Source organism: Nymphaea colorata, chromosome 2, assembly GCF_008831285.2.
Source record: "Nymphaea colorata isolate Beijing-Zhang1983 chromosome 2, ASM883128v2, whole genome shotgun sequence".
Taxonomy (NCBI): Eukaryota; Viridiplantae; Streptophyta; class Magnoliopsida; order Nymphaeales; family Nymphaeaceae; genus Nymphaea; species Nymphaea colorata.
The window spans coordinates 32,305,127-32,435,390 of NC_045139.1; the positions used below are offsets into that span (position 1 = coordinate 32,305,127).

Sequence of the window (130,264 nt, forward strand, 5' to 3'; positions counted from 1 at the left end):
ATTTGTTGGATTTTCTTGTCGGGTCTGTCCTGGATATGATGAACAAGGCAGATGGACTTGATTCCTAACGTGGATCAGTGGGTGTGATTTGGATATGGATCTGTAACATTTCATTCCCAAGACAATGGCTTTTCACTTCTACTAGGCATCGAAGAACAACAATTCATTCAGGATTTAGATCGAAACCGGTTCAAACAATGCACGTTTGATTGTGAACCATAATGCCAATTTCATCGGATTGATATTTGATTTCTAAATTGCTACTCAAGTAATTTTAAAAGTAACAAAGAGACCAGATGAGGTATTTCACCTGCGACGGTCAAAATGCCCCAATCACCCAATCGCATTTCAAACTAAAAATTAAAAGTAAAGTAATGTTTTCACATCAACTGATTGGAAAGGGTCCAAGCAATTCCCAAATTCTCAAACTCAAAGTACTTAATTAACGGCTCTCATAGCGCAAAAATGTATGATAAATTCTTTAGAAAACGACCTCTCATATATCTCGATTGTACGGAGACTTGTCACCCAAGGAATATTAACGGAATATGTGCAAACAAGGAAGGGGTTACCAAATTGAACCCATAGTTCAAGTCATAGGAATATGCACAAGACATGTCTCTAATATGACTTAATTTAACTTATTTCAACTATCAAACTAATGCCGTGCAAGAAATTGGATTGTTGGCAAATATGTTGAAGCGTTTGAACCAAGCATTTAATGAGTTATCATAATGCCGCTGCGAAACGGCGACACGTGGTATGACTTCATTGACGTGTCTCACACCATTCCATCAAGTTGATAGAATGATGACATATTGTGTTCCAAGGGCATAATGTTGTATTCATCATCGAACACCTTGATAGAGTTTTATAGAGATTATTTGATCTCGGAGTGGGTTGGGTCGTTACAGTAGAAGAGAACATATGTTGAAAGTTTTGTGGTTATTGAAAGAGGGCCAACATCTCATGTGTTAATTTGTGTGGTTGTAAACGATAGAGCTTCAGAGGGGCCGTAGATGTTAGAAGACTCTCTGTCTTTCCAAACCACTTAAATCCTTGCATTATTGTGTTCTTCTTTCCTTTTCTCTTCTCATCCTTGAGAGTGTGGGAGCACTTGCACTTAACAAAAGGTTGCTTGAAGAGACTGAATAACACATTTCTCTAGCTTGGGATATGATTTTCACTGGATAACAAACCCTGCATGGGTTGATATGGCCTTTCACTTTGTATTTTAGGGTCTTCATGTCTATAGTTCATGTGGATCTGGTTCGGACTTGCATTTGCTTGATGGCACGATCCGACCCGAATGCGGCCGCCTGTTGCTTGAAGAGGTTTGAGTGCACCATCAGAACGTTAAACTTGATGTAGTTGGTAACAAGTTTTACATGGTTTGTTGATGTGTGATTGCATCCGCAAAGAGGAAGTAGAAGAAGAGCACAGATAGCTGCTATCAACCAGAAGAGATAGATAGAACTTTGGAGAAACTCTCAACTCCAGAAGGATTTGATTCTTAGAAAGCAGTGCATAAGATAAGGCCATGGTTCTTTTCCTTTTCCAAAATGAAACTGAAATCCACTTGTTCTTGAAGAATAATATGACAAACCAAGTCTTCAAGGCCAAAAAGGATAACTCAACAAAATACATGTATTTTCCAAGACTCAAAATAAAATTCACAGTACCAAACAACCCTATGTTACCTTTCACTTTCCTAAAAAGACACCTATGATGTTTGAGATTTGCTCAAAATTATGTCTTCAAAATCACAACTCTGATTCAATCCTAACCTACAGCACCTGCCATTAAGTTAAGGCAATTCAGGCACACCGAAAACATGAAGTGTGGGTTATGAGCTTGCAATTAGAAAGATATCCTTGTTTGTTGAAGGGAATTTTTTTTTATCTTAATAAAAAATGTATCACACCACTTGAGAAGTTTAGTCTCAAAAATTATGGAAGATCTTTAAGGGCTTATAAAGAAGGTTGTTAAAATCATCAGTTGTTTTGGTTCTTATCCTTTCTCAGACTGGAACCGAAACTGCTAAGGAGCATGTTGAGATATGCCAAACTAGGGGCCGGAAGTTGGTGTATGTCGCGACATTACAGAAAAGTAGAAGTCCTTCTGGATTGTTATAATTGAACTTTCTTTTCTATCATGTGACAGCTGTTTACAACTTCATTTTTCCCATGGCTGAATCATTTTGTTGAGATAACTATAATCTTTTGCGATCAAGTTAGCTGCAATGGCTCTTTCAAAATGCACTTTCATTTGAGATACTATTAAAAAAAAGATCTGAGATACACTGTCAAATCACATCTAATCCATTGTACTATTAATCCAATCTGTACTCTTGCTATCAATTTCACATGAACTGTCACTGACTTAAGATGAGTCCATGAATCTCAATTACCAGACTACCCTCAAGCCATCCACATCTTCATTAATTTTCCTTGGACTATTCAATTGCATCATTGTCATCAGTACTTCACAGTTTACTTATGGTTAAATTGGTCTAAAAATACTTAAAAACTGCTTAGATAGATAAATTCTTTCAATTGTATTGCAAAATAAAGTTTTGTTTTTCAATTACATACATTATTAGGGTTTGAACTAAGGAGGTTTTTATATTTAGCCCACATCAAGTGGAGATATGGTAGCAGGAAAAACTTTGGATCAAGTTTTATTGTCTGATCTTTCTTATATGGAAATGTCAATGGATTGATTTCAGACTGGATATCCAACCTAACTGCTTCTGAAAAATCAGGTATAGAAAATATCTAACATTTGATTAAACAGTCAAGCAAATTCAAATTTGAGAAATGACATCTGATTGGAGTCATACTCAATTTTAAATAGATACCCAATCGGTTTTGGGTTGGGATTCAGCTTTTAATAAATAGACTTACATCGATACATTCTAAGGTCAATTATTAACATGTAATAGTGGTTCAGATTCAGCTATTTATTTAATTCTTAGATTTGGATGTGAATTAAAAAGCTGGATCCATATCATGAATTTAAAAATGGGATATAGATATAGTATGTCTTTTCATCATTCGTATTCAAATCCGAATATGTGAAAATCCATCCATAGGACATGGCACAAGCTAACATGTGGTATTATCTTCATCAGAAAGCCAACATTAGGGTTAAACTTCATGTAATCAATAAACATTACTTAGATCCCTTCTAAAAGGTAAATGGTTCGTTTTTTTTTTCTCATAGGTACTTTATAGCACAAAGTCATGTAACTCAAGCTTATGTTGTTATTAATGCAAAATATTTGGGTGTGTTTCTAAAAATTGCTCCATCAAGACTTTGAAGAGGCTGTTTAGGAATAGTAATAGTATTTGATTCTTCCATGCAATTGATCCAAAAAGTGGGCCAGATTCATTGAAAGTGTCAAATAAACCTACCCAATTTTTGGATCAAACGCAAACGATAGTAACATAATGTTATTGTTCCCAAACAGCCCCGAAGATACGAAATTGAGGAGTACTATTTGTTGCTAACTTTGACATCAGATTCACGGATATTCAATAAGAAGAATCGCTTTGATTGATTTTTTAGGTACATGAAGAAGTGACCTTGTGTTTGTATTAGAATTTGGATCAACTTAGGTCGAGTGACTTTCTTCCCACGCATCATGGTGTTTCCTCGTTGTTTCCTTCACCATGATAACAAATTGACGACCACCGGCCCCCGGCATTAAATTATAAAAAGAATTTGGTTCAACTTAGCTCGAGTGACTTTCTTGACCTAGATGATGTGTTGTCAATATCTGCCAGAACCGGCCTATTCCATGCGATACAGACTTTAATTTGCCTCTTTTTTATTCTTATTTTTGGGTTTTTCATTAAATTGGTTTTGGAAATGTATTGTCTATTATTTTAATTATAAAAAAATTTAGCTAATCTCACATGGGCGGGTTGACAGCCTTCAGAAAGTCTCCCTATTCTCCTACCTTCGGTGTCCTGAGTTGTGTCGGGTCTAATTGGGTTTTGAGTTCAAGAAAATTTCATCCATGAAAATAGAAGCAAGGATGCCACCTTAAACCATCTATACTATGTCTCTTGAGGCAAAATTTAGCGATCATCCTCATTTCCCGCAGCCATATTTTCTTATGGACAATTCTGATACTGATCTTCATCAAACCATTGCCTAGAACAGCGTTAAAAACAGTGAAAACTTTCTCAGATTGCAATAATCATTCGGTCAGTCTTACCATTGGGTGAATCACTTGCTTAAGTTTCTTCTTTATTAGGTTGCAAGTAATAAAAACTTTACCTGAGAAACAAACAAATGTAATTATCTGCGACTTTGTAGACGCTGCCATCTATGACCAAGCTACATTTTTACGTTGGTGGCATGTCTATTAGTAATTGACAAGATTGAATAAGGATAAGAAATTAACTTACACAAGATAATATCTGACAAGAAGGATTGCAACGACCTTTTCTGCATCTTAGGTTAAGACAAGTTTACTTGAAGCTTTTATTACACAGTCTTCTCATATACCCTTTATTTAGAAAAGGAACAAAACGGTCTCATTTTTTTTTTTATATTATTGCCCAAAGCTAGGTCTGAGTAGGCTGTACAGTAAGTCGATCTAACTCAAGCTCGACTCAAACTCTTTTGGTCAAGCTTTGCTCGAACTCAACGCAAACTCAACTTGTTTGTAAATGAGTCAAGTTCAAGCTTAACTGAAAACTCGAACTTATAAACAAGTCGAGTTCAGGTTCCATGAACTCTACTTGATTAAACTTGAGTAGACTGGCTCTGTAATTTTCAAAATCAAAACAAAGGAAAAAGATCAAGTCAAATGGAAAGTTGGCGAACAAATTTAAACGAGTTCAGCTCGACTAGAGACCTAATCTATCGGGTCGAGCTCGAGCTGACCTTGTACATTTCGACTTGAGCTCAAGTTGTGCAACATATGAGCCGAGCCGAGTATATTATTGCTCGTCTATCGGGTCAAGCAAGAAGGACCTTAGATCTGAGGATACATAAAAAGGTGTGACTTAGGTGATGTCTTCCTCATGTTAAAAACCATTAATTTAAGATTGGATAGAGGATGATCTGATCCTAAATACACGGATCTGAATTCCTATGATTTCAGGTTACCGCGGATCTCAAATCCTCCATGAAACGAACACAAATTAATTGAATCGAGTCGATCTGAACGAGCTCGTAGCCGACTCAGGTTGTGTCCCGTCAAGTCCAACTCAGAGAGATGTTCCATGCAAAAAAGTCTAAGCTTTCTCCGCGAGTCTTACTCGGAACAGTGCTCGCCATGGAAAAGTGCAGGCTTTTCCCACAGAATCCAAATTGATCCAGAAAGAGAAAAAAAGTGCTCATTCCCCGCTACCCTTCAACTTTCCGCAACTGGAATCCGTTTACCAGGGAAAACCAAGTCAGAGAAAGCGATCGGTAGACTTTGTTTCCAACAAGCGGATGCTGCACACCGTGTGTTCTCATGGCTTCCTCTTATCCTTTTTCTTTCTGTTTCCTTTTTTTCCTCTCTTGGGGGATCCATGGAATGGCGTGCCTCTGAAGAGAAGCGTGTCTGCGACGGATTGCCTTATGTAGCGGCCAGGTGGTGACAGATGGGCACGTCTTCGCGTTGCTTGCTGGTTGATGTTCAGTACACTACGGATCGATTCTGTGGCCAATATCTTAGTTTCTCATCATCTCCATGCTTAACCTTCCTGTGGTCTACTCTTGCGGCTTTTACTTTGCTTCAATTAGTAAGATTCTTTGTGAGCAGAATTCAGAAAAGCAACATCTGTTCGACGAGTAATTGAGCTAAAGCTTCAAACCTATGTAACACTTATACAACCATATTAGGGATGTCGACGAATAGGATTCAAATCGGATGTACCATCTACCTCATTAAAATTTTATGAGATGTTCACATATTTCGAATCCAATTGGCGTTCAAATAAAGTCTTTTATCGTGTATATCTGAATCTGATCTTTAAATTTAAAATCCGAATCCAATTTGAACCCGACTTTTATTTTCACATCCTTGTCTAAATCTGACTTTTATATATGCAACTCAATCTAGACCATATTATGATATTAACCGGTTTTCAGAATATATGGATATTGGATTGGATATTTGTTTGAAACTAAATCTGAATTCCAATATGAATAGGATTGTATATTTACTTAAAACCAAATTCAAATCTAAGTAGATGTCATTTCTTACATCCAAGTCTGAACCAATTTGGTAATGGGATGCTAAATTTTTGTCCACATCCAACTCTTTCGAAACAGTGTGGACCGGCCTCTGATTTGAATCAACTGATCGATTGACGTCTCTATTGTCACCTCTCGCAAGACACTGTTCCATGATGCTTATCTGACATTTGATATAGATGTGTTTGCCTATCGGAAAGAGGTTGTAGAAATGAGATTGAATAGTCAAGTGTAAACCACACGACCGGCTAAGGGGGGCACCTAAGATTCAAAGGATACCAGTTGCCCCGAATTGATGTCTGATCGCAAAGATGAACAAGCACGCCAAGATATGTTTGTTAGTTTTGTATTAAAAATTATAAGAAATCTTTAAGGGCTTATAAAATGGTGGTTAAAACAGACTTTTTTTTTTGTTGGAACCAAAACAGATAAGAGCAGGGGCAGAACCAGGGGAAGGCGGCCCCTGCTCTTAGCTGTTTTGGTTCCAGCCCAAAAAAGATTATGAACTAGAGAAACCAACCGTTCTAACAACCATTTTATAAGCCCTTAAAGATTTCCTATAATTTTTAATACAAAACTAAACTTTTTTTTAAGAAAAAAGTTACATGTAGATTTTAGAAAATTTCACTTGTTCTGTATAAAATTTTTGAAAAATGATATTTCAACCTTAGTCAAAATTTAAAAACTTTAATTCGGCCCCCCTCATGAAAAATGTATGGTTCGGCTCCTGGCTAAGAGGCGGCGGGCTAGACTCCGACGGACTAAGGGCCCAAACATGAGAGTTAGTCGGGTCATTACAATGATATTAGAGTCAAGTTCAACACTCAGATCCGAGTTCCCACATGCACAGATGCATGTGCTTTAAACATGATAGATTTTAACATCTCAAAAATTTAATCCGGTATTGAAGATTATGAGAGATGATCTTCAAGGACTTATAAGAGTGATTGTTAAAATGGTTTGTTGTTTTGATTCTTAACCTTTTCAAACTAAAACAAAAAACACTAAGGGGCAAATTGAAATCCGTCGAACCAAAGGCCCGAGATTGAAAGTGGATCGGGTTGTTACACAATAAAAAAGAAGCCCATCAAATAATTTATGAATGAAAGCCAGGTCAGTGCAGCCTAAATCTGTCTTTTGTGGCACTATCTTATCATAGTTTTAGCTAACGTTTTTTAAAAATCTGCTTGAACCATTGATCAATTTCGATCAAATTGGTGGTAAATCTATTTGATTCATTACCTCATTCCAGTCTTACATGTCAAACTACTTATCTATTTCTTTCTAGCTGAGGGAGAGGTTATTCACCAACCTTGATGAAGCCCTAAGTCCCCCTCATTTCACATACATCCTTTAGCTGGACGGAGCTCATCCCACCCTTAATGGCTCAGGAAAATAACATCCACAAGAATTGAAATGGTCTACACGCAGAGTCCAGACTATGCTAGTCTCTTGAGACTCTTATCTATTTCTTTCATTCTTTTGACTGTACATAATGAAATTTTTTGTTGGTTCATAATCAACCAACCGAAGTTGCTAAATCGGCCAGTTCACTTGGTCGGCAGCCTGACTAATTCAATTCAATTTCCGACTTTCACAACTCCAAATTCAAGAGAATCGGATCATTAAGAATAGTGGTGTTAGGAATATCAAATGCTCGACGTTGTTCAACTTAAAAAGTTGGCAAGCGGGCACTCCTTTTCTTTTGCCTTTTTTCTCTGCTCACCTCTTAACAACAGCACATAGAAAAAAGGAAAGGTGCGGACGTCCACATTGTCAAAGCTACACTTGGGTGGCAGCAGCTGCTTCCACCACCTCACCTTCACTGTGCTACCATCGCCGCCATGAAAAGATGGCCCTTCTAGTTATGGGGACGGCAGCCATTGCTCAGACCTCACTCGAACTTCTCTCTTTCTTAGTAAATGCGTGTTATGTGAAGATGGTGAGGCCTCTCCACCTCCCCATCTATGCCCATAGTCTGCATCACTCCTTCAAGGGAATCAAAGGGATGTTTTCTTTTCACCGCCCATATCTTGATGGAAATGGCAATGGAGGAAAACAATTGGCCACTACAGATTTTGATCGGAGTGGCGCACTCTGGAAGAGTTACGTGCACGCCGTGCACACTACGGAGCTTTGCGTTGGGTTTCTGACCCACTTTTATGAGTACGTGGCACGTACATGAACCTATGCACAATGAATATATATATATATATATATATATATAGATAGTTCAAATATTTCGAATGTGCAGCAACTAAAAATTAAAAACCCATTGCTAAAAATAGTAGGAACATTAACAATGGTTTGTGGTGCAGCAGCAGTTCATCACACCCTTAACTAGCAATGCTTTGTGGTCCTTTTAGTGATAGATTTTTAAAAATTTAGACATCAAGCAAGCATTCGGCATATTTGAATCCTGTATATGTCTATCTCTATGTGAATAGAAAATAGCAAGTCCAACTCAAACGAAATTTGACTTTCAAGTCCATTTCTTTCCCTAGAATTGACCAATTTTGAGAAAAAATGTTAGTTAAAAAAAAAGAAAAAAAGAATAGAGAAAACTTATAAGTACAATTGTGATGAAAAAAGTTGAAATATATATATATATATATATATATATATATATATATATATATATATATATATATATATATATATATATATATATATATATATATATATAGAAATATGGCAACGACAGATGTTGTCAAACAGCTAAATATTTAAAAATGGTAGGTAAATGTACCATAAAGTATTATAGATTATTGCTAGTACTACAATTACATAGTACTTTTAGGCTATTTTTAAATATTTTGTCATATGACAACATTCAGCTGATTTCAATTCTCTTATATATATATATATATATAAGGAGTTAAGGCAATAATGATTATGTGATGAAGGAGAAAGAAAACTAGTTGGCTCGTTAAATTAATTGTTCTATGTATGACATAGTGAGAATGACGGCATATAGGCAAGGTATGAGGAGGCAATGAGAAGTGCATGTGGTTTTGCAATGCCGTCCATGGCTGGGAGCTCTACTAATCTTACATTAGTTACTGAGAGAGCTGGTAACGCAACTTCTACCCTAAAATGTGCTACCCTAAATTGGTAGTCATTACCAACAGAATGCTTCCATCATGTCCTGCTGCTTTCCAGCAAGAGAACAGAAATAGCCATCAAGCATCTTTTCTCTCTCCTTTACAGTTGCTCGAAATCCAAATTGAGTTTCTTCAATAACTTGTGAGCTTTCTTATACTTGGATGTGAAACCAGTGGCCTAGCGTCACCGAGTCTGCTGTGGGCATCACATGTAACTGGACATGGGTCCAGCTTTATCGCAATGAAACTTTTGTTGGGTGTCACTGCTTATACCAGCCCACATGTAGTTCCGCTACTGTGTTCAATTACTATATCTACATATCTATTTTTGTAAGTAAATGAATGGGTAGTATGAACACATGACTTGACTAAGTCGGAGGACCTACCATCTTAGCCTTATGTCTCTGGCGCCACAAGCAAACAAACACAGGAAAGAGTACATATATATATACATATATTTATATATATATATATATAGTTAATAAAGAGGGGTGAGGTTGGTTGGCGGGTTTGACAGTACATATCCTTATAACCTTAACTTCACGTGGACTTCAAAAAGGCAAAAAACTACTACTATATTATTTAAGAACCTATGAAGGAGATCGAATTTTATAAGCAATTTGTGGATAACAATTGAACGACCTCACCCATTGACGTTGACCCACTTTTGAGATTTAACAATGGCTGCCGATCAACGGCCACCAAAGAAGAAACGTAGCAAAATTAAAAGACGCGGCCAATTTGCCCCTATGGACTCAAATTTCCTTGCAAGGCCTGTTTATATATATATATATATATATATATATATAATTGAAGGATGATTTTGGCTTTTAAAAACAAGGGAAAGAAGATGATTCATGCATTTTTCTTTTTATTTTTCTCTCAACTATTTATCTACTTTTTAGATGAATAGCTCTCATTAGTTGGTTAAATGATTCTGAATATTATATATATATATATGCCATTGGACGGGCTACCAATTTTTCTAAGATGGTTTGAAGAGGATAAGTCTGTAAAGCAGACCATGGCCAATAGGGTACTGTTGCATCTCCGCCCACCTCTTGGTGGCTAATCTACAAGAGTTATGTGCAATTTGCCACTGGTTCACTCAATCCTGTGTTGTTGGAGAGAGAGAGACAAAGATGGAGAGGTCACCATTCAACCCTGATTGTCTGTAGGTCTACTTGATCTTGATTTAGGGATTGAATACGCACACATACATGCATGCACATCAAAACGGGTGGCTGCCAGACCTATATATGTTAGACTAAACAGAAATCATCAAGGACGTCTATTTTAGGGAAAACAGACGGCCGCTGGCGCCATTCCTCGATGCCGGCGGGCCCGCCTAGCGTCCGCCATCCCGACGGAGGCCTGGCGGGCCCTCTAGCGTTGCAGAATAGCACCGGCGGCCGTCGGTGGTATTTGATAAACTTGGGGGAGGGGGAGGGGAGACTTGGGGAAGGAAAGGGAAAGTTGAGAGAGAAAGGGAGGATGGAAGGGAGAGAAAAGTAAACAAAATTTAAAATAAATAAATGAACAACACTGTCCATTTTGACAAATATCTTATATATATATATATATATATAGAGAGAGAGAAAAAAAAGAAAAGAAAGAGAGCCGATAAAATGAAAATATATAGCAAAATTTGGGGACAAGAAGTCCCCTAAATACATAAGCAAACCGCAGAAACGAAATATAAGAAGAGAATATACAAGTTAGTATCACAATAAAACGTAATAAGAGATGTGAAGAGAGAGTGGACAGACGGAACAACAGAGTCACCCAGCAGTAGACGAAGGACGGCGAGAGAGAAAGAGAGAGAGAGGGTATTGTTTTCCAATGCCGTCTGGGAGAACTGATAGCCTTCCATTAGTTACTAAGAGAGCTGGTGACGCAACTCCTGCCCTAAAAAGTTATCCTAAATGGGTAGTCATTAGCAACCCAAGGCTTCAATGCTGTTGTGCTGCTTTCCAGCAAGAGCACAGCAATTGCCGTCAAGCACCTCTTCTCTTCCCGCTTGAGCTACTTAAAATCTAAATCGAGCTTTTTGAACAACTTGGGAGGCTTCTTAGGTCTCCACCTAAAACCAGTGGTAGAGCCAAGATTTCTTTGATGAGCAGCACTTGAGTTACCCTCTCCACTACTGCTTGCTAGTCGGCTCTAGGAGCGGAGGCAGGGGAGGGCCGGCATGGTCCTTGCCCTCATCCCCTTCTCTTCAGATTTTATAAACTTTAAAAATTTATATAAAATTTTTGAATAGTTTAACTTCTTTAACAAATTTGAAAATTTCTATTTCAGGTCTAGTTAAAACTTTGAAACCATACTTTGGTACCTACCATGAAAAATTCTTGGCCCCGCCCTGATTACTTCAATTACTAAATCCACTTTTAATTTGTATGTAACAAGCTATTTTTTGCATTTCCAAATCATTTACCAGAATTACCACAACTTTTATCTTATTAATTAACCTTGAGATATACAAACTTTGCTCTTTTTGATGAGACAAAAGTGCATCTAATCTTAACATATATATATATATATATATATATATATATATATATATATATATATATATATATATATAATACTGCTTGGATGAACAAATGGGATCAGGTCGGTCCATGTTTCACTCAACAAGCAAGCGATAAGGATCACTGTATCTGTCATGTCTTGTTTGTGAAGCACACTCACAATTAAATGGATGGGTAGCATTAACACATGACTTGTCTAAGTGGGAGGACCTAGCCTTCTGTCTTTAGCAGCACAAACAAACAAACACATGAAAATTAAATAGTGACTTTAGCTTTTTAGAATCATCCATCAAATCTGTCTTGTTCATCATGATGAACGGTTAAGAGAAAATCAAGGAGAAAAGGTGATAGATATTTTGATCATTGAATATTATTTCACACCTTTGATTTTCAATTTGTTTTTCTCTCAACCATCCTTAAATGAATGGTTGGGTGATTTTGGATAACAAGAATTTTATATATATATGTATATATATATATATATATAAAAGGGGGCGGCGCCGCTGCGTTAGAAGAACTACATAACAGTTTGGTGAGTCTCACAGTGCATATCCTTGTAATCCTGACCTCACGGAAAAGGGCAAAACAAATACTTATAAATTATCTAAGGAGGAGACAATTAAACGACCTCATTCCTTGACCCTCTTTTGAGATATAAAAATGGCTGTCGATCAGCCACCAGAAAAGGAATGTAGCGAAATAAACGGAGGACGCCAGTTTGCTATTTCCTTGATTGACTCAAAATTCCAATTCCTTGCAAGGCCATTAACACCACCACTTTATATATATATATATATATATATATATATATATATATATATATATATATATATATATAGAGAGAGAGAGAGAGAGAGAGAGAGAGAGAGAGAGAGAGAAGCCCACGGGCGGCTAACTGCAAAAGTTATGTGGAAGTTGCCAATAGTCCATTCAATCCATGTTGTTGGAGAGAGAGATATAAAAAGGTCACCGCTCCGCCACCCGCTTGTTGACTATAGATTTAACTGATCTTGATCTAATGATTGAATATATATATATATATATATATATATATATATAGTAATTGACATCGAACATTTTCAATGTTATGGTGCATGTGCCAATTAGTAAACCATGTCATGCTGATGATAAAAAAAATTAATACTACTGCACCCCAAATGCATGCTTCCCAATCTTAGGAACCCTATTATGTCATCATTATATTCCAAATAGGTCTGATCATCTTCTTTTTATCATTAACATCTCATTCTCACAAAGAATTGCCATCTTTTGCGTCAATTTGCTAGTAATCTCGCATACTATAGTTACTACAAGATCATGTCCAACACGGACACATTCTTGGTGTTGAACTCTTGACCTTGTAGAACTTAAAGTCGGACCTCCTAGCAACATTCACGGGCCTAGTTCTGGTTCCAATGGCGGAGCCACACATAGGCTGGTGTGGGCCCCTCAATTTTTCTTTATTTTTACATTAAGGTCTGAAAATATTTACTCGGTTGTATACATATATGAGTGGAGTGCCACTTCAGCTATGAAAATTTGTGAATCAATGGTCTTTCAGAAAATTTTTTCCACCTCCGCCACTGTCTTCTTCTCAATCAATTCATCACTTGCTCAATCATTGAAAAATTAATTATTGAATATATATATACATATATATATATATATATATATATATATATATATCCCTTCAAATGTGATAAGTTAGTCAAAACTAATGATGTCATTAGCAAAACTTATGACTACAGTTATGTGGATTTAGGTTTTTTTCTTTTTGTATTTAATTTAAAGGTGAGTGGTTCATTCCACCACTCCTAAGAGAGGCCACTCCCGCCACCTCATGCTTCAGGACATTTTACTATCAAGAGGTAGAACATACTCGGACGTTACAGTGACCACTTCAAAACTTGAACCTGAGTCCTTAGAGAAGCTGGACTACCTTGCCGTCCAGTACGCTACCATCCCTTGGGCCTTGGGTTATGTGGATTTAGTTACGTGAAAGAAAAAACTATTGAAGTTCATGTGTTTGCTCTTTATCTCTGACTTTGTTCGACTTTGTCCTTAATTAACTCAGTAGGGCCAAGGACAGTCTCCTTTACTCTTCCTCCGTATGGAAAGTGCATGGACGCTGCATGTAGCTACAGAAAAAGAGAAGGAAAAATGTATTCTGCTACGATATGTTCTAAAATGTAGAGTTGATTCCAGGTTTGACGTATAATTCCAAAGTTGCTGTTTTTAACTTCGGTTATTGAACATAACCAGCAAGATTAACCTTGAAATATATTGTGAGATCTGTTCCTTCTAAATCTTGAGAAATTTGAGATCGATCGCCTTAAAAGAATAATCTTAATAAGAATATCCAAATAGACTTGTCTAAGAATGAATTCATGCAAAACATATCTATACATATGAACGAAACAAACTCAACTTCGAATTCATGAGTACGTTTCAAAGTTTTGGACCTTGACAATCATAAATGCGTTGCATAAATTTTTGATAAAACACTTGAAAATTTGAATTCTAAAAGCTTGTGCATATATATATATATATATAACGAAATCATTTGGCAGTCCCTGTGGCCGGATGGATTTTCTATTTCAGATGAATGAAAAAACTATTTAGCCACAAAGATAGCAGGCTGATTTCAATATATATATATATATATATATATATATATATATATATATAGGGATCGTATCAATTCTTATCAAATAAAGACGGGTTTGGATGAGGCTGTTCAAACAGGCATAGGCAAACTCAATGGTATTCCTATAGCAATTGGTGTTATGGATTTTAAGTTCATGGAGGGTAGTATGGGATCAGTAGCAGGCGAGATAATTACATGTTTGATCGAGTATGCTACTGATATATCTCTCCTAGTTATTATGGTGTATGCTTTTGAAAGAGCGCATATGCAAGAAGAAAGTTTGAGCTTGATGCAAATGGTTAGCAATATGTATATATGTATAATATATATATATATATATATATATATATATATAAGCAATTACGTTGCCAATCTGTAAACCAGCACATGATCCATGACATCAACATTGTAATGTGCAGATGAAACGCACATGGAATGAGGTCCACCCTATTATATTGGGTCGCTTTCCATGCAACTGTTGTTTGCATATGACGTAAGGATGGTACAACAAGTCCCGAGCAAGAAATCCCCGGCCATCGCCTATAGCTGCCACGCGCCACGATAGGTGCAAAGCTACCCCACGATTTTTTGTCGAATTCTATCTCATTACATTAAAGTGAGCGTTTGATTATCTGACATCATGTCTGACTTTTAGATCATGTCTGACTTTAAGTCCTTTTGGACCCCAAGCCCATCAATTTAAGATTTCACCTTCATTTTAATTTTACAATCAAACACGGCAGTGATTATATGGGACTGTCTCGAAATTTGTTTTTTAAAATAGCTCTCATTGTCAAACAGCACGTATGTTCCTAATTTAGCTCACGAGGTTGGTGCTTGGTGAAGTTCCTTTGTTGTACTTCCAATTTCCATGGCGCTGTGCTTATAATTGCGAAGCTAGTAACTGCTCCTATGCATGCACAAGAGTGTCTAGTGATTAAAATGCTTCTATTAAACTAAAAAAAAAAATTAAAATGATGAAAAAAATTAATAAAAATATTAAAAAATTATGATATCTTAATAAAAATTTTCTAATATGCCTCCACTTCCATTCTTTTTTTTTTTTGTACGTATTTGTTGCGTGTACAGATGTGTGCACGCAATCAATCTCCTAATATGGTGAGAATAGTGATTGAGTTTATGTACATTGGGCCTACACCAGACATCAAGGCGAGAGTTTTGGCTCTTTCATAAATAGTGAGCAACATGAGAATTTATGTGCGCATTTGATTAATTCATATCTTAAATCCATGGTCTGATCCATGGGGAGGAAAATATTGACAAATTCAACATTTCTAAACCATACATCATCTATGTAAGATTCCTATTATATTTCAAATTTATGTACCTATAATCCAAGGATAAGGGTCAGACCTAAAACCCATAGGTTAAAAAATTCATAAAGAAACATAATTCATGCATTCAAACATCCCATGACTTTGAATCTTACATTCCAACAAATTTTAGTTTCATAAATAATGAACAAGTCCAAACCTGAGATCCTTAATTTTCGTGTATCTTTTTTTTGTTGGAAAATCTATGGATTTAAAATCCAAGGTAATCAAACACTCTTCAACTTGTTTTGCTTTTATGATCTTCTAAACAATCATGTACCTTTTTTTGTTTTCTTCTGCATGAAGGCCAGACCGCACTTCAAATTGTAAAGAACGGTAGAACGTTTTGCCATTTGTATCAAGAAGAAAACCAAAAAAAAAAAAAAACTCTTTTTCCTATAACAAGTGTATCGTTATCAATATCGGGATTATTACACGAAATACAATTAAAAATTTAGAAAAAGTGATTTTTTTTTACAAAAAGCAAAACAAAAAAAAGAAGGAAAAATAAAAAAAGCAGAACTTTGTGGGACCCACGATTTAAGCTCACAATGGAGTCCATATTCACGTTAAGTACTGAAAACCTTAGGTCTAAGATCCGATATCAAGTAGGAAGGGAAATCAGATCACTGATCTGGATCTTAATATCCATGAGAAACATGCACGGTCTTAATCTTATCTTCTATCAAAAAGAGATGAAAAAGAGAAAGTTAACGGTGTTCTGCTTAAGGGGCGTCACATAGCTGGTCGGACCGATGCCCGCTTGATGACGTCTCACCAGCTCGATTGTCGCATTAACTATGCTTATGTGTCGTATGAGGCGGTAGTAACGTGTCACCAAGTTGACGGTGCACTGTGCATGCATCAGGTCCCGCAGCGCGGGCCTAGATCTGTATCAGCAGCTTTCCATCTCTCCAGCAACAATGATTGATATAGAGGGGAAAAATACAAATCCACGTGGGCACCTCCAAGTTCATGGTGGGCGACTGCCCCTCTTCAACTCAATTAATGCCTTAATCAATCTATTTTTAAGATGCATAGAATATAAATTAAAAAGTATCTGACTTTCCTGAAGTTCTTTCATTTGACTCAAGTAGGGCTGCGTACAAGTCGAGTCGAGCTTGAGTTGGGCCAGCACGTACCCAAGCTCAACTTAGAAAACTCGAGTTCAAACTCGAGCCGAAGAACAAGTTCGAGCTTGACTCAACAATACAATGTCGAGGTCAAACTCAACAAGCCGAACTAGTTTATGTTAAACATGTCGCGTTTCTTTTAACTCGTTGAACTCGATTGACTTGTTTAGTTGCTACTTGTTTAACTGTTTTTCATTATAATTCAACATTCACTATGTAGTTGAGATGAGTCAAGTTCTTATAACTCGAAACGAGTGAGTTTGAATCGAGCTCGATGTGGCTCGACTAGTTGTGCAGCCCTAAACACAACCACTGATGACGTGGGAGCGGAGAACGTATATGTCTTGTCAATTTATCTTGAAATAAAAAAATGTCAAGCCCAATGAAAGCTACAAGAGGCTACTTTATAAAGTATAAATGTAGAACTTCTTGTCCAAGAAAGATCTAGTGGCTAGGAAATGCAGACAAATAGAGAATGAGCAAGGCAAGTTGATTTGAATCGTAGTCTTCACTTATATAATCAACTTGGTAGACATTTCTATAAAATTAGGACGGATGAAGTGACCTTGGTTATTGGCAGCTTATTAAAGAGTCCAGTTTCTTGGTAAAATGAACATAAAATTTCTTGAAATTCAAACTTACAAATAAATGGAAAATGGCTAAACATATATGCATCAAATGAACTCAAGGGGTTCACACAAAATTTCAATGGCTCTCTCTCTCTCTCTCTCTCTCTCTCTAGAGAGAGAGAGAGAGAGAGAGAGAGAGAGGAAAAGAACTATATTAAAAGAGACAACATACAAAGGCAAATGGATGCAGAAATGCCTTGACCACATTTAAAATGTCCGGTCGAGATAGAGAGAGAGAGATTGGTAGAATGTGGACCACTAGGTCTGGAACAAAAATTTAAACCACTCAAAATTAATTATTAATATATTCTTTGCATAATCTAACCATATATAATCTAACCATATAGATATGATTGTATATGTTTTGATGAGAATTGTACCCTAAGTTAATCATATTGGCTCCTATGACATCAAATTTCTAATGGTAACGAAATCAAATTTCTTCTTAAAAATAACTTAAAAGTACGACATATTTATGTTGAATCAATATTCGAATGTTCATATGCTGATAAAAAGAATTTATAAGGTCCGGTTTTGTGCCAATTTTCCTATATCTTTATATAAAATGCATATCAAAGAATTGTATACCAACAAAAATATGATACGCTATCACTATAATTACGTGAATCATTGAATCAATTCCTTGCGAGCAACCAGGACCGCAAGCACACCCCATATCGTCCAACCTTCTTTTTTCTCTGGTGCCTAATTTCCACGTTGTTCTTAAGAAAGTAGAGGCTGAAATGTACATTTCCATTGACCCATGCGCTTGTGTAACTTCGAGGAGCGGAGCCAAGGTAGGGCTGGCAAGGGTCCTGGCCCCACTTGAATTAAAAAAATAAAAAATTCATATGTAAATTTTAAAAAATTTCACTTGTTTTATATGAAAATTTTGAAAAATGATATTTCGACTCAAGTCAAAATTTAGAAACTTTAGTTTTGCCTCTCTCATGACAAATTTTTTGTTCTGCCCCTAGTAACTCTAGTTTTCAATGCTAGATACATGCTTTGTTTCAGCGCCCAAGTGCCCAAAATCGCCTTGAATCAGCAGCTTCAGTTTTTGGCCTCTTTTTTCAAAAATATTAATTTTTTCTTTTTTACTCGAATCAATAGCAGTCAGCAGAGCTAGAAATTTCTGGCTAAGGAGCATTAACAATTTAAAATTTTAAGCTTAAAGGGGTTCCTTATATAAACAAATAAAACTTACAGACGATTCATCGTGTACATAAGGTGATTTATATGGGCTGGTGTAGGCAATTGCCTGTACCAAACAACAGGTGTCTCGGACTCGGATCAGGTGCATCGTAATGGCTCTAAAAACTTTAGGGATCAATTTTTTGAGTCTTTCATCGAAAAACCTAATAGAATAGAGCCAAATTATACATCAATCATTTGGAGAGTTTGATCCTCAGGATGAACAAGCGGCATTGCCAAAGGCATCGTTGTGTGATCCCCCAGTTGATGTTGGGTGAAAACGATAGGATCGGTCCAAGAGATTTACGTGGTTCGGACGCTAGAAAAAAAATGCGGAAATGGCCCGTTTTTGGATGTATGGATAAGATTATACAAACATCAAGCACTTTTCGGCCGAAGATCACCAAACTTTTGAAGCTCATCAAGCATGAATTTTCGGCTTTAATTTAAAATTACATCCGTACAGCCCGCAATGGGACCGCACAGTGCCTCCCCTCCGTTCGACCATCCAAACGCGCTTTCTCAAAGCCAGGGGACATGCTCTTCAACTTCATGAGTGGTCCCAAGATTTAGGGTTTATGAGCTTCTGCCATGTATAGGAGACCTTGATATGATCTATCATTGTCCAATTTCATCACGAACACACCGCAATCACAATTTTCATATGTCACTCGCCAATTTTGAATGATCCACCTCAGAAAACTACCCCTATAGCATCACTCCACGTGTCCCTTCACGTACTTTCTAGACCATCAAAGGCCGAAGCACGACGAGGTGAAACTTACACAAATTTTATGCAATTATATGGCAAGATCAACGTTTGATGTTTTTGTTTAGAGATTCCAGCCACATGCATGTATAATTAAATCAGTTGTTGACTAAGTTTTCCGATGTTAATTTCGGGAAGCAAAAGAGAATCCTACCACTTGGGTGAGAGGCCGAAATTCTACCCTCTCTCTATCACTAGAGTTCAGGGTACCTACGGCTACTACTTTCAAGTTAAAATTAGTGTCTACCACCATTTGGAGTACATAAGAGTAGCAATTATATATAGGAGTCGAACTGACTACTAAGGTCTCATCAGCCCACCAGTTCTACCAGCTATGTTATGCTTCTTTAAGGCTTTCGGTGTTGCTTAACTGACTTTTTTGTAACTCAAAATTTACGACCTTTGGTTTTTTGTTTTAGTTCTTATGAAATTCTTTTTGCACATTCACAAGAAGTTTTGAGCACACATCATGTCACATCCATGCACACTTGCTCTTAGAAAATGGGAGAAACTACTTGCAACTTTGATTTGTAAATTGGAAGATCATTTTCACAAATATTTTTCGTGCATACTTTGTTCTCTGTTCCTGGACTCTGGAAAGTTCGTGCTCAGATCTCCTTGCCTAACCAAGCAAGACGAAAAGAAATTATGACTCTTTCTCTAGTGTCTTCCTAACAAAGTTTGTGTCATGTTTTAAATCATTTCACTTGGACATTAAAATATGATTGTTTGTATTTTTGGGTAATTGACTTTTTACAAGATTTTGAGATGCCCATATTTGTACTAAAATTAAACAATCTATTTTTTATAAAAATCTATGGTAATCATGTCATCAATAAAAAAGTGTACAATCTTACTAAAATAAACCCCAAAAAAGGCTCATAATGGTGTTCTCAAGAGAGAAAAATTGCATTTTACATTGTAGTGCATAAGGTTTAAACTGCATTAACGAGAAAAATCGCCCGTGATAATCAATTCAAACGACTGGGTTAACAAGAAAATCACCTGAAACAAAGATATAAAGATAAATTACAAGATTTTGAGATGCCCATATTTGTACTAAAATTAAACAATCTATTTTCTATAAAAATCTATGTTAATCATGTCCTCAATTAAAAAAAATGTACAATCTTACTAAAGTAAACCCCAAAAAAGGCTCATAATAGTGTTCTCAGGAGAGAAAATTTGCATTTAAGGTTTAAAACTGCATTAACGAGAAAAATCACCCGTGATACTTAATTCAAACAACTGGGTTAACAAGAAAATCACCTGAAACAAAGATATAAAGATAATGAGCACACTCTGCCATGAGGTTATGCACGAGTTGAAAGACTTTGTCATAAAACACCCAAACTACCCATTAAATCCACTTATTAACATATATAGTTGAATAAAAATAGTTTCTCTATCATCTAAAAGGAAAATTAAAATGCTAATTAGGCCCGTATTGTTGCATGAGTAAGGGAGGTTCGAAACCCTCAGCCTGCCCATCCATTTCTTTAAGGTATCAGGTCTGCTTTCAATGTTTCGAACCATTTCTTTCAAGGTATCAGGTCTGCTTCCAATGTTTCGAAGTTGCACCTCCGCTATGCTTTAATTTGCATATCGGCATCGAAAATTTGAAATAGAAACTGACCACTTATTAACATTAATTAAAAAATACGGGAGGCTAAAAGTGGTGGTTTGTTTTGTTTTAGAAAAAACATTACCATGATGTGTGTTCGACCACCGAACACACCATGCGAGTTCGGTCGCCTCACGATGCATCCTTTTTGCCCTCGCAAAAGGGGCTCCTTTTTCGGGGCGTTTTCAACGTTTCTGTCACTGGGCCGAGCACATGATCGTCTTCTGAGAAAAAGTGGGCAAGGAAGGAACTTGAGCTAGCTGGAGGCAGCCGCCATGCCTTGCGCTATGCAAACACTTCTCCGACTTTTTTTCCCGGCAGTCACATGCGTACAGACGTCTCCCTCCCTCCCTCTGCTTTATCCATTCACATCTCTTTCTACAGTGTCCTTGACTTCATCTTCCCCCCACCCCTCTTCATCTCTATAAATATGCAGACATCCACCCCCTCTTTTCGCCAAGTGTCTCCATAGATCTTCAGAGAAATCCCTTCACTTGAACACCAGGAAGAAGCTACATACCCTACCTCGATCCCCAACAACAGAAACCCCCTCTTACTTCCACACCAACCAGCAGAAAAGGAGGAGAAAATCTAAGTGAGGATTGAAGGAAAATGGTGGAAGGTCTGCCCCCTGGTTTTAGATTCTACCCGACTGATGAGGAGCTCGTGGTTCACTACCTCTTCAAGAAGGTGGCATCTAGTTCCTTCTCCGTTTCTGTCATTACCGACATCGATCTTTACAAGTTCGATCCATGGGACCTTCCTGGTAAGATTCTAGCGTCTTCTTCTTTTATTTACTTCTTTATTGGTTCAAGCTGGTTGTTCATGGCGGTGGCCCAACAAGTTTTGGTTTCTGGATCCGCAGGGAAGGCCATGTTCGGCGAGAAAGAGTGGTACTTCTTTAGTCCGAGGGACCGGAAGTATCCGAACGGGTCGAGGCCTAACCGGGCAGCGGCTTCCGGCTACTGGAAGGCGACCGGCACCGACAAGACGATCAGCACGAGCGTGATGAATTCTCAGAGGAAGGTCGGTATCAAGAAGTCGCTGGTTTTCTACAAAGGGAAAGCACCCAACGGCGTCAAGACCAACTGGATCATGCATGAGTACAGGCTCGCAGAGAGCCGCGAGTCCAAGTTCAAAGGGACCCTCAGGGTGAGAATTTCTCCATATTCCTTTAACGTATGCACTTGCGTTAGATGCAGTAATGGCGGATGTTCTCGTGTTTGTAATAAGGAATTAGATCCTGACAACTATGACATGGGAAATATTCGGACAATTCTAGCTAAGTGTTCGTCAGGTTGTCATATTTGTAGTTGTCACGACTTCGAGTTAGTTTCTTTGTATATAGATGTTGCTTTTGATATATTACTGTTTCAATCAATAAGAACAAACGATTGCAGGTCATCATGTCTAAGGCAAATTTTGATTAAAATATATAATATGTAGCACATTTTTAAATGTAAAAGGTTGTTTAGCATATAGCAATTCTGATTTGTTTTACATAACCTGTACTTTGATGAAAATCTGTATGCCCTTGTGTTTTTTAGTGCATATAGACATCATTAGAATAGCAATACTAATTCAGAAATGAATTGAAGAGTCAAAGTGAAAATTTGTTTCCCTAATTACTAGCTAGATCTTACTCTTAAACTAAATATAACTATTTGAAATTGCTGAAATTTAGATAACGCAATTGCACAGCTGATCTAGTGGTTTTCTCTTGCCTTTTTCCATTCGCGCAAACTAGTAAACATGCATTTGTAAGCTAATTGCGGTCTTCTGTTTGTGAATACACAGTTGGACGATTGGGTTCTCTGCAGAATATACAAAAAGAAGAACAATGCAGGACAGCAACAGGAGAAACAACCAGAAGGGAGCTGCTCAGAAACACCTACGATTATGGGCTACAACGGTGGCAGCCTGATGCCAGAAACAAGGATCAGCCAGAGCCCACAAACATCATACAGTAATTATCATGAACAACAGCAGCACCACCACCACCAACCACAACAACAGCAACCTTTCTATTTGGAATCCGTCTCTAACTTTGGTGACAACAACATGGTCGCCGAATGGGCAGCAGATATCCTGCAAAGTTGGTGATCATGGCGGCGCTCCAACAGAGAGCATCCAATTCTCTCTGTAGATTGCATAATTCAATATTCAAGATTAGTAGAGGTTTACTGAACCACAGAGTTGTATACCAATAAAAAAATCTGTCAATTCTTTTAGCTAGATTCATTTATGATTTGTTTATGTTGTTTCTGTAATAGTTCAAGGGCATGCAGAAAGAAAAGAAATGGGAAATATTGTTCAAGCAAATTGTAGCGTGTCCCTTGTTATTTGACTTAACCCCAAGATATATTCACAGTAATCAATAAAATTTAAGTTGTCATTATGAAAAGTTTGGACCCGCCAAAGAAGAATGATCAACTGTGACGATGGCACAGTGGCCTTGCTGCTTGCACTAAGAAACCACCTCCCTCACGGCTGTTTAGAGAGAGAGAGAGGGAGAGAGGGAAGAGAGAGAGAGAGGTGGTCAAACAAGCAACGCAGTGATCTTCGTCTTCACTTCGATTTTCTCTCAAGAGATTCACGGGGCATGAGCAGAGATGAAAGAGAGTCGTCAAAGGTCGCACGCCGGCGGTCTGCAAGGCACCATGAAGGTGCAAATTGATTAATGGCGGCTTCATTCAAGTACCGTTATAGAGGACTGCAGCGTGTTCCACATGCTATTCATCATTTTTTCTGTATGCGTTTTAATTTTTATGATGCCATGGCTGTGACGCTACCATGGCTGACGTACCAGGCCCACCTTTTTTTTTTGTCACATGCAACACCGGATTAATACGATGCAGGGTGGTCAACCGAGAAAACAGAACCACACAAGTAAAGAGTTAACGTTCTCTCTCTCTCCCTATATATATATATATATATATATATATATATATATATATATATATATATATATATATATATATATATATATATATATTGAAATGTTTTTAAAATTACTTAGGAGAAACCGTGTCAACTTAGGACTTTCATTTAAAAAAAAAAAAAAAAGTGTTTAGCGTAAAGCTATCAAGGTCATACTTCTAAGGTTCTTTGTTATGGTTTTTTAAATTTGAACCAACCTATGGTATATCCTTCAACTTTGACATCGTGTTTATTTGCAGCTTACATGAATAGGACACCAAAGCGTGATAATGACTACAGGATTGAAACCTCGGACATCTTGTATGTGAACCGTCTTGCCACCTGGTAGAGGTAGAGCTTTTTCTCTTTAAAAGTTGACCTTTTTTTTTTCTCTCATGCATTAAAAACAAAAGCCTTATATTTGAGCTTCTACCAAACACAGACAAGATCGTGTGACAAATGGCAGCAAACTAAAAAATGCCCACCCTTAAGGATAATATGAAGATAAAAAAAAAATTAAAAAGAAAGTCCTTTTTATACTCTTTCTCTCTCTAGATTTACATAGAAAGATCTTGGTAAGACAAAATTTTAGCATTTGGAGTAATTTGGCCATGTGTTAAGCTTTTATATGAATTACCATTTTCATGTATTGAAGTTGACCCTACAGGAACGACTGATTCATAAGCCGTTTAAATGGACTGTAGACCATTACTTTTTCACTGGGCCTTTGAAACTTTGATAAATGAATGAGCACGTACTCTAAATAGTAAAGATGTGAATGGAAAGTGCAGTCTTTGGCAGTCAAAATTTATATGAATAATTAAGATAGAGTACCACTGTATGGAATCATGCCCTCTAAAGGGCAGAGCTAGTAATTTTTTATAAAGGGTGGCGAAGAACTCTATTATCACAAAAGGCCCACTGTATTTTCCAAAATTATTAAACGACTCAAGAAAATTTTTGAAAATGTTGGCATATATTACCCTTATTTTAACATTTCACGCCTCGTTCTGTCTTCCCATCATGACTTGGGAACAGTCACTTACCTATTATTGCTATTTCACATTTAATAGTGTTCATATATGCTGAAGCCCAATTATTATTTTGCCAATTTTTTTTAACTGTTTTCAAGTGCAGTTAGCGAATTAACAGGATAACGTGCATTTGGGATGCTTCAGACGGGTCTCTCAGTCAATTTTGGGACGACTAGTTGTAAATGATATCAGAGCCATCTTCACCAGATCCAAAACGCCAAGACATATTAAAATAATTCAGATTTACCAAACACACACACACACAATTGTGCGTGTGTGTATATATATATACTAGTTAAACAAAGTCACATAATCATTTAACCAAGGCAATCTATATAAAGTAGATGATTGAGAGAAAAACATGAAAAAAAAAATATGTAAACTAATAGTAGATGATGAAAATACCCATCACTTTTTTTTCTTAACCGTTGATCATGTTGGATCGAACCGTGCAAATTAGATGCTTGGGTGACTCTAAAAAAATAAACTCACCATTCAATCTTCTTATATTATATATATAACACAATGAAACTAGAAAATTTTGGCTAAAGAACATTCACTAATCTCACCGGGTTATGGGGCACTGACCTAGGTCAGTATGTAAGCACCTTAATGAGTTGGGTGCAGTCGATGAACTGACTCAGGTCTGGTGTAAGCACGAGTGCATGTTAGTACACCTGTTATTAGTTTCATGATAGGTATATCAGTTGCGGAGCCAAAAAAAAATTGGCTAATGAGCACCGTTATTTTAAATTTCAAACTTTAAGGGCACTTATATGTAAAAAATCATGAAATATCTATGTGTAAATAAAATAAATTTTGTGAGCTGATGTGGGCCCTCTTCACTTTTTTCTCTCCTTTGGTGGCCTGCTCACCACAGGTTGTAGTTATAAAAGGGAGATCCGTGCCTTTGTAAAAGGTTGAAACTGTTGTTTAACTAACACCTTGGTCAAATTTCTTGATAATTATACTTCGTGGGTTGCATGAGTCAAGCCAGCTCGATTCAAACTGGCTCGTTAAAGCTCGACTCAAACTTGACTGGTTTATAAACAAGTTGAGCTTGAGTTTGAATGTATGCTCGAAAATATTAAATGGGTCAAGTTCGAATTGTAAGAACTCGAAGTGGCTCGACTAACAATGAATATTGAATTGTAATGAGAAAATAATTAAACGAGAAGCAACTAAACGAGTTAAAATAAACGAGCTTAACATAAACGAATTAAATGAGTTGAGTATGAGCTCAACATTGTACCATCGAGTTCAGCACGAGCTTATGTCGTCGAGATGGACTCGAGTTCGAGTTCAAGTTTTCTAAGTTGAGTCGAACTCAAGCTCGACTCTGCCCATGTGCAGCCGTAGTACCACATGTCTCACAAATGTTATTTATCTTCATTTTAATGGTTTTCAATAATTCATTTATTTATACACCGTGTGTCCCTTAATTATTTGGCTTATGCCCCTTAATCATTTTATTATGTCTCCAAATTTTTTGGATGAGCCCCACTTGACAAAAAAATTCAGCCTCCGCCCCAGTAACTGTCCTTTATTTTTCAAAGTCCACGTTGATGGATGCAGCTTTGACCATCTTTTCCTTTTCAAGTCCTTTTCATCCAAATATGTTTGAAAAATCCGCAAGAGAGTTAGTGAAAAGTGACAGGTAAGGCAGTATCCAAGATCATCGGAACCCGTTAACACTAAATTTAATTTTGCTTTTCTTTGAATAATCAACTATCTACCTAAGCAAGACAAATAGGACGAGAAACAAAATCTAACACAAATTTGATTACATGCATATAAGGTCCAATCACGTAAGAGAACCCACTTTTCTCGTTTTAATTACTTGTATATAAGGTCCAAGCCTGAAGAGATATAGCACCATCAAGTGGTAAAAGGCGGCTCACATTTAAGGGGTTCAAAGTTTGAATTATAAGATCACTATCATGTTTCGATATAACTTTATTACATTACAAAACTCGAGTTGAAGAATGTATCATACGTTCACCCAAACTCCAAAGCAAACCAACTCGAGTTGAAGAATGTATCATACGTTCACCCAAACTCCAAAGCAAACCAAAACTTTGGAGGCTTAAGGTACAGCCTTAAGCTTTTATGTTAAAGACAGTCTTCTCCCTAAGTAAACATTTAAAAAAAAAAGATGGGGGCGTCCAAGGGGTGATTAAAAACATTTTCCATCGTTTTCTCTTGTTAATCCAAATAAGGTGACGTTTATTTTTAGCAGATTGAAAAGAGGTTATTTGAAAACAAAAATGGCACCTTGGGTTGTTAAATGAAAAATTTTCATTACTCAGGTGTGTCTCTATTACATGCTCATTTGTTTAACGTGTTTCCGCAAATGTTACACACAAAATATCCAATTTTGTTCAGTAAAAAAGAACACATTCTAGCAAAAGAAACCACCATTCAGAAGTTGATAAATGCAAATCTGACTATCTCAATCAACTTCAAACATGGAGATTCAAGGACCAATTTTCATGGTCTTATTCAGAAAATTTATGCTGGAACCCAAATGGTTTGAACACATCTAGAGTAAAAAAAAAAAATCTGGCTGGAATTAGTTGTGGAGTTTTGTGAAATGAAGAGCATACGGCTATAAACTCTCTCTCTCTCTCTCTCTCTCTCTCTCTCTCTCTCTCTCTCTCTCTCTCTCTCTCTCTCTCTCTCTCTCTCTCTCACACACACACACACACACATATATCAGAATGCATTTTCATGGCGTCCTTCATGCCTGTAAATGGTGTTTGAAAGGACGGTAGGAGAAGGCCTAACGCCTTCCCGCTACCCTATTTATCATTGCCATAGAAGTTCTAACACAGGAACTCAGGTGGCCATTGGCTCTGTTTCAACTGGAGATTGCAGTGGGTACAAAGGAAGCCAACGACTGACCCACTTATAGTGCATGGATGCGGGCGGCATGTAGTTCGACTGCAGCTCTGCAGTAGATTCCAATACGAATGGTTGAAAATATGCTAGCTGCAACTGTTTCATACTACCATCGAGAAGATTTAGCAATTCAGAATGGTGGCATATTCAGCTGTCCTTGACGAACAGACACCCGCACGAGATTTGTCAGAGAACAACGAAATACTCTCGGTTAGGAGTAGAATGCGTTGGATGTATGGTCTTCATGTTTCGGGATCCACGCCAAGAGCTTCTTGACATCAAAAATTGAGCAAGAATCTCAAGAGCTGTTCATGTTGGGGCCATGGATTCTGGAGCTACGTTTGCAATGTTTTCCCTCTCCCGGCCACTGTAGCGCAGATGCCAGCCAAAAAAAACCGTATTGGAGAAGGTGAATGATTCAGGTCTTCATAATAATGTCTACTTATTCCATGATTTGAACCGTCTGCTTCTGCCATGATTCTGGATAGTGCTCTGAACTTATTTTTGTACAGTGTATAGTGTCTCGAGTAGAGTGACTGAACTCCATTAAGTGGAGTCGTTACAAGTTATTTGGTCTCAACTATTTGCATGCATGAATCGACCAATTTCACGCTGCTGGAGAGAGAGAGAGAGAGAGCAAGTTTTTGAAAGAATAATATAGAGAACTTTCCTCGGAGTATGTAAAGTTTTGCTCGACCCAAAAAAGAGAAAAGGAATAAAAGCCTTCTAAGTGATGACTGTAGGCTTCTCCCGTCCTGTGAATTCCTTCAGCTTTGAGATTGACAAGGCAATGTCTGAATGCATAAGAGTCATTTCAGAACCACAGAATAACACATGAAACAAAAGCTCAACAAAAAACAAACGAACAGAAAAGAAATGGAAATCGTGAACAGTGAACCTAAAAATACACATGATCCTACATGGACAATAAACGGCAAATCATTGGCATCTTAGCTATCTACATTATGATGCCATCAAATCATTCATACTTCAGGCAAATTGGCATCTTAGCTATCTACTTTATGATGCAAATCAATTAGAAGATGCATTTTCAGGCACATTCAAGGATTATCTATGATCAAATAGATATAATAAGGTCACTTGGACAACAGACTGCTAACCTATTAAAGGCTTCAGTGCTACTTGAGCATCCATTTCATGCTTGCTTATATCTGGCTCATATTGTTCGATATAAATCCGAATAGTGGCACCAGCTGAACCCGTTCCCTGAAACACAGGAAAAACAAAGCACATTAACTTTTGAATAAGAAAAAAATGTCAAAAATGATCACAATGTAGATTAGAAGACATACAGATAATCGGAATATAAGCCTTGATCCATCAGTAAAGACGAAACGTACACCTTGCTTTGATGCTACACTGCCATCCACCTGGTGTTTTTCAAGTACATAAGAGCATGAAAACATATCGTGCAAGAGCATGCAAAAGGCATTCTGGAGCAAACTCAATGATGGCAAGAATGAAAGCCAGTAAACTTAGTCAACTCACAGGATCTGTATAATCGAAATCATCAGCAAACTGTAGCGTGTAGCTCCCTATTAAAAGGAAATAGTTTTACATCAAATCAACTCAAGATGTCGAATGGATCATATCATCATAACACACATGAACAGGAAAATACCATATTTGTCTCCTGCCTTGCTCTTAGATATTATGTCGCGCAGATGCTCTACCATTTTATTTGCTCCTTCAGATTCACATTCCTTGAAATAATCAATGCCATCAATGCTATTTTCATCCTTTAGCTTTATACACAAAGTTCTGTACTGAAGTTGTGATATTTTACCTCATAATCATATCTAGAAAAGAAGTTCCTCCCATAAGTTGCCCAATGCTTCTTCACAACATCTTCAACAGAAATCAATTTCTCCCCAACCTTGTTATCTTTGTTACGGTATGCAATGATGGAAAGCCAAGCCAAGACAGCCCTGTCACACAATAGGATAATTTGAATTTCAAAGTCTAATGCAATTTAGCAGCAGAAGCAGGAAGTTAAAGATACATATTTTACGAGGAATTTGTGGACAAGACCATCCCAAGTTTCAGGTCACAGTAAATGGACCCCATGCGATGCCTATGTAGAAACAACAATTACAGAGATCCAAAAACAGAATTTTATTGAAGCAGAAAAACAGGCTAGAGGTTCATTCCTGATTCTGATATATAATTTCATTCAACCTATAATTTCACCTGAAATTTGCTTTTTACAATTCCAACGTTTTAAAGTGTTATGGAAAGAAGAGAAAAAATGACATTGACAGGTTAGGGGCAACAGGCTATTCTTTCCATTGCATCCCAATTGAAACCACAATGGAGAGAGGTTGCTCCAATGCTAAAGATTTTCTATTTTCTATTTTGAATGATTAAGATAACTAATCAACATATTGGAATTCGTCCCACTCTTTAACAAAAATATTGGCCAATTTTTCAACTATGAACGGTACCATATTCCATCTTTTTCGCGGATGTGGTCTGAACCAGTTCCAAAGCTCTCTTCCCCACATATAGATAGTTTTCCTGCATCCATTAGGTTCCCAAAAAATTTCCAGCCAGTTGGTACCTGCATTTCAGTGGAAACAGTTAGAGCGCTGTGCTACTTGCAACAAATAAATTGCCAGTAACATCACCAAAACGAACCTCAAAAAAGGGTAAGTTTAACTTTTCAGCAACACGATCAAGTGCTCCACTTGTTGGCATTGACCTTGCTAGACCCTAAGAGGGAATGACAGCATAAGATATGAAAGAACTCCCTGGATTGCAATGTCAAAAACCATGCTCAAAAGCTGTGTAATATTTGAACCTTCACTCCATCTGCAAAGTAGGGAATTGCTGCTTGTGCATTGGCTGCGATAACTGCCACCGAGTCTGAAGGAGTAACAAAAAATCTTCGGCCAAGAATCATGTTTCGGTCACCATCACCTAAAGGAAAGAAGATGCTACTTAAGTAAGAAACTTCTGGGGAAACTTGAGGTAGATTTCTAATGAAAATCTAGCAGGTGGAGAAAACTTTAATCTACCAGGAGCTCACTTCTTGGTAAATTAATAACATGATGGCCCACATCCATGTTGAGGCTTAATGGTCCCACAGGGAACCATCTAGGCCCACATCCATGTTGAGGCTTAATGGTCCCACGGGGAACCATCTAGGCCCACATGATTGGCTTATCCTAGAACCAATTGGTTGAGCAAGGACCACGAGAGCTCCTAACTAGGTGGGTTGGCTTAAACCTCCAAGTTAAAGGAAGTCGAAATTCAATACCAGGGGGATGCATTTTCCATGAATACCAAAGATTGGGAGACTTTCCTTCTGTTCAAGAAAAGGACACCTCGGTTCTTTACACCGAGAGGCATTCAAAACAAGGCATGGCAAATATGGATTCCTTGGTTCAGCTGGTTTTACATTCAGAAAAGCTAGATGCTCCCACATCATCAAAAAGGAACAGTGAAGAGATGTTTTATCATGGGGTTAACTGGATAAAAGGAAAGTATCTCATTCATTCAAGCAATGTCAAAGCCCAAAAAAATATGTAGGGTACACCCACATTTTATGCTTAATGAAATATATTATCAGAGTAACAGCTAAACATATCCCACTGATAAGCTCATTAAGAATTGTCAGCTGAAGTACCAAACATGCCATAATAACTTTGTAGCATTGTCACAAATATCATTCTTAGGTTTTTAATGGTGATGTTTTTTTTCTTGGGATTTTTCTGCAAACTTGTTTTCTCAGAAAAATCTTTTAAATGAAAAAAAAAAGTCAAGAAATTAGGAAAAAATAAAATAAATGAGAAACTAAAAAGAATAAATAAAAAATAACTAGATAAGATGATAAAAATAATGTTTTAAAGATGATAAACATGACAATAAATAATTTAGCTTAATTTAAGGTTTAATGCATGATGATATTAAAAAAGAGAAAAGCAAAAAAGGGGAAAACAACAGAGAAAAATGCAAAAAAGAATACAACAACAATGTGTTAGATTTATTGTCAGCTATTTCACAGTTTTTTCGCATTTTTCTTTTTCAACATTAACATTTCTTTTTTAGAAAAGAAAAAACCATATTTGTAAGTTGTAACAAATGTTTTGTGGTAGCAAAGGAAGAGTATATATATGTTCAAGCTCAATCTAACCAGAAGACAACATGAAGCTCTAAATGCCATCTGTGCATTACTAGAACTCTTCAAGTAAAGAATAAAGACAGAAGCCTATAAACAAAGATATTATATTGCATGATGTTCCGTTAGTCGTAGCCCACAATTTGATGACAGCCCATCAGATCTACGAGTATCTTTCATCATCATGGTGAAACATAGAGCTTATGATGCATCACTTAGTTCATCAACGCAGTAAATGATTTTCATTCTTACCATCACTTGCTGCACCAAAATCAGGTGCATTTTCTCCGTACATTATGCCAACTAATTGCTTTGCATACCTGAAACAGGAGAACTATTAGAATTTATAGGAAAGAACCAATTCCCGTTTAATGGTTTTGTATCTTACGTAAGATTGGGATCTGGATGGCCCTGGCCAAAATCTTTCAATGGTACTCCATTTGCAATGGAACTCTGCCAATTTGCCTTTCTACTTTGATCAGTCATGTCTCACACTGGCTCAATATTAGTTGAATATGTTAAGTAGGTGGTCTGGAAAACATACCCCGTCTGCACCCAACCTCTCCACAAAGATAGGTTTTGCATAAGCACCAGTTACTGCATGCATTGCATCAAATACGAACCTGAAAATTGGCCCACAATGAGATACCATATATAGCAAGACCTTAGTAGACGAACATAAATCAAGACAACATTTTTTAGTATAATGCCACTCCCACAGAAAATAGTTGTCTCATGAAAATCATTCAGATTAATCAAAAAAAAAACTCAAAAAGAACAAGATGCTGACTATTTTGAGGATGGAGTCAAGTTTATGTTGATCCAGTTCCATGCAGACTACAATTTCTTTCTGTACACTTTCTCAGTAATAGCCTCTTTCACAAATGATTACTCTTGGGAAAATTTTGAAAATTTCTAAAGAGTTGGTACCATTCTCTTAAAGTTTAAAGAAACAATCAAAAAGTTTTTAGAAGAATATATAAGATTTTAAATATAAAATAATCCAAGGAAAGAAAATACATATTATGACCCAAAAAAACCTTCGATGGATATCATGATAATATCAAGATGTTACTTTTAAACCACATAGTCATATTTGCCAGATACTTTGGGCATATTATTGGACTTCCTTTCCAGTTTATATATTATATCAAGTATCATTAAGACACTCCACGTTCTAAAATAACCTCTATACATACATGTTCAAAAAGGCACATTTCCCAATGAGTAGGCATATGGCAGAAATTCCAATTAAAAGTTTTTCATCCATGCAGCAAGAGGCTAGACTGTGTTTGACTGTTTTTAGTTTAAGTAACAGAGGAATGAAAGGCCATATGTAACACTGCACAGAAGAACACCTTCCAAAGGCATTCCTGTAAGTTTGCAGAGATGTAAGCCTGTATCATATAACATGGATTGGGTGCAAGTGCTGACATAGGTGCTTAAGCATTTTCAAAAACTCAGGTGTGTTGACAGTCACAGACATCTATATACTGGGTTTGCTTTAATATTTTGGGGTATAAAACTGATTATCGCTAATCATTTAACTCGGCATTAATACAACCATTTGAGGATCTTACACTGGTTGTGAGATGGTATCAACGTATATAACTGCACCATCTGTGCACAATGTCCTGGCACAAGTTGTTTTCAGCTCACATGTGCATTAATATCTTTTTCACCTCTCTTAGCACACATGCCATTAACCTTATCAATACCAGCAAAGTTGTAGTAAAATTTCGGCAGTGATGCAATCATATGGTTCCACAAGATTAACCAGTTTTCAGCCAGAAGGCAGCAGAATTACTTAAAGCCTCCATGTAGGCAAAATGAAATAAATTGTAACAACATTCTCTGGGCCATATGTGTATTAAATGCCACAAATTCCTAACCCGCCTTGCCAATACCAGATTGTTCAGACATCAACAGGAAACTAACTTATCAGAGTCAGCAGACCACTAAGACTCATGAACCAATACAATTTTGTGTGAAGAGCATGCAAAGCAAAGAGAATGTAGGATTGCAACAACAATTTCTGCTCAGTGCTGACATTGCTATATGAGTTATGATCTTTTTAGCATTCATGCATACATTATGTTTGTTATAGGTTCCATGATTTGACAAAAGGCCAGAAAAATAAAACCAAATAAAGAGGTGCATGCATGAGAGAGATAGAGAGTGAATGAGTGAGTGAAAACGCAGGACTCAGAAATAACACATATCATTAACTATGAGAGCTAACTTGTTGAAGGAAATAAAAACTTCCTTCTGCTTTGTTTTGTTCATGTTGCCAAGTATTTTACCAGAAAGTACATGATATGCCATAAAGCATTTCATTGACATATTCAAATTTGTAGATCTGAAAGGTGATTTTTCTTCTATGATATGTCAGGCTAAATGAAAGAGAAATATATGCTTAAAAGTAGATCCTTTGTAAATTGTACCTGAAATCTGGTCTAGTCAGCAAACTTTTGATAAGTTGAAAGTCAAAGACTCTCTGCATAGATATATGACAGGAAAATAATTATAAGTCATGTGATAGAACATAGGAACATTGAGGGCATTTTTTTTAATAAAAAGAAAAAGGAAAAATGAACAAAATGGAAAATTTATTTAAAGAAAATTACCAAACCAAAAACATTGTGTTTTGTCCCTTTTCAAAAAAAATTAACATATTTTATATTTCCTTATGTTGCTTTTGATTTTGGTTTTGATTATTGTTTCTGAAAGAAAGTATAACTCAAATTTTCATAATTTTTCTATTAGTTTTATGTTTTTAAATTTTTTGAATTCCCAAGATCTTCCCGAAAAAACCAAACTTCATGTTTAATAATAATAACTGAGAAAAACTTTGCCAATAAAAACCCAAGAATCAAATCTGTGACAAGCAAATGCCATAACATGCATGAACATACAAGCACATGCACAGAGTCGCCCAACAGCTTACCTCCATCAGATTCAGGTAGTCAGAAACAGGATCAACCACTTCAACAGAAAAGCTCCCATATTTTGAAACACCAAGTTGAGACAGATTGACATCTGGAATTTCTGCCATTTTTATCTCAGAAATCTGCCATTTTGACTTTCTTAGGATAAATATGAAGACAAAATATAGCTGACATTAAATGCACAAAAATTATATTGATATTTCATACCGTCTGACCTGAATAAGTATCCCATAAACCTAACATTGTGGCTTTTGGCCGCAGATGCATCCTAAGGTCTATCCACAGAATTGGGAACATCATAAAGACTTCAAATAACTGTATGAGCAAAATGTGTTTTTCTATGTGTTTGCCTGTGTTCAATCATGTGCTTTTCAAGTCTGCTCTACTTTTTTCTAATCCTCATCTTTCTTCTGAATGTATGGCTTTGTGTTGATGCATAGCCACAATAGAAAATCCACAACATTATGTACCCTATGATTAACTACTTAACTGCTTATAAGTTTATGTTAGAAGAGTTGCTGTGGACATGTAGTATGGGTTTACCAGAACATCAAACATTTTCGTCACAAATAATAAGAAGATAAGGCAAGTACCGAGAGTGTGTTTCCATATATTTTGTCAGTGATAGTCTCAGGTGCAGGCTGCCCACTGCTGTAATTGAACTGAAAATATACAAGATAACACAATATGGTCAAGATTGATATATGGACTTCAACAATCAGTTACAAAGTTCAGTCAGAACAGTTATACGTACAAACACAGACATATATAGGCTAACTAACAAGAAGGTTAAATTATAGCCAGACAATGTGTGGTTCTCTTAAGCATGGTGATCATTTAAAGAAGGTACGGTTGGAAATGGATTGGACATGGATCAACTAAACATAATGCAGAAATAAATTGCAAAACCCCATAAGTATCCAGCCAAATCTGCAAGTCTGAAAAGGCTAAACAGAAAGTAAAATGTTCTCATAATTAATGTGTTCTTATTTCAGGACCAGATTTCACTCAGAATTTTGGTAATGTAATTTAGGCATCACAAATAGGAAAAGACATTAGAGCGTATCAAGTCATTTAGCTAATTTAGCGGACTGTTCATGTACATCTGATGCATGGGTTGCCATAGATGCCGATCAGGTGTTGATTTACCAACAGACGGAGACTGACAATTTGTTGATTCATTAATTTGTTTTCTTTGACTACAGCATCACTTTTTTCTTAAACCTGCTTGCAATTTAGTTATGTTAATTTGCAATGTAGCTGTTTTTCTAGTAGAAGCCACTAAACAACAGTTTCATGTTTGGTACGATCATAATTCATCTTTGTGCCACACACACACACACACACATTTGAACGGTACAGAGTAGGAGATCTAGTACATGCTTACCTTGATGCCCCAATCATTTTCAGGACCACCAGGATTGTGACTGGCACTCATTATAAAGCCTCCATTGGCCTATCAAAAAGCATTGCACAAGCAGTTTCAGTCAAGCCTGTGTGATTCTTAAATAGCAAAAATGCGTCCTTACTCCAGCACTGAGAGGGTAAAACAGAGACACACCTTCCGCTCTCGTATGACAGCAGAAACAGCTGGAGTTGACATAATACCATCCCTGCATCATGTGTATATACAGATTGAGCTTACTGCTCTCTCACACCACTAGACAATAGATTCTCATGTTCCATGTTGTCCATGTCGAGAAGCTTATGGAACATAGAATAAATACTAAGAAACCAAAGAACCGAAAACTGTTAATCAAATAACGAGAAACCTTTGAATGGAAATTGACATGAGCTTAGAAGTCAGAAGTGAGCATGCAAAACATGCAGACAATACAAATGTATCGGCCAAATAATTTGACCTTGAAGAAAAAAAAGAAAAACATTGCAGAAGATTGAAAAACATTGAGAAATTTTAAGGTAACATTGAAAGCATTTTGTCATGTCATCACTACGTGTTTCCAAGAAAGTAGTCTTAAGAAGAAATTCCACCAGATTCACTGGAAAAACAGGAACCTACTTCTTAAGTGCTCCAACAAAGACTTCTTACATATATTCAGATGAGGAATGGGATGCACAGGCATAAACCACCCATAGGTATCAGATTATAGCAAGGCATGGTGAATATACAAGAAATGCTATTTTTTGTTGTCTAATAAAACTGAAACCTTCTGATAAATGTAAACTTATGCATTCTGGTCAATTTATTCAAACAAAGATATTTTCCTCAATCAGCAGTGCATATCCTTACTGTCTTGGAGCTTATCTCCAACTATATGGAGACAGACAGAAGCTTAACATTGTTCTATATGCTTACCATTGTTTGCTAGGAGCCTAGGATCAGTTCATAAAGCAACCAATTATAAGTTAAGCGACAAAAACTTCATCGGAAATGTTCATGCTTGCATTAAAAACAGATTTACATTGCAAAGCACACCCGGTTTAGTCAGAGAGAAAATCCAGCACCACCATATTTTCATGCAGCCTATAATTGTTCAGGAAACTCATGCTAATTCAATTTTTCCCATCATCAGTCAATCATTGGTGCCATCTTACATGGAGTATGCATTACTTGAATGTTATTTTCCATATGCTAATTTTCACATGTGGGTGTCATTGCCAAATTGATGCCTCAGCTACCCACCATCAGAACCTTTTTCTGACTTTGAAGTTTGACCTTTAATCATAGTGATCAGATTGCATTCTATAGGCTACTAAATGAATACCAACAGCCTAACAGTTTCCCCACCCTGTTTGGTTGTTTTTGTCTTTTGTGGAAGATGAATTTTATACTCCAAGTCAAATCAGTCTTGAGTGAACACCAGCAATTCTTGCACATTTTCTGTAGAAGGTACAGCAATCCTGAGCATCATATCTTTAGACCAAAAGACACAAAAAGCACAGCAAAAAAAAATAAATATTAACCTAGTGAATATACTGTTATTCACAACTTTTGTAAAAATTTCCATTAACCTAAAAGAAAATGCTACTGAGTGACAACTTTCATGCTGTAAGTTTACAATGTTTAGAAAGAAACAAAAAATTGGGAAATCAGGACATGCAATCAGGATCCCAAGACTCCAAGAAGTTGAAGGGAGCACCATCATTTTGGACCGTCAAGTAAACTTTGCATGAAAGTTCGTTGCACTAGCAATATCTAACCAATGCAGAATAACAGCAAACACGATAAAGTCTTTGATCGCAAGAATTACGAAGTGTTGCGATCAAACAAAAAGAAACGTACGAATATATAGCTCTAAGCTTCTATAGGGCCGAATAATACAATAAAGGTAAAATACAAAGGGCTTCAATGTTGGTTCCTTTTGACGATACAGCATTGCTTAAACACATCCACGGAAGCAGTAATTGTCTGGTTTACCTGCCAACCAAAATTTTTCCAACACCATTTCCTGCTGCAATTTTGATTATTATCTGCACGTAGTAATTCACCAACTTGTTCAACATAAGGAGTAGCACAAAGGGTTTCTTCTTAAGGGTAAAACAAGGATGAAATAATCACATCTGCTACTGTAATTAGACCTGTGCAGCCTCTTCATTGAAATAACGGCCATCGCCACCTAAGACCAACACTCCATCTTTATAATCCTCTGGCGGCAGGGAGTTAAACAATGCCTGCATGATCAATACGTGACCAAGAATAAGTAAACTCCACAATACATACCATTCACAAGCCATAGCACCCTTCAGTCTTCACAAATTCATGGAATGACAGAAACCAAATAAACGAGTACCTGGATCCAATTAGCTAGGTAATTGTCTTGAACAAAAACTTTAACCTGCAACAGACGTCGAAAAGAAAGTACCCAGTTCAAGGGAACGCCAGTTCCACTTATAGGGATCAGAATCAAGCATAACGAGTTAAAACCTTCTTTCGCAGACCGCTGGTTCCGGTCTTTTGGCCTTCTACGGGCTTCGTGGGCACCGATTTCACCTGCACAAAAGACCGACAAGCTTGTAAAAAAATATTGTGTCAAATCAGAAAAATCCCGCAAAAAAAAATTGTTCTTCCATTCCTTCAGAGAGTTGTGGAATATTCAACTCTATGCATGTCTATGTGTCTATGTATCTGTGAGAGAGAGGTGGGACCTGGAGCTTTCCTTCCAGGTTGACAATGGTGGACGACGCTGATGACGAGGACGACGAAGACGTCGCCGAAATTCTCAGCACAGAAACGGGCCTCCGAGGGATCGAAGAGACAAGGGCAGTGGTCGGAATGACAGAAGGCGGGAATGGGAGCGTCTTGATTGAGGAAGAAGGGTTGTAATGGCCGACAGTCGTGGATAGTCTCCACACCGGAGATGAGGATGAAGATGATGAAGACGAGAAGATCAACCCTTCCGCTCTCATCATCGCCGCCATATTTCTCTCTCGCACTTCTCTCTGGGAGAGGGATGTGAGCTCGGAGAAGAAGTGTTAACGTCCACCGGAACGATAGAACGTGATCTCGCGGCTGAATGGGACGCGGGCCACCCAATGGAGTTGTCCGCTGTGCAGCACGGAGCCACGGCCACCATGTTGCGGCATATTCCTCTCCCAGGGGCAACCTTGTAAACATCTAAAATTGGATTAGTAAAAAAGCATAATTGCATGTGCCTTCCAAAAATAAATTATATATAAACTCAAAAAGTTAAAAATATTCAAAAAAGATTGTCAAAAATAACAGCAATTACCACAAGCAGTATTGGATAATCCCAATTCAGACCCATTTTTGGAGCCTCCTCCTTTAAAACCCTCTTACAATGAAGTGTCGTCCTATTTGTTGTTTTTATACTTTTTAAAAAAATAATTTAAATTATTTAAATTAGTTTTTAAGATAAGAAAATATAAGCCCATATTGGCCATGCATCGTATGATTAGAGTTTCTAGGGCAGTTAGTTTTTTTTTTTTCTTATCAAACACCTTCTTAACATTTATCTACCATCCATTTCTACAACATCTAAGGAGTCCTCTTCTTTTTCATTAGAACAAGTTAAAGAATATGTGCATGAAATAAAAGGAGCCCAAACGCTATTAAAATGAAAAAAAAAAAATCACGCAAAGTTCATGGCTATATTTACTTCATCTTCTAAGAACGGTACCTATTTGATTGTATGTTGTACCGGTGTTATTTGGTAGTAAGAACATTATGTAAGTTTTCTATGAATTTAACAGAAAAATTAGAAAAAATTCATGAAACACTTATTGTTCTATGAATCTACTCAAAACTGCGAAACAAATTCATAAAATGTTCTTGCTATCAAATTCACATGGTGCTCTTTTACTCTCTTATTGGTCTTGATTAAAACCCATGTCTTCCTAAAACTATAAGGAGCAACAATGTTTATATCTTGGTCATTCATTATTTCCTCAAGGAAAAAGTTGTTCATTTCTCCAAATCTTATATTCTTCCAAAGAAAGATGCTTTTGTAGAACTTCCTTCTAATGAAAAGCCAAGTCTTGCTTTCAAATCAAGTTTGAATCATTGGGTTTGCCACTTTGTTCTCTTGGGTTCTTTTTCCTTTAGTAAAGCTTACACATAAAATGAAGACTTGAACCCACTTCTCTATATAAGGTGTTTTTGGGTGTACCTCTTCAACCTTTTTTGCTATATCTTTTCAATCTTTAAAAATTTTTAGTTTGCTTAAAAGAAGTGACATTCACAAAATTATCACATACAAAATTTTCTTCCACAACATCACAAGCATCAAAAGACTTGTTTCAAAGTTTTACCAGTTGAAGGAGTCATTTCGGCGTGAATGTTCATGAATCTGCCCCAAAAATTAAGCCAAATTCTTGGGAGACTGGAACGCTTTTAGAGTAAATTCATGAAACACTAATTCCTGTTGCCAATCAACCCCTCTTAACTATATTAAAGAAGTGATGGTGATATTCACTATTTCAAAGAAATAATGAACATGAGTGCTTCAACTACTTATTTATTGAGAAAAATAAACAACATAGAAAGTTGTGATTGGCATCCTGCAAATAATTTTTAAGCCCTAAATGATCGATATTATACCTTTATATACATAAAGATACGCGCTCCCCTTTGGATTTTATTGAATATAACACTCACAATAATGTCAAGTACGATATAACCATATCAAAGCACGTACACGCGTCAAGAATACTTTTTCAAGGCAAACAATGGCATTCATCCCATCGTCAAAAGATGTCGTGAAAAAGTTTTCATGGCGTTATCGAATTTCATATAAAAATTAGGCCCTTGAGTGGTAAAGTCTGTTTGCAACGGTTGGGTGCATACGAGAGACGGGGACGAGCGGTTTCCCATGTCACGTCTTTTGTAGAACGAATTGTAACCACTATTCCGAAACTTATTTTTGAAAAAGTCAAAAGAAAAAATATCCAGCAGTTAATCAGAAATATAATTAATTTTCCTGTTATTGTTTCCTTTCTTGATCTGTTGTAGCTGTTTTAGGCGACAAAACCTGCTTCAAAATTAAAAAAAGTGAAAAGAATTACCCAAGTTGATGAAAATCTTTCATCTTTATGGAAACTGTGTTTGCTTAATTTGCTTTTAGACAAAAAAAAAAAACCTTCTTTTTCTTCATTTATTGCTTTCCCGTAGTTTATAAAATTTATTAACATCAAATTGCCTTTGTGTTTGTTGGGTAGTTTCCATGTGTAATTCTTCAAACCATCCTTTTCATTTTATCAAAATATACCAAAAACTGGAACCTAGTGACATGCTTATTTAAATGACATCTAATTAGATTCATACTCGAATTTAAGAAATGACATCCAATCAGATTCAAATTTCGTAAATATCTTATCATTTTGATCAGATTTAACTTTAAATAAACATTCTATATCTAATGCTTTTATATTTTAAAAAATCTCTAGGTTCAAATTCGGATTTGGGTTCAGATATGAATATAAAAATCAAATTTACATTGTGAAATCAAATTTTGAACTCAGATTCAGATATAACTTTTGTTTGTTCTTATTCAAACCTAAATCCAAAAAAGTTGATACAATTAAAAATATATATGATTTAAATCCCATCCATTGCCATCCCTAATTGAGCTCTAGCAATATGTTTTTCTCACTTTCACCTGAAAAGAAGTCAAAGAATTCAATAAAAAGTAATAAAATGTGAATGAGCCTTTATACTTTAACTTCAGGTTGCCTACTAAATCTTGATAAACTTTCCACTAGGCGACAAAATGAAAAGACAAAAGCATTCCCAAGTGAATCAATATCTCACCAATCTTTAATAATTGAGATAAGACAGAAGATGGATTCAACGGCAGGAAATTGCTAGAGCCATGTAGCTCTTTTATTAAAAAATATAGTTTATATTATATATATATATATATATATATATATATATATATATATATATATATTTCTGATGCGTTGGGACTTTGTCTATATCCGGTTCTTATGAAATTGATATGTTGGCAGATTTCACGTGAATGTGTCTTTGTGGCACACCATTCACCATTCTCATAAATATCTGAGTAGAGTTAAAGGTCACCGTCCATATATACATCACTTTCTCTAACAAAATGGAGAAAAAGTTAATTTTTGTCATGTTGGATTTGGGTTTTGGATATGGATCTAACCAAAACAAGAACCAGACATGGGTCCAATAATGACCTTTTTTTTTTTGGTTTTAGAAAAGCATTGTGAAAACTCTATTTTAAATCCTCCAATAGTCGCTATGCACTTCAAGGGATGTAGCATAGTTGGTTTAACAGACGACCATGTAAAAAGTGTGTTGTGAGTTCCATTCTCATGAATGCTATTCGCTTAGATTGTCAACGATTGGATCGCGAAACTTTATTTTATGGGTGTACCGTACTCCACTCAAATCTAAACTCCGAAGGCAGGACCTTCTTTGAGTCCAAGTCCAACAATAATAATCTAAAATAGAATTGAGATAATTGATATTCTTATATTGAAAAAACTAGAGGTCTAGGTCGGACTTTGTTGTAAATATTGATGTACTTCTTAATCCATGAAACATCGAAAATGAACAAAAATTATTATTTTTTAATCTTATGAACTCCAAGATTTTGGTAAAGTAATACCGCAGTAATAATACCAAGATTCTGACACCAGGACCAGTGGGGGCTCATCTTATATAAAATTAAAATTTCCGATATTTAATCATCGACTAAAGTTGTCGATAAAATCCATGCAAAAAATTACAAAGAGGACACCAAGATTTTTGTTTTGTTTTTTTTTCACTTTTCATTTTTTGTTTTTACAGAGTTCTTATTTTTATTATCAACGATATTTTAGTGATTTAGACACCTCCACTAATAACATGTGTCGATGAAGACAGGAAACAGTTCCAATTTGGAACATAGCATAACCCTTATGGGGTCCATAATAGAAGAAATAGACAATAGACCTGCATCTGAACCCGCCACATGAATTGACCCGAACGGCCCAAATTGAATGGGCCCAAACCATGTCCACAGCACTGGGCCCCACTGAATCTCGGCCTCATAACATGTAAATCTATTAAATATATTAAAAGGGTTGTTTGGTAACAGTAACAACGATGTTACTATGCAGTGTTTTATATATATATATGGAACACTGGTTTATAGTGTTTCATAAATCTTTGTGACATATTTACGGAACGCTATGTCAATGTTCCTCTGTTGCCAAACATCTCCACAACATGAAAACTATATGTCACAAGAAAACGATTAACATCTTGAAACTAAAAATCCAACCAACCAAACTACCTGAAAGAATGAGTCTAGAAGTCAAGTGTATGGCAAGGAGATAGTCAAAATAGTGCTTCTATAATCTTCATTCCAGATCTTCTTTCTTTCCATTAAGTTTTATCTTTTGTTTATATGACCTGACAATGCAAAACAAACAGGAAAAGGTTTAATGTGAGGCCAGCTAAGTGTATCTTGTCGTCAGGTGGAGATTGGATCCGCTCGGACTTGCACTGAAAACCTTGTAAAATGATGCATATTGTTGGCCCCTTAAACAGTGGCTTAAACATTTAAATTAATTTTATACCAATGTTATATTAAATTTTTATTGATATAGCATCTTGTATCGGACTGCCTGCATCCTGTAAAGTGTGTTTGGCAAAAAGAATGCTATGTGAGTGTTCTATTAAGCTGTCTTATAAATTAGGGGAGGTTCATTTAACAGCAGAAATATTATGATTTTTTAAAGTAGATTCATAAAACACTTGAAAAGTATTAATTTGTCCAAAGTTTCAAACTAAGAGCATGCAGGTTTGAATATATCCATTCAAGCAATGGTGGCTATGTTATGCAATTTTACTTTCACTTGCTAGAGTTACTGTTCCAAGATTCGTCCGAGGCTATGGCAGGAGAATTTCAAGTTCTTTCAGAAAAATCACATGCTATAACAAATAAAAGAAATGAGATGTGAGAAATATCATCATCAATGTCCCAGGCTTTTAAGAGGCAACTTATTTTCCAATTACCACCTACATCCAACTTCGATAGGAAACACCAAAAATGTTACATGAATACATGGTAAAAGATTTAGCTGAATTCGTGTAGGTTCTGTTCACGTTGGGAAGAACATGCACCATGAACAAACTGCTTCGGGGATTCTCAGCACGGTCTTGTCCAACCAAAGGTATGTGGAGACCTCCATGAAAGTTTCACGTCTCAAATCCAGCACCAGTCCAGCCAGACTGTGGAGTGCCTCTACCTTTTGGTAGCACCAAATTCCCCCTCCCTCTTCCAAAATTGGTAGGCTTCTTTTTCTGTTTCATGTCACCATCGACTTCTGAAGTAGCCATGTTCGATGTGTTGCCACCATCCTTTCCATTGCCAGTTGTAGCTTTGCTCTGCTGAACTGCTGTGCCAGTCGCTTGCACAGGTGAGGCACTATTTGCAGAAGCAGAATTTGAGGCCAGTTTATTGTCCAGGGGTTGCTGTTGCACCTGCTTACCATCCTGCACAAGAAAAAAAAACACAAACGGACCGAATCACCACAGATGCTTTTCTATTTCAGTCATGTTTCTGCACATGTTCAGCTATCAAACCAGCATATTTGAAGGTGTTGATGTAACTGGTGTGCACATATGGACATATATACGCACAAAGACTAATTATATGCATGTCTGTGCATGCAATTTGCTAGCAAACTATCTGTCAAATAAGTCACTAACAGGAGGAAGATCGCAGGTAGAAGCTCGATTAGGATTCAAAGCTTCAAGTCGTCTTTTAAGTTCTTCCAGTCGTGAGAATTGAGTTGTTGCACTCTCCTGGACCTGCATAAACAGAAACAACCGTAGATCAAGACAACGGACAAAACAATCTCATGTCATCTGCAATACTTAATAAATTAAATACCAGCTGATTGAGGTCGTTGCAGAGCTTCTCCTTGTTTGCTTCTTCATCCTTTAAAGCCTCGGCAGCTGCTTCCCAAACCTGAAATGTATTTAACTTTACAGTAATCAAACTATGGCAAAAAATAATGCAGAAATTACTGGAGAACTAATGGTTAAACAACTGTAGTATTAATTAAGCTATAGTCATATAACAGTGCATGCAATCGTGCATGATAAAGCTACACAAATCCCCTCAGTTTAGTTCTGGCATGCATGAGAAAGAACTGCCCGGAAATATTTAAAATTGATTTTTGGGAAGTGATTAAGCAAATTATGAAAATCAGGAGATGAAAGAATTTAGGGGTGTCTGATTGTCCAGGATGCTAGATACGAGAGACTGAGTTTTGGCAGGGCCCATCTTAATTCCATGATCCCAGCAGAATGGATTTGAGAACCATGAATTTAAGATCTTCAATATCACTCAACTCCACGGATCTTAAGTCTGAGAAAAAAAAGGAAGGAGGGGGAGAGGGGCGTGCTGACTCCGTGACTTGAGATCCATGGACTTTAAAATGCAGGAATTACAAATTAGTGATATAATTCATGCATATTTCAAACAAAGGGTTTAATGTCCTTGCCAGAAATCAGAATCTGAAATCTTGGAATCTAAGAACCTAGGATCCTAATGACCACGGATCTTTGGTTTGCGATAATCAAACCCACCCATTTCATGATCAAGAGCAAGGTAAAAGGTGCAGATACCAATAAAACAATGGTTTGTTACAATGTCACAAATATCACCATTTTTCACAGAAAAATGTGAACAAAATGTGAAATTAAATAAATTAAAAAAGAACAATATTTTGAGAGAAATGCCAAAGTAAAAATATCATGTTTTTGCTTCCCCAATATATATATATATATATATATATATATATATATATATATATATAGGAGGTTCCTTCACGATTTAATAGCTACTCAAATTTACCAATGTTTTGTAAGAAAAATACAGGAAATTGAAAAATATCGAATTTTCATTTTTTTATTAATTGTTAGTTTTTGAATTCATGAGATCTTCCACACAAAGAAAATAAACACACTTCATGATTAATACCCAAGAAAAACCACACAGATAAAAATCTGAGAATGATATTTGTAACAATGGTTTGTGACTTGGGATAATCACAAAACTAATGTCACTCAAATGATTAGCCCCCCAAAGTTGCACTGTGGCATAGATGATATCCAGATGATGTATATTGGCATTCCAAATAATAGCAACTTGAACTAGAATTATGATTAAAACTGATAGTAATAGAACATGAAAAGTTTTTTTTTTTTAAAAAAAAAGTCACATTGTAACAAACGACAGGAGGCTTCAACAACTCCTCAAAAAGGTAACTGAGACTAGCCATAACATACCAAAGCAGGCACTCAAGATGCATTTCCAACCATTTGGTGAATTCCAGGGAAAAAAAATCTTGTTGCTAGAAGTTCACTTTTATCTGGAGTTATTTTAATCTACAGATAACCTGACCACAACTTGGATAGCTGGCAGCAAGAAATATTAAGGAAGATGTCCAGAAAAAATTGCAATCTTATTGCTAGAAGTTTGTTTTATCTGGATTGTGTTTAGTTTTCTCGAATGGAAACTCCATCCAGAATTATGGTCGGGACTGAAAGAAAGTTGACAAAAAAAAAGTTAGGAACAACAGAAATATCCAGAGAAAAAGAAAATTTTGTTTCTAGAAGTTGGTTTTATCTGGATCACAATTAATTTTCCAAAACCTGAGCACAACCAAGATAGATAGCTGGCTGCAAAAAATTGTTTAAAAAATGTCCAGGTGCGAAAAGTTTATTTTTTTGTCTGGATTGTGTTTAGTTCTCTCAAAAACTATGCATAGGCAGATCACACTTAAAACGAACCTTTCGTGCTTGCTCCTCCTTCAACTTTGCAGCTCTTATCCTTTCGGTTGCCAATTCAATCTTCTTCCGCAAGTGTTCAAGAGCTAAGAGTGCATTTCAACAGAAAACGAAAGAAAAAATTATAATCATTTCTATATGCTGATGCACCTATTATTATAAGTAGAATACTACAGATAAGAAGGCTTCAGGGAGGATCACATGAATCAACCTGCCTTCTTTGGACCAGCTGTCAGTTTCATCTCCATAGAAAGGTTTGCTAGCTCCTTTTCAACATCACGAATCTTAGAATAGTTTTCTTCAATGTATCTGGTTACCCATAGGATGGATGTCTGTCAGAAAGATAGTAAGACAATGCTCATCCTATTGAATGCAAATATCGTTAACTGAGACAAAAGGTAATATTACTTAATAATCAATAAAGCCAAAAAACTCATTTTACATAGACCTGTCCTTAATATAATTACCCATTGCCATAATTGCAACATAAATTTTGAACAAAGACGGACCACAAATGAGTATGTTTAGATAGATGACTGCTTCATGGGCTCCACGTGAAGAACTTGTTCCCCCCCACCAGAAGTAGTATTTATGCTTTATGGGGGTTGGATTGACATGCAAAGACAAAACATCCTTAAACAAGCAAAATGAATATCCAATTGGATTTAGAAAAGCAAAAGAGAGGATTTAGATCATAGAAAAACAAGCAAATTTAACTGCTAACCACAATGAGGCTGTCTTACTGCAGGTGAGCTTGAAACAGTGCACAAGCTACATCATTTGTATATTCATGAGTCCAGCAAGGTGGTTCCTCCACTGGTTGATGAATTGGCCAGTTTATGGCTTGACTCGGTTCAGCTCATAAAGGCTTGTCACGTTCATCTAAACATGCTCACAATCAGTGATGCCCAGGGTATATTGGATGAATTGAATATGAACAAGGGTTGTTCATTTCAGAACAGCCCATATAGGTCCGTTAATTAAGGGTATTGAGACTCATTTTGAACTGACTAAATCTTCTCTTCTTGGCCAATGATAACATTAAAAAAACTTCAATAGTTAAATTTTTATCTATTGTTGTTTTAGCCTTATTTATTATTAAAGTTCTCAAGGATAGGTTTTGGGTTTTGGCAAGTCATAATTTTCTTCCAATTTGATTGTCTTTCATTCCCCTTTACAGAAAACAGAAGCTACTGCAACTCATATCCAAATAAAAAAATAGAAGAAATAAAGTTTTCAATCATTGCAAAATAAAAAATATATTAAAAGGAACCTCCTGATGAATAAAAGATTAACCTTGCATCTATGGAGTTATGGACAACTGCGTATTTCCTTCCCACATGGATAAAAGTGAGCCAGGAGGAACCAGCTCAGTAGCGGCATGACAAAATCTCTCAAGTTATTGCTAACATCAGGACATGGAACAACCATGAACCTAACAAAGTAGCTAAAGTAGTGTTTAAACCTTGTCAATCAGATGACAAAAACTTATTTCATCAAAATCCTTTTCCAATTGGATTAATAGATCTAGGCAACTGAAAGAAACTTGAATAACATATATAGATAATGTACCAACGAACTACCTTATTTCCTTCACAAAATCTTATAAAGCAACTCCCATGTAGAGGTTAACCAATAAAAATTATTTATAGTGAAGACAGTTTGACCAGAAAAGCCTACGGTCTATTTCATTATTTACTAAGGGTTTTGTCAGTGGAAAAAGAGTCAATGGATGCAACTGGGACTTTCTGTAAATGCATTAACAAGCTAAACACATGCTGTGGGTTGTTTCATGCCATAATAAACCTGTATAACTAAGAAATTTGTTAGACAATAATATGCACATCGCTTGCAACCTACACGATCCTTTGTTCTTGAAGCAGAAGCAATTTGTTTGGCGTTACATTAGTCTATAAAGGTATCATTTCTGAGAAGGTCTACAAAGACACTCGTAGGCATTGGCAAATGTGCATTTTCCCATTTTATACTAGCTGCTTGTGTGTGTCTAGTTATATTGGAAATAAGTCTGTAAAGGTATCATTTCTGAGAGGACTATGGAGACACTCGTAGGCATTGACAAATGTGCATTTTCTGCATTCTTTAATGTTCACATTTTATACTAGCTGCTTGTGTGTGTCTAGTTATTTACTTATATTGGATCTTATATGCTTATACATCCATATAAGTAGGTGCATCAAGTGATGGATGTATTTTAAATTAATTTGCGAATAATCATTTTCAACAGTAAACTTCTTCAATATAAGCCGGCTTCGTTTCTGGATTACAAAAGTTTCAGCTCAGTGCTTAGTTGGTTTATAACAAGTCCACGAGCCACTGATGAAGAGGCCTTCATTCTTAACAAATAAGCCCAAACAATGTCTATTCATCAGCCACCACCACTAGCATTTCCATCTGAGCTTCAAAGTCAAACCGACGCTGCATCGTGGATACAATAGAACTGATAGCCATGGAAATGAAAATACATTCTTTCAATGAGATGATAATGGTGATGTAAAACTAAGTATTCGACATATACTAGCTATCATTGGATGACTAAAACGATGATGGTGGGTGTAAATCTAAGTCCTCAAACAATATTATTATTAAGCATCGGTTTCAACAAAATGTCTTCCAGAACAGGTCGCGATACGCACAACTTTAGCTCGCATTTTGCTGTCTGACCTGAAATTCAAATCGACGCCCATCTTTTCCCATATATTATATATACATGTCGTCATAAGATTAATCGGCCGGGAGCTACATTGTCTATTCCTTAAAAAATGCAAGCAACAAGATACTCATAAAACACAATTTTTGCCTGTAGATCTAAACAAATTCATGCTAGTGAATCAAAATGTCAAAGATGGTAGTAGAAAATCAAAGACTAGGCATCTTGAAAAGTACATCTAAGACCAAATTCAGCATCAAACTGAAATACCAAATGTTTCGAAATGAACGAAATCTGTAAGAATTAGGGAGCATACCTCTTCACTTGAAGTTGTTCCTCCAAGATAATCTAAAGCGGACACAGAAGCAACAATCAAACACCGCCTTCTACATATAAAAGTAAAAAAGTAAATAAATAGAAGACATGATTCACCTTCTCTGTGTATGCGATGACAGGTGATTCCCTAGCAATCCCATCGGGCCCGATCTCAGGAGCTAAATTAGGAGGAAAAGCCATTGCAGATGGGGAACAAACAAATCCTTCTACCACTCAAATAACTCCTCAGTAAATCGAGAAACAGCTAAAGCAGAAAGGAATTCTCCGCTTCTTTTTGGGTTTCTGCATCCATTGTGGAGATCCCCGCCATACCAAGTTGACAATTCGGCACGGACAACGATGTGTAGCGCCTGCTTCGCACCAGATCCCGCTTTCCACCCTCTAAACGATGACTGCCCCCGATGCTGTACGCTTTTACGCCAATTGTGACGGTAAATTTACGGAGCCGGCGGGCAGAGGACGGGGCTGGAAGACTCGGGTTGGGGCCGACAACCCCTCAATGGATCGGATGGCGTCAGAACTCAGAAATACGTTCAAACTTTTTCTCTTATACGGCTAACGGAATCTTGCCTAATCCGCAGACGGATTCAGATGAGAAGAGCGTAAAAATTGTTTCCATGTCGGTTAAATTATGCACAAGCAAGTTCGTTTATTTTGAATGTTTGGCTTCTGTAGTTTCAAGGTAAGTAGCATATTTGGTTGAATCAACAATTAGATGGTTTGATTCTAGTGGGTATTACTCTTTTTTATGGTAAGCTTAGAATTGTAACATAGTCTCGCCTTCAAGCCTGATGCAGTTTGATTCTCCTGGGTATTACTTTTGTTATGGTAAGCTCTAGAATTGTAACATAGTCTCGCATTCAAGCCATTCAAGCCTGATGCAGTTTGATTCTAGTGCCTATTACTCTTTTTTTATGGTAAACTTTAGAATTATAAATACAGTTTGATTCTTGTGAGTATTACTTTTTTTTTTATGGTAAACTTTAGAATTATAACAGTCCCGCATTCAAGCCTGAAGTTGTTTACCTCATGCTCTCCTAAAATGCTTGATATTCATTTTTGAATTAATCTAAAAGCAAAAAAAAAAAATGAATTTTTCAATTTAACCTTCTAAGTTTGGGAGAAAAATGATAGAGAATTCATGCGATGCATGTTTTAAACCTAGAGAAGTCAACTATGATTTTTATAACGATGTCTAAATGCTCTTATATGTTGCATACTGTCTAAATGGTCTTATATGTTGCATACTTTTCCTATTTAGGAGTTATTCAGGCAATCAAACTCACATCCAACTCAAAATTAATTTCATATTGGTTTAAGTTTAGGGTAAGGGATGGAATAACTATATATACACAACATATGCTAGATTACAAACTTTTTGCACACAAGCAAAATAGTACATTGGCCTTGACCAAAGTGAAGACTTATTGGATCAAGTTTTAGGACAACGTAGTCAGATTGTATAAATTTCCTCAAAAAAAAATATGGGGGGAAGTTTTATGCTATCATATGCCCGATGCTGTTGGATGGCTCAAGATTAAAAATCTGTTGTTAAAAACAGCAGTTACATGAGTATTATCTTAAATTTATGATGCACAACGATTCATTATAACTTTAAGAACGATTTCCGCATGTTTTAAATTTTTTAACAATCCAGCATATTGTGTTGTATAGAATTCTCCAAAAAATATGTATCATCTAATATTTATAAGCAAATATGTTTATCTCAAATGAATTGTTCAATCAAACTTGAGATAGGTTCCACCAGCATCGAACCGCAGCCTAAACGACTTTGGTTGGTTATAAAGCTACATTAAGCCCTGTCGTCTACCCTTTTGACATATGAAAATACTATTTCACCAAGTCACATGTATCTCACATATTCATACTTAACGATTTGTCGCAAAGTGGTGACAAAACATATAACTTGTACTAATCTCAATTTTTTTCAACTTATTGTCAGCATTTTTCGCATATGAATCTACCTTATTCAAAAGAAAAGAACTTGTACAGTATCCCAGTTTCAATTCAAACATGAGTTTGATTCACACTCCAAATTATCAGATCAGAAAGGTTTACCATTCACAAAAAAACTAAATTTTTGTCTTAAAAAATGCGCTGAACGTCTCACCAAAGGAAAATGCATGAGTGTTAATCACGGTTGTATGGAATTGGGTTTCCACATGCAACGTAAGCTGGGGGGAAAGCAAGTCAAAATTCAAACAAAGTTATAGGTCTTTGTTTTCTTTTTCTCCTGTCCTTGTCAATGAAGTCATGAAATCATAGGCATTTGAGCAATGCATTTACACTTTATTGTTCATGACCATTGCATCCTTGCTTCTTACTCTAAGGCCTCACACCATTCTTTCAAGTTAACTCATTTGTCATGTTATCAAAAATTTTTGAATGAATTGATGCAAGGATTAAAAAGAAAAAATCAATGAGTTGAGGAGGAATCTTACTTAGAAGTCCAAATCTGGTTGTAGCCTGTAGGGGCTCTACAAGAGAAGGTTCCTAGGGTCCAAGGGCCCTTTATTCAATATTATTATACTATAAAATAGAAGGCCAGTAGGTATGACATGTTGCGGCAAAGTGGGTACGAGGACATACTTGGGTACTCTTTAACCAAGCCGAACAACTTACTTTTATTCGATTTAGCTTGAATTTAACTCACATTTCCATATTTTTTTGCATGTTATTGACATTAACCTATATTGTTTTTATTCACATTACTTATTTTATTTTTTTTACTTTGATTTTTTTTGGTGAATTTGTATATATACATCTACATACCTATGTGTTTAAAATTGTTGTGCCAAGCTGGCATCCTTGCATACCTGTATCCAAATCCATACCTGCACCTAATTTTCTCAATGCAAATCTCATATCAGCTTAGTATCTTAGATCCAACGGTACCAAGTCTAATTGCTCCAAACTTGTATATGTAAATAACTTAAACCTCTAACATCCTAGAACCCCAAGACGGGTCGGGTTCAATTGTTAAAAACATGGAATCAATATAATGAAACTCCAGATCCATCATAACCAGGAGTCCATGAAGGTGGGAGTCTAGTTGGTGGGAACTTGGATTTGAAAACCCGAACCCGAGGATCCATCAAAGCAGGATGGGTCGAGTATAATTGGTATGAACTTGGATTTGAAATTTCGAACCTATGGTTCCATCAAACAAGTCGGATCGGGTCTAACAGTCTGGACTTGGTAAATCTAAACCCGAGAAGAAAGGGAGCCAAACGAAGGGCAAAAGGAGATGCCGCACCGGGCCTTTGTCTTGTGTGCATCTTGCAGCGGGGTAGTAGGAAAAGGGAAGGGAAGCAAAGAAGGGGATTGAGGGTGTCAATGGCGGCAATGGCGGAAGGCCAGAGCAGAGGAGGAGCAGGAGGAGGGAGGCCACTCCCACCCCCACCTCAACAGCGAGGGCCTCCTGGCCCTCCCCCTCGCCCTCGCTTCGAGCCGGTCGATCGCGAGAAGGTACTCTCTCTCTCTCTCTCTTTTATTACTATCTTCTTCTTTTGTCGTGTTTCTTGTGTTTTGCTTAGTATGATGGAAATCCAAGTTATTTCCACCAACTTATGGGTTTTGGATGAATGGTGCATTCGGACACTCCCAAGAATAAGCTATTCCTTTGCCTATAACGCGACAGAAATTTGCAGCGACTAGACTTTTGGTAGAGTGTTTTTTTTTTCCAAGGGGGCGAGTTTCTTTTTTTCTTATTGTTGGGTGCATAGAGAAGGAAAAACGGCTTTTGAGTGAAAATGAGCTTAGTCAGTCCCTTGGGGTGTGGTTGTGCTAAAAATCTCCTATTTTCTGGTGACGTTGTTTCTGAGACTGTTAGTAGAGCAAGAGAATGAGGCTTTGGGTGAAAGAGTGCGGGGTTTTGCGGCATTGGTCCTGTGGTATATGAGGAGAAAGAATTTTGATTTCCTTATTCACTTATGCAGTATGACGATATGAAATTTCACTTGTATGCTGAAGTGTTGGATAGTTGTTTGTTCAATCTTTGCTTCAATATATTGGTACGGAGATAAAAACCTAGTTCAAAACTAATGCCAGTGCGCAGTATAGTAGTTATCAGTAACTGGATTTCATTATTATCTAGAAGAGCTACTGACATGGACAATCGGTATTTGTAAATCCATGAAAATTTCAATGTAAGGATGTTCTCAAGTCTTATCACAGACATGGGGTGTTACAGGCAACCCGTTAAAGGAACAGGGTCTGCACGTGTGAGATTTCAGTTCCAAGTGTTAAACTTAGCTTTGATATTCAACCATAACTATCCACCTCAAATTTGACTCTAGTTCCTGATGCAGCAGGTTCAGATACATCTCATAGCCAGCTTCAGTTCGTATGGAAAAGGGCTACAAACTAGGATATGAGGTAGCATGTCAAACGAATATATAAATCCCTGAGGATTTCCAACCATCATCAATATAAGACAATTCTGAAGTCCTTTCACAGAATTGAGGTGTTAAGTAAACGCTGTAGTCTTTTCAAACTCCAAGGCAAGTCATTGCTCTAGCACCTAATCTGTGGATTGCTGATGGATTTTGAAAGGTGTATGAAGAGCATTAAAGAAACAATTAATGAGAAAAATGTTCGGACTTTTAATTTGTTTGGAAGTAGTGTTGACAAATTTGGGTGATTGTTTTAGACATTCTTTTAGAATTATTTTTAAGTTTTTGCTTGTGCCTTTCTCAATCCCCTTGACTAGATTTTAGGTTATCCCAAATTTTAATTATAATTGTTTATGGATTTCTTTAGAATTCACTGAATGTTAAGATTTTTTTTTTTTAAATTTAAAAATTGGGCTTCAGCTTTTAACATGTGCATATTTCTTACTGACTCTCAATGGTATAAATTGTAGGAGCTCGGTAAGGTTTTGTTTGCAAATGGTGGCCAATAAAGCTCGTGCTTGCTGTCTTTCTTGTTTCCATATTTGTATAAAGTTATAAACCTTGCCAGAAAACTATTTTTAGTGGTGTCCATTAGCGACTAGTCTGCTGCACTATGAAAAACATGTTCTTCTCAAAAATGGCAAACTGTAGGGAGCACTAGCAGAGCCAGGATTTTTGGGCAGAGGGGTGCTAATTTAAAAGCTCTCATATCTTTAGGGGCATCAATGCATGTAAATAAGCAAATCACTGAAGGCACCAATGTGAATATAAAGAATTTTTCTGGATCTTAGGGGACAACAGCCCGCACATGCCCATATATGCGGCTCCACCGCTTGTAGGGAAGTCATTTAGTTAGCTGGATGCATCCCCAAGGGCAGTTGTGTGGGCATTGTGTTGTATTTAATAGTGCATTATGTATCATACTAGTTTTGGAGAATATTTTGGTTGTTGATTAAGTCATTAAACCTTAAAGTTCTCTATACATAATTTAGATTGTCCGTACATGAGAATGGTTTCCAGTTTTGCTTGGGGAGTATTTTGATTGTATAGTATACCTGTTTAAACTTTTACCTCGTGGTACATAAGTAGGATACCTACATACAGGAGACATTCTGTCTGAACTGCCACTTTGTCCATAACCTCTGGTCTTTATAGTTCTCATCCATTTTTTCTAGACATGAATCCTTTGTATTATTATTTACTATCCTTGGACTTCGTTTGTTGAGGATCAATCATAGATCACTTTATATATGATTGGGATGGATCCTTCTCCTTTTAGACTTTTACTTGTTATTCAATCCTTTGTTAGTCTGCATATTTTTCGTGTCCTTTTTGTTTGGGCTGCTTTAGTGTTTTATACCAGAAAGTCAGAAACTTATTCCAGTTCCTACAAGACCCGATTTACCCTTTGTTTTGGGCTACTATTTCTGTGGTTCACCAATCATTTGATATTGATTATTATGATCAGTTTTTGTAGTTTTCTTCCGCAGATTTGATTTCATAATTAAGATTGTTACACTAGTGTTAGTGAAGAAAATGTCTATTCCATGCATTGGTTATCTGCTGTTTTCGTCTCATTTCGAATTTGTTAATGGCAATATTGAATATGTGACATAATCATTTAGCTTATGTTTCTTATTTTCTTGGTGCAATTACTTACTTTACATGTCTGTTTCTGCTACAGACTTGTCCTCTTCTTCTTCGAGTTTTTACTAAGGTATGCTTGTTTCTAGCTTGTTATCGTCTTCAACGTAATGATAGCTTTCTAGTTTCTACCTTTACATTTTGTGATGGATTAACTTTTTCGTGCCATGCATGCTTCTAACCTTTTATGTTCTGCTATGCTCCTCTTCAAATAAAAAGTTCTGAAAGTATTTCAATAAATTGGGCCCCTTCAATTAAGTTGATGATTTGAGCACATTTGCTGACTGGCACAATACCCCATGTTATACTGGTGGTTGTGAGAACTAGTCCCCATAAGCTTGTTGCGGGAAAATGATACTTTGTATTTCCTATTTTTTGTCTACTTGCTGGTTAGGTTATGGCATTAGTTGTATTTTTCACTTTCTTCTCAGGCTATTTGATTTTGTTGAACCAATCTTAATTCCTTATTGCTAAGCGTGGGGCTCTTGCCTGTGGTGATTATCACTATTTTCCCTTCTATCATGTATTAAGTGATGCATATGAAACTGTCTTAGTTTGGAAGCATACAATATTCTGGCTGTTTGGGGGAACAAGCTTTCTACCTGTTTAAATGCTTTACGAATTAAGGAAATAAAAAGAAGCAAGCGGATGATGAATATTTAGATTCATAGCAACAGAATATCCAACTGCAGAGAGAAAGCCATACTCCCTCTGTGCCAAAATCCAGGTCCTGCAGGATTGGCTAGATAAAGATGTTCTTCAAAATCCAGTTCATGGAGCACTCTGCAGCGTCTGTGCTGCTAGGTCTCCTATCTTTTCTGTAATACAGAAGTTCACAATATTGCAATCCTTCCTTTTGAGGATTTTTAAGTGTCCATCAGCAATCAAGCACCTAGCAGCAACTGAGATAGTTGTACAGGCCCTGCACACAACTTTTGCCTATAAGTTCCTCATTCATCCACCTGATGCAACTGGCTAGCGAGCGTCATTTTCCTTCATTACCAGAAGAAGCATGAGCATGTGTGAGTTTTTCCTTTCTCGAGATGGTAGCTTTCAGGAGTTAGCACGGGAACCATCTAAAACACATTAATGTGATGTCTTTGTAAAGGGATCTTCAACAATGCTGGTTTCCGAATGTAAGTATTGTTCATAAGAATAAATTAACCTGAATCAAATTGGTATACTGAAACAAAAGTCATAGATTATCTGAAAAGAAAATATAGAATTTAAATATTAATGTCTGCCAAATTAAATATGATAACAAAGTAATAGTGATCACAAAAAGAAAAGAAAGGGGAAAAGGATCTAGTTCGATTTAATTAGTAAGCATTAGCCTTCAATTTCATCTGCGGCCTACTGCTATCCTGTTCAAGGGGTATGCTTCTAGATCTTCATTTAATTATTTTTCTGATCCAGAAATATGATGGTTATGCAGATTGGAACCCATCACACTAAGGAAGATTTTGCTGTAAGAGGTAAAGAGCCTAAAGATGAGGTCCAGATTTATACATGGAAAGATGCCACTCTACGGGAGCTGACTGATCTGGTATTTTATAGTTAACTATCAATTTTTTCAAGTATACTTTATATAGTTGGGTGACAACTTCAAATGTTCTAGGTCAAAGAGGTTGCTCCTGCTGCCAGGAGAAGGGATGCAAAACTATCGTTTGCGTTTGTCTATCCTGACAAACATGGTCGCTTTGTTGTGACGCAGGTCAGGACCATTTTCATCCTGCATTCCTCTCTCTCTCTCTCTCTAACATGCACACACACACACACACACACACACACACACACACACACACACACACACACACACATATGCATGCATGCACACGATTTTTAGTATATTCTGTTTTCTGATTTTGACATATTTTGCCCTGAAGGTTGGAATGACTCATTCTTATGGAAATGGGAGGCGCTTGGATGATGGGAAGACTTTAGCTGAACTGAAGTTTCAGGTGAGATCGCATTACATCTGTTTGCCTGTTTTGTGTGCTGTGTGTTTGTGTGTGCACATGCATCTGTTACTGAGAGAAAAACCAAGCTTGATGTGAGCTTGTTTAGTTATTCTGCTCATGTAGCATAGCAGCTGTTTCATGTCTTAGGCGTTATTCATTTGCTTATCTTCTACCACTTTGGTTCTGTCTATACAGATCGGTGATTACCTTGATGTGGCCATTCTGTAGAAGGATGGATCTTCTACGAAGCTGTTTTGTGAAGCTTCATCATGAAAAAGATGTGCCTATATCTTGAAAGCTCTCCCTTTCCTCCCACCACTCAATCATGAGTTGTTTGTTATGTGCATCTGCAAAGAACTGGAAGTTGGTCCTTGGGTCATCCAACCCAGGATGTGGTTAAACACTGATGAAGGACCAAGAACGGTAATCCTGGCCCTGGGGTGGTGCTGCAAATAGTTATTTGGGTTGGGTTTTGGAAGGGTTGTTTATGAATCAAAGTTTGTTATTATGCCCAGACAAATGTTAGCACAAGTTAGATTTGGATCCTTCACTATATTAGCCTTTCTAGACCTAGATGTGGTTGTGGATTTTATGTTACATAATGTCAGATCTGGTAATAGTTGATGTACTTGGTCCTGTGTTGAACTTTTCAATACCTTGCTCGCATATAGTTTGATTAGAGATGAATCTGTAAGAATATCTCGCCTAATGTGCAAAAATGGTTATTGTTTATCACCTTTCTCGTTATAAGTTGATGCGGATCTAGTATATGGGGTTTAAAATGTTGGATTCAGATGCTTGGAAAATCGTAGACCTTGTGTGAATTTACTTGCTAGCTGGATGTGAATATAACAACTTACATCCTTGGTTAAATAGAATCTTATAAGATCATTTTGTTGCTTCTATTGATTGTCGACCTATTTAATCGGGGATTGATTGATTTAAGCAACTTGTCGCGATCTAGACCCAACAACACGTTTGGCCGTTGGTGGGCATGGGACACCTCTGCTGCAAAGCGTGCTTTCCATGCACCTGTATGAGCGCATAGCACGGGCAACACATGCATGGCCAGGGGACCAGACAACGTGTCCCGGCGTCCAGTTGGATACTCTTCAAACACAGCAAATGGTGGAGCCACAACGGACACGAGGCCCGTGTACCTGGAGTGCCCTCACTCCAACAATTCCGTGGAACGTATGTAACAGAACAGTTCTCTTCAGGCGCTTCTCTCTCTCTCTCTCTCGTGCGCGCTCTACTCCGGGTATCGGATCCAAATGTTACAAGCTAATTCATAATAACGAAAACTTTTTTGCACCCCCGTTCAAGTTCAACTTCCTATATGGTCTGCATATTTTTCAAGTCATTGAGAAGCAGTGATGTCAGTATATCTGATGTGGATTGGATATTCGATTGAATCATTTCAAAAAATTTAAATATGAAGAAATTTAATATTACAGATTGGATTCAAATTTAAAAAATGACATCCGATTGGGTTAGGTTTCAGATTCAGATGTACACAACATCTGATTGGGTTCAGATCAGATTTAGTTTTAATGAAATAACCTATATCCAATATTTTTACATTTTGAAAATTGATTGGATTCAGATCAAATTTTGATTCAAATATGAGTGTGTAAAATTAGATTCAGATCGGAGATCGGACCTAGATTGTGAAATCAGATTTCAGATTCATATATGACTTTTTTTCATTCATATTCGAACCCCAATTTGAATTCAAATATATGAATATTAAAAAAAAAAACAGTATGAGGAGGAAGGGAGGGAGGGAGGTAGGGTGGATGAGGAGGAAGACGGAAGAGGCTCTCTCACTCAGGCGGTGGGAATAAGCCTTCTACTCATCCGAAATGATGCAGCTATGATGCTTTTTTCAGACGAATCACATAGTGCTACAATTTCATAGACCAAGGTCCTCAGATGGGTAGGAATCACTTATACCTTCAGATGGGTAGGAATCACTTATACCTGAGCTTATCAACACCCTGAACAACCCCATATATATTGATTGAGAAAAAGATGTAGGATCTGAATATGTGACAGGTTCAACTCACTCTTTAACACCTTGCAAGTCGCATCTAGATTTCTAACAGTGGAGAAACTGGAGCGCTTCGCTGATTCAATTAAATAAGTTTTTTTTTTCTTTTCTTTTAAATCAAACTATGTGGCAGGTTCAACTCACTACAGAAGTCACATGGAGTAACATAACATGAATAGAAGAAGGCATGTCATACTCATCTTCAATTTGTTTCAGAGCATTTACATGAATAGAAATGCCAAATTATATAAAACCAAGGTCCATAAAACCATATGCAGACTTCTAAACCCCTTCTGGAGATAACAAAACAAGAGAATACAACTTATATATACACCTAGCAGTGTCTGCAATTACTTGGGTGCAATCCCGTCTCAGCTATACAGTGCCACCTAGAGAGAACGTCTCCTTGCCTATTCTCATCATATTCAACTAAGCACTTGCTCCTTTCGGTTCCTGCAATGAAAAACAGCTTCCGATAGACCAAGCAAGGCCATAAAAAAAGGGCAAATATGAAGCTAACGTTTACTGAGCAAATGCTTGCTTGAGAGAAGCTTCTAAAATTATAAGGAAATCTTTAACATCTAACCACTAGGGAAAAAAGGATGGGCCACAAAGTTATATATTAACTCAGCAAACAACTTTGCACTAAAAACAAAGTTTATCATTTAATATTTGCATACTGGTCATCAGAATCATGCTATTTTAATTCTAGGGTTAGACAACAATCAAATAATAGAAGCAAGAAGCAGACAAAAAGAAGGTTCACTCTCCAGGATCACTTGGAAACAATGGATCTCAGTTCTAAGTATCCGAGGTTTGTACTTTGCTAGTTTGCTGGGCAACCAGGCCAAATCCTCAGACCTGGAAACAGCATGAGGGGGCATTATTGCCAGATCCTTGATCCTCAAAGAGATTAGGCTCTCAACAACAGGATTAACATATTCACAAATTTTAGTCCTTACACTAGTTTTTAGAGGAAAGAGGGGACGGCAGAGGGGCATTTACTTACATTATCTACAGTAATCAGGCGACTTCCAGAATCATAGACCAATGCAGTGCCACAACTGATTGAACCAAAAAAGAAAAAGATCATACTTGTCAATGAATTTCACAAAATATCTTAAAAGTTAAACACAACAGATTGACCATGCATTACAAGCAAAAAACTTAAGTACCTAAAAAACATAACATTCTTTTTTCATCAGTAATTTAGGAAGCAATTCTTACTTTGAACACTTGATTGTATTTGCAGATCCACCACTAGGTACTGTAAGTATTGTCCCAAAGAAGGACGTATTTTCAGTTCCACAGTTTGGACAGGGTCCCTGAGCATGTTGAAAAATTTAATATGGCCAAAGTGGGAATATAACGATTTCTTTCATGCTACTGTAGAATTTCTTGTTCTATTCATACCTTCAGTATCAAGAAATCCTTCAAAATGGCATTAGTAATACTCTGTGCTCCCCAAAAGATTAGAGGCAAAGCAGCAAACCACGTGAAAATAAAACTAAATGGCTCTGGCAGCTGCACCAACAAGGAGAAAACTGATGAGTAAGCTAACTGAAATTCAGGTATAGTAAAAATATAGGCAGACCAGAAATAGCACCGAATGCTCAAGCAAAATGCCTGTCAAGTTTCTAAGCACAGTCGGCAATCTTTGGAACTCAAAAGACCATAAAGAAATAAGATTTAGTAGCACATCATAAAGTGACTGATAAAGGATGAAAAGTAAATGATGCAATAGGAATAACTGTTGCCAGGAAACGATTATATATCAGCAGCATTTAATTCATGAATAAGTTCTCACATGCAGATGGTGGCCGGAAGGCTGGAAGCTAAACTGAAACATAGGTTTTATGATGACATTTCTTGCTAAAACAATGTATTGGCATTAGCTGAAAGAAAAAAAAAATAACAGACTAGTATTTTTCTAACTCAAAAATTTACTAAGGTTCATGAAAAAAAGAAAAAAATACAGAACATTATGCACCTCCAGGAGATATGTGATCTCAAATCCAGTCAAGTCATCAAGAAAGAAGAACCTGTTTATGAAAAAAAAAATTCAGATTTTGACGGAACAAATGCAAGAACTCAAAATTATTTTTGTGACATACAATAAACATCGAACTCACAAAGTAAGTGATATGACAGCAGCTGGAACATTCAATAGGAACATCTTGAAATAGTCAACCTGCAAGTCACTATAGACCTATGAAACAAAACAAATAATTTATGTTACTAATACAGCCATGTTAGGATAGAAAGTTAATGCACTGAAGCAAAATGGAAATACAAGTCTATCAGATGCATATATTAAAAGTGACATTCAATAATTGCTGCATATGGAACAGTCACCAACGATGAACAAGGATGCACCAATGCAGTTCTAGCGAAAAAAAAGGCACAAATGTCCCATACCTTTCTAGTGCGAAGGCTGCAACGAGGACCCTCCTGCATAATCTGGCTCCCTTCTCTCTGCGGAAGGGATGATTATTGGCAAACTTGAACATTTCAAAACTTTCAAACCATAAAATCATAATGATTGCAATGGTATATTCACGATTCTATGTTGCATTAGATAGTTTTGTTACATCATCCAAGCACCAAAGGTGTACAATTCATTGAGATAAATTCTATTAATCATTAGCTATTCCCTTTTCCTACATTCTTTGAAAGAGGAAAAATAGCAATGACTAGGTTGAGTTGAGCAGGAGATTTACTTGGAAAATGCCATAATTACTAAATGCCAATTCTGAACTGCTTGAACAACATTATGCCTTGGCATAGACTGCAAAAATTTGCAGAGCGAACTCATTAAGAGGATGAGAAGATGGTGGTATCGCACCTTCAGGCGTAGTTTCAGTGCATCAAATTCGTCATCTGACATTATTGGCTTCCCAGCCACATAAGCCATTGAAGCTTCAAGCAGCTTCTGCTCGTCAGGGCCTGAACATTGAACCAAAGCGAGAATTATATTGCTCAATCTTCCAACTTGTCACATGACAACTACTAGAATAGAATCAGGAATTGAGTAATAGAAAGAAGACAGCAAGAAATTCAAATCCGAACTTAGCATGACAACACTGCTGCCTTCCCACGTTAGTTCCTCCTTGAGGTTGTCAAACTCCTCGTTACTCATTATTGGTTCTTTGTCATAGTAGAATGACTGCATTACAACACGTGTCATTATTATTGCTCCAGCAAAGATATAAGCTTAGCATCAATATCATCGTGAGATACATTCAGTGTCAAATCTAATTCCAAAACTACTGTGGAAAGAAAGCAAGGTCATATTATATACTTGCAGTGCTTGTAGGAAGTCCTGCTCAAGTTCTCCTAGCGTCTTCTTCTCTGCCTTTTTATCGAGGCTACAGTATGGTAAGATCTTGCTATCAACAACGTCATTTTCTTCGACTTGGCCTGCACCAATTGAATGAACTGTAGAGAGGAAAGCTAGCTACTGGGACAACCAAGTAACCACAGCGACATTCTTAAGTAAAAGGATAGCGAAGATAGCAAAGAAAGCATTCATTGAGAGCAGCTGGAACTAGTAAACAAGAACATGCAAGCACTATGTCGTGAAAAATACAGAAAGGGCGTGGTGAACACAACGTAGAGTCTTATTATTGCTACCACAGGATATGTAACTCCGTTCTTGATTTGAGAGCATCCTTCCTTCTTATACCATGAAAGAGAGGGCTTGGAACAGCACAAAGTCTTAGCATAAATTTTGTGTACGTCTATGTGCTTGTGGCCCTAAGAAAAGAACTATTTGAACTACGAATGAGCATGACAAATTTAAAAGACGCCAATGATATGCATTTCAATCTTATTCCCTCTAATCAGACTAGAAAACGGATCCCAATGGATATACTCCGTCAAGGCAGCGACAAGAAAGGACCATGAGGGCCAACGTGGACATGCACAGAAAAAGGCAAATTGGGGAACTACCACCAACAGATTGTGCTATTGGAACGTGTCATCGGTGAAATCATTGAGAATTCACCCAAGAGGAATACATCCAAGATTATTGGTTTTTCTATGGCATGTATCGATGCACATGGCGGAGGAGATTACAAGATTTATAAATACATTCCACAGGATTTAACTATAGATATGGTGTCCTAGATCTTGTCGTTTTGGAGGTAAAAACGTGAACGGTGAAAAATCTTATTAGAAGAATTGTGCTTCAGCATCGATTGTTGAACAAGTGATTGTAGTAAAATGCTCAATTGTTCTCACAGATAACATAATCATCAACAGAGGGAACACAAAACGGCGATCAACAAAGCAAAGCACGTGCTCAAACATCTACAAGTAAAGCGAGATGACACTGAGCTTGTAACTCTGCTGAATTTAAAACTCAAAAGTTGACTTGATATGGATTCAAATGTAAGGAACTGATGATTGGTACAAATCGTGAAATGTTTTTATAGTAATGATGCAACTTTGGTGAACCCATTTGCCACTGATCTCCAACTTCTCATGAATTTCACCGGCTCGTCGACCACCAATGCAAAACAAGCGCACGGCTTCTCGCAAACCACAGAAACCCAAGAGCCACCCACAAAAAACCGACCAATAAGATCATGATTCCGACCATAAAGATGGAGAAAGAATAACGGACCTTGCTGTTCGGCGGACTGGGCAGCTACGCACAAGCTTCGGCGCGTCGCCGACACACTCAGGTTGAATTTGCCGTGGTTGGGAAAGGGAATTCTGATGGGAGAAGAAGGGAGGGAGAAGGAGGAAGAAGGAGGTGGGAAGCGCCTGTAACAGAGAGGAGAGCAGGACAGGCGGGAAGGAAGGGAGCTGAAGATGCGAGCGGCAGCAGCCGGGAACCCGAATTCTATCGCCATGGCGGCCAGAGTAGTTCAACCGACTCTAGTCTGCGTGCTGTGGAAGCTCACCTTCGCTGCTCCTTCTCCTGCTGAGGAGAGGACGAGAGTGAGATGGTGGTGGTGGTGGCTGTTGCCTGGTGCACAGGAAAGACGATAACGAGGCGGGGCGAACGTGTGGAGGGAAACCATCCTTTGATTAAACTGCGGCTGTGCTTTGGCGAAAATGGTGCTCCCCAGATTTTCGAGTGACAACTAGGAAGCAAGGGACCACAAGGCTGACAATCCTCCATGATTAAGGGTGTTAATGGTTCGAATTCAGGTGACATTCGACTTGAATCCGAGCTTTGAACATGATTGGTAAGAGATTTCGGACTCGATATTCAATTTTCTTGCAGAGTTCTACCAAATATCTGATTTTGGTACGTATCGCCTTGATTTGATGTAAAATTTGGATCTATTTGTCGTATTTTCTACATTTAGTGGCTGTGAATCCAATTAGGCCAGACGGAAATTGAGAGTTATAATACATCTGATTGAAATTTAACCACTTTACATGTCCATTCCGACAAGCAGGGGGCTGATTCCATTGCTGGAGTGAAGGTCGAAGCTTCTTTCGTTATAGTAATACTGTTTTTTGGTGTATCGGGGTAGTACCTTGCTATGTTTCAACTTGTACATCAGTACTTCGTCCATCTTCTCCTTTTGCAACACGAGTCGATGCTATAAGAATTCGAAACAAAAACTGATTACCTATCAGCTCCTACTCCGACAGTTACGGCAACTTTTTCAAAAATATTACATACCCATTTGTGTGCCACATTTGGGAATAACATAAACCCAGGTTCTACTATGAATTCAAATTTCAAAACTTGGACTATTGGAGTCCTTGGGTCGATCCAATCTCGTGATCTTCATATCTTGTTGTCCATGAATGCAGAATCAGACTCAGTCCCCTCTTGTTTTAGATCATACATTCCGATAATAGAACAGTAAACCTCGGATCCAAGGGCAGTCTGACCCGAGATCCTTAATTTGTTAAATCATAGATTTTGTTGTGGAAATCTTGTGACATCAGGTCCTTGGATTTAAGATCCCAGGCTCTCAAGCATCCCAGAGATTTCATGTATTGAGTTCGACGCTTTTGAATAAAGGTTGGATCGCTAACTCAACGAAATATTCAATTAAATCGATGTCAGATTAAGTAGATTATGCTTAGCCAACAACCCATTGAGAATAAAATCTGGTTTTTGTTTGAAATTTAGCATTCTACTGCATGTCCAACCCGACCCGTAAGATGTCAGCAATTAGGGGAGCTGGATCGCCGATGTTCGTTATTTCCACTCTCATTGCAAAACCAACACTTGGATCCAATTAAATAAGGTTCGGCGCTGCTTAGTTCTCCCATATTCTTCCCTGCTTTGCAATCTTTACATCATATTGTTAAACCAAATTCAATTGCATCATCTTGTTACATCAATAAGTTGAATTGAAGTGCTAGTTATTATTTTATTTTTTATTTTTTTTGCAAGCAATTGATCTGCATGACGAATGCATCTAAAACTGAACTCCCCACTTCATAGAACTGACTCAATCACGATCACATGCAACAAACTAAATCTAAGGGTGGAACTAGAAATTCTCACTAAGGGGAACTAGTTATAAGATTTTAAAATTTTCAAGGGACACTAAATCTGTAAATGAAGAAAATCGCCCTAAAATATCAATATGAAAATAAGCATTTTTGTGAGGGTGTGCGGCAGTTTCCTTTACAGTGCCTACACCTGCCTCCGCCCCAGACTAAATCTTTGTCCTTGTCATAGACATTGTATTGCACGAGAGGAATCTCCGCAGCTAAAAATAGGCTTCACATGATTCTTCATCCTTCCTTCTTTTGCCTTCTTATTGGGTACATGAGGTTGGTTTTGGCTCAAATAGGTTGGTGCATATATTGGCAGTCATTGTTCTGATGCAATTGGCAAGCAGATTACTCTTAAACACGATCATCCGCAAGATTGATCCTTAACATTTGATTGAAAAAGTTTGATTCACTGATTAAACCGGCACTTAATTCATTTTTTTCAGAATAGCAGGGTATTGACCCCAAGGGGCGTAGCATAACTGGTTAGACATGCGATCGCATAGAAGATACAGTTCTATTCCTATGTGCTAGCCTACTCCCCTTGACTGTAAACGATGAAATTGCAACACTCTATTGACGGGTGTACTATAATGCACCCAAGTTCCTTGTATCCCAAGATCCCAAGGGCAATGGGAATGGAGGGCATTCGGGTTTGTTTTTGAGCTCCTGCTCACCAAAAAATTGGCAAGGTATGGGACGCAAAAAATTACTTGCCTTTTTAATGGCTGAAACCAACTGAACATTGAAGGGCCATCCAAATACTTGGAATTTTCATTAAGAAGTATCCTCAGCTTCTCCAAATAATTTCGCTGGAATTTTACAAAAGGTTTATCACATATGCTTTGAGGAAATAAAAGGGAATTTTGCGTGATTTACCCAATTAACAGCTTGAATAAATAGCAAGGTTATTTTGAAATTTAAGCTACCCGGCTAAGGATTTTCTTGGTGAAGGAATGAACAACACCAAGTTGAGGTTCACAACATTTCATGCTTATTTGATGACAAGCTGCAAGAAGAAGAAAGGCCAAAAGACACTGAACATGTAAGCTTCAAGTTGGCAACATAAATGGAGCCCATTTTATGGCGAGAGATTCAGGGATCAGCAATATGAAGGACAATGGAAACGCATGATTCCAACTCTAATAAATATAAGGAATTTATGTTCATGGAAGTGGTCAAAAGGATAAAATCGTATGCAAAATGTGGACTGTATTATCATGAAGAATTTCAGATCTCTGCTTTCCATGGCTAAACTTTGATTAGTTGTGCATGATCGTTGCTCCTTACAGTACAAAACGGTACCTTCAAAGGAAACTGAAATTGAAAAGATGCTAAAAATGAAAAAGGCAAATTTGAAAGAGCTCAGTCATCCATAACAATAAGGGGGCTACAAATATGACAATGCTAATTGATATATTAGTATATACATGTGATCAATGTTTCAGAAAAATATTTGTTTTTCCTCTGTTGGAAAATGAATGGAATGAATGACAAAACGGAGGGTGCACATAGAAACATACTGTGGTTTACGTGTAGGCCCACCCCCACATTCTGTCCTTGCCTTTTACAAGCCGATCTCCTCCGAGAAGATAGCAACTTATACCACAATCTTAGTCACTAAGCCTGCAGGACTTGATATGAGGGTCGTCATACTTTATGTACTTGGTCCAATATGGCCTGTACTTGGACATTGCAATCTCTAGCCAGGGCTTCATGTTTCCGTTGTAGTGAATAACGGCAGCATCTTCTATGTCAGAACGGTCCACACTAGGGTTGTAGCCCAACCCCAAAACGTGCCATGATTTCTCCAATGGTTCCGTCAATCCATAAAATGTTATAAGACCAGGAGGTAGTGTCCCAAGCTTCCACAACGTCCTCTCCTCATTCTAGTTGCAGATGACATGATGTCATCAGATAAACATGAAAATTTTGCCTAAAAGCATAGAATGGATGAAAAACGAAGAAAACAAAACAGAAAGCATGAAACTCACCATATTCTGCCACTTGTGATAGATACCGGTGATGTCCCTTTTCTTCCACTCTTTCAAATCAAAGAGATTCATCCCATATGCCCAACCACAGGCATTTGGGTCAAAGTTCTTCGATATGTGAGGATTGGAGAAGTTGAGATATTTATCAAACCGATGGAAGCTCTCTCCGCAAGTCTCCACTGCACCATTTACCTTGCCTTTCAGATCAACTGACCATAGTGGAGTCAAGTCCTTCTGGACTACAATGTCATCATCCAGAAATAAAATCTTATCCAACTTCGGATAAACCTGTGGGAGATAGAACCTAAGATGGTTCAACATGGATAAGTATTTTGGATTTCTGTATTTGAGATTAGAGGAACTCGCTGAAAGAGTCGTTGGATGATCTGCCTTGAAATAGTACTCTTTCATTGCTGCAGATTCGAGCTGCCGCAGGACAGGACAATATGATGAATTTAACCATTTAAATTCGTCAACATTTTCAACATGGATTGTGGCCTTTCCAGGAGCATTGAGCAAAAACCACATATTCATGGCCCCAAAATTCAGCTTGTCAGTAACCAAGTGGAATACATGTTTCTCTGGTTCCTGAAATTCAGAGAACCAACTAGCCATGAGGTGGAGACCTCCCCAGAAAAAAATAAATAAAAAAAAAGGAAGTAAAATGACAAAGCAACATGATAGACTATTTCCATACCTTTGCATTCATTATGGTTGAGTTAACAACAACAGATGCAGCCAACACATTATCCGAGAACAGGGCATAATGATACAAACTTGGGTCTTCCAGTTTGTCCATGTTAGGGAACTTCCTCTTCTCAGGAGGAAGCATATAATAGGCAATTGTCAAGCGCATGGATAGGCAATGAATGGCATTAGGGATGGTTTTAGCAGCAAGTTGGCTCAAGAATGTGCTCTGCTTCTTCAAGCTTCTCACCTGTTCATCTGCAGACTGAAGCATTGCTCGTAGCCTTTGGGTTACCAGTGCACAATCATGAACATGCACCCTAGATTTTGACAATGTGCTACCCATTAACTTCATCTTCTCAGCTGCACTGTCACATACATTATGTAATATCAATCATATGATAATAAAAGCATAATTCAATTTCCTCTATGAATCTTCTTTTGAGGGTCAGAAGGACACCTTTGGTGGAGATCTGCATCAACACTGGCATCTCCCAAAGAATGCTGGCTCTCTTTCAGACGAAGCATTAGTTCTTCATATAGATCACTTCTGTTCTTTGTCTTGGCAATACTTGCATAAACCTTCGCCATGATTATCTGGTCTCTTATGACTCTTACTGTCCCATCAGAATTTTCATTTTCATTATCCTTCCTCCATATGCTATACTTCCCAAGTACTGCAGAGTCCACCATTTTTGAATGTTCAATGGCAGCATTTTCAAGCTTAACAGTAGCTTCACTATCTTGCTGAACCAGCTCAGTTGCCCTCTTTTCTCGCCGCCTCTGTCTTAACATCTGTAAAAACATTAAACCAATAATAAGCATAGTCACTAATTTGCACTCTCTGAAAGGTAAAACATCATGATTATACAGGCTCCTAGATAAGTCTCCAATGAATTTTGATGTATACACACACACACACACACACACACACACACACACATATATATGTAATGGAAAACCCTACACAAAAAGGACAAAATTATCAAAGAAAGAAAAAAAAATAAAAAACATATAAAAGATATCCATGTTACAATTGCATATTTTTGTTGCAATAAATCAATAAAATCACCAAGATATTGCTATAAAACTGGCTTTAGAAGCCTCTGATATTTATCCTTAATATTATTTAATAAAAATTATGTAAATTCGAACTTATAAAATGTTTGGCGATATCTGCAACTTTGACAAGAAGACACCAAATTCTACATGCCTTTTAACTTTAAAATCTCATGGAAATTTTACCTCTCAAATCGATACATCGAGACCTCAAGAAAGAAAAAACTTCAATATTTTATTTGGCAGCCTTTTCAAAGACAACAAGAAAAGAAAATCACCAATTAACCAAAAAATTTATCACAGGAGAAGAGAAAGAAGATGAAGAAAGTTCCAGAGTGCCATGAACCAACCAAAGACTGCTCAGGTCCAGACCAGGAAGCTACAGGAGCTGCTCATGGGAGATGCTCCCTACTCCCTTGTCATATGATACTGGTAAGAGACACTCCTTTGAGCATAGTGACATAAGCATGGTCCAAAACTACTTCAAAGAAAATTATATTTTCTTCCATGTTGAGAACATTACATAGCATATACTTGCATAAAATGTGAATCAAACTCGGGATGTTTTAAGGCATGCTGTTAAACATGTGTCTAGGCTTGTCTACGCCCCCAGACTTGGCTGGTGGCCTGGATGGCTGTTCCTGGTGATCTGGACACCTAACCAATGCTTAGGGAGTTAGGTTGTACAGGCATTCAATAGCCTAGGGGCTTTCCTTCAGCAGCATAGATATATTTTCTTCTTCCTCGTCCTTTTCTCTTCCTCTTCTAGCATCTGAAGCAAACTTTTTTTTTTATCTTCTTCTCCTTTTGTGTTTGTGCAGATTTCCTTTTCCTCTTTTTTTTTTTCATGTTCCATGTGATTCTGCATTAAAAGTATATGTGTGTGTGCACACTTATAATTATTTACAGTTATATTTGATATACTGTTGTACTTTAAATATTTATATTTTATAGGTTTGCTTATGCTTTATAGTTTATATATATGGGTTGGTCCCCAATAGCTTTTCTTTCATGTTAGCACTATCATAGAATGCAGTTCTATAACACATATGATTAGTTGAGGATTTATCTTCCCACATTAGCAGAAAGAAAGGTTAGCAATTTCTGGCTTTTAATTTAGACTTTAGGTTTTGGAAATTAGAGTTACAGATTTAGAAGTTGGCATGTATGAAATTAGAAAATTTTGCGTGCTCTATAGCATTACAGAGGTGTTAAATTGTAAACATACTCCCTTTGTTCAATATAATCTCTAAACTTTATGTTGACTATCATGTTACACAATGTTTAGTCTGATAGATTTATCAGGATTGTAATTGCTTTGTTGTTAGAAGTTGATAGTCATGGGTTTCATTGAGAAATATTTTAGCATTTTTGTTAATTTTAAAATTTAATGTTGTACTGTATTGCTTTACCGTTTGCATTTTTCTGGACTACTTAATGCACATAGTCCCACCAGCATAGGCTGCACCTGGTGCTTTTGTCAACTTAGGTCCTAAAAGCCTATAGAATCCTTCCACATTTCAAATAATGTTGATGCTATTAAAATAACATCAACATGATTCACTTCTCATATTGTCTCAGATGATCTCAAGAATAATCAAAACCAATGACAAAAAATGGACGAAAATGGACAAACTTGCAAGCAGATACCCCACGTAGGGCACGTGCATCCAAATCATTGTTTCTCTATCACATTGATCTCACACAATCTAACAGAAATAAGAGAACTGAAGGAACATTACCCTCCGGGCTAACTTTTCAGGCGTGTCAGTAGTCTGAGCATGAGCTGCAACAAGAACATTTTAGATGAATCATGGTTACAGTTTCATAAGCTTTTGTTCATGCATAACTGAAAATGGACAGGTCAGTAATACCAAGTCCAGACTCTCCTCGGGTCTCTGTACCCTTAGATGCTCTGTGTTCAGTTCCTGTATGACCATCAGTAACTATGTCCTTGGCAGATGTAGCTTCTTTTAAGGAACTGGGGACTTGATTCTGTTACAAGAGTTGAAGTCAGTAAACCTTGAAGCACTCTTAACAACAAAATTCCTGCTGGAAAAAGTACCACCTCCTCAATATGATCAGCATCATCAGATATCCATGAAGAAGGCAAACCATTATGGGCTAAGAAATTGAGACTCAAAGGACCAGAGTCATCCATATTGGCTGTGACAACATCAAGAACCTGAAAGTGCACCTAATCGGATTAGCTTCTCCGATGTATATATCTAAACTAACAAACAATTAAATGTCATTTCCATGCCTCTTTGGAAAGAAGGGGTTCAATCTGTAGCAAAGCAAGTTGTTTCCTCCAGTCCAAGACCTACACCAATAGAACCAGCACAATGAATCAGGATGCAATTAAAAGCAAACACAAATTGCAATTGGCATTCAGTGCCAAGTAAATTGATCACAAAATATCCTAAAAGGCAATCTACCTGTCCGTTAGGCCAATCAAGGAAATCCACGTTACCTGAAAAAGAAAAATCGTTGTTCAAATATCGCCTCAATCATCATTATAGTTTGGTACTCAATATTTAAAAGAAAAATCAGCTCGGTGATATTGAAGACAAAATATCACCAATATTTTGAAAAACGAATTTATATAAATTTCCTATTACCAAAAAAGGATTTGATTTTATATTCTCAGTAGATGATTTTCATTATTTATTTATTTTATTTAAAAAAATCTAATTGATTCCTTACATTTTCATCATTGTTGAAAAATCACATTAAACCTGTATACAAAGAGCTTCTGAGGAAAAACAATTTCTGACCAAAACCAATGTACAATCTAGCAAAGTATGAAAAATCAAAAGAACACCAAGATTTGTGCAGTTTAAGGAAAAATTCTCCCATGCCCACAGCCACATCTGACTTCTCTTCAACAAATTACAACAACATAGATGGCTTTCCTTTTTATACTGAAAAAGCCTCACACAGAAACTAGGAGAATATACAAGAAAAATTAGGCTCCATATACTAACAAGGTGAGTTATAAGGGTTTATTTGCTCATATTTTAGGATACAATAGCACACCATTAATTATTTATGTAAAGAAGACCAGAGCACAAAAAATTCAGAGGATGAGATAACATCACATTAACCCAACAGCACACCTTAACAATTTAACATTTGACTTCATTCACAATTTTGTAAAAACCAAAGTACACAGTAAAGAAACACTAAGCACAACAGCAGCACTTCTTAAGAAAAGAAAAAGGGGTATATAATATATTGTAACTGCAGCCTTCAACAAACAAAAAGAGGGCCATGCAACAAAAAGGAGGAAGAAACTAAAAATAAAAAAAGGTTGGCCAGGAGCATTTGTAGGCCTCTGCAAAGAGAAGGAAGAAGAAGAAGGAAAAAAAAAAGAACAATCTGGGGTGTTACTAGGGGCCCGGAAGAAGGAAAAAAAGAGGAAAAATCAGCAATTGCAACTTCTTTTATCATGTAACAGAGAATCCCAATCCATAAAGGTGCAAACACCATGGTAGCAGGGAGGTTTTCAAGAGAGCAATCTGCAAACAGGAACCATCAACAACTATAAGACTGTATCCAACCAAGGTTCTCATTATCAACTTGTCAACTAGATACGACAAGATATGGCAGTGAAACTCCTACTATTTGGAAGAACTCAAACTGGAGGATCAATTTGCGTGGAAAAAATGCATGCTAACGCTTGAAAATCAGACAAAAGCATTATGTATGAACTACCTAATATGAAGATAATAATATAGCAAACATATAGTTATCTCACAATAAATTAACCATAATGTGTCGTATCCTAGGCTGAAACTTTGCCTTCACCTCTTGTATAAAATAAATGAACCATGAAACAGAGTAAGAAAAAGACCTGTTTGGAAACTCTTTTCATGTTGTGGTATCGTTCACATTTCCTTATCTTAAGGACAGTAGAAAATGGGAAAGGGTCTTCTGGATACATTTTTCATACATATCCTCCAAAAATTTAAATTATTCACACTTTAACATTTTGCTTGTCTTTGTGCGGACGTAAAATCCAATGCCGAAACGAGTACAAACAAAACTATGAGAACGAGGAACAAGAGAATTTTGCAAGCCTGGATGACAATTTTCTACAGAAGCTCCACAAGTAACATGTAATGACCTCAATGAAACGAGTGCACAGCTTCAGTTCAAGAAGGAAAAAAAGATCTGTGCCTTAAGATTTATTTTCAGTAGCAAGCAAGTTTTCACTAGTTAATGCTAAAATAAGTAAGATCGGACGACGCACTTCAGTTAGTTGACAATGCGACTACGATACTGTGCTAAATTTAAGCAAGTCATGGAAAAAATCCCGATAGATCAGAAACGAGAATAAAGTAATGAGTATCAAAACAACACTAAACTTTAAAAGACTAGCAAGAAAAGAGAAGGAAACTCTCCAAGTCTTACCGGTCGAAGCCGACCTCCTGCCTCTGATGACGAGGAAGCAGAGAGGCACCATGACCGAAAGGACAAGAAAAACAGCGAGCGAAACCCTGAACCTCCCAGCCATACTCCTTTGGCCGCCGAGGCCAGACGACGCACGCCTCGCCGCCATCCCTCCCCGGACGAACACCAATAAGACTCTAACAACTTCACCCCAGACGAATAGATCACCGTCCACAAACCAAAACAAATCTTACAAAACTCCCAGTCGCGCACTCTTTCTCAAGTTTGCCTACTTCAGATCTGCCGTCGACAATCTCGTCAATTTCCTCCATTAACGGCACGATCTTCCACAACAGTACAAAATCAAGGCACGGGTCCACCGGCAGGATCAGTCAACACTCACCTAGTCCCGATCCTCCTGATTTTGCCCTAACCTCGTCAGATCCGTTTCTGCTCTGCCTCTTTAAACTCGTTCCTGCTCTACCTCCTTAATTTCGTACCTGTTCTCTCTCCGTCTCTCTCAAAACACCAGAATTTGCAGGAGGCTGCACTTTTTCTTTTCTTCCTTTTGTATGGATCTGATTCCAACATACACATACGCACTCACTCACTCACTCATTCACTCTCTCTTTCTCTTTCAAGAAACCAAAGTCTGCAGAATGCCGCACTTTTTCTTTTCTTCCTTTAGTATGGATTTGATTCCAAAGCACACAGACACTCTCTCTCTCTTTCTTTCCTCTGAAGGAACAAGATTGGCTTCTGCGTCTGGTAAATTTGGTGGGGGCGACGGCAGAGAGAATAACAAAGCGAAGGCTCAACAGACTTTAAGGACGATAATCAATGACGGTGTCGATGATGAGCGGCATTACGACGGCACTTTTTTCTTTAGGCCATACCAGCAGCCAGTAGCAGCACAGAGAGAGAGAGGGAGAGAGAGAGAGAGGAGTTTATTCAACGAGAACAGCACCCCCTCAGCTGGCGCTGCCGCTCCTGCTGTCTGCTGTGACGTAACAATAATGACTAGTTAATAGAGAAGTGGCGGATCCCCACTGTCATCACGCACCAATGCAGGCCCAGATGGAGATCACCGGCCACTGATGTCCCTTTCTTTTTTTTTCTTTTTCTTTCCCTTTTCGCTTTTACTGTAGCCGGAAGCAGCGAATCCAGCCGGAAAAATCGTCATCCGATCGGCGATGTCCCACCGGCTAAAACGACTGCAATTTTCAAAGAAAAATCTCTCAATCTCGACGATTTGTGAACAAGTCTCCCTGCGCAGCTTAATCTATCTTTTCAGCAATTTTCCAACGAAAACAAGTTTGGCAAAACATAAACGATACGCCGAGTCGGCTGCGTATCAGATCGGACCAAGCTAAATACATAAAAGTTTAATTTATTTTCTAATAACATGTTAATCATAACTTTTACATGAGAACGAATGTCATATCACATCAACCAGCTGTTGATACAAAGCACGATAGTAACCGTGTCAGAACCCCCTTATATTTACGCAGGAAATTGCAAAAACCCCCTTGAGTGGTAGGAAAATGGCAGCGATCGGTTATTAGCTTACTTATTAAGTGGTTTTTTGAAATTTTTCTGAATCATTGCGGTAAATATGAAATTTGTAATTCTTCATTCGAGAAATTTCGACATCTTATTTGGAAAAGACAGTTGATACAAATCGAAATTTGTACTTGTACTTATTTCATCTCAAAATTTTAGATAAGTACAAGTACAAATTCAATTTATGTATTTTCAAATTATTTAAAAAATCTTATTTGAAATGGAAGTATGGATGAAATTTAATATCTTAAAATCTCATATCACCTAGGGTTTAAGCAATGAGAATTTGGAAGAAAAAACTAAATCCATGAACCAGATTCGGCATCAAAATTCATTATTTCTAAAGCTATCCTTTATGTGTATTGTTTTTTTTTTATTTTTGCAAAAACAGAAACTACCCAGTTCCTTTAATGATATAAAATATTAAAAAAGGTAAAGTTCTAATCTTAGATTTCAAAGACTAAAACTTTAAATAGCTAAAATTAAATGCAATCCAAGCCCAATTCCTTTTTCTTTTCTTTTATTTCTTGTAGTTCTTGGCCGTAGCTTCCCCATAGTAAGATTTTTTTATTTTTTTATTTTAAATTCTAAAGAATAATAATTGTTATTATTTTACTTTGAAAGAATTTGATTCAATAAAAAAAATTAAAGCACAGCCTAAATGTTGGATTTAGAATAATGTTTTAAAACCGGTTTATGATGGAATTGCATAGCTAAACTCTGTCTTAATGAAAATTCAAAATTCGTTAATAAAAAAAATCAATACTATATTGTAAGAATTTGAAAAAAAAAAAAAAAAGACAGTCCACGGTCTCCACGGATTTTGTTGAGGCTGATTTAGAGAGCCTCCGATTAAAGATTTGCTGTGGTCTAGAGCACAGCGGACAGTGTTCGGACCATAGTTTGCATTTTTTACTTATTTTAAATAATTCTAAGCAAATAAAATGGAAAAAATTGACTGGCCGTCCGATACCCTGGCGATTTCAAAACTTAATGTAATGTATCGGCCAAATCAGGCTGTATCGGCTGATACCGCCTCGAATTGACCGATACATTAATAAAATAATTTTATTTCATATTTTTGGTTAAGTTTATTTTGTCCATTTTGGATCAATATGAAGAACACTGTTTGTGACGTGTACTGCTGATGCACAAGCCGCTACTATTAGGCATTTTAGATAATTTAGACAGTTCTAAGAGGTCTACAGGTAGGGTTGTGGAACCAGTTGAGCTAGCTTGAGCTCGACTCAAACTCGCTCGTTGAAACTCAATTCAAACACTACTTGTTTATAAATAAGTCAAGTTTGAGTTCAAATATTTGATCGAAAATGTTAAACGAGTCAAACTCAAGTCATAAGAACTCAACTAATGCTGAATTATAATGGGAGAATAGTTAAAAAAGTAGCAACTAACGAGATATGCTTAAGATATGCTTAAGATAAATGAGTTAGGTTTGAACTCGACATTGTATAGTTGAGTCGAACTGACCCAATTCGAGCTCACCCAATTAATTCGAGCTCGATTCAATGGGTTTGCAGCCCTACCTTGAAGGTGTAGCACTACCTACCGATGTCAGCGGCCGGCCCAAAACCCGAGCCCTGGCCTGGCGAGACTCCCGAAGCCTAGGCCCGATACCCAAGTCCAGGCTTTGCCCAATTATAACAAAAAATATTTTTTAATATAAAATAAAAAATTTTGAATACCACATATAGTTTTAATAATAAAATATATATTATTATGAAATAAAAAATAATAACAAATCTAAAAAATAATAAGGCCGAACTGGCCCCATTGGGCCTGCCAGAACCAGTTTTCTCCGGCCCAATACCGAGTACCCATCGGGTACTTGGACCCGACGCCCAGGCTTAGTGAGCGGCCACCATTCATCGAATAGTTCAATCTACTTCGATTCAATATGAGTGTCGTTTGATATTAAATACCTTTGTATATTAAGAAATTTGTGGATTTGATATACTTGGTGAGAAGGATCTAATATTTATAATGTTCAAACCTGCATGATATCAAGATCACGATCGTGATCTTGAAAGCAACCTAAATTTAGAATTGACCCATGAAATACAAGCATACACAATTTTGCCTGTTTGACAGCTTGGTTTGGATCTATCCATTGTCTGAACAAGAGCGGAAGCCCCCACTTTCCCTCCTCTTAAATTGATATTTTGGAGTTATGTTAGTGTTAGATGGTGAGATCATCACATGTTTCAATTTGCACATACAACTCGCCCACCTCTTAAATTGATATTTTGGAGCTATGTCAGTATTAGATGGTGAGATCGTCACGTGCTTCAATTTGCACATACAATCCGCCCTCTTCTTAAATTGATATTTATGTTAGTATTAAATGGTGAGATCATCACGTGTTTCAATTTGCACATACAACTCGCCCTCCTCTTAAATTGATATTTTGGAGCGATGTAAGTAGTAGATGGTGAGATCGCCACGTGTTTCAATTTGCACATACAACCCGCCCTCCTCTCGCAATACAAGAGCATTGCCTTCCACAAATCCAACAAGAAATGCACCAAATAGCACATCTTAACCTGCTCGTTTGAGCTATGCCTCCTATGGCTACTAATTTGAAATATTTGTGGACCATGTCCTTAGAATTTGTTTCTATTTTGGATTTGAAGGCATCGGGCTGGCCTGACTCCCAAAATTTGATGTCGGCCCCAGCCTGATGCTTGAAACCTGAGCCTGGCCTGATTAAAATAAAAATATTTTTTTAAAATATAAAATAAAATTTTTTGAATATAAAATACATTTTAAATTATAATATATATCTTGTTATTATTAAATAAAAATAATAAAGCCGACTCGGGCTCGATCTGGCCGAGCATTGGGTACGCATCAAGTACCCGGGCCCGTTGCCGAGGCTTACTCCATACTACTGCTGAGAGTTGAAAACTTTAGCAGTAGAGAGACACGCAGAACCGGTAACCAATTCATAAGTTTATATGATAAAAATCTCCACCAATTCAGAGTGAGAGAGACGTGCAGGACGAGAGCGAGCATAGTGATTTCAATAGAGAATGAGAGTGAGCCTGGTAGGACGCAGGACGCAGGCACTTTGCCAAAACAGGCCCGTATCAGATCCTGGCTGCTTGAGAGCGAGAGGGATTATGAGAGCGAGATAGTAAGAGGCGAACAAAGCAAAATAAAAAAGTATTTTTATTTTAACCGGTCGGGCCTGGGTTTCGGGTGTCGAGCCGCCCTGAGCCGACTCTTGTCGAGGCAGGCCGACCCGATGCCCAGGCCTACAAAAAACCTCTTCGACGTTCATGCTTTTCAAAATGAAAAAACTATTTGTCTTTCAAGTCCAGTGGGTTTTAAATCTCCTGCCGCTTTCATAAATCATTTCCGATCGTAGATGCTCGTGGAATGTGGTGATGAATTCTTATGGGGTTCGGACTGCTTCTCCTAGAAAGAAAAGGTGTAGGTTTCCATGCACCTTTTTTAAGTTTGACAAAAAAAAAAAAACCCATGGTTAATGAACCTGGTTTTATATGCACCATCTTCGTGCACAGGGGTGGAGCCAAGGTGGGGATAGTATAGACTTTTTACCCATCTCAAAAAAAAAATTTACATATAAATTTTTAAAAATTTCACTTTGTTTTATATAAAAAATTTTAAAAATGATATTTCGGCCCTAGTCAAATTTAAAAACTTTAATTCATTTTGCCTCACGAAAAATTTATGGTTTTGCTCATGTTCATGCATAAATTTTCATGCACTAATATGGTTAATAACTAAAATACCTTTAGTTCACATTAAGACAAAAATAAACATGAAAAAAAGGTAAAAAAAGTTCATTTTTAACAAATTACCAAAATGTTCTTCCTTGCTTTACTTTACTGCGTACTGCATACCCAAGACACACACAACTAAATAGCAGATGTGGGATTTGGTTGGTAGTGAATTCCAACTTTCTTTTCAAGCCGCTAACCATAATTTAGAAACCTCTCACTTTCTCTTTCTCTCTCTTTATTTCTGCAATGTTTAAACTAATGTACTTTGGCTTCAGCTTCCAACTTTTCATTGGAGCTTGGTTTTTGTGACGTTGGCTCTATCTCTCTCTCTCTTTCTCACAAAATATTTTTTTTGAATATAAAATATATTTTAAATCATAATATATATTTTTTTAATAAAATAAAATTAATTTTTATTCGTTATCAGGCCGAATCGGCTCTTGTCAAGCCAGGTCGGGTCGATTTTTTTGGACTCGAGCCCGAATCTGATCAGATCATGTACGAGTACCGTTGAATACCCAACCCAATGCCCAGGTCTACTCAAGATCCCTCTCGCTCTTAGAAATCAGAAACAGTTAGGCTCAGTCGCAATTAAATGGCTCGTTGTTCTTTTCAATCTTAGTGTATGAACATTGGATAAATTATATATGGTAAATAGTAAATCCAATTCATTTAATCCAATCCCTCTCGTCTTTCACAACGCATCGCACTATATGAAATGGTTAACAAAATAATTTTTTTTTAATATTTAAATTGCAGTAAATCATGATTGGGCTCAAGTCTAGCTAACCAACCTCCTCGAGCTCGACTCGGTGTGTGCAACCCTAGCCTTAGAGAAAGTTGCGTGCGTCGTGTGCAAGGTGGACAGTAGAGGAAAGAATGGCATTTTGGTAATTATCAAAAGAATGTCCTCTATAGAACTTTTTTTTCATTTTCCTTTTTATCTTTACATAAATTTTTTTTTAAGTGTGTACAAAGGGTATTTTATTCTTTAACCATATTGCTGCATGAAAATTCATGCACCAATATGACGTATATAATGACATGACCAGGCACTCTAAATCTTGTTTTCCAAATAAAGATGCACGTCCTATTTAAAACAGATATCTGACCAAATTACTTTTAAAAAAAATATATAAAAAAATAATATCCCATTAAGAAATCGGGTCAAATTTAGATTTACATAAATATTCAGTTGGATTCATATTCCAATTCGGATCCAATTTAGATTTAAATAAATATTTTACATCTAATGTTCTTACAATGTCAAGATCGTTGGATTCAGTTGATTCAGATTCAAATTTGATTTATGAAAATAAAAATCGGATTCAGATTCAGATATGAAAATAAAAATCAGATTCGGTTTAGATTTAGCTTGTGAAACTATATGTTAGATTCAAATTCATGAAACGGTAACATATTGACATTGTGTTAACACTCCAAATTTTTCCACATCAAAATTGAAGCAATGTGAAAATTTCACAAAAGAATTGTGAAAATTTATAATTTCAAAGCCAATTTCGAATCTAAAGAACAATTAGATTCAAATCGTGAATTTAACCCGAGACACGAATCCCAATGCAGGATTACGAGTTCAAATCCAATTGCAAATGTCATTTAAAATCCAAATCCAATTGCGAAATGCAAATTTTGACTTAGATTTAAGAATTGGATCTAATTCAGTCTAGAATGCTACGTGGGACCCACGTGTGGGCCCCACCTAGCCCGTGTGGTCAAGAGCCCCCCCCAGGGGCCACGCCCCCTCCATGTCAAAAAAAATAATAAATAAATACTTTCTAACAAATTAATTGAAGAAAAGTCATTTTCAAGAAGAAATAAAGGAGAAACCTAGGAAGTCTCTCTCTCTTATTTAACCAGGTCCTCATTAAAAAAAACAATCATTTTCAAGGAAGCAATTACTAGACTGGTCAAACTCACCTAACCTACTTAATCCAAGTAGGTTTGACCCGGGTGCACTCAAATGTGGTGCCGATTCCAGCTAGGTTCGGTCACCACGGGCTCAACACAGTTAAAACGTAAGTCTCTCTCATGATCCAATTAATGGACGAAAATAGACTTTGACCGAACCAAACCCACTTTGACTAAACTCAGTCAAAGTACAATTTAGCTCAATTAAGAGCTTTCTTGACCCAAATTTATCAAATTACCTTAAATAAAGTCAAACTACTCGCAAATGAGCTTTGACTTTGGTCAATTGGTCGAAATTGATCAATTTGAACAATTTTGCCCTTTTGCGGTGAAATTAAGATTAAAAAGCCTAAATTGATTTATGAAAGGCAAATAAACATTTGAATTTGTCAAATGCATGAATCAAATACCAAATTTAGATTGAATTTCTCAAGTGAAAGTTTGATTCAGTTGAAATCCATTTTCAATCAAGTTTTGGACGAAAATACCCTTTTCGAACCAAATTTGATAAAGTTTTTGAATTTTATTAAAATTTAAATTGAATGATCATAATTCAATGGCATTTGGAGTTTAGTAACTAGGTTTTAACCTTACAAGCTCGATTTCAAACAAAAAATAAATAAATAGTACAAAATAAGGGTAAAACCCTGTGCAAGGGCATTTTCGTCCAAAATTTTGGTCAAGATGGTCACCTAGGTCTGAACCCATGTTGACCAAACCTAGCCCAGCCCACCTAGCTCGTGGAAATGGGCTGAGAAATGGTCAATTAGAGCCTTTAAAGCCTATTTAACTCATTGTACAAGTCCCCAAGGTCTTAAGCAAGTTCACAATGTGAGTTAAGAATGTGGTTGAACCCACCTCCTCCTCTATATAAACATCTCTTTGGCCACCAAGGGGGGGGGACGAAATTTTGGAGCATTCTATCAAATTGCTGCAGCCAAGGAGCTAGGAGGGAGAAGCCAAGGAAGAGAGAAGAGGTTCGTCCAAGCCCTCTTCCCCTTTTTCTCTCATTCTCTTCTTCACTTTCTTCTATTCTCCCCATTGATTTTGCTAAGTTAGGGTGCTTAAGTGAACCCTTACTTAGGATTTTCGTGGTGAGAAGCCCTCTTTACCACTCCAAATTCCAGCAAGCAAGCTATTTCTTATTCTAGCTTTGCTAAGCTTGAATCCACGGTTGGATTCTTGCTTAGGATTGCTTGAGTTAGAAAACAAGTGAAGACGAAGGACAAGCATCAAGACCAACCACAAGGTAGGTGATTTTAACTCACTTTTCTTCTACTTTAGCTTATTGTTGATTTATTTTAATTCCAGCAATTCGTGGGAGAGTTTATTTTCATTTGCTTATGGCTGGGAATGATGTCCAGCTAAGGAAAACCTACGCTTCAATGTACATGTTAATGCAGAATGCATGCATATGTCGATTTTTCTTAAATATGAACCCAAGTATCAAATTTTGAAATGGGCCCCAAGGCCACGTCCCTTTCAAAGGAACCAACTTAATACCATTTTGAACTCCCTATCATGAGAGAATCCCATGGTGAGAGAGTGATTTTGCTGCATTACGTATGATGAAAATGCCAATAAGGGACGGATACGTTTTTATGAATGTGATCCACCCTTGCATGGCGAAATGATGGACAAATAAGCTTGAACATTGTTTTATTTTCTTTCTTATTCACAGTCATTTTGATTCATGTCTTTCAATTTAATTAATCAAGGGTAGTAGGAAAGATTTGAAACAAGTTTTCAATCTTCCTACATAAAGGAACCCAGCCATGAATCATCATGATTCATGAGTCATGCGTCCCTTGATAAAATTTCATTTTGAAGAGTAAGGTATGTATATACATACATACATGTGTCCAATCTCTTGTTGAAAATAATTTTTCTCTCTTAAAATCAGGTTGGAATACGTTTCCAAACTGGTTTTTAAGAAGGATGATCGTTTTGATTGATTTTCATAGTGCAAGGCTATGAAATCATTTTCATTTCATTTTTACTTAATTTCAGCAAACCCATACGTAAGATGTATGTATGATGTTGAAATCAGACTATGTTTCATAGAAATTGGTTTAAGAATGTAAAGTTTACATATTTGAAATACCAACTATCCTAGAATCATCCGAAGGAGTTGATGATTTCATGACTACGAAATCTGAAATTTGAATAGATTTGAAAAACTCATTGTTTCTATCTAAGAAACAAGTCCTTATTGGAATCAATGTCCACAATTTTCAGCTATTTAAATCAACACAAGGTCTGATTTTTAGCTATTTTGAGACAAAAGTGGATGTCATCCACGTCTCCCATCCATTTCAAAGATTGAACTTGACATCATTTATATATTTTCATCATTTTGATAATTTTATGTCAAGCCTCAAGCTTATGGACTACATCTCTAATTCATGTGCTTAATCATATAATGAGTACATATAGAAAAAGTCCTACATTTTAATCAATCTTCATGCATAGATTGTATGACGTGTAATATGGACTTTGAGGGATTATGAGAGAGTGAAAAATGTATGTTTCATATGAATGAATCTTGAGGGATTATGAGAGAGAGAAGAATGAATGTTCCATATAGTTTTCCTTCTCGTTTCATGCATTCACTTTCACTCAAAATCAATAGCACCACATGCACATTCTCAAGAAATTAAGTGATTCAAATTTGAGTTGCAAAAAGTGATCAAGTCATATTGCAATGAAAATTTGTAAACCTCACTTAACTTCAAAAGAAAACATAAGCAATGCATTCATAATCTTTTGGCCAAAGTGCATTTGAAAAACAACATGTTTTCTAACAATTTGGAACATATGTTCTTTCAAAAAATGAATTCTACAAATCACACGATTTGACAAAAGAAGAGTTCTAAATCAATTTTGATCATAAGATGATCATCATCATCTAGAGTTCACAACAAAGAACTCAATTCCAAATCTTCAAAATCCTCAAGAATTATGTGTTTCAAATAACACCAAAATAAAGGTTTTTAAACCAACTTGAAAACCCCCCAATATTCAAATTCATTTATTCAAAAAATGAATTTCGGTTCTTTAATCTAAAACCTCAATGCACAAGCATATAGGATTTGCATCAATAACTCGTATATGATCCAAATGATCCTTAATCTTTTGTCTAATTATCCCTGTTAAAGGCGGCAGGAATGGTTGGACCTCGTACCGACGGGCGGATCCCTTTCTCTTGAAAATTTTCTCAAAACCTCAATTTTAAAAGAATTTTGCTGACTCGCATTTCGACCTCCTTGAAAAAGGAGTGGGGTGCGAACAGATGGCACACCCGGTGGGACCCGTCATTGTTTGTCTAAGGACTTATTTGGATCATATATGAGTTATTTTCACCAATGTCGGACATCAATTGCACAAAAAAAATTTTCGCAAAAATGCATACCGACATCATGTAGTGTACATTGAGGAGATTTCATGAACCTCTTTCATTTCAATTTATCTTACCCCTCCTCAATTTAAGGATTGTATGCAGCTCATGTATGCTCTCAAAATTTCAAATCTATCTCTTAGGAATGTATGCAATAGAACCATCTATTTTGCATCTTCTCATGAATTTTGAAAAACAAATCCTTACCTATATCATATCCCGGTCATCATGTTGCCGGGCTATTTCTAGGACATTAGTCCAAGATATAGCCTTACAACTGGACCACCCAATTGGACTGAGAAGTCCCCCCATTAGTACCGAAACGGACAATAGTCCCGGTATATCGATGGGTGAACAAGGAGAAATGGAGAGCCCAAATCTAAAAAACCCTTGGAGGAGTCTATGCCAGTACCATAAATTTGGTATATAGGTATACCATAAATTTTGGATAAATAAAGAACCATTTATCCATTTATTTTCCATAGGTTCCAAGACCAATTTTCAAAATAATGCATATAGGCAAGAGTCCTAGGAATTGCATTATCAATTTTTCATTAACTGTTTGTTTGGATGCATGTGATGTTTTACTTTGCCTCTAAGTCCATGTCCATGTCCAAACCCAATGTCAAAACTCTTCTCGAGTTTTTATTGGGTCAATCCATGTCAAAGTCTAATACCTTCTCTTGTCTAGATGGACTCAAAAAGTATCTTCCCATATGACAACATCCTATTCGGGTCATGTCAAGGCCGATCCAGACTTCGCATCATCCCAAGTGGAGTCTACCTACCTCAGTGGTATCTTTCATGGTACCCAACTTTTCGGTGTATGTTCCCGGATCACGTAGAGGATTGCGGTCTTGAAGAAGCAGTCAGTCTTGCCATACAACCTATCAATGGCAATCTAATCCATGCAATTGCTGAAAGATGGAACCCAAGAACCAACACATTCTGGTTTCTATGGGGTGAAATGACAATCACTCTTGATGAGTTCTCCAACATTATAGGTTTGCCAGAACCAAAAGGTGACCCAAGAGGTCCAATTGAAGACAAGTTCCTTGTAAACCAAGGTCAAGTCAAAACTCTAGAAGTGATTCGTAAACTCACAGGAAAAAGGAGTTGACCTTTTCTAGAGAAAGATGGACATCATTATCTTCAACTACAAGAGCTTGGTGAAATATACTCCCAATTTGTCAACCCTGCGTCACTATTTAGAAGTGTTGCAGACAAGTACAAAAACTCCATGGTGACTTGTACCGTGGGTCTTATCTTCTTCAACAATGAAGAATACATAATAGATTTCCACATAGCTCGCCTCTTCAGAAAATGGGGGCATGTCAAAGTCCGTTACATTTCCATAGCAATGGCAGCCTTGACATTCCTTTACAGAGGGTTGACCAAATTTTCAATTAGAGATGCAGACTCGATAGAAGGATGTGTCTTTGCACTGCAAGCATGGTTCTACAAACATGTGGGGCCACAATCATGTCATTTTCAAAACACAGACGGTCAGTTATCCAGTATGGAGCACTATCGCAGAAAGATGGAGGAAGTTGATGACTCCACCATCATTTGAGACTTCTTCGATCGAGAGGTCATCAAGTCAAGATACACTTACAATCCAGTCAGGGAAAGTCTTCTATTGGGACCGTTTTTCATAATTGAATATCATCCAGAGCGTTGCCTCAGGCAATTCTCACTGCGTCAAAGGAATGCATATCCAATTGAGTCGGAAGGAGCCATCGTGGAGTGTGAACTAGACACTGAAGAGTGGTCTGGGATATACACCTATGCCCAACAACATTGGGAATCATTTGCTCACCTGTATCTTGTCCTTGGTCCAGGAATGAGTCCCGAATATGTAAAATGGTGGGATGAAGTCTGCCCATCTATCCTTCTGTCCTAGATTGTCATGTCTAGTTCATTGTCATTAAGCCAAAATTTGTCAAGTCTTGCCAAGTTGTGTTGAACTTTGTTAAGTTTTCTCATCTTTCTTTCTAAATGCAATAAAAAATTTGTCATCTCTCATCAATTCACATCCTAACATTTTCAATTTTTCTTCTTGCAAGGTGAACATCCGCTTTATGGTTGAAACCAGAAGCCAAATCAGGAGAAGGAGTGAAATGGAGCTTGATCAACCTTTGATAGGAGACAGGGGAGAAGAATCCTCCTCAGAAACACCTCCCAAGCTGGAAATAAATGACCTGGAATTTGAGGAATACAAAAGATTCCGAAAATACATGATCATGTTCAATGAAGAACAAGCCCAAGCAGAAAAAGCCAAAAAGAAAGGGAAGAAAATAAGAAAGTACTCATCAAGCAGTTCAAACTCTTCTGTAGACGCTACAACAGAATCTAGTAGTAAGGAAGAACCGAAAACTCCCAAGAAAAAGAAGAAGGGAGAATCCTGGAAAACAAAAATCCAGGAAGTTGAAAAGAAGTTAAATGCGGTACAACTTAAAGGCAAGAACAAATGGAATTTCACTTGCGAAGATTTCTACGAAAGTTTCGAAAATGACAAACACATAAAGAACTTGCCTAAGAAATTTATCAAATTTGATGGCCATGGAGACCCAAAGGCACATTTGGCCATGTTCTTTGTTGAATGCTACAAATTCCGCCACAACCATAGGGCCCTATTTCGATGTTTCCCCAGAAGCCTAGAAGGAATTGCAGCACAATGGTATCGGGAACACATCAACCCAGTGGAACTAAAAAATTTTGACATGTTAATCAACCTTTTCATTGAAAGGTTCATTCAAAACGTTGAAACTGCACCAACGATCACCACATTATGCTATCTAAAACAGAGGCCAGGTGAAAAGGTGAGAGATTTTATTCAGAGGTGGAGGTCTTCTTGCAACAAGATGAGGGACCCAATCTCTCAATCCCATGCACTGGGATTGATCGTAAACAATTTGACACAACCATTAAGGAGCCTCATTTCCAATGCTCCAATCAAGTCTTTCATCGATCTCACTGAGAGGGCAGAATGCATTGAAGCAGGAATTGAGAATGGAGCTTTTGACGCTGTCATCCAGGTGAAAGTAAGGGAAGATACAAATAAGAATAGTAGAAGTCAGAATGCTCCAGCCAACATCGTGGCCAACACTGCAGCCTTCAAGAAAGAGAAGTTCGAATATCCTAAGAATAAAGGGGTAATGGACAGAGTTAGTGGCAGTAGTAGTGGCACCAAAAACAAACATCCTGGATGGGGGTACGATAGAAAATTCACCCCATTACAACAGAGTTATGAAGAGGTCGTACATATGCTAATCGAAAGAGGTACTCTGTTCCTCCCAAAAGTCTCCAACCCCCCACCAATGATAGGGAAAAACAAAGAGCAGTTCTGCAAATTTCATCGCGCTCCAGGACATGATACAGAAGACTGCCTTGTACTTAAAAATATTGTGCAAGATGCAGTTGACAAAGAAATAATCAAAGAGGTCAGTGAACAGCCGGACATTCTCAAGAATCCTTTTCCTAAACATGGCAAAAGAATAGTTTCGATGGTCAGATTTTCAACAGGTCGTCAAATTATGGTGACAAACAAAAGGGATCCAATGTCCCTGGATTTCTTTGGATTGCTTTTCAAACATGATAAAGGATCCATCAATGCACAAACCGGACTGGTTAAACAAGACCATCTGACGGAGATTGATCAAAAGTCACAAGTGTGCGACCCTGAACCATTGAAATCCATTTTCAATGAATTGGACCCCTTACCTGAAGTCACGAAGGGAGGGTTTAGCCCTAACAGGGGGAATGAATGAGCTTTTGAACTATGTGAAAATAGTCCGATCATATTCTCTGATAAAGATCTATCAACTGGAGGTGCATCGCATAATGACGCCTTGCACATAGTGGTAGAGACAAGGGGCACCAGAGTCTCCCACGTTTTAATTGATGATGGAGCAAGCCTGAACATCTGTCCATAACAAACAGCTCGTGAGTTGGGCATAAGACAGGCCGACTATACTCCATCCACAATTTTCATCCATGGATATGACGGGACATGACAACCATGCCTAGGATGCATATGTCTGGATTTGAATATTTCTGAGACGTATCATCGGGTTTTATTTCATGTAGTGGATATAGAACCCTCCTTCAACTTGTTGCTTGGCAGGCCATGGATCCATGCTATCAATGCAGTTCCCTCCACTCTACATCAGTGTGTTAAATGGACTCACAACGGGAATTCTATAACCATCTATGCAGAGGATAGAGAAAGTCGGCTTGTACACCCAATGATTCTGGTACCAACATATACAATTGAGGTACCCAGTATTCGAGTCTGCAAAGAGGAAGAAATATCTCAAAGTCTTAGCAGATTGGCCATTCAGAAACCAAAGAAACAGGTATGGGTGAAAAAGGGTACCAAACCTGAAACAAGTTATAAAAATCATCCGTTGTTCAAGAAATTCTGCCAGAATGAGAAAGGATTTGATTTACTCATACGCCATGGCTACTAGCCATTTACTGGCCTTGGCAAACATGAAAATGGAATCTTGGAACCAGTTACCTTGACAGGACAACGAGGCACTCAAGCCTTGGGGTGCCAAAGCTATGAAAAAGTGGATGTTGAGGAAGAATTCAAGTCAGTACCTTTCGTCAAGAGCAATACCATAGGCGGATGTTCACCATCAATTTGAATCAACAAATCCGCCATCATTTTGTCATCATTTTGTCATTTTGTCGTCATTGTACTCAAATAGACCAAATGTCTTCATTTTGTAATACCTTCAAAAATACAATGACAAATGCAAATTACTTCCATATACAATGTCTCAAATTTCATCTAACTTCTTTACAATCTTTAGGATGGCATCTGAGGATCAAACATCAAAAGCTTTTAAGGAAATAAATCCAGAACTCACTGAGGCCGAATGTCCAGAGTTCATCCAAATGAGAAAGCAAGATCAACCGTCACCTCTGATTAATTATCCGATTGAGGAAATTAACATTGGCACGGAAGAGAGTCCAAAGATTTTGCAAATTGGAACAAGTCTTTCAGCAGAAGAAAGAAAAGAGTTGATAGACTTCATCAAAAAGCATCAAGAAGCCTTTGCGTGGACTTATGAGGACATGCCAGGACTTGATACAAAATTAGTCGAGCATCGACTACCATTGAAACCAGAATGCAAGCCAATCAAACAAAAGTTGAGGAAACTAGACCCTCGTCTTGAGGGGCAAGTTAAGGAAGGCCTGGAAGACCTACTAAAGGCAGGGTTCATCCGAACAATCGACTATCCTGAATGGTTAGCAAACATTGTGGTAGTCCCAAAGAAAAATGACAAAATTCGGCTCTGCATCGATTTTAGAGATTTGAATAAGGCTACACTAAAGGATGACTACCCACTTTCAAACATTGACTTGTTGGTAGACAGTACCGCAGGTCACGCTATGTTCTCCTTTATGGATGGATATTCTGGTTATAACCAAATTAAGTTGGCAGCTCAAGATCAAGCCAAAACATCATTTACAACCCCATGGGGTACCTTCTGCTATACAATAATGCCATTTGGTTTGAAGAACGCTGGGGCAACATATCAAAGGGCTATGGCGCTATTTTTCATGACCAAATGCATCAAATCATAGATGCATATGTAGATGATCTACTAATTAAGTCAAAAACAAAGGAGAATCACATCAACATTCTTTCTCAAGTTTTTGATAGACTCTTACAATACAAACTTAGATTGAATCCACAAAAATATGTATTTGGTGTGAAATCTGGTAAGCTTTTGGGATTTATGGTCAGCAAAAAGGGAATCGAGATGGATCCTTCCAAAGAAAAGGCGATCATCGAAATGTCACCCCCAACAAATTTTAAGGAGCTACACAGCTTGCAAGGCAGAATTCAGTCAATCAGAAGGTTTATATCTAATCTCGCCATGAGGTGCGAACCCTTCAACCATTTACTGTGGAAAGGAGTCAAATTTGAATGGGGCCATGAATATCAAGCCTCATTCGAAAAGATCAAGAAGTATCTTCTTTGCTCACCAATTTTAAAACCTCCAATTTTAGGGGAACCTCTACTCCTTTACATCACAGTTAACGATTCAGCCTGTGGTGGATTTCTGGCTCAATATGAAGAAGGATGTCGAATAGAACATGCCATTTATTACATCAGTAAGACATTTATGCAGTATGAAAAGAACTACTCGCAAATGGAAAAAACTTGCTTAGCCTTGGTGTGGATGTGTCAAAAATTAAGGCATTATCTATTGGCTTGTGAAGTTAAAATTTTATCCAAACTTAATCCACTCAAATATATCCTCGAACAGCCATTTCTGAATGGAAGGATAGCAAAGTGGCAGATTTTGCTGATGCAATATGATTTGGAATATGTGTCACAAAAATCAATCAAGGGGCAAGCCATTGCAGACCAATTGGCAGATTTTCCTCTATATGAAGAAATTAGAACAAATGATGATTTTCCAGATGAGCAAATCCTGACGACTGAACCAGAGCCGATTGGGAGATGTACTTTGATGGATCTAAGAGCACAATTGGGGCAGGCATTGGGATACTTTTCATTACACCGGAAAGGGAAATGATTCCTTACTCTCTCAAATTGAATTTTTCCTGCACACATAATATGGCAGAGTACGAGGCCCTAATCCAAGGACTCAAAATGTTGCTCAAATTTAAAGTGCAGAGAGTTCGCATTTTTGGAGATTCTCTCTTAGCTGTCAGTCAGGTCAATGGAGATTGACAAGTCAAAGATCAAAAATTGATCACATATCAAGAGTTAGCAGCTTCCCTCTTAAGACAGTTCGAGGAATGTCAACTCTTACATGTCAAAAGAGAATTTAACCCAATAGCAGACGGTTTAGCCAGTTTAGGCTCTACCATTGCCTTCAAACCTGGAGAATCTATCAGATCTTTTGAAGTTGGAAGACTCGAACAACCATCTTTTGTCATACCAGAACAGGTGTTGCAAGCAGAAAGTAGAGAAACACCATGGTATCAGAACATCAAGGATTTTCTCCAAACTGGAACACTTCCACCAGAAATGTCTCGAAAAGAGCAAAGAGTTTTGAGACATATGTCTTCAAGATATTTCATTCTAGCCGACATCCTATACAGAAGAGGATTCAACACAGAATATGCTAGATGTCTCAATGCAAATGAGGCACTAGAAGTCATTCAAGAAGCCCATGAAGGAATTTGTGGGGGACATGTAGGGTATCAGACCCTCGTCAAACAGATAGTCAGAGCAGGGTACTATTGGCCCACAATACAAAGAGACTGTCACCAATTTGTCAAAAAATGTATCAAATGTCAGTTGCACGCATAATCAATTCATGCTCCAACAGCGTACCTTCATTCGGTCAGCTCACCATGGCCATTCTCCATGTGGGCCTTCGACGTAGTCGGTCCAATCAATCCACCTGCCTCAAATGGACACAGGTATTTTCTTGCAGCTACAGATTACTTCACCAAATGGGTGGAAGCGATCACTTTAAAAACAGTCGAAGGACAACACGTAGTGTCCTTCATTCACAAAAATCTTTTGTGTAGATTTGACATCCCGCATGATATTGTTTCTGATAACGGTACTCATTTCAAAAATGAGAAAATGCGCATTCTCTGTCACACACACAAAATACAACATCACTTTTCTGCCTCATATTACCCTCAAGGTAATGGTCAGGCAGAAGCAACCAACAAGATTTTGATTCGTGTCTTAGAAATGACTGTTGAAACAGGCCGAGATTGGCACGAGAAAATGCACAATGCACTTTGGGCGTATCGAACCACAATTCGGACACCCACCAATGCTACACCAGCAAAATTAGTATATGGAACGGAAATTGTCCTTCCATTACATGTCCAAAAACCAGCAATAAAATTTGCTGCTCTCATTGAACTCCCAATTAGCAAATACCAAAAAAAGAGACTTGCTCAATTAGACCTCTTAGACGAGAAAAGACTACAAGCGGCAGAGCATGCCGAAGTCTATCGTAAGAGAGTCGCCCGACATTATGCCAAATCAGTCATTGAAAGAAAATTTCAGGTAAATGATCTTGTTTTAAGATCCATAGTTCCACTCAGGAGTAGACCTAAAGGGAAATGGGCGCCGAACTGGGAAGGACCATATATTGTCAAAGAGGTTCTACCTCACAATTCTTATCGACTGATTGATGTCGATGGGGTTGAAATCCCCGATCCAATTAATGCTTTGCATCTCAAAAAATTCTATACTTGAATTTGCAATTCAAAAAAAAATTTCAAAATAGTTGGCTTTGATAAGCACGTTTGTAACAATTTTCGAACCAACTAAGGGGCATGGTATCCCTTAGGGAAAAGTTTCAAAAATGCATCAAAATTTTCAAACTCAACCCATGTCTTGAAGACAATTGCAAGGGCATCGTCTTGAAATATGCAAGAAATTTCGCAGACATTGAGGGACTAATGTATAACAATTAATGTTGGTCCCGACAATCGGCATTTGTAAAGGTCTAGCATGAGATGCCATAAGAAAAAGTCTTGTCACCTCAAAGACCTTGGCAAGATGCTACAAAAAGCTATCAAGCGAAATGAGTTGAGCAATGAGCTCGGGGTGGGCATATGACCTATGCTTACGCCGTGAAGCTAAAATGCAATCCATGAACATTTTGCTTATATTAAGTCTCCTAAAGCCTTCTGAATTCGAGCAAGTAAGCCCGGGGAGTGTTTTACATTTGGTACCCTGAGGCCAACTGGTCTAGGAGTTACCGGCCCAAAGCTTGTTACAAGGGTTCAGAAGAAAGCCCGATAGACTTGATATTACACAAAGCAAACTACAAAAAACCGCCAAAGCGGTGGAACACCGTAGTAGCTTTTGGGGTGGTGAGGAATTTCTCCCAAGAGTGAAAGGTGGCTCAAAAAGAAAATCAAAATTCAAAAGCAAAAGCGAGTATGTGAAAAACTAAGTAAAACGAGAGAAAAAGCACTTGCCAATGGTCTAGAAGGCATTGAGGGCAAATTTAGCCAAACATCAAATGCAAAAACTTTCACAATTACAAAATTTTTCAACCAACATTAATTCCTCTACAAAGTCTCCAATGAGATGGAGAAAAATCTTCTTATTTCAGGTCTATACCTAGCATTTCCCCTCGAGCGAGGATGGTTCAACATCATTTGAAAAATGGATTTTCCAAACGATTTGCAAAAATTTGGTGCGTGAATCTTTGCTATTAAGCAAATTATTCAACTTGCTTAACAACAAAGAGGGGCATCTGTTAACACCCCAAATTTTTCCACATCAAAATTGAAGCAATTTGAAAATTTCACAAAAGAATTGTGAAAATTTGTAATTTCAAAGCCAATTTTGAATCTAAAGAACAATTAGATTCAAATCATAAATTTAACCCGAGACACGAATCCCAATGTAGGATTACGAGTTCAAATCCAATTGCAAATGTCATTTGAAATCCAAATCCAATTGCAAAATGCAAATTTTGACTTAGATCCAAGAATTGGATCTAATTCAGTCTAGAATGCTATGTGGGACCCACGTGTGGGCCCCACCTAGCCCGTGTGGTCAAGAGCCCCCCAGGGGCCACGCCCCCTCCATGTCAAAAATAATAATAAATAAATATTTTCTAACAAATTAATTGAAGAAAAGTCATTTTCAAGAAGAAATAAAGGAGAAACCTAAGAAAATGTCTCTCTCTCTTTTTTAACCAGGTCATCATTAAAGAAAACAAACATTTTCAAGGAAGCAATTACTAGACTGGTCAAACTCACCTAACCTACTTAATCCAAGTAGGTTTGACCCGGGTGCACTCAAATGTGGTGCCGATTCCAGTTAGGTTCGGTCACCACGGGCTCAACACAGTCAAAACGTAAGTCTGTCTCATGATCCAATTAATGGACAAAAATAGACTTTGACCGAACCAAACCCACTTTGACTAAACTCAGTCAAAGTACAATTTAGCTCAATTAAGAGCTTTCTTGACCCAAATTTATCAAATTACCTCAAATAAAGTCAAACTACTCGCAAATGAGCTTTGACTTTGGTCAATTGGTCGAAATTGATCAATTTGAACAATTTTGCCCTTCTGCGGTCAAATTAAGATTAAAAAGCTTAAATTGGTTTATGAACGGCAAATAAACATTTGAATTTGTCAAATGCATGAATCAAATACCAAATTTAGATTGAATTTCTCAAGTGAAAGTTTGATTCAGTTGAAATCCATTTTCAATCAAGTTTTGGACGAAAATACCCTTTTCGAACCAAATTTGATAAAATTTTTGAATTTTATTAAAATTTAAATTGAATGATCATAATTCAATGGCATTTGGAGCTTAGTAACTAGGTTTTAACCTTACAAGCTCGATTTCAAACAAAAAATAAATAAATAGTACAAAATAAGGGTAAAACCCTGTGCAAGGGCATTTTCGTCCAAAATTTTGGTCAAGATGGTCGCCTAAGTCTGAACCCATGTTGACCAAACCTAGCCCAGCCCACCTAGCTCGTGGAAATGGGCTGAGAAATGGTCAATTAGAGCCTGTAAAGCCTATTTAACTCATTTTACAAGTCCTCAAGGTCTTAAGCAAGTTCCCAATGTCAGTTAAGAAGGTGGTTGAACCCACCTCCTCCTCTATATAAACCTCCCTTTGGCCACCAAGGGGGGGACGAAATTTTGGAGCATTCTATCAAATTGCTGCAGCCAAGGAGCTAGGAGGGAGAAGCTAAGGAAGAGAGAAGAGGTTCGTCCAAGCCCTCTTCCCCTTTTTCTCTCATTCTCTTCTTCACTTTCTTCTATTCTCCCCATTGATTTTGCTAAGTTATGGTGCTTAAGTGAACCCTTACTTAGGATTTTCGTGGTGAGAAGCCCTCTTTACCACTCCAAATTCCAGCAAGCAAGCTGTTTCTTATTCTAGCTTTGCTAAGCTTGAATCCACGGTTGGATTCTTGCTTAGGATTGCTTGAGTTAGAAAACAAGTGAAGACGAAGGACAAGCATCAAGACCAACCACAAAGTAGGTGATTTTAACTCACTTTTCTTCTACTTTAGCTTATTGTTGATTTATTTTAATTCCAGCAATTCGTGGGAGGGTTTATTTTCATTTGCTTATGGCTGGGAATGATGTCCAGCTAAGGGAAACCTACGCTTCAATGTACATGTTAATGCAGAATGCATGCATATGTCGATTTTTCTTAAATATGAACCCAAGTATCAAATTTTGAAATGGGCCCCAAGGCCACGTCCCTTTCAAAGGAACCAACTTAATACCATTTTGAACTTCCTATCATGAGAGAATCCCATGGTGAGAGAGTGATTTTGCTGCATTACGTATGATGAAAATGCCTATAAGGGACGGATACGTTTTTATGAATGTGATCCACCCTTGCATGGCGAAATGATGGACGAATAAGCTTGAACATTGTTTTATTTTCTTTCTTATTCACAGTCATTTTGATTCATGTCTTTCAATTTAATTAATCAAGGGTAGTAGGAAAGATTTGAAACAAGTTTTCAATCTTCCTACATAAAGGAACCCAGCCATGAATCATCATGATTCATGAGTCATGCGTCCCTTGATAAAATTTCATTTTGAAGAGTAAGGTATGTATATACATACATACATGTGTCCAATCTCTTGTTGAAAATAATTTTTCTTCTCTTAAAATCAGGTTGGAATACGTTTCCAAACTGGTTTTTAAGAAGGATGATCGTTTTGATTGATTTTCATAGTGCAAGGCTATGAAATCATTTTCATTTCATTTTTACTTAATTTCAGCAAACCCATACGTAAGATGTATGTATGTTGTTGAAATCAGACTATGTTTCATAGAAATTGGTTTAAGAATGTCAAAGTTTACATATTTGAAATACCAACTATCCTAGAATCATCCGAAGGAGTTGATGATTTCATGACTACGAAATCTGAAATTTGAATAGATTTGAAAAACTCATTGTTTCTATCTAAGAAACAAGTCCTTATTGGAATCAATGTCCACAATTTTCAGCTATTTAAATCAACACAAGGTCTGATTTTTAGCTATTTTGAGACAAAAGTGGATGTCATCCACGTCTCCCATCCATTTCAAAAATTGAACTTGACATCATTTATATATTTTCATCATTTTGATAATTTTATGTCAAGCCTCAAGCTTATGGACTACATCTCTAATTCATGTGCTTAATCATATAATGAGCACATATAGAGAAAGTCCTACATTTTAATCAATCTTCATGCATAGATTGTATGACGTGCAATATGGACTTTGAGGGATTATGAGAGAGTGAAGAATGTATGTTTCATATGAATGAATCTTGAGGGATTATGAGAGAGAGAAGAATGAATGTTCCATATAGTTTTCCTTCTCGTTTCATGCATTCACTTTCACTCAAAATCAATAGCACCACATGCACATTCTCAAGAAATTAAGTTATTCAAATTTGAGTTGCAAAAAGTGACCAAGTCATATTGCAATGAGAATTTGTAAACCTCACTTAACTTCAAAAAAAAACACAAGCAATGCATTCATAATCTTTTGGTCAAAGTGCATTTGAAAAACAACATGTTTTCTAACAATTTGGAACCTATATTCTTTCAAAAAATGAATTCTACAAATCACATGATTTGACAAAAGAAGAGTTCAAAATCAATTTTGATCATAAGATGATCATCATCATCTAGAGTTTACAACAAAGAACTCAATTCCAAATCTTCAAAATCCTCAAGAATTATGTGTTTCAAATAACACCAAAATAAAGGTTTTTAAACCAACTTGAAAACCCCCCAATATTCAAATTCATTTATTTAAAAAATGAATTTCGGTTCTTTAATCTAAAACCTCAATGCACAAGCATATAGGATTTGCATCAATAACTCGTATATGATCCAAATGATCCTTAGTCCTTGGTCTAATTACCCCTGTTAAAGGCGGCAGGAACGGTTGGACCTCGTACCGACGGGCGGATCCCTTTCTCTTGAAAATTTTCTCAAAACCTCAATTTTAAAAGAATTTTGCTGACTTGCATTTCAACCTCCTTGAAAAAGGAGTGGGGTGCGAACACATTGTTCCCAAACAACAAAAAAAAATACAGTAACAAACAGCCTGAAAAGACCCATATCTGAAACTAAAATCGGTTGCATGCATCGGCTTTGGGTACAGTAAAAATATGAGTTTTGAGGTGTTTATGTGTTTAATTAAAGATAGGCATCGAGCCTTGGGCTCGGGCCGGCGGGCCACAATCTGTGACTGCAGCACGGATTCGGCCCAACTAATATATATATATATATATATATATATATATATATATCAATAAAATAATATTAAAATAAGTTATTGGATCGTGTTAGGCTAGCTTGGCATAGCTCAGCCTGGCTTGACATCTTATCGGTCCGTCCCGGCCCAGTGCTCAGCCTTAGTTTTAAAATTATTAACTTTAATTTGGATCTGTTTTGACTTTGATATTCATTTTTCACTTGAGTTAGCCAATATTTGGATTTATTTGGTTCTGTTTTGGATCTAAATTGCAAACTAAAATTATTGTTCCTTTGAAATTTGATTCACACTAGAAAAACCAATTTGTATATGTATTGGATTTGTTATTTTAGACCCAATCCAACCATTTGAAATTGGATTAGATTTGTAAGTTAAAGTAATTGGTGTGAATTCAAGTTCATTTTCTAGACCAGAATATAAAGTTGTGAATAATTTTGAGTCAAAATCAAGATATTCTCTTGGCACAGATTCATTTTGGTTGACATTCAGAATTGGATTTTAGATTCAAGAATTTTGATTCTGGAGTAAGGTAAAATCCAACACATTGCTTTCAGACCCCTTTTGCTTCTGATTTAGTTTCAGATCTCAACCATAATCTCTATCTTGAATCCAATAAAGCGTCAAAAACTAGATGGAGGACCATATCCAGAATGTGTACCTCCATCTGAATTGAACTTGTAGTTCACAATCCAACTTCACTTCTCCGGATTCAGATTACGAATTAGAAAGGTCGAGTTTTAGTCGGAAACTAGCCTTTCATGCGGACCATACCCATTTGGATTAGAAGAGAAAAAAAGGGATCTGGATTAAGGTTAAAACAATATGGATAATGGATCTAAATCACAAATAGGTATGGAAAACGGGTTTCGAAAAAAAACCGCATCAAGATTCAAATAGCGGTGACCCGATCCAGTAACGCAATATGGAATCTAGCTTCAAAGCGTTTTGGAAATGCATTTTTTATTTATAATTGAGATTCATTTATTTAAAATAGTAGGTTGTTGATAAACCTTAACTCGAAACCATATCCTTTAGGCGTCATTTGGTAAATGAAACACTTTGTATGTGTTTCATGTGTATGTCCTAAAGATTAGAGCAAATTCATAGACCCATCATTTTAGTATTTTATGAATCTGTCATAATCTTCAAGGTTGATTCACAGAACACTAGGAGAATGTTTTAATTATAAAAAAAACTAGGGCTGAACATCGGCCTGAACAGGTTGGCCCGGGTAGGCTCAAAAAAAATAAAAATAAAAATTTGCATCCAAAGTTTAAAAAAAGTCAATTGTTCTATATAAAAAATTTGAAAAATGATATTTCGGCCAATGTCAAACTTTAGAAACTTTAATTCACCTCCCTCATGAAAAAATTTCTAGCTTTCCTGGTTCCCTTGGTGGTTAAATCTCCTGCTTTTGTTATTTTGTGTGTGTGTGTGTTTTTTTTTAAATAAGGTACTAGAACAGTGTTTTTTTTTAAATAAGGTACTAGAACAGGAAAATCCCTTACATGTTGTATGCAACTCAGATTAATCATAACCTTAATACAACGCTCAAGTTAGGATGAAAAAAAAAACAACGATAAATAATGAAGAATGTAATGCAAAATATTTAACATTATCAAACCAGATTTGTACAGAAAAGGAATGATGATATTATTTAAAAATTACTGTTGTGACCTATAAGAGAAATGATATCTGCAAAAGTAAAGTTGTGACCTATAAGAGAATGATATATGCAAAAGTAAAGACACTAGTAAAAATAATAATGACATTGTTATCAACAAGGAGACCTGGTTTGACAAAAACAAATCATTTGAAATATCTAACTTTTATTATCAAATAAGATCTTCCCAAGAACAGGAAGGACATTATTGTTAAAGATAATGCTGCGGCCCATAAAGAAATGATATCTATGAAGATAAAAACCAATGAAGATAATAATGAGATTACTAACAATAGGAAGAGTCGCTGAAGAAAAATATCTAAAGATTGTTTTAAACAGAGAGTATAAATATCACATCTCACACTATTGATCTATGAGGTCAATGGTAGCCTTCCCTGGTGAAAGAAACGCATTAAATATCCTACTGTCTCTTTTTTTAATTTCTCATGTTTTTGGAGAGCTTTCATGGGCATTGTAGATTTCTTATTATTTTTAAAAGTAGAGAGGGAGAGAGAGAGGGGGGAGGGAAAGAACGGTAGAAAGCGTGTGTTGCGTGTGTGCGTGTGGCCATGTGTTGGTGTTGACGGATGGAAATGTCACCTTCTTTTTTCTTTTAATAATTTAAAAAAGTCCTTCAGATTTAACTTATGACCAGCAAAACCCGTTAACATAAATATCTGAATGATTCTTTACTTTCTTAATAAATAAAACTTTGTAAATATTATTTATTAAGAACGTAAAAAGTCATTCAGATATTTATGTGAAAAGTTTTATTTATTAAGAAAGTAAAGAATCATTCAGACATTTATGTGAACGGGTTTTGCTGTTAAATCTCAAGGACTTTTTCAAATTAAAACAAAAAAAGAAGGTGCGAGGGGATGTGGGGACATTTCCGTCCGCCAACACCAACACATGGCCACACACATGCTACACGCGCTCTCTGCCGTTCTTTTCCTCCCCCTTCTCTCTAGTCCAGTGGGTTTTTGAATGAATCTTTTGTCGGTTTCGTCATTCTTGACACTTAGGGGTCGTTTGATGGTCTAGAAATATGAAATTGAAAATATATTTCTGAAAATATATTTCTGAAAACATATTTCTTAAAAAAAATGAATAAGAAAAATCTTTTCGATTCTCATTTTGATGTGTGTGTGATCACTGAGAAATATATTTCCAGAAATGCATTTCTGTGTCTAATAACTGTTTGCTTCCCTGCCATATGATTGCTCATAAATCATCTTTCATAGATGCTCATGGAATCTGGTGATGAACATCGGTAAAAACTCTACTTCAACGACATCATACCGTCATGAGCATTGGGAAAGGCTACTTATCGACGTTTTTTTGCTGAACGTCGTTAAAAGCTCAACTTCAACGACATCCTAGTGACATGTGTATTGAAAGACTACTTCTTACCTATATTTTTTCCAGACCTCAACTTCAATGACATCCTAGCCGCATGAGTCCGTAAATGACATTTAAATGTTGGACGTCGGTAAAAGTGGCCTTTCACCGACGTCTCATGTAATTTTTTGAAGGTTTTTTTTTTTTTAGTGATTTTAACATCACTTTTCACTACATGTGGTTCATTATATTAAGCGAATAATAGCTGTGTCGATTAAGAGATTGGAGCTGGGGCCTCAATGCTTAGAGTCGTGGGCAAACTGATCCAAATGTACCAGTGTCTTACCAAAGACTAAGACCGTGAGAGGAGGAGGAAAAGGAGTTTCAGAGAGGAAGAGAAAAAGAAGTTGAAGTGAAAGAATGGTATGGAAGCTCTTGAAGAGATGGAAGCCTTAATGGTGAAGGAAGGAAAATGGATATGGGAAAAGCAGAGGGGAAAAAGTCTCATTAGCGGTGGATTACACAGTTCAAAATTTCCAACCCTCTATCGACTGCTTGTCGATGAATTGTGCTCTCCACAAGGTGCCCTTTCACTTTGACGACAAAATCGTGCTTGGTGCCATTCTACATCCCTGAACAGGGGCGGAGTCAGGATTTTCTTTAGGGGTGGGCCGCAGTCCAACCTTTGGATCTGGGTGTGGCCAAATTGAATTCAAATCCAAAAAATACATTGCGTAATTAAAAAATTATATTTTTTCAATGAATTTTTTTTTTCATTGGTCAGGGTAGGGCCATGACCTAGGCGCCCCCCCCCCCCCCCCCTCCGCCCCTGTCCCTGAAGCAAGGGCTAAAGTGATTAAAAGCTTTTTCAGATACTTAAGTTTTCCAAGCAGATGTCGAAGGAAAAGGTCAGCTTTTTGGTGAAATGAACGAGGAATCGCTTATTGAAGGAGTCCTTCATAAAACAAACAACATAAATATGATTTCTGCCTTGCTCATTTCACCAAAGAACTGACCTTTTCCTTTGACATTTGCTTGGAAAACTTGGGTCTCCCAAAAAAAAACTTTGAATCACTATAGCCTTTGCTTCAGGGATGTAGAATGGCACCAAGCACAGTTTTGTCTAGAAGTGAAGGGACCCTTGGGGAGAGCACAATTCATCGACAAGTAGTTGACAGAGGGTTGGGAACTCTGAATTGTGTAATCCACTGCTAGCTAATGGGCCTTTTTCCCCTTTACTTTTCTCATATCTAGTTTCATTCATTCACCATTAAGGCTTCCATCTCTTCAAGAGCTTCCATACCATTTGTATAACAACCCGACCCACTCCTGGGCTCGGGCCCCTGGTTCGACGGATCCCAACCAACCTCCTAGTAATTTTGGCTCCAACCTTAAAAAGGCTAGAAACCAAGACAATCTTCTCATCAATGACTTCCTTTATAAACCCTTGAAGATTCCCCACAATCTTCGATATGAAACTAAACATTTGAGGTATTACAATTTGCTGAGACACATGGCGATTCAAGGCTAGCTGAAGCACATGGTAATTCAAGGCAAGAAGATCTCATGCAAATAAATATACTGACAAGAATTATGGAAAGCACTTGAAGAGAAGCATAGCAACGGTAGAAATAAACAAAATAAAGAACTAAATGTTACACTTGCACAGCCAAAACATTGTGCTTACCGTTGTAATGCGATCCATATAAATATTATAGTGGAACCTCATAATATACACGATCGAGTGTACGTATGAGAGAGATGATTTAGGTGTTAACCACAGAACCTCTATACATTAAAATTTTCTTTTCTATTGTTCTTTCTCTTTACCAAAATATCAATTTTGACACCATTTTCTCACTTCAACTCCTTTCTCTTCCTCTCTGCAACTCCTTTTCCTCCTCTCACAGTCCTAGTCTTTGGTTTGGCACTGGAACATTGGGATCTGTTTGCCCAAGACTCTGAGCATTGAGGTCTTAAAATATAAAATAAATTTTTGAATATAAAAATATATTTTTAAATAATAATATATACATTTTATAAAATAATAATTTTTATTTGTTATCGAGCTGAATCGGGTCCTATCAAGCCAGCTTGGGTCGGTTTTTTTTTTAACTCAAGCCGGAGTCCGATCAGATCGTGTACCGGGCCCACCCGGTACTCCGGCCAATCCCATATCACTATTATCACTCTAGTCAGAATCTGTTGTCGCATTCGGACTTTGAATCTTACACTAAAATATACGATCCATGGACTTGGGACATAGCAGCCAAGGCAATTAATTCTCTTGCAAGGGAAAAAAGTTCACGCCCTTTTTACTATAACTTCTTTCCATTTTCTCAAATCATATTACGGCTCCCAAAAAATAAAGTTTGAAACTCTTATATTATAATATATATATATATCGTTATTTGCTTGTCAAAATACTTTTAGAAAAACAATCAACACTACAACGGACCTTCAATTATTTCCAGCCCCCCAGGGCCCTTACTACTTTTCTAATAATAATATTTTATTTGAAAAAAGTGAAAAAATCATGAGAAAAACAAAAGAGACTTGTATCTTTTGCACGGGGTTAACGGCTTTGTTTTTGTCAAAGAGGGACGGGGAAGGTGGGGCCCGAGATCTGCCCGACGCATGTGGGTCCCACTCAAATTCAGAGCCGCTGTCGGCAGAAGTTCTGTGGGCATGAATTTTTAATGAGGGCGAGGGAAGAGGGCAGCATTATATCAAATCTGCCACTTCCGGGACACACAATGCACGCCTTCTTCCTTCTTCCTTTTTATTTCGTTTTTTCTTTCTTTTTTAATGAGCTGTCAAATTATTCACCGGTTTCATGCCAATATCATTATCGTCTCGTATCGGTCATCGGTCCACAATGCCAATATCATTGTCTCATCGTATCGGTCCACATGCCAATATCATTATCGTATGTATCGGTCCACAGCCAAATTTATATTTCATGGGTCTTTTTGTATCCAACTAAAAATGGGAAAAAAAATTGCCACGAAAATTAAAAAAAAAAAGGTCAACGATGGCAATATCGTGAATATCTCCAAATCCAGCAGCATTTCGAAAAGCGGATGCGGTTGGATTGGATGCCGCATAACATCTTGGAGCAATGATTTCTCCTTCATTATTCGGGAAAATAAAATAATCTAATGCCCATTCGCCCCTCCACTACTGGCCCCACCCTTGAAAAAATCCAAAGTAATTTCCCGAACCTTCTGAGGGCAATAAAGTCATTTGAGGTGCATCGCGGGCCCCGCCCCTACCACGAGGGTCACGCTCGAAGCTTAGCGCCCCCAACTTCCAACACGATTAAAAAATAACGGCGTGACCAAATGGTGAAGCCAAACATCAAGTCCCTTCTTTACTCGTGTCCATCTTGATTTTTTCTGATATTCATCGGACCCTCTCCTCCACCTTTAATAATTCATCATAAATATAATATTGTTTTTCTTTCATCCATAATCACTCACATATATATATAATTGTAAAGTAGTAAAATATATAATTTAAGCATAAATACAAGCTAATAATTCATTAAATAGTTTTATAAGAAAGCGGAGTCGAGAAAAAAGGGGTGTTAGATTCTTACCAGATCCGCAAAGCTATGCCACGTCAATCCATGAATTTAACGTCAATCCATGAATTTAAGATTAAAAATGGCATTAGAATTTAGAACTTAGATTGGAAGTTTATTTGAGATTTGCGCCGCATTGGTTAAACAACTTAGTAGATTTCAGATGCACGGTTTTCAAATCCCTTTTATGTTGAAAATTAATCGCTAATAAAAGATCACATTGAATCTTAGTCTTCTTAGATCCAAAGAGCTTCAATGGCTGCTTCTTAACTATCTTTAAAATATCTTAAATGTATCCATTAAAAGCATACCCTAATGACAAGGAATTCAAAACGCCACAAGCAATTATTAATTTTTGTTACATAAAATTTTTAGTGGAAAAACTAATTATGGTTTGTCTTTTTTATTTTTAAACCAGTTGGATGAACTAAAGTGGTCTTTCTATATTTTTCTTTACTCCAACTCCTGTTTTCTCAATTTCACTTTAAGATAAAAAATTTTAAAAGAACTTTGACCTTGAGGTAGCCCCTTATGAGTTCAAACTTTATTAGAAAACCTCATTTTTTCATTTTTATCGAGAAAACAATTATTTGGCTCGAATTCAAAGTTTTCAATTTCAAAGTGCTTATATTTTGACATTTTTCTGTTAAAATTAGTACGATATATATGAAAAATAAGATATATTATTTTGTTTCAGATTTGGGAAATATGAAAAAGTTTAAAGACAGTTGATCCGCAAAAATATCCGTTTCAGTCACACTCTTTCTATCTGGGTCTGAAGTAAACGGGCAGCGGCGATTGAGAGGAGGCAAGAATTTAGACGTGGAGTGAAGAGCGGTTATCGAATCTGCGGCTTCCTCGATCGAGAAGGAGAAGAATAAGACTCTCCGGAGAAGAAGGCGGTTGGACTCGCCTAGTGAGAGAAAGCGTCTCTTCGTTTTCCCTCTTCTGCTTTTCCCCTGCGCTTGTTGCTTGTGTGGCAGAGCTGGCCGTGATCATAATTCAGAAGGTTGCACGGTGAATTCGCATCTTTCGCGCTTCACGGTAGAGAACCCCTGCACAAGGCACGAAAATGGGGTTGATTTCCGGTATGGTGATCGGAATGGTCGCCGGAATCGCGTTGATGGCCGGGTGGAAGCAGATGATGAGGTACCGCAGCACCAAGCGTGTCAGCAAGGTGCTCCCACTCGCTCCCCTTTTTTCAAGCTGCTAACTGCAATCTTGTCTTCTTGCTGCGTGATTGTCCGTTCCCGCCTCATTTCTTCTGTTTTGTTTCTCGCTTTCCGAGGAGAAAGAACTACCGGTTTCGAGTTAGTATTTGTCGGTGGTTTGCTTCTTCACCTGTCTGTTTTCTCTCCATGGTTAAGGATCTGCTGGAATTCAATCATGCGATCCTTTGGAATTCATAATTGCGTGCTAAAGTTGTCGAGGATTTGGACATCCTTTGTGGTCTGCAATATTTGTTCTTTATATTTGTTCAGGATTGTAACTGGAGCGTTTTATTGTTGGGGGGTGGGGGGTGGGGAGAGAGAGGTTGCACAGGAATGCTTACAGAGTAAATGTTGCAGAGAAATGCTCTAACGATTAGTTGTTCGCCTCCATAAAGTGTGTCTCTTCCAGATTTTATGGGAAATGAATTCTGAGCGTTCCTTTAAAATTGTAGATCCTTTTCATCTTCCAAGAGTAAGGAGGTTCCCTTGGATGAATTTCAAACGGTACAAGTTGCTGGATGATTGTTCCGAGTTCAAACGAACTCTGGCAGATCCCATGGGAGAGTTCAGAAGCGCCCATTTGTGTGCAGGTGGTTATGAATTGGGAAGCTCGGAGCCTAGCAGAAGTCTGAGTTTCTGAATATAGTGTTCTATCCCCATATCTAATATAGGCTGTATTTGGATAGCTTCCAATGGTGTTCTTTCTTGCCAGATCGCATGTCACTTCCAGGTTGAGCAAGGTCCTACTAGGCACCAGCATATACCCAGACCTTGAAAGTTGAAGCTTGACTTGCAGGGACTGTAGCTTCTTCAATTATACGGATACAACCTTGGGAGCGTTTAGCTACCTAGCAAACTGCACTTTGTTTGCTGAACTCCTACATGTCTCTGTTTCAGTTTTGTATTTCAAAAAAGTAGATGATTACAGCATGTAATTAACATGTATCTGAATTTTCTCCTTTTCGTTGTTTGACCATTTGGCTAATGGTGACCCAACTTCGAGAATGGAGCATGTTCAATTCATCCAGGTGAAATACTAGCTAACGAGAGTGGATTGACACTTCCAAATTGATGTCAATCTCATTATACTTTATAAAGCTATCTAAGTTTTTAATTGTCATTTCTCTGTTATTTTAGCACAAAACCCCATGTACTATTTACATCATTATTACTAGGATAGTCCACCATGTACTTCTCACAATGTTTGAGGTCGTCTGGGCTCTTAATGATGCAGTTCTCCGTATTTGTACTGTTCATTGACGGGAATAGACTGTGTTTGTGGTTAATTCTGTATTCACATTGATTTTAAGTAGTTGAATCTTATCTACATAGTGAGATTTTGCCGAATGGCAAGTGCATGTCTATTTTCTGATGTCTTTGATACCACGAGGCCATATTTTTTGAGCGTGCTTGTATTCAGTTTATCAAAATTTGTCATCATAGATTGCTCTTTTAGGATTATTCTTGTCCCCTGTTTCTTGTCTTCTTTCCTGAATATCTCCTGTGCGGAACTGGTTGAAGTAAAAAAGCCACAGCAAAATTAACCATGTACGTATGTCTGTGGTAATTTAAGGTTTTTTTCAATGAAAAATGCTGTCCAGTTGCCACTGTGTTATATTACCTTTACATCAGTAGTTGTTTCCTGTGACAGGCAGTTGATATCAAGCTTTTGGGATCCTTAGGCAGGGATGAATTGAAGAAGATCTGTGGTGATAATTTCCCTGAATGGATATCTTTCCCTGCATTTGATCAGGTTGTTTTGAGTGCATAATTTTGCTTAAAACTTTCCTCCTTCTTTAAATTGGACTTTTTCTCTACTAACCTTGCTAGAATGTGCAATGCTGTGCTTGATTTTGAACATGAATATTTAGCTCAAGAAAATAGCTTATATATTTGAACCCAACTTCTCTTATGTTTCGCGCTTGTTGAGTTATTAATACAAGGCATGGTCTGTGACTCTGTTGTCTTTGTGAGGAACTGCAGGTGAAGTGGCTAAACAAACAAATTAGCAAAATGTGGCCTTTCGTTGCTGAAGTAAGTTGTGACTCACCATTCTGTATTTCTTGAGTGTTTCTCCTGGATCAGCCTGCTAAACCGTTTTCCTAGATTATGAGTTCCGTTGGTTAACATAGACACTTGACAGTAATGATCCTTATCGTTTTTTTGGACTTTATTGCAATTTAATGTTTTATAGATACTAATGCTATTCATAGGCTTGGGTTAAACTTTTCATTGTACAATTGCATATGAAGTTTTCTCTGTTTAACTTTAACTTTGCTCTTTGATGACTAGCCAACCATTTTTCAGTAGTCTCAGCAATATCAATAGGACTTCTGCATTTTTTTTTTCATTATAACCTTGATATTGCACCAAATTGTTTTATAAGCTGCATCTCTAAGAGGATTTATTTTTTTGGAACGTAAAGAGCGGACAAACCCTAAACAACCTGGGTTGAGTCCTAACTGGGCCATCCCCCATTTATGGATTTGATGCTAAATCTTACTTAAAGTCCTTTCTTTATTTATGCTTATCCTTAACAGCTATGGTCCTAACCGTAAGCAAACTATCAAATTGCCCTTTCAAATGAATGACATTGTTATTAACTTATTCATTGCTCAGATTTAGTAAAGTTGGTCTAACTTCTAAGTAGTATGTCTTTCTGTTACTGACAATTCAAAGAACTGGTTTTGTGGAGCCATCAGCATAGCCAGCAATTTACATGTATGGTTTGGGATACATAGAATAGAGTAATTTAAAAAAAAAAATATGGGTCCATGGTTCCGTATCCTTCTCCATGGACATTAACTTTCATTGGATTTATGCAGTTCATGATAAGGGCTATCATGTGTGAACCTTTGCTTGACAATTGATATGCGCTATCATTGTTCTCTTACTCTTCCTGCCTCCTGGTGCTTGGATGCGATGGCTAGACAGGAAACTTTTATTCTTTGCTAATGGTTATGAGCCCATTGCTTCCTAAAACTAAGAGGAGCAAAAATAAAGAGTTTTAACTGGTGCCTTTGCATCTTTCATATATATATATATATATATATATATATATATATATATATATATATATATATATATATATATATATATATATATATATATATATATATATATATATATATATATATATATATATATATATATATATATATATATATATATATATATACTTTCTCTCTCTCATGTATCTTTCCAATTTGTTTCAGGCTGCAAGTGTAGTGATTAAGGAGTCCGTCGAACCTGTATTAGAACAATATCGACCTCCTGGGATATCATCCTTGAAGTTCAAAAAGCTTTTCCTTGGGAATGTATCTCCCAAAATTGAAGGTTCATTTTATTATTTTTGTCTGTTAGATAAAGTGTTTAATCATTTTGTTCAGTCAGCTTGTATGATTGTGTTGGATATTATGGAATTTTTGCTTTTGGACGTTTGCAATATTATCTGGACATTGTTCTTTTCTTTCAATTTTTTAGTTACAGCTAATTTTGGAAGATAACTTGTTCTGCAGCCGATATTTTCATTAACATACTTAAAGATTTGTTGCATCCAATAAATGAGTGTTGGAGTCATTCCCTTCTATGCTTAAAACTAAATTTCGTACCTTCTACTGGCTATTTTGCATTATCTTAGGCAGAATGCAGCAAAAGGACAGTTGATACTATGGGTTGTTTATTGTAACCTTTCTTTTCCTTCCTTTTCCCTGTGAGGAAAGTGGGACTTGTACTAATGAATTAATATCAAATATTTTCTTGAACTAATTGACAAGTGCTTGAGAAATGAAGAAGCAACTATGTTCACAAAATACCTTGTTACAATGATATACTTTAAGATATAAATTACCAATAAAAAGTAGCAAAAATGACAGCAAGGGCAACTAATTATATCACTGTCAGTTGCATGCTGTTGGACATGATATATCTTTCTCAATTTTGGCAATTAATTGTTTGATACAGGCATTCGCGTGCAGTCGCTGAAGGAAGGTCAAATAACAATGGACGTGGACTTCCGGTGGGGTGGTGATCCAAGTATTATTCTGGCTGTAGATGCTTTAGTTGCCTCCCTACCCATTCAGGTATGCAGCTCTTTGCAGTATGAATAGAGTATTTTAGTTATGCTATTTAGAGTCTTAGTTATCAAGAAGGGTGTTACTGTGCAGTTAATATATCTTTACCTAGTATCTTCAAGTTCCCTCAATTAACTATATAAAATTGCATTTCCAGAATGGGAAAGCAAACTATCCTTTGATCGTCGTAGTTGTATAGTCTTTTATTGTGATTGTTACTTCTCTGTTAGACATCAGATTTTTGTGCTTCTGTTTGTCATTCAGTCATTTTGTTATCATAAATAGAATTTTATACAGCATGATGAACTATATTTTGAGTTGTTATTTTATTGATAATTTTTCTCATGGGTGTCAAGTTCCCTACACTTATGATATAAGAATTTTTTTGACTTGGAGAATCCTTTTAGATTTGGTATCATTATTGCAGCTGAAGGATCTTCAAGTTTTCACTGTTGCACGTGTCATATTCCAACTCTCTGAAGAGATTCCTTGCATTTCTGCAGTAGTTGCTGCACTTCTTGCTGAGGTTTGCTTCATTACATTTACTGCATTTATCTGATACTCATGCTTTCAAACTGACTTTTAGCTTTCTGAATTTGAATATTTCTATTATTCTATATATCCTCATCATTGTGATATGGAAGTTTCTTCAGTCATAAAGATGCCTAACATTTTTCAGTCAGTTCTCAATGTTAGTCAACCGCTCCTGACTTTACTTGTCCTTTTTGTCTTTTCTTTTGCCATATTATTGTCTGAATTTACATCTCATGCATATGCATATTTTTGTTTCAAAATAAGGACTTATTCTTACCCAGACATATATAACTTGTCATGTCTTCACTAGGAATGTTTTGCTGTTTCCTGTTGCAATTTTGTTTTGTAGCATTGTTTAGTATATAAGTTGTAACTCAGGATCTGGACAATATTCCTCTGTTGATAGCTACATCGATTTCTTGAGTGCTTGACACTCCGGATTCAATATAAGGTTTGTCATATCGTGCTTGGATGCAGCCAAAACCTAGAATTGAGTACACATTGAAGGCTGTTGGAGGGAGCTTGACTGCAGTGCCAGGACTTTCTGACATGATTGATGTATGTGGTAAAAGTTTATATTGTATATTGTGGTACAATGTCTCTGGTGTTCTCATATCTGTTACTTTTCTCCTTGATTAGGACATTGTGCACAATATTGTTGACGATATGCTGCAATGGCCTCATAGAATTGTTGTGCCACTTGGTGGTGTTGATGTGGATATCAGGTACTTGTGGGATTATCTTGAACTCATGCGTCGAACCTTTCTTCCTTTTCCTTTTAACTGATACAAGGAGCTAGATTGCCTGTTTATTGTTGTAGGTATAAACGTAAAAAAAATTATTTAAAACAAACATGCCTGATAATATTTACTAAACCTTAAAAGTTTATTTTTCTCTCTTTTTTTTTAATTGAGGGTGAGTCCCAACCTTCAAGATCTATCTGATCAGCCATTGGCGCTGAAGTTCTGAACTGCAGCACGACCAATAAGCCTTTATTGATGGCTATGCCAGTTCTCCACATGTTATCCAGCTCTAGATGACCAAGGGAAACAGGCAACACAGAATGGCGGGTTGGGACTTCATCCAGGGACTTCATACGTGTGGCATTTGCTTTTCATTTCTTTTGCAAAAGCATTTCTGATGAAAATAATGTTTCATAAGACAGTAGGTTGACCTTTTGTGAATATTCAGTTAACTAGTTGTTCCTTACTAAGTTGCTCAACACAGAAGTGAACAGGATATGAAGGAATTCTTGACCTGCTTTTAAAACCAATATGCGAGTAAACAGATAGTAGGTTATTAATATTTGTCTGTTATTCAGCAATTTCCTAGTTGTTTCGGTTTGCTTTAATTGTTGCAGAAATTTCTTGAGATATAGGGACATCTGTGGATCAGATTTATTGAGTCACCAACCTGTATCTGAGTCCAGTTAAGTGGTTCTGTTGAAGAGAATCGAATCTCCTTTGTTTTTATCAGATATGGATTCATATGCATTATCACTTGCAAATCTGTATATCTCTAATAAATGCTGAATCTAGGAAGAAACCAAATATTAAGTCTCTGTAAATTTTGAATCTCAAGTAACTTGAACTCAGATTTAGTGTCATCCAAGTCAAAAGCTGACCATGAATTTGATTATAGCCAAATTTGATCAGATCTGTGTTAGAACCAAGTACAAACCATTTACGTATTTCTGTGAGCTTGATGCCTATAATTCTGCTATATGTTTTTGGTGATCCTTTTGCCACTAATTGGCTTAAAAGTTCTTGGTTTCACCATAAATTCTGTAAAAGTTACGAAAAGTGCCTAACCTTTAGGCAAAATAACAAGTCACTGTTCAACTTTTAAAGGTTACAAATAGGCCTTGAACTTTTGAGTGTAAATTATTAAAGAGCTGCCTACTAATAGAAACCATCAATTTTTGACAGTACCACCTCTCATAAAGAACCATTCCTCTCTTGACAGATGAAAAAACATTTGCCTTTAGGATTGGTATTTTTGTCATTTATGTCAAAAGTTAATAGTTCCTGTCAGCAGGTGGCTCTCAGCGAATTTCTCAAAAACTGAGCACTTATTTGTTAACTGTTAAAGGTTGACTTCTGATTTGTTATTTGCCTAAACGTTAGGTGCTTTTTGTAATTTTTTTTTCTAAATTTATTGTAGATGGTCAAATGTAATCATATAATTTGGGTAGACATAAATCCATGCACCATATTATGTGTGAATGGTTCATCTGCATTCATGAGTAATCTTATGATTCTTGTTTTTGATACAATATTTTCATCCTTAATCTTCTATTCTTTGCTGTGTTTTTTTTTTTCGGTCTACAGTGAACTGGAGCTTAGACCACAGGGGAAGCTTCAAATTACTGTTGCGAAAGCAAATGATTTGAAAAACATGGAAATGATTGGGAAGTCTGATCCTTATGTGGTTCTGTATATCCGACCTCTATTCAAAATTAAAACCAAGGTGGTCGACAATAATCTGAATCCAGTTTGGGATGAAACGTTTGAGCTAATTGTGGAGGATAAGGAAACTCAGACAGTTATTTTTGAGGTTGTATTATCTCTTAATTCTTTATTAATAATTTTCTTTCGTTTATCTATTCATAATATTTTGGAAGGCAGGATCCATGCAGTGTGACTGCATGCCTTTTCTTAATTTTGTTTCACCTCCCATTTTATTGGATGTTGGTCTATTTACTATCTTCTTGCATATGAAACTTTCTTCATGATGTCTGTACATAAGTTGCATGTGCATTATGTCTTCATAAAGTAATTTTTGGAGAAATACCCAAAGTTTTTGTAAAACAAATGTCTGATGGAACTACCACTTATTCCTTTATGAAATCCATATTATCCACGTGACGTGGTCATCCCTGCATTTGTTCTTTGCTTCGTAGACCTGCTCAAGGAATAAGAAAAATTATCATATCAATACGATATTTCTAACTGCTTTGAGAAGACAATAATTGGTTTGACCCATGGAGATAGTGGGATCTAGGCAAGCCACTAAATATTTTCTCATTTGCCCTTGAAGGGTAGGGAGGTAGAGAAGCTACTCTTAAATAGCCCCTTTGTGTTTGAGGTGTGCCATGACTTTGACCTATGGTAGTGGAATGAATGAAAAATCTTTCTTTGTAGTGCCCGTCTGATCCGTTTGCCTTATTTAATTGCAGGTCTTTGACGAGGACATTGGACAAGATAAGAGATTGGGGGTAGCGAAGCTGCCATTGAATGAGTTGGTGGCTGAGAAAGCCATAGACCGAGAGTTGAGATTGTTGCCTGCACTTGATATGCTGAAAATCAAGGATAAGAAGGACAGAGGGACTCTAACTATCAAGGTTTGCCATTTATGCCATTTCTGTGGTCACAGAACTGTGCGAAATTTACCTTGGATTAACGGATGGAATAAAAAAAGGATAGAGGGAGTCTTGCACTCCATTTGCAGATTAATAACTGCTTCTATCAATTCTTTTCTGCTGTTTTATATTGGTGGGACCAATGGGATGAAACCTTTTCTTAACATGGTCCACTCCTGGTGGTTGCCTGTAGGTTCTTTACCATCAATTTGACAAGGATGAGCAGCTTGCAGCAATGGAAGCAGAGAAGAAAATGCTAGAAGAAAGGCAGAGATTGAAGGAAGCCGGTATCATAGGAAGCACCATGGATGCTGTGGGAGGTGCTGCTTCGTTGGTCGGTTCAGGTGTGGGTCTTGTAGGAACGGGGCTTGTAACTGGCGTTGGTTTAGTAGGGTCAGGTATCGGAGCTGGCGCTGGTTTAGTAGGGTCAGGTATCGGAGCTGGCGCTGGTTTAGTAGGTTCAGGCATTGGAGCAGGTGTAGGGCTGGTCGGCAGTGGGATCGGTGCAGTTGGAAGTGGGCTGGGCAAGGCTGGAAAATTCATGACCAAGGGCGTATCCAATCTGGGTGGCTCTTCCAAGAAAGCAAATAACAGTACTACTACTGCAGCAGCACAAGCGAATGGTGCAGCAAGTTAGTTGACGAGCCTCCTTGTGGAGACATCAGTGTGATCCATGTATGATTTTATTTCACTTCCTTTTGTCTGGCTTTTTGGTGTTCCACGGCTCTGTGTGGGTGCTAAAACACGTCTGTCTTTTCTAGAATTTGATGAAGTTTGTATTAAATTGAAGGTGTGCCATACTCTTGAACTTTTTGGGTGTACATTAATGGAGACCGGAAAATGCAGCCGTCACTTCTCGTTACATTCTTGTACCATGTATCCTATCGACCTGCAACTTCACTATTTTGGATGTTATCAACATGAATCAATTGTCAGAATTTGTATTCTGGTATGCTAGTCCTTTTTACACTTGAAAAATATCGTGATTCGTGAACATCTGTATCTAGCCATAGTGTTCATTGTGGTCCTTGAATTCAGTCACAAATATAATTCTTAGTTTTTTATCAGCAAAATTTTTGTTTCGGTGATAATAAAAAAAATTGTTTTTGTTGGAAAATCCTGGGAATTCTAAAAAAAAATGAAAAAAACGCACGAAATAATAGGAAACAATATGAAATCATGAGCTTTCTACTCATTTTCTTACAAAAATATGATAAAAATTCAAATAAAAAACTTTGTAATATATTGAACATGATCTTTCCAAAGTTTATATTTTTGCAAGCATCGTTTGATTTGTTAGACATTCTAGCACATTTATTATAAAGTACAATGAAAAGTTGCCCGATGCCAACTTTGTCAAGTGAAAACTTGGGTTTGATGTCACTTGTCCGTAGGCATACCGGAGCCCGAGTTCCGCCCAGTCCAATTAAAATAAAAAATATTTTAAATATAAATTAAAATTTTTTAAATATAAAATATATTTTAATAATAAAATATATATTATTATTAAATAAAATAATAATAAACTTAAAACAAAAACTAATCTGGCCAAATCGAGCTTTCTATCGGGCCAGCGCAGGCCAGCTTTTTCGAGCCTGGGCCTAAACCTGGGCATTGGCCCTAGTGTACCCATCGGTTACCCAGTACCTAGTCTGATCGGGTTCGGGTCGGCTCGATAACTTTTACATATCAAGTTTATTTTATTAATCTTATATATTTTATTATAAAAAATATTTTATATTTAAAAATTTTATTTTTATTAAAAAAAATATTTTTTATTGTAACCGGGTTGAGCCCGAGCTCGGGTTTCGGGCATCAGGCATCGGGCCTGGTGTCACACCCCGACCTTTTGACACTCAAACATTTTTTTTTTCTAACATCCAACCTCGAGGTGTGACTACACAATAGTTCAGAAAGGAATGAGCCAAGCAATTCAAAACAATGGGGCAAGTTTTCCATTATATAGCATTTCAATTCAACTGTACATTTGACAAAAATGCCCCAAAATCACAACATCGATGCCTAATAAAAAACAAGGCATCAGTAAAACCAAAACCCGACGCACCGGCACTACAAAAAAAAACAAAACCCAAAACCTCCCCAGTAGGACGTGAGTGTAGCATTCTGCTCAGCCTGCTGCCCGGGTCCACCAAAACCTGAAAAAAAGAAACAACCGAAGGCTTAGCCTTCGCAGTATGGCAACAAACCAGGAAAAGTCCAAACCCTCTTAGGTCGGGCTCAGCACACAAGCAAACATCAGAACAATCTATCATTATGTCGTGTCAAGACACGACATGCAGAGGCCACTCAATGGCTACAATAACATAATTTCAATCACATGCAAGGCATCCTCAACATGTCACTTGCATTCATAAGCACAATAGTCACATGAACAACAATCCTATACATTTCAATCACATACATTTCAGTTTCATTACTATCACTGAATTTATAGTTCCTGTGGGTGCAAACATAGGCACGTGCACACCGCGGGCGGCCCACAATCGAGAGACAACCCCCGTGGTGGCCCAGAACAGTATGGATCTATCTATCCGCTGCAGCGGTAGAGCACTCATCCATGGATGTGTGAATTCCAAGGAGAGATACTCAGCCTTCCCTAGGACACCCAGGTTGGGAAGGCGGGAGCCTACGCTCCAAGCACATCACACAACAGTACCCTGGGGCCTTGCACCGCCTGCGCTCCGAACAGGCGAGACCAGTGGCGAAAGCGGGACGACTCCCATACACATAGTCACATCCCACTGGCCTCTCATCTCTTATTCTTTCATTCTTATACTTATACTTGCACAAACACAATTAACTGGTTAGCTCATGAGGTTGGTTCACTTCACGAGTGAACCCATACCTCCAATTGCCTCCACACGAGGGTTACACATAACCACAACAGTTTTGGCTAACCGTCATAACAATATGGGTACAACTACCCACTGTGCAAACATTTGCATCATTGCCCGCGGCAATGGGTATTCAATAAACATAACATTCACATTCATCATCATAACAATCACATTTTTGAAAACTTAGCCAAACCACAGAGAGTAGTCTCAATCTGTGGTGGGCTCGTAGCTGTCCTATGCAGTTACCATTCTAGAATGTTTTCTAATTCACAATTGGGGTCGAGGAGACACTCGACTCGATACCCCGCCTCATTTGTCCTAAACAGTTATCAATTCTAGCATGCACATGCAAATGCGTAACATTATCAAAACAATTACTATAAGTCTTTCAAAACAATTCATATCATATATCAATTTATGTACATGCATACACACATTCATTCACGGAACACTCAATCAATTCACATCACAAATCCTAGGATCCCATGATCCTAGGAACACACATTCATTCACTTGCCCAAGCAGGGATTTACCTGGAATGTCGCCATACCTGTGGCGCGTTCACAAGAATCTTCAAAATGCCTCGAGCTTCGAATCCGGTAGCTCAAGGTCGACGGGACGTACCCGGTGTACCTGCAAACACAAACACAAGATAAGATTCCTACTACATACCTCAACAATTCAAACAAAAACAAAACAAAATCATTGAGGCACGTGTCATCGCCTCAAGAGGGTGTCGACGGGTAGTGTCGACCCACAAGTTCTCCAATAGGTCACTTCCCAACTTCTAGCCGTGCCAATAGATGGCAAAACTCAAAGCCCTCAATCCGTCTATCACTAACGCCTTTCTCAAACTCTCTTTTTCTTAAATCAAGGCGTCTACCACAAAGATACATCCAACTTATGTACGTTATCCCTATTTAACTCCAAGATGCACCCGTTCACAAAAACGCGTGCTACAAGCTCACTAAAACGGTCCTAAATCTTCCCCACAACCTCACAAATCCTACCATGTTTCCCCTAATGCTTCGAAAATTAATCCATCAAGCTTAAATAATCATCCAATATATGAATCTTCGCTTTCCAACATAATTGCAAGCTTTCCCCCAAAGACGAAATCACTAACATGTGCTCCAAATAATCAATTCTAAGCTCTAGCATGCTCAAACAATAATTATATGCGTTCCCAAGAAAAATATATCATAAAATAGGTTCAATTTCGCCTTGCTCACCCCGATTGAAGGTCTAAACTGCTGTAATCCTCTCGGCAGCCACCTCACGCGTCCAAGTGGTCCCCAAACTGCTAAAATCCTCCAATGCCGCCACTACCAAGGCCTTCTCTAATTGCTGTTACGAGGGGGAGGACAAATCCCCAAGCTAAAATCAGATCCAACAGTGATAGAATAGTGAAAATCAATGAGAGAGAGTGCTTGATTGGAGAAAATAGAAAACAAACAGAAAATGGGGAGAGAGCGTGAAGCGTGGACAGAGAGGGAGGTCGAATAGAGGGAGAAAGAGAGAAAAACGGAGGGAGACTGATAGGGGAGAAGGTTCGGTCAAAAGGGGAAAAGAAGGCAGTGAGGGGAGAGGACGGGAGAGAAGAGAGAGACGGTGGAGAGTGAGGAGAGGGATTGTGTGGAGAAGAGGGCATGAGAGAAAAGAGGGAGACGGCCAGAGAGAGGCGTTGGGTGAAGAGGGGAGACGAGAGACAGTGGGAGAGGGAGGAGGAAAAAGAAAACGGGAAGAAGAAGAGAGAAGAGAGGAAGAGGCAGGGGACGACAGGGTTCACCTCAAGTGCCACCGTCGTCGCCGTCGCCCTCGCCCTCGCCGCCGCCCTCGCCCTCGCCGCCGCCCTCGCCCTCGCCGCCGCCGTCGTCGCCCTCGCCGCCGCCGTCGTCTTCTTCCCTGAGTTTCGGTCGTGGGTAAGGAGGAGACGGTAAGAGGAAAACGAAGGAGAAGAGAAAGCGAGGGAGGAGAGACGGCGTCGGGCTCCCTCGCGTGGGGCTAGGGTCCGGGTCTGGACCCTGACCCGACCTGCTCTGCCCAAACGCCTCGCGTTACATCCTACCCTCCTAAAAAAAAATTCGTCCTCGAAATTTAGATCGTACCTCAGTGCAAGAATAAATGTGGATATCTCTTCCGCATGTCCTCCTCAGGTTCCCATGTGCTCTCCTTCAATCCATGGTACTGCCATTCCACCTTCACTAACGGAATTCTTTTCGTGCGAAGCACTTGCTCTCTTCGATCCACAATTTTAATAGGTTTTTCTTCCATTGTCAGATCATCTTGCACCCGAATACCTTGAAAATCAATCACATGAGTCGGATCTGGTGCGTACTTTCGAAGCATGGAAACATGAAAAACGTCATGAACATGGCTCAAGTCTGGTGGTAGTGCCAATCTATAAGCCACCTCTCCAATCTTCTCTAATATCTCAAAAGGTCCTACGAACCTCGGGCTCAACTTTCCCTTCACACCAAAACGAAAAACACCTCTAGTAGGGGAAATCTTCAAAAACACATGATCACCAACCTCAAAAGTCAATTCTCTACGGCGAATGTCGGCATAGCTTTTCTGTCTACTCTGAGCAGTTAACAACTTTTTCCTTATCAATTGCACTTGGTCGATGTAGTGTTGCAAAACTAAAGGGTTTTCGATTTTACCATCGCCCAAATCGGTCCAACAAGCTGGCGATCTGCACGGCCTTCCATACAAAGCCTCAAAAGGTGCCATCCCAATACTAGAGTGGTAACTGTTATTATATGCAAATTCTGCCAGTTTCACATGTTTGTCTCATTCTCCTTTCCACTCTAAGACACATGCACGCAACATGTCCTCTAAGGTCTGAATGGTCCTCTCTGATTGCCCATCAGTTTGGGGGTGGAACGCTGTGCTTAACTTAAGCTTGGTACCCAAAGCCTTCTGCAATTGCCCCCAAAATCTAGAGGTAAAATGTGGATCTCGATCCGAAATGATAGACCTTGGCACACCATGCAATCTCACTATCTCGCCAATATAAAACTCTGCGAGACTTTCCAAAGACTGATTAATTCTAATAGACAGAAAATGAGCAGACTTCGTCAGTCGATCAACAATCACCCATATGGCATCATGTTGTCTTCGGGTGTGAGGTAATTCAACTACAAAATCCATTGTAATGTCTTCCCATTTCCACACCGAGATATCGATTCTCTGCAACAAGCCGCCGGGCCGTTGATGCTCTGCTTTTACTTGTTGGCAAACTAAGCACTTTGCCACATATTCTGCAATTTTACGCTTCATTCCAGGCCACCAAAAAATTCTCTTCATATCCTGAAACATCTTTGTACAGCCAGGGTGTATAGAAAACTTAGATTTGTGAGCTTCATCCAGCAACCGTCGCTTCACCCCTTCATCTCTAGGGACCCACAATCTATGTCGAAACCGCAATGAACCAACTTCATCTTGATGCCAAAAAGCATCTACCTTCTTACACTCTTCCACGTTCTTAGCAAAATCAGGATCTTCCTTTTGCTTCAATAAAAGCTCTTCCATCAAAGGGTGTTGTATCACGGCACTCATCGTTGCTTTGTTCTCGCCACAAAGGTAAGGTTGTCATGCTATCACATCTTGTAACAAATTCCAAGAACATGCTAACATACTGTACATCGTTGCCTTAGCTTACCTGCTCAAAGCATCAGCCACCACATTCGCCTTGCCTGGATGATATGATATCGTGAAATCATAATCTTTTAGGTATTCAATCCATCTTCTTTGCCTCAAATTAAGATCCCTTTGGGAGAATATATATTTCAAAGACTTGTGATCTGTAAACACTTCAAATGTTGTCCAATAGAGATAATGCCTCCAAATCTTTAGTGCAAACACAACTGCTCCCAACTCCAAATCATGAGTGGGATAGTGTTGTTTGTGTGTCTTCAACTGCCTTGATGCATAAGCCACCACACGGCCATTTTGCATCAGTACACAACCACAACCGATTCCTGATACATCTGTGTACAGTACAAAACCCGAATGACCTGATGGAAGCGTCAGAATATGAGCAGCAGTAAGCTTGTCCTTCAGAGTTTAAAAACTCCTCTCACACTCTTCATTCCAAATAAACTTCACTCCTTTTCTCAATAGCTTAGTCATTGGTGTAGCTATTTTCGAAAAGTCTTGTATAAACCTGCGATAATATCCTGCCAATCCCAAAAAGCTTCTAACCTCGGTTACACTGCATGGCGTCCTCCAGTCCTGCACAGCTGACACCTTAGCCGGATCGACGGATACTCCATCCTTAGAGATTACATGACCCAGAAAGTTTACCTTCTCTAGCCAAAATTCACATTTTGAATACTTGGCATATAACTTATGCTTGCGCAAAAGACCCAATACACTTCTCAAGTGATCTCTATGCTCTGCCACACTCTCTGAGTACACCAAAATATCATCAACAAAAACAATAACAAATCGATCCAAGAATTCTTGGAAAACTCTCATGAGGTCCATGAACGCTGCGGGAGCATTGGTCAACCCAAAAGGCATGACCCTGAATTCATAATGTCCATATCTAGTTCGAAAAGCAGTCTTAACAACATCTTCCTCTCGTATCAAGAGTTGATGATAACATGTCCTCAGATCGATCTTGGAGAATACTCTTGCATTTTTGAGTTGATCAAACAAGTCTTCAATTCTTGGAAGCGGATACTTATTCTTGATGGTGACTAGATTCAACATGCGATAATCTATACACAAACGCATTGTCCCATCTTTCTTCTTAACAAACAATACTGGTGCCCCCCACAGTGACACACTAAGTCGAATGAAGCCCTTGTCTAAGAGCTCCTGCAGTTGCTTCTTCAATTCTTCTAACTCTGCCGGTGCCATACAATAGGGTGCCTTAGAAATAGGAGCTGTCTCAGGTGACAACTCTATCTTGAATTCCACTTCTCGTGTTGGAGGCAAACTTGACAGTTCCTCAGGGAACACATCGGGGTACTCACTCACAACGGCAACTTCCTGCAACCTCACCGATTCAGTCTCATTGGTCAACACATTGACCAAGAAAGCAACACTTCCATTTTCTATCAACCGTTTAGCTTTCAATACAGACACCATTATCTTGTCAGTTCGACTAGCTTTGCGAACATGGAATTCCACAGGTTGCATTTCATCAGTCAACAACTATATTTGCTTCTTCATGCAATCTATATTAGCATAATGCACATATAATCAATCCATGCTCAAAATCACATCAAATTCACTGAAACTCATGATCACTAACTGTGCAGGTAAGTGATGTTGATGGATCACCACGTCCACATCCGAAAGATACTTGCGACAAGACTCTTGAGCATGTATAGGGCTAACGACTTTTAAAACATACGGCATCTTCCTAGCCGACACTTCTAGTGAAATAGCAAATCGACTAGATATAAATGAATGAGTCACCCCTGCATCAAACAACACTTTAGCAATATGAGAACCAACAAGTAAAGTACCTTCAACAAGGTCGTGTGCCTGAAGCTCCTCCACAGTAGTAGCATAGACATGACCCGACGTCTGTCGTGCGCTAGAAGGACCGGCCTCAGGCTTCTTCAACTCTCTTTCTTTCTTTAAGGGACAATCCTTGATGAAGTGCCCCATCCTTCTACAGTGTAAGCAAGATCCAATCTATCGACAGCACGACTTCCCAGGGTGCACACGTGAACAAGTAGGGCACCTCTATAAAGTCGGAGTGGCCACTGACCCCTGTGTGGCCTCACTGCGGGTTGGCTGGTTCTGGTGATCCTTCTGTGTCCTCGCCCAGTCTTCTTCTATACATCTTGCCATAGTGACCGTCTCGTCCAAGTCACGAGGTCTGCTCGTCAAAACTTTAGTTCGCAGTCCCTCTCACAGACCGCGCACAAACTTGCCTGCTTTGGCTCCGTCTGTAGTGTAGAAGTGTGGGCAATACGCCTCCAAGTGTCGATATCTTGTAATATATTCCTCCAAGCTCATTTGATTTTGCTGTAGATCAAGAAACTCTTGCATGTTCTTGTCTCTAGCATGCACTGGGTAGTAGGTGTTGAGGAAGGAATCTCTAAACTGCTTCCAAGAAATTGACGGTTGGCCTGCATACCGGATCTCAAGAGTTGATTTCCACCAGTCCATGGCATCACCTTTCAGCAGGTAAGTGCCATAGTTCACTTTGTCTTCCTCAGGCATCTTCAGAAGCACAAAGATGCGTTCAACTTCCTCAATCCACTGCTTTGCCTTATCGTGACTGCACCCTCCTGAAAAGATAGGCGGCTGCATCGCCATGAATTGTTGAAACGACACCGCTGATGCCTTCTCCTTAAGTGGCGCAGTGGTGTCCCCTGAAGGAGACGTATTACTCCTCTGGTTACTGACCATGGACTGCACAAGGGAGGTCAGTGTTTGCAACGTGGTCAGCAAAATAGTCTGCTGGTCCACAGGTGGAGTCTACCTCAGTGGGGTTTGAGCACCCCCACCCAGTTGGGCATACTGGTGCCCTGACGTACTGTCATCGCGTGGGGTATGCGCATCGGAATGGGCCGGACTAGGCTCTCTCTGTGCCTCTGTGGACGGCCCAGCTCGCTTTTTACCCTTACGATGATATTCCATCTGTACAAACAAGAACCTTAATCTCAAATCCAGTCTATGACTAATCTCACAAATCAAATCACAACGTGCATTAGCACGAAGTTCAAAACATAGATCACATTACGTACTTATACGTGAAAAAGCATAACCACAAGAACAATCTAATCAAATGAATGCGTAGCTGGGCAACACGGCTTCACAAATAGGCTTTAACTCACATCCATAGTGGGGTTTGCCATGGCTCTGATACCAAAACTGTCACACCCCGACCTTTTGACACTCAAACATTTTTTTTTTTCTAACATCCAACCTCGAGGTGTGACTACACAATAGTTCAGAAAGGAATGAACCAAGCAATTCAAAACAATGGGGCAAGCTTTCCATTATATAGCATTTCAATTCAACTGTACATTTGACAAAAATGCCCCAAAATCACAACATCGATGCCTAATAAAAAACAAGGCATCAGTAAAACCAAAACCCGACGCGTCGGCACTACAAAAAAAAACAAAACCCAAAACCTCCCCAGTAGGACGTGAGTGTAGCCCTCTGCTCAGCCTGCTGCCTGGGTCCACCAAAACCTGAAAAAAAAGAAACAATCGAAGGCTTAGCCTTCGCAGTATGGCAACAAGCCAGGAAAAGTCCAGACCTTCTTAGGTCGGGCTCAGCACACAAGCAAACATCAGAACAATCTATCATTATGTCGTGTCAAGACACAACATGCAGAGGCCACTCAATGGCTACAATAACATAATTTCAATCACATGCAAGGCATCCTCAACATGTCACTTGCATTCATAAGCACAACAGTCACATGCACAACAATCCTATACATTTCAATCACATACATTTCAGTTTCATTACTATCAGTGAATTTACAGTTCATGTGGGTGCAAACATAGGCACGTGCACACCGCGGGCGGCCCACAGCCGAGAGACAACCCTCGTGGTGGCCCAGAATAGTATGGATCCATCTATCCGCTGCAGCGGTAGAGCACTTATCCATGGATGTGTGAATTCCAAGGAGAGATACTCAGCCTTCCCGAGGACACCCAGGTTAGGAAGGCGGGAGCCTACGCTCCAAGCACATCACACAACAGTACCCTGGGGCCTTGCACCGTCTGCGCTCCGAACAGGCGAGACCAGTGGCGAAAGCATGACGACTCCCATACACATAGTCACATCCCACTGGCCTCTCATCTCTTATTCTTTCATTCTTATACTTATACTTGCACAAACACAATTAACTGGCTAGCTCATGAGGTTGGTTCACTTCACGAGTGAACCCACACCTCCAATTGCCTCCACACGAGGGTTACACATAACCACAACAGTTTTGGCTAACCGTCATAACAATATGGGTACAACTACCCACTGTGCAAACATTTGCATCATTGCCCGCGGCAATGGGTAATCAATAAACATAACATTCACATTCATCATCATAACAATCACATCTTTGAAAACTTAGCCAAACCACAGAGAGTAGTCTCAATCTGTGGTGGGCTCGTAGCTGTCTTATGCAGTTATCATTCTAGGATGTTTTCTAATGCACAATTGGGGTCGAGGAGACACTCGACTCGATACCCCGCCTCATTTGTCCTAAACAATTATCAATTCTAGCATGCACATGCAAATGCGTAACATTATCAAAACAATTACTATAAGCCTTTCAAAACAATTCATATCATATATCAATTTATGTACATGCATACACACATTCATTCACGGAACACTCAATCAATTCACATCACAAATCCTAGGATCCCATGATCCTAGGAACACACATTCATTCACTTGCCGAGGCAGGGATTTACCTGGAATGTCGCCATACCTGTGGCGCGTTCACAATAATCTTCAAAATGCCTCGAGCTTCGAATCCGGTAGCTCAAGGTCGACGGGACGTACCCAGTGTACCTGCAAACACAAACACAAGATAAGATTCCTACTACATACCTCAACAATTCAAACAAAAACAAAAACAAAACAAAATCATTGAGACACCTGTCATCGCCTCAAGAGGGTGTCGACGGGTAGTGTCGACCCACAAGTTCTCCAATAGGTCACTTCCCAACTTCTAGCCGTGCCAATAGATGGCAAAACTCAAAGCCCTCAATCCGTCTATCACTAACGCCTTTCTCAAACTCTCTTTTTCTTAAATCAAGGCGTCTACTACAAAGATACATTCAACTTATGTACGTTATCCCTATTTAACTCCAAGATGCACCCGTTCACAAAAACGCGAGCTACAAGCTCACTAAAACGGTCCTAAATCTTCCCCACAACCTCACAAATCCTACCATGTTTCCCCTAATGCTTCGAAAATTAATCCATCAAGCTTAAATAATCATCCAATATATGAATCTTCGCTTTCCAACATAATTGCAAGCTTTCCCCCAAAAACGAAATCACTAACATGTGCTCCAAATAATCAATTCTAAGCTCTAGCATGCTCAAACAATAATTATACGCGTTCCCAAGAAAAATATATCATAAAATAGGTTCAATTTCGCCTTGCTCACCCCGATTGAAGGTCTAAACTGCTGTAATCCTCCCGACATCCACCTCACGCGTCCAAGTGGTCCCCAAACTGCTAAAATCCTCCAATGCCGCCACTACCAAGGCCTTCTCTAATTGCTGTTACGAGGGGGAGGACAAATTCCCAAGCTGAAATCGGATCCAACAGTGATAGAATAGTGAAAATCAGTGAGAGAGAGTGCTTGATTGGAGAAAATAGAAAACAAACAAAAAATGGGGAGAGAGCGTGAAGCGTGGATAGAGAGGGAGGTCGAATAGAGGGAGAAAGAGAGAAAAACGGAGGGGGACTGATAGGGGAGAGGGTTCGGTCAAAAGGGGAAAAGAAGGCAGTGAGGGGAGAGGACGGGAGAGAAGAGAGAGACGGTGGAGAGTGAGGAGAGGGATTGTGTGGAGAAGAGGGCATGAGAGAAAAGAGGGAGACGGCCAGAGAGAGGCGTTGGGTGAAGAGGGGAGACGAGAGAGAGACAGTGGGAGAGGGAGGAGGGAAAAGAAAACGGGAAGAAGAAGAGAGAAGAGAGGAAGAGGCAGGGGACGACAGGGTTCACCTCAAGTGCCGCCGTCGTCGCCCTCGCCGTCGCCCTCGCCGCCGCCGTCGTCTTCTTCCCTGAGTTCCGATCGTGGGTAAGGAGGAGACGGTAAGAGGAAAACGAAGGAGAAGAGAAAGCGAGGGAGGAGAGACGGCGTCGGGCTCCCTCGCGTGGGGCTAGGGTCCGGGTCTGGACCCTGACCCGACCCGCTCTGCCCAAACGCCTCGCGTTACACCTGGACCCAAGCTCAGATTTCAGACATCGGGTTAGCCCAAACCTGGTTTTTATCGGATCGGCCCGAACCCGGTTTTTATAGGGTTAGGCTGGGCCACCCGCCCAGGACTACTCGGCCCCATCGAGCCGAGTACCCGTCGGATACCAGGGCCCGCTGCCCAGAGGTCAACACCTTGCTAGGAAAAGACTATGGCCCTCACTGCCATCTATGAGTTTGGTTGAAAGCAATGTAGTTAGCAGTGGTACCTAAGGTTGTAAATAGATTGGCTATATCTGATTACCAATTCTGAATCTGTTTAATCAGATCCAATAGATAATGCTTTGGACTTCATTACTAATTGAACTCTTGTTCGAGCTTGATATCAAACCCGATACTCATAAACGTCAGATCTTATGCTAGTTGGACCCAAATCCGGCTTCCAAAAATAGTGTCGGAACTAAGTCCAATTACGTAAAAGTCAGTTGAGTTGCTCGGTGAAGGTTCAATCCAATTCAAATCCAAACTAATCAACTGATTTGCTATGGCCACTTAAGGCACTCTTCTCTTCTTCCCCACTTTAAGCAAATAGCCGGTGCGAGGTCTCCTCATCTCATTTCTAAGAGGATTGACACAATGAATGGTGCAGGGGCTGTTAAACAGTTTTTGTTTCAGAGTCTTGTGATATCAATTCTTTATACTGCAAAAAAGAATATAGGAATATCACATCACCTGGAGGTATCAAAAGCATCTCCGAATCTTGGAGATATGGGAGAGACTTCCACCTTCACTTGAGTGGTAAGATTAGCCTCTCACTCACCCGATCTCCTCTTTTCGTATATGTTTGATTTTCAATGAGTCAGTATTTTATTTTATTTTTCTTATATATATATATATATATATAACAAAGTAGAAGAACCTTGTAACAAGGCACACCTGTATGCACCAATCAATCAATCAAATTGGTTAGCTACCAATCCAATTCCAGCTAACCCAGCCCCACTTTCACGACCCTGTGTTCTTCGCAAAAAGTTAGTGACAACTTTTTCTTTATCTTATGCTTAGGAAAAAATCATGCATCTACGTCAAAAGTCAATGGTTCCACATAAACTATGCAAATGCATCAATTTGGATTACAACTTTTGGAAGGAGTGCCATACTTAAGAAGGATGTAACTTAAAGCCACGAACGAATCCGTCCCACGGTATCACTTTAGAAAATAGCAGCAGCGGCGGTGGCGGTGGCGGCCGCAGTCACAGCTGCCAGTGGCTTTTGCTGGACCAAATGGGAGGAATCCTCTGCTTTAGTCAACTTGTTACATTATATTAGTTTGAAGGAAACCCACGCAAAATAAAACTTGATGGATGTACATCGGCCGCACTCAATTAATTAATAGAACCTAATTTTGATGAAAAGTTGAGCAATGATTTATTATTATAATCAATTTAAATGTTAGAGTGAAGTAAACTAAGGACCAATGACCTCGGCTCCATTGAGCACGTCCGAGTTCAACGTGGGAGGCGAACTTAAGGGTGTGTTTGATAGCTTTAGTTCTCAAATCCGATGATAAATTCCATTTTTGTGGCACCCACAGCCACCAAATTTTACTTCTACGTGAAAAAAATTTATAAACAAAACTTTATATTTGAGGTTGGATAGGAAGAGTTTGACCTTAAATCTGCGGGTCTAAGAATCCCAATGATCTCAAATCACCTTAGATCTTAAATCCGAAGCTGCCAAACGCCTCCTCTTGCTAGCCACTAAAGCATGAACTGGCTGTTGATAATGACGGCGACGACGACCGGGCAACAAAGGGTAGGCCAGGAGGAGGGTGGAGTGTGGAGGAGAAACTTATCTTTCATCGTTGGAAGCCCAGCATTGCAAAGGAAGCCTCTGGCCCAGCAACATGTGCTTCATCCAGGTTCACCACTATATCTATTTAGCATCCAAGGAACCAACAGTGTTCCCATTACTCTCTCTCTCACTGTTCTTATCTGCTTTAGAGGTTCAGTGTTAAGACAGCGATGTACAATAATAGTTGTTTCAAGACATGATGCCATTATTGTAGGGCCAGTAATAAAGTTTACTCAGTAGATTACTAAAATAATATACAGTTATACTCTCCGGCTGACTTATTTTTTCTCTCAAAACTGCACCCATTGGTCCGTATTTCTCTTTCATTCACTTATTTCCTTCTTTCTCTCTCTAAATTTGACCGAGGTAGTTCTCTCTCTCTCTCTCTCTCTTAGTTCATAGAAATTGGCCTCCCCAAAATTGACCCATGTTTCTTTTTCTTTTTTTTCTCTCCCTTGTATGATAGAATTTGACCCATATTTTCTCTTAGCTCGTCCCTTTCCTTTTTCTCTCTCCAAAATTCATCTAATCTCTTCTTTTATCTCTCAGGCCACTTTCCATTCACAGAAAATCCATGCTTTCCCCCCAAAAAGGTCACAGGCGAAAGCTGCCCCTCCTCGTGAAGCTCCATTAATGAGATGTTCACCCACGCCAAACACGTGAAGATCTATTGAAAAGCAGCGAACATTTAAGAGAAAAGATTTCGTTTCACGAAAAAGCAAGTATCCAGTTCCAGATTCCTTTCAATCTTTTACGATCACTGGATATATCTCTTTCTTAGCTTAGGGAGACGAAGAAAAGGAGAACGGTCACTTTTCCTCGAAATTTGTTTCAAGTAAAATCTTGACAACTAAGTTTTTTTTCCTAGAAAACGGTAGGAAAATGTCAAAAACGTAAAAAAGCAATGATGTTATTATTAAATAATAAATACCATGAAACGTTCAATTTGCAGAACTAACTGATATTTGAAACCAGTGGGTCATTGATATTGAAT

At 37.8% G+C, this 130,264-nt stretch overlaps 7 protein-coding genes across 8 annotated transcripts; 3 read left to right on the forward strand and 4 right to left on the reverse strand.

The window, feature by feature from the left end:
• The first annotated feature begins 21,634 nt into the window (after positions 1–21,634).
• LOC116247101 (NAC domain-containing protein 72-like) lies at positions 21,635–23,562 on the forward strand. The gene is made up of 3 exons (XM_031619061.2): positions 21,635–21,935; positions 22,035–22,321; positions 22,967–23,562. Exons 1-3 carry the CDS (start codon positions 21,782–21,784, stop codon positions 23,270–23,272), a joined length of 747 nt encoding a protein of 248 aa, XP_031474921.1. The 5' UTR covers positions 21,635–21,781; the 3' UTR covers positions 23,273–23,562.
• A 4,281-nt stretch (positions 23,563–27,843) lies between these two features.
• On the reverse strand, positions 27,844–39,646 carry LOC116247917 (phosphoglucomutase, chloroplastic). 2 transcript variants are annotated; one of them, XM_050075968.1, is made up of 22 exons: positions 39,220–39,646; positions 38,999–39,064; positions 38,865–38,909; positions 38,653–38,745; positions 38,492–38,544; positions 36,674–36,725; positions 36,500–36,568; positions 35,706–35,774; positions 35,112–35,234; positions 34,609–34,661; positions 32,709–32,787; positions 32,553–32,629; positions 32,417–32,484; positions 30,845–30,963; positions 30,682–30,756; positions 30,489–30,604; positions 29,831–29,972; positions 29,666–29,747; positions 29,533–29,579; positions 29,337–29,414; positions 29,145–29,250; positions 27,844–28,817 (listed from the first exon to the last, which is right to left on the reverse strand). In XM_050075968.1, exons 1-22 carry the CDS (start codon positions 39,490–39,492, stop codon positions 28,750–28,752), a joined length of 1,953 nt encoding a protein of 650 aa, XP_049931925.1. In that variant the 5' UTR covers positions 39,493–39,646; the 3' UTR covers positions 27,844–28,749. The 2 variants fall into 2 exon arrangements, with proteins under 2 accessions (XP_049931925.1, XP_031476228.1); XM_031620368.2 differs by having other exon boundaries at positions 32,553–32,617; positions 39,220–39,645.
• Positions 39,647–44,480: 4,834 nt separating this feature from the next.
• On the reverse strand, positions 44,481–50,875 carry LOC116249172 (uncharacterized). Its single transcript, XM_031622351.2, has 7 exons — positions 50,448–50,875; positions 50,332–50,363; positions 47,559–47,656; positions 47,351–47,433; positions 45,444–45,521; positions 45,260–45,361; positions 44,481–45,043 (listed from the first exon to the last, which is right to left on the reverse strand). Exons 1-7 carry the CDS (start codon positions 50,529–50,531, stop codon positions 44,747–44,749), a joined length of 774 nt encoding a protein of 257 aa, XP_031478211.1. The 5' UTR covers positions 50,532–50,875; the 3' UTR covers positions 44,481–44,746.
• Positions 50,876–53,628: 2,753 nt separating this feature from the next.
• Positions 53,629–59,106, forward strand: LOC116246670 (histone deacetylase complex subunit SAP18). The gene is made up of 6 exons (XM_031618488.2): positions 53,629–53,840; positions 56,451–56,483; positions 57,846–57,956; positions 58,029–58,124; positions 58,297–58,371; positions 58,567–59,106. The coding sequence occupies exons 1-6, from the start codon at positions 53,709–53,711 to the stop codon at positions 58,597–58,599; spliced, it is 480 nt and encodes a 159-aa protein (XP_031474348.1). The 5' UTR covers positions 53,629–53,708; the 3' UTR covers positions 58,600–59,106.
• A 1,490-nt stretch (positions 59,107–60,596) lies between these two features.
• LOC116249303 (PGR5-like protein 1A, chloroplastic) lies at positions 60,597–65,482 on the reverse strand. The gene is made up of 11 exons (XM_031622534.2): positions 65,052–65,482; positions 63,726–63,844; positions 63,494–63,590; positions 63,270–63,370; positions 62,843–62,899; positions 62,557–62,633; positions 62,415–62,466; positions 61,838–61,948; positions 61,652–61,749; positions 61,434–61,488; positions 60,597–60,877 (listed from the first exon to the last, which is right to left on the reverse strand). The coding sequence occupies exons 1-11, from the start codon at positions 65,281–65,283 to the stop codon at positions 60,854–60,856; spliced, it is 1,023 nt and encodes a 340-aa protein (XP_031478394.1). The 5' UTR covers positions 65,284–65,482; the 3' UTR covers positions 60,597–60,853.
• A 2,818-nt stretch (positions 65,483–68,300) lies between these two features.
• LOC116249302 (polygalacturonate 4-alpha-galacturonosyltransferase-like) lies at positions 68,301–76,278 on the reverse strand. Its single transcript, XM_031622533.2, has 10 exons — positions 75,058–76,278; positions 73,080–73,114; positions 72,905–72,964; positions 72,710–72,826; positions 72,516–72,636; positions 72,384–72,427; positions 70,043–70,377; positions 69,593–69,950; positions 68,896–69,483; positions 68,301–68,790 (listed from the first exon to the last, which is right to left on the reverse strand). The coding sequence occupies exons 1-10, from the start codon at positions 75,203–75,205 to the stop codon at positions 68,515–68,517; spliced, it is 2,082 nt and encodes a 693-aa protein (XP_031478393.1). The 5' UTR covers positions 75,206–76,278; the 3' UTR covers positions 68,301–68,514.
• A 29,988-nt stretch (positions 76,279–106,266) lies between these two features.
• Positions 106,267–115,556, forward strand: LOC116247857 (calcium-dependent lipid-binding protein-like). The gene is made up of 11 exons (XM_031620228.2): positions 106,267–106,692; positions 108,378–108,479; positions 108,710–108,760; positions 109,942–110,062; positions 110,690–110,808; positions 111,227–111,325; positions 111,811–111,891; positions 111,973–112,058; positions 113,664–113,889; positions 114,512–114,676; positions 114,888–115,556. The coding sequence occupies exons 1-11, from the start codon at positions 106,588–106,590 to the stop codon at positions 115,329–115,331; spliced, it is 1,599 nt and encodes a 532-aa protein (XP_031476088.1). The 5' UTR covers positions 106,267–106,587; the 3' UTR covers positions 115,332–115,556.
• The last annotated feature ends 14,708 nt before the right edge of the window (positions 115,557–130,264 follow it).

What these genes read in the sequence shown, in the direction of transcription:
- LOC116247101 (XM_031619061.2), top strand. Translation starts at nt 21,782, where the DNA reads ATGGTGGAAGGTCTGCCCCCTGGTTTTAGATTCTACCCGACTGATGAG. An exon ending in CGATCCATGGGACCTTCCTG is followed by an intron (nt 21,936 to 22,034) that starts GTAAGATTCTAG and finishes CTGGATCCGCAG; the next exon opens with GGAAGGCCATGTTCGGCGAG. An exon ending in AGTTCAAAGGGACCCTCAGG is followed by an intron (nt 22,322 to 22,966) that starts GTGAGAATTTCT and finishes GTGAATACACAG; the next exon opens with TTGGACGATTGGGTTCTCTG.
- LOC116247917 (XM_050075968.1), bottom strand. Translation starts at nt 39,492, where the DNA reads ATGGCGGCGATGATGAGAGCGGAAGGGTTGATCTTCTCGTCTTCATCA. An exon ending in TTTCTAGATATGATTATGAG is followed by an intron (nt 29,748 to 29,830) that starts GTAAAATATCAC and finishes GATTATTTCAAG; the next exon opens with GAATGTGAATCTGAAGGAGC. An exon ending in ATTTCGATTATACAGATCCT is followed by an intron (nt 29,415 to 29,532) that starts GTGAGTTGACTA and finishes GAAAAACACCAG; the next exon opens with GTGGATGGCAGTGTAGCATC.
- LOC116249172 (XM_031622351.2), bottom strand. Translation starts at nt 50,531, where the DNA reads ATGGCTTTTCCTCCTAATTTAGCTCCTGAGATCGGGCCCGATGGGATT. An exon ending in GAACAACTTCAAGTGAAGAG is followed by an intron (nt 47,657 to 50,331) that starts GTATGCTCCCTA and finishes ATGGGTAACCAG; the next exon opens with ATACATTGAAGAAAACTATT. An exon ending in AGCTGGTCCAAAGAAGGCAG is followed by an intron (nt 47,434 to 47,558) that starts GTTGATTCATGT and finishes ATGCACTCTTAG; the next exon opens with CTCTTGAACACTTGCGGAAG.
- LOC116246670 (XM_031618488.2), top strand. Translation starts at nt 53,709, where the DNA reads ATGGCGGCAATGGCGGAAGGCCAGAGCAGAGGAGGAGCAGGAGGAGGG. An exon ending in TTCTTCGAGTTTTTACTAAG is followed by an intron (nt 56,484 to 57,845) that starts GTATGCTTGTTT and finishes ATGGTTATGCAG; the next exon opens with ATTGGAACCCATCACACTAA. An exon ending in TAGCTGAACTGAAGTTTCAG is followed by an intron (nt 58,372 to 58,566) that starts GTGAGATCGCAT and finishes CTGTCTATACAG; the next exon opens with ATCGGTGATTACCTTGATGT.
- LOC116249303 (XM_031622534.2), bottom strand. Translation starts at nt 65,283, where the DNA reads ATGGCGATAGAATTCGGGTTCCCGGCTGCTGCCGCTCGCATCTTCAGC. An exon ending in GCTGTCATATCACTTACTTT is followed by an intron (nt 62,467 to 62,556) that starts GTGAGTTCGATG and finishes TTTCATAAACAG; the next exon opens with GTTCTTCTTTCTTGATGACT. An exon ending in AGATCACATATCTCCTGGAG is followed by an intron (nt 61,949 to 62,414) that starts GTGCATAATGTT and finishes TTGTTGGTGCAG; the next exon opens with CTGCCAGAGCCATTTAGTTT.
- LOC116249302 (XM_031622533.2), bottom strand. Translation starts at nt 75,205, where the DNA reads ATGGCGGCGAGGCGTGCGTCGTCTGGCCTCGGCGGCCAAAGGAGTATG. An exon ending in GATGCAGATCTCCACCAAAG is followed by an intron (nt 69,951 to 70,042) that starts GTGTCCTTCTGA and finishes TGTATGTGACAG; the next exon opens with TGCAGCTGAGAAGATGAAGT. An exon ending in CAACCATAATGAATGCAAAG is followed by an intron (nt 69,484 to 69,592) that starts GTATGGAAATAG and finishes TCTGAATTTCAG; the next exon opens with GAACCAGAGAAACATGTATT.
- LOC116247857 (XM_031620228.2), top strand. Translation starts at nt 106,588, where the DNA reads ATGGGGTTGATTTCCGGTATGGTGATCGGAATGGTCGCCGGAATCGCG. An exon ending in GGTGTTGATGTGGATATCAG is followed by an intron (nt 112,059 to 113,663) that starts GTACTTGTGGGA and finishes TTCGGTCTACAG; the next exon opens with TGAACTGGAGCTTAGACCAC. An exon ending in GAGGGACTCTAACTATCAAG is followed by an intron (nt 114,677 to 114,887) that starts GTTTGCCATTTA and finishes GGTTGCCTGTAG; the next exon opens with GTTCTTTACCATCAATTTGA.